The sequence below is a fragment of the Paramormyrops kingsleyae genome, chromosome 21, assembly GCF_048594095.1.
Source record: "Paramormyrops kingsleyae isolate MSU_618 chromosome 21, PKINGS_0.4, whole genome shotgun sequence".
In the NCBI taxonomy this organism is placed as follows: domain Eukaryota; kingdom Metazoa; phylum Chordata; class Actinopteri; order Osteoglossiformes; family Mormyridae; genus Paramormyrops; species Paramormyrops kingsleyae.
The window spans coordinates 17,115,242-17,257,886 of NC_132817.1; the positions used below are offsets into that span (position 1 = coordinate 17,115,242).

The following is a 142,645-nucleotide window of genomic DNA, read 5'->3' on the forward strand; positions in this document are numbered from 1 at the left end:
AGACAAATACTGAGCTTGCAGGTGAATAAACCAGTGCGATCGTGTAAGGAGTGACACCGTCTTTACTAACTGCAATCTCCCTTGCCATACCCATGCCCTCTCGGACGCACATGAAAAGGAGAGAACAGCCGACCAATCAGCTTAGCGGCAGTTTTAACGCGAGGCGTGTTCGCCGAGCCTGGAAGAGTGTGCTGCGCGGGGCCAGGCTGTAAATCCCATTTCAGCGGTGCTTCAGCTACTCAAAAGGCCAATAATGCAGAAGAGATGCAGGATCGCACAGGGTAGATGACGCGATACTGTCATTTCGGTCAGAGTCGACGCCGTCAAAGGAACATTAGGCTGACAAGACATGAGGAGCCTTTGCAGGGTGTGCAAGCAGCGGGACAGGCGAGCGAAATAGCGGCTGCCCGTGGGGACGCTGAGGCACGCGAGTGCAACAAGCAGAGCAGTGGGGCTGTTACACTAAGCGTGAGAGTTTAGTCAACACTGCAAAATATGAGCCGTTAATTCTAAATTCCGTGCAATGCTTTCCCCTATGGTCCGCTACTGTTTATTGTTGTCATTTATTGTTACTGTCTATTAAATGTCTAAATGCCTGTTCACTATCTAAAAATGTGTATTATGCAGTTTCCCTCGGGATTATTATAATGTCTCTGTCATTTTGCAAGTGCAATATCGTGTGCTGTGTGGATTCAACATGGCCACAACAGTCCAAAGTCTATAGGCAGTTCTGGTAGACTGACATGATGAACCACATTTCCCCCCATTTGGTAATGTACTACTGGGTGTCGCAGAAGTATTACAGGCAGGCGCACACACCCCCAGCAGAGCAACACATGTCCTCCCTAGGGCTTCACCGCCCCCCCATGTGTGAAGGGCATGCACGAAAGGGGGGGTGATGGGTCATCGTTGCATGGAAAGGAATAAGGTACGAGACCAGAGCCAAGGCAGGGCGATGTCATGTCATAATGGCATGGCTTTCCAGGTTTCCATGACAACAAGACCGAATGCAACAAATAACAGCATCACCTTAAGACATCTGTGACACTTACAAGCTAGCAAAACACCCACATCTTTATGGACCTTGCTCTGTGCACTGGGACAATCAAGATGGAACAGAGAAGGGCCTTCCCCAAACTGTTCCCACAAAGTTGGAAGCATAGAATTGTCCAAAATGTCTTGGTATGCTGAAGCATTAAGAGATTCCCTTCACTGGAACTAAGGGGCCCAGCCTCTGAAAAACAACCCCACACCATTATCCCTCTGCCACCGAATTTTACAGTTGGCACAGTGCAGTCAGGCAGGTAACGTTCTCCTGCCATCTGCCAAACCCAGACTCATCCATCAGACTGCCAGACAGAGAAGCGTGATTCCTCACTCCACAGAACACGTTTCCACTGCTCCAGAGCCCAGTGGCAGTGTGCATTACACCACTCCATTCGACACTTGGCACTGCACTGGGTGATGTGAGGCTTGTATGCAGCTGCTCGGGCATGGAAGCTCATACCTCGAAGCTCCCGGCACAGTTTTTTGGAACTCTGCAGTTATTGAGTCAAAAGAGCTATGGCGACTTTTATGCAGTATGTGTCTCAGCACTCGGTGACCCTGCTCTGTTATGTTACATGGTCTGTCACTTCGTGGCTGAGTTTCTGTCGTTGCTGAATGCTTCCAATTTCCGATAATACCGCTTACAATTCACTGTGGAATATCTAGTAAGGAAGAAATTTAATGAACTGACTTACTGCAAAGAGAGTCTGGACTCCCTGAAAAGTAAATCATGCAAGTACTCCAACAATTCACCCGAAATCCCCTGCCCAGACCTGCGGGGCGGCATCACCCCACCTGTGAGTGTAAATTGGCAGGACCTGAAAGTCACCGGGAAAATGAATCTTCTAAGATGCTAAATGTAAGTGTCACAAAGGAGCTACCCTGAGGACTTAAGGGTCAAATAGTGATGGAAGATCCCAATGTCAAACAATGAAGTGGCCAGTAGGAAGGAACTTAAAACCAGGCAATGACTGACAGCAGTCAGTAATGCCGCCCACTTTCAATTTAATTCATTTTTATATACATGGTGCTTTATATGGGTGTGTCGTGATACATTCCTGCATCATTGACTTCTGCATCAATAATTCAAATTTTAAACAAGGAAAGACAAAGAAATGAATGAAGGAAAGGAAGCCAGATGACAATTGAGGAGCGCAACCAAAATCTACCAAGTGGAGGGGGGGGGGAATCTCTGGGGGTCCAAGGGCAGCTGGTGGCCAGACCCCCCAGGCATGCTAACATTACAGACTCTCTTCCATGACCACACGTGATGGTTCATCACATAACAAGTTACTGCAAACCTCACATGTTTCAGAATCAAACTAACTCCATGTGATTTGATCACTGAAATCCGCCACGTGGAATGAAATGACTTGGACACGGCAATGGGGAAGTTGATATCCACCCAGCAGATACGGGATGCTACAACCAATCATAAGACCCACAGGACTGGCCATCTGGTAGCAGAATGACTCAGAGCATAACGTCCGTACCGTGGCTCTGCCCTGCCTAGAGGAAGGTGAGGGAGAGAGGAAGATCAAAGTCCACAAATGATGTACGGCGGCAGATAAAAGCAACCCTGTAACTGTGTAAACATGGGGAGGCTCTGAGATATAGTCAGACAGCTTTAAAATATAGTATAAGGGCATGACTTCCATGCTGTGTTTCATTGGTGAACAGACACTTCATCTTCATAAGCTATAATGTAATTCATGTAATTCATGTGACCTGACTGGGCTTTGCCTAGTAGCTACACTTAATGGGTGGGATTATCATGTCGTCAATCACAGAGTAGCACAACTTCTCATTGGTCACCGGTGGGTTAAACAAGGCAGCAACCAAAAGTCTATTCAGTGCGCATGTGTGGCAACTGCGTTTCTCCCATCACGACTTAATAGTGCTTTTATACTGTGAGGAGCTGCAAGGTTGGACTCGGAGGCTTGTTCAGGCCGGGAATCCTGACTCTAACCAAGGCCACCATAGACATTGTGGCAGGGTGGCTATGGAGCACTGCTGGTAAAAAATGCGACAGACCTTTTTATTTTTCAATACACAATATGCTGCACCAGAAAAGAGCCAAGCATTAGCTTATATCCACATAACATGCAGAAGGCATGAAATTTGTCTTTCCTACTCTGAAATGATTGATTTCATTTCAGTCTTTGATTTCATTTCACAAATGCAGTCCAAATGAATTATTCAGCTAAATTGTATATAGTGTTCTTTGATCTATACAGTATATGAATATGATCGATATGTGGGTCTCGTAGCACTGAGGGACCATAACAGGCACTGAAAGGGGTTTGGTGGGACAATACCTCATGCGCATTTTGCAGTAAAACATTGAGTTTATTTCACCATCTGATTATTGAAATTTCTGTTCTGAGTGGCAGGTCAGGACACCAGGAATCCTCCCAATATTCCCAATGCCCAGACCAGGCTTGAGGAACTGACTGGGTGAAGCTACTGTCCTCACAGTACTGCGATGCCCCCTGTAGGACAGAAAGAGAAGGACAGGGCCTGAGCAGTATTTGTAGGTAGGGACACTGAAATTTAAATCAGAGGGGGGTGGCCTGGGTGGGGACCATGTAAACAGTGTATAATGATTCAACAGCTTGAAAACATAACCTGTGATACATGACCTTTGCATTTATTCAAAGACAAGTAACACTGTGGTGACTTCCTGTATATTCCAGTCAAAACATCACACGGTGATTATCAATTATGATAAATGTAAAAACAAGTGGTGCATTAACGAAGCGTTTACATTGTGTCACCCAGAGCTTCTACTCAAAGCAGACTACATTTTACAGAATTAGTTCAGATCAACTGGCTTTGCAGGCATACATCAGCAAGCAAGTTCCAGCCACACACATGCTATAGCGAATGTTACCACTTTAAATGCTTAACACTGCATAATGATTCATGGTTGACAGCACAGTCTTATCACCCAAGTATCTGAAAAGATGTATAAGAAAAGCAATTAGTACGTTCTTGCAGATGCTCCCTGAATCAGGAATGATTGAGCTGTGTCTAAGAAACCCTCCCACTCCGAAAAGACAACATTCATTTTGATTCTTAAAACCCATTCATCATTCCTTAATTCACATAGTGACAGGCCATTTGTTCCTCTCCTGTATCTTCTGCATTTTCAAGTTCTGAGGATTATAGAATGTATGGTTTACTCTTCGCCCGGCAATGGGAGGAAATCCATCATTGTGCTGCTTCATCCACGCACCGGCTGATCTGCTCAAATAATGTCGATCAAGTAGTTCATTTTGAAGAGTGAAAGTATGGTTCAATTTACAGCTAAGACAAATGCAAGGGTGCGAGTCTGACCATTTTTATGTACTTCTCAAGAGAAGAGCATGAGCAACGTGTTAAAGCAGAGCTGTAAGGAGAAACGGTACTGAAAGGTACAGGACCACCTTTTCTTTTTAGTTTTCATTTCCAGACTACTTCTGTCTCTTTGATGTGGAGAATGTAAACTGAAGACACCAGTTGTCCTGAGGATATGAAGGCCTTTCTCCACGGCAACTACAGGTCTAATTATAGCGGGGAATTTGGCAGGTGTTCAGGTGCTGTTATTTGTACTCACTGAGAGCAAAAAAACTAAGAAATCCGAACTAGAATTACTTGCGATGTTGTGCAAACCATTTTAGTGAACATTTAAAGAGAATGGGACAAAATGGAGCTGGTTTAATATAATGTTAATGTTCCTCTTACTACATGCAGGTTTGATTTCTTTTAGGGTAACAGAGGTAGGATGTAACTATAATTTACCCTTTATGCAGTCAAAATGCAAATGTAATTAATTGTATACCTCCTTCCCCATTTCCTTTGTTACCGTGTGCAAGCTTTTTGGTTATTTTAGTAAAATGCATCGCAATGTGGATCCAGGATACTGGCTGAATTGCTATCAATATTTCCCATATGCATAGCACCGAGAAGACTGTTAATTAATAGTGTAATGGCTTTGGAACGGAGACAGAAACTGCGATACAAACGTTTGTCAATATTTCACATTATAGCTATTCCATTGTCTTCTAGCTGCGTGAGTCACATGACTATTTTGGTCCAATCAGTGAGTGATCACTCCTGCAGTAAAAGCTAGGCTAGTTTCATTTGCTGAAGATGGATACTAGCTCTCTTTAGCGTTCCAGATTGCTGGTGATTAATACAATCCAGAAGTTTTACAGTTTTTTTCTTATTTGATCCAAACCATGGATTTGGAGAATCGTTATGCCTCTTCTGTAAATCCATCCCACACACAACCAATCATTGTGAGATTTTTCTAGTGTTTTCTACAGTTCAGCATCCTCCAGCTTGTGTGTCTCTCTTCTCCAGACCCAGGCCTAGACAGGTGTCATCTCTCTCTCTCTCTCTCTCTCTCTCCAGGGTCAAAGTGAGCAGGGTGCCTATCCCAGGAAACACCAGAGGTGAAAATTTCAGGTTCAGAAAGTAAAATTCCAGACCAAGATTTTGTTCCATCCAACAACCAACCAGTCGAGTACTTTTGACTGTGACTCTTTATACTCAACTGTGATTGAAACAAAATCTTGGTCTGGATTTTGACATTGGCTCTGGTTTCCTCCCGCAAGTCCAAAGACATGCAGCTGTATCTAAGTATGTATGTTTGTCTGCCCTGTGATGCACTGCCATCACACCTTTGTACCGACTGGGATAGCCCCCCCTTATGTTTAGGGGGGGTGGATCAATGTATATAGTGTGTCTGTAATGACATCTTAATTTGCGGATGACAGACCCCATTAAATTTAAGTTTTTAAATTTAAAATATACTACCATGAGCATTACTGTGATCATTTCCAAAACTGACAATAGTTTTGCATAAAGTGGTGATGATGTTCATCCCTCAGACAACAGCTATATAATTGAAATTTTATTTGCTATGTGTACAAGTTCATTGGATCGTGTATTTTTTTGTTTTGCATATCCAATATTGTTCTCTCTCTCTCTCTTTTTAAGACAACACACATTTAGAGGTGGGGGTGAACAGGGTCCATCCGCAGGCTTGGCTGCCCATTCAGTGTCCCTGGATCAATTTTCAGAGAATTTAACCTTGCTGAAGAGCCCGAAAGAGATGTGGCTACTCTGCCAAGTACAGGTTTGGAACCGGCAACCTTCTGATCACAGGCACCAAGGCCTGACCCACTAAGCCACACACACACACCTCGTGGTGAGGATCTGTGTGCAAACAAACCGACATCATTCTCACTAGGCAGCAGGGATATACTTCGTACTCTCGGTACTGAATCACTATCCCCTCCTGTTTTTTTATAAACCTCGATGCTGACTTTAATTACCTACAAGATACACCTGTTGTTCATCATTAGAAACAGGATCCAAATGGATTCCCATTGTAATAATGTTAATGCTGCACTGAAACCAATAATGCAAAGTATAATTTCTCGGTTCTGCCCACTCGACAAGTAACGCCTATTCTCCAGTAGGGGGAGACAAAGCACGGAGTGACAAACGTATTGTCCATCCAACCATTTATCTTCAAACTGTTTCTTCAATATAGGGCAGGGCGATTCAAATCACGGTCTTCAATGTCTGAGCACTTTAATTGTGAGCGGGGTATGAAGCCTCTGGCCAATCAGAATCAGTAATTATTAAACCAACTACCTGGGAGAACTGGCCTGGACTTGGAATCGAGGGCCAGGTTTGAAGAGCCCTGGTACAGGGAGACACCTTGATTCTAATGTCAGAGGCACACATACATATTATCAGCGAATCAGAGAAAACACACACTCACACAATAACATGCAAACCCCACAAAAAGAGAGTGGGAGACGAAGCCTACTGTTAGGCAGCAGAGCCACCATACCACCCAAAGTTAAAGCCATTTTCTCTAACCATTTAAACGATGCGGTCACAGCACGGCCGGGGAGTGTTCCAGGAAGCAAAGAACTCAAGGACGACAGATTTGATGACAGTTTCTCGTTGGGGACACGTTCAGACTACGGGCAAATTGGAGATAATGCTTCATCGAACACCATATTTTGGAAACTGGAAAACGGGAACAAATGTTTGTAAACAGGGAAGAAAGTGTGATTGCTACAGGTGGAACTCAAACTCACAACTCTTAACTACGACTACCCCCTAATGACCAATGAACAATTAAAAGTACTCCGCATAATATCTGCTCGATCTAATTACAATATAAACAAGAAACTAGTTTAAAATACAAATATTCTGGATAAATGACTGATGTTTCCATTTTTTCCTCGTTAAGCAAGTGGTAAACCTACCAAATTCAAAGAATTCGTATGTTAACCTAAGGAAAAATGTGTGCCTGACCGCTTAGCAAACCATGTGGTTTATCTTTAGTCGTACGGTCCTGCACCGCCGTCCATGCTGCTTCCGGTGTCGAATCGCGCTGGGATTTTTACGGAGACCCCGTAGGAGCCGAAGCACGTCTTTTTTACTGCAATATTACTCCACACGGACATATAGTTCTTAATATTTTGTTTCGTAATTTTAAAGATCAAGCCCCCATTAACACTGGCTGACATAAAAATTAAAACATTTAAAACGTCATCAATGTAAAATTATTGTAGTGATGTAGAAAAATGTGTTCGTTTATTGGCCGCCTTTTTCCACATACCGGAAGTTTGGGTCCCGGCTGGATAAAACGATGTGCGCCCTTAACACGCATCCTTTTCAGTTGAACACTGAAGCTTCGTCCGGATCATGTCAAGCGATTCTGCGGATTATAACAGGTACGCGTTAAAAAGTGTTCCGCTTTTCAAAAATAATCATAATAATAATATATTGTATTTTCGATGATGGAGTTATTATGGTTGAACAAGTTGCGTATGTTATGGGTTTTTCATTCGCTTTAAAAAAAAATTAAACTAGACAGGCAACTAGTTCTTCGTGATGGTGGATAGTCTTTTCGTTAATAATTGTATTAGTTCTTAGCTGTTTTACATTTTAAGTTCATATTTGAGGTGTATGAAGTGTTTTCCCATGAATATGTGAGGAACTAATTTGCTTTTCGGCCGGTGTGAGGCCGCGCCGGATGTTTGCTTGTCAGGCCTGTTGTTCGATTTGTCCCATATGCTGTGGCCAAAGGCCGCACTGTGACCCCAAGTCGGTCCACTGGGGGATCAGAAAATAATATATATGTTTTATCTGTTTATATAATTATTTTGTCGTTATGTCACTAAAAATACAATATTTAATTCCACAGCATGCGCATGTGAATAGTTCTAATTAGCGAAAACTATGAATTTTAATTTGTGTCCACCTCTAATTTTTTACCGGGGCGTCGGCTTGTATTCGGCGAGGTGGAGATCAGACGCATTAACCTGTAATGGCTGAGTAACTCTTTCTCGGAGGGTGTTGTCCTGTAGTAGACTGTATCTTATTTGTGGTCCCGAAAACATGCAGTATCGCCGCGGCCTCCATAGGCTGCCGTTCGCCGCGCGCCGGTCCACGTGGCATACAGTGCGGCGCCACGAACCTTGCTGGCTGCTCGTACCGAGCTTTAATAAGGATCATCTTTTACTAGCTCAAGAGATCGAGACCATGGGGGCCCTGAAGGAATGGAGCCTGATGGTGTCATCGAGGTGAGTTATGTGATATCTGTGTTCCAGGACCGTCTGTTTAGTACTAAGGGCATCAACATGGTTTTTCTTAATGTCCCCACTCGCAGAGCAATTGGACTGAGAATGTCGATAATTTCGATGACATGAACCTGAAGGAGCAACTCCTGAGGGGTATATATGCGTATGGTTTTGAGAAGCCGTCAGCGATTCAGCAGAGAGCAATCATTCCGTGCATTAAAGGTATGGTCTTCTTGTTTGGGTCTTTAATCTGTTCGAGAGCTGTCAACAGTTGAGTGAGATGATGCTTTCATCTTTCGGGACTGACCTGGAATGGAGACATCTTTCACACTGATCACTCAGATTTTAGAGCTGAAATTTTCTGTGTAAATTGTTTAAATCAACAATGCACTTTGTTCCAGAACAAACCAGTTTCATATGTCGGATTGTGGATACCGTCTGCTTACTTCTTACTTTCGTGACCCATTTCTTTGTCTCTGCATCGCAGGCTATGATGTCATTGCTCAGGCTCAGTCAGGAACTGGCAAGACGGCCACGTTTGCCATTTCAATCCTGCAGCAGCTGGAGATAGACCAGCGAGAGACGCAGGCTCTGGTTTTGGCCCCCACCAGGGAGCTGGCCCAACAGGTATGCTGCACCTGAGGTCATGACACAAACTCTGACATGTTTCAGACCAAGGCGGCATATTTGGATGGGGTTCCACAAAGGTACTGTTATCTTGCCTTCAACTGTACTGTGTGTCGCGAATGAACTAACATTAAGTATGGAGCCCTCTTTCTTCCTCTTCCCCCTGTGCTCTGTATGTTTTTTCAGTTCGGATATGAAATGCTGTGTTCCAAAAAGAGAAGGTTTTTGCAAACCTTGATTGCCTTGGTCTGAAAGTTGACGTGGATGCTTCTTTGTTACTGCCGTTTTATCATCTTACCCCCCCCCCCCCCCCCCAGGACTTATTTTGTAGTTAAACACTATCCAACGGTTTGTCGTCCTCCAGATTCAAAAGGTAATCCTGGCTCTCGGAGACTATATGGGTGCCGCCTGTCATGCTTGCATCGGAGGTACAAATGTCCGAAATGAGATGCAGAAACTCCAGGCGGAGGCGCCGCATATAGTCGTCGGCACTCCAGGGCGGGTGTTCGACATGCTGAACAGGCGATATCTATGTAAGTGTCCATAAAATCGCTCTAGTGTGAGTTGTGGCAGTGAAATGATGCCTTATCATCTTTCGGGACTGACCAGTAATGGAGAAGACTATTGTATCGACCTGATCACGTGTGTGAGAACCACACTTGTTTGTCAGGCCTTGGGGACCTTTTGCAGAAATGTCATCTCATTTCACGCAGCCCCTAAGTGGATCAAGATGTTTGTCCTGGATGAGGCCGATGAAATGCTGAGCCGAGGTTTCAAGGATCAAATATATGAAATTTTCCAGAAATTGAGCACAAACATTCAGGTCAGTTGCATGATTCTTCACACCTGCAAGCATATAGGACCTGTGTGGTGGCTTTTATTCTTTAAAACTAGTACTTGATGCCCGACAGAGGTAATAGACGGGCTGTTACAATAGTATCTTCCATATTAAAGAACTCTGCTAAAATTGGCAGAGTCAGGTCATCTTGGCTTTGGCAATAGTGCTAGCAGGGTATGACATGGAAGTAGAATATTCACACTGTGCTGCACATGAGATGGTGTTGGGCCTCTTTCTTAATGTCCGGTTGCTTCTGTCTCAAGGCCCAGTGTCACATGTCACTGCAATCTGGGTGATGTGTTCTACCATGGCAATTTTTGCAATCATAACTTTTTCTTCTCTGTCAGGTTGTGCTTCTCTCGGCCACAATGCCAGCTGACGTGTTGGAGGTGACCAAGAAGTTCATGCGTGAGCCAATTCGTATCCTTGTGAAGAAGGAAGAACTGACTTTGGAGGGTATCAAGCAGTTCTACATCAATGTAGAACGGGAGGTGAGTTTCTCTCAAGACTGGCAGGTCAAAACCCAAGAAGCAGTGCTGTACATCTGGATCTTTTTCCTTCTTGTTAAAAGCACCCTGCTTAAATTGTGAGATCGAAGTCATGACTTGGTTCTCACAATAATGAAAGTAAGAGTATACTCCAAGAAGGAGAGTGACTGCACAATATCGGAAATGAGACAAGGACGGACCTCTTTCTTAATGTCCAGTGCCCTTTGTCTCAAGATCTTGTGCAACACTTGCTAAATGAAGGTAACCCTTTTTACCGACCCTCGTTTTTCCATTCAGACTGCTCTTTATTTTCCAGGAATGGAAATTGGACACACTTTGTGACTTGTATGAGACACTGACAATAACCCAAGCTGTCATTTTCTTGAACACCAGAAGAAAAGTCGACTGGCTGACTGAGAAGATGCATGCTCGGGATTTTACGGTCTCTGCCCTGGTAAGATGGGCCGAGTTCTTTCATTTCCTAAATTTTAGTCACCTGCTCTTTGGAATTTTGATTTATGCAAGATTCTCATGCCGTTTTCTTGCCTTGCAGCATGGAGACATGGACCAGAAAGAGCGGGATGTGATCATGAGAGAGTTTAGATCAGGATCTAGCAGAGTACTGATCACTACAGATTTGTTGGTGAGTGAATAGATCACTAAGACTGATCGTTAATGGATTTGATGGCATCACACTCATTTAGTCTTAACGCCCCCCCTCCCCCCCAGGCTCGTGGCATTGATGTGCAGCAGGTGTCTTTGGTCATAAACTATGATCTTCCCACAAATAGGGAAAACTATATCCACAGGTAAGTTCTTCCCCTTAACAGTTTTAACAGCTCTTATCTACGTTGGTAATCTCTCTTGTTCTTAATCTCTCTTTTGCCCTCTCTAAACAGGATTGGTCGAGGCGGTCGTTTTGGCAGGAAAGGAGTTGCTATAAACTTCGTCACAGAGGAGGACAAGAGGATTCTTCGAGATATCGAGACCTTTTACAATACGACTGTTGAGGAAATGCCCATGAATGTAGCTGATCTGATTTGAATCCTGGGATGAGAGAGATTTTGTGCAGTGCTCGCTGTTGCTGAATAGACGCGTGCATTTTGCTTTTATTGGGAAAATACTGAATCTTGTCTTGATGCTAAAAGCAGATCAGGTTACAAGTACTAGTGGGGAGATTTGTGTGTGAGGACAGTTGCAGATTCATGTCAGTTTTGACTTGGGATACAAAGACATGAATTCCTTACAGTTTATCAGACATTTTCTTCCTAGTTCAATGAAAATGAGTGTATTAGATATTCTCTACCATTTAATAATTTACTTATGGACTAAAAGGTATAAGTGCTGTATTAAGTCTGCCAATTATGTTAAACTAACATACTTGCAGTTATTCTTGGGTTAGATGCAATTGCCTTCCAAATTAAAGCACTTTCTAGTTAATTTTGTGGAATGTATTATTTATTTAATTGTGTTTTTATAAATGACTTGTTTAGTGTGGGCCATGAAAAAAGCCTTTAGCACACAAATTGATTTAATTGTATTTGACTCGCTTCAAAATAAAGATTATATGGTACTCTGTGTTTTTTCCTGACTCTAAATTAAACGTGCTTTTGTCCCATAAAACAATTGGCTTGTAGATAAGCCAAAGTTACAGTACTTGTATCTTGCGGTGTGTTGTTCACTAATAGATATTTATGTAAACACTGCTTTGCTTTAATGTTCTTGTGGTCTGTGAACCTTTCCCCCCCCCCCCCCCTGATTTCATAACATCTTGATGTGTCAATATTCTGCTGTGGAAATCTAGTGTCAGTTGAGTTAACCTTAATTCCTATTTTCTTAGCTTCAGCCTATACGCAATGCCAAACAGCATGTTGGTTTGAGCTATTCTTGTTAGCCGAAATGCAGGATTAAAGCATATGCATGACTGGCTGTGTGGAATTTAAACGGAGAGATGCTTCTGTGTAGTTGAGTGATATAGCTTAAACTTTTGCTAGCGTACGCCTCACCTCCGCAAAGTACTTTTGCACAGACTTCAGTCACTGTACAATACTCCTGTATTGTCCAATATTCATTCCACTGTTCTAGCAGCATACCCATGTAGTCACTGAGCTGGGAAGAATCTAATTGTGAATATTTGTAGAAAACATTGTTCCAATTCTGGGAGGCCTAAGCCATATAGTTACTGTAAACAATTCAGTTAAAATGCTATTTTCCATGCCCTTTATGTCTCTCCATGAGTCCTCTGTGCCAAATGTGATTCATAACAAGATGGCCTAAAAATGCTCATCTATTTTTGAACTTCATGGGCAGTGACATCAAAGCTACAATGTACAGAGCATATTCTACAGCAGCTATTATGTTCTGATATGCTTTGCTCTGTCAGCATAAAGATATGGATGGGATGCAGATGGTATGATGTTCTATTGAAGAGAATATATTTCTGGAGAGTTCTCATAACTGACTTCATAGTTACAAAGACATACACCAGACTTGGAAGGTAGAATGACCTCAACATTTTGAATCTGACTCCTTGTTTGGTGAATTAATCTCAAAATAAGAAATCTGTGCTAATTGACTTAGTCCTGTTAACCATAAAAGACAGCCAATGCGTTTGCCTGCTGAGTTGCAGTCATGTGCGGAGTTCTGTAGTCTTTCATAAGCCAAATAATGTGTCCTTTATTTCAACAGATGGTGTGTGAGGTATATACTACATGGAACTATTCCAGTCTTGAGAAACAACCCGAATATTGATGGTCTTACCCTCTGACGATTATCTTAGGAAACATGGCATCATGATTACATGCATCGTAATGGGCATTGTCCCTAATGTTGCAGACCAGGTAAAAGTTTATACCTTTGCTTGTCACTGGGGCTGTACCCTCAATGGTCTGCCTGTACCCTTAGCTGTAGCTAATTGTACCTTATAAGGTAAAGAAATTGACTCTGAGGAACATTTCTGTACCATTGGTGGTACATTAATGCTGTTTGTGCCATTGGGATGTTTCTCAGAGTCCATTTCTGTACCTTAAAAAGGTATGAATGCAAGGGTACAATTTTTAACCCTTTTTCTGAGAGTGTACAGGGGTGATCATTCTATGATTATAGAGATAATTGCTCTCATAGTCTCAGAGACTCAGAGTTTTAAATGCACTGCTGTACCGCGGTAAGGAGATAACAGGAGCATAATGAAACACTTTATAATCCATCCTGATGCAACATGTAACTGCTAGAACTTGTCCTATTTACGAAGCCTTAAGTAGGAGCTGGTGCTGCAGCCATTCATCACGATGAGCTAAAGCAGCGAAGCGATTTGTCAAATGTGAGCACTGATACTCGGGGCTCGGGCTCCGTGCCAGACACTGACACTGCAGAATTTCATCAGGAGATAGAGAGACACTGCGAGTCGCCAGACGTTACCTAGAAACAGATGCTTCTTGCTATGGTCTGGACACTATCTGGCTCTAATATTTTGCCTGTGGCACAATAATTGTCCATTGTGACCAATCAGGAATCCCCAGTGCATGAACTGAAAAGGTTTTTAAATAATTGAATGATTACCCTCACAAAAGCAGTTCAAATTCACAGAGTACTTACATCCCCTGTCAACATGAATCTAGCATTTTGAAATTGCAAAAGTAAATTTATAGATATGAATGATATTAACATGATGTAGAGTTCTGTATAATGCATTAGGAGTGGGAGAGGTGAAACATTTCATTATATAATGTAGAACATACCTAATGGAAAACTTCTACTGGCATTGAGGCAAGACGAATTGCTGTCATAGTCCTTTGGATTTTTTGAAAACGGTCCTTGTATCTTTGTCTAAGTGCTGATGAAGGTAGAGAGAAAACAAATAGTATTAAACAAATCTTAACTTCTCAGCATGGACAACATCTCTATATGTATTACCTATTTATTGTAATATTTATTAAGTTAAAAACATATTTGAGAAAACAAGTAAGATACTTTTTAGCTAAAAAAAACAATCTGGTTCCAAGTCTGATTACACCTTACTGTAACCTCCAAGTGAATTAATGTATGATATGAACGTAAAATGAAATAAGCTTTTATAGAATGAGTAATGGAACATAAATCCATAAAAAACCTCTGAGCTTATCCAGAAAAAAACTGCCCTTTATGAAAATACCAAGACCTCTAAGCAATTAAATTGAAAACTCTTTCCAGAGATATTTATAAACATGACTGCACACTTACCACGATGACACGTCTTGGGCTATTCTGCAGACGCCACGCCCAAGTCAATACACTTCGCTAAAGTCATCACTACAGGGACAAGAAGCAGCGAGTTGCCTCTGTGTGCATTTTTTTTGGGGGGGGGTGCAGTGAAAGAACACTTGCTGGGGGCAGCCAGTTGGGCCAGCACCAGGAATGCGGTGGTGTCAGCAGAACTGCGGAGCTGTGGAGAACACTGCAGACGCACCCATATTTACAATTACAATACCCCGCTGCTGCTCATCAGAATTATTATTCACATAATTGACTCCTCACACCCCTGCCCATGTATTTTATGCAGACATTTAAAAGTTGACTCCTTGCATCCCTGCATATTTTCAAGCAAGGTATTTTAATTTAGGAACCATATCTCTCTCAACAATACAGTTTCAGTGCCGCCAGGCGGTATCAGCATCTTTCTGGCCGCACTAACATGAAGTCAGCCTGAAATGTAATACGACGCTCCGCCCACGGTGTGTCACACGTGAGCCATTTTCGAAAAACGAAACGCTACGACGTTTCTCCTGTTAGTGGAAATGAATTAAACGTGTTATTGTCCAGTGGAAAAGAACGTTAACTCTCGTTTTCTTCTCGTTTGAGCACGAAAGAGCAAAACAGCCGCCTGCTTCATCATGCGTCAAATTTACTATTGATTTTCTCAGTATAAATGTTTACAAAGTAGGAGAGCAAAAACTGGCAGCGTCTTACAGTGATCTCAGGTCGGCCGTCTAGACTAGCTTACAAACATGAAAGGCAGCAAATGTGTGGGGATAAGCGCATAGTGGGTATGCGCTTTGCAGGGAGATTCGAGTTACAAACCGCCCTTATTTCCACAAAGCAGAGTTCAGATTCATCAGCAGCAATAGGTCGGTGCTTATAAATACTAAATAGTGCAACAGAAACTCAATAAGGATAGTGGGCCTTATATTATAGCAGCAATGATTTCCGCGCAAGGACACAGCAGAATTTTACAAACAGGTGCATATTTACCTAACACAAAGGTTACTTGCTTTGCCAAGTTATAAAGTTGATAAGGGCAATTTCCACTGCATATAAAATTTACGCTTGTGGATGAGCGAGAGGGATAGTGCACGCACTGTGACGTACTGGCCGACGTCCCTGCTTCCGTGTCCACTGTCATCGTGGGAAAACGATATGGATCATATGTAAGCTACAACCGAAACGCCGCCAAACATTTACCTCCCAAAGGCCTATTTGTCAGTGATGTGTCGAGGATAGTAGGCCATTGGCGTAGGACAAAGCGGTCCAAACATTACTATAAGGTTGCACTTGCTCATATAGAGGTCAGTATTCTGTAACCAGGGATTTTACTGCAATACTGTATTGATTAAATTAAATCTAATTGTGCAGTTCGTTTCTCTCTAAATCTATTTCTATTATTCTTGTTGTAAGCATATAAAAAAACCAAGTCAAAGCGTCATAGCATCTCTAAAGGCTCCAAAAATGAGAACAACACGACACTTTACGAGATAATAATCTGATAGCAGCCTTTCCTTGTATACAGATGACTTTAAATGGGACATAATTGCCCTCTACCGATTTGTTTTATTACTGCTTGTACAGCACCTTGATATTCAGAAAAACGTGATAATTCCTAGCTTTTACTAGGGAAATCCAGGAAGCAGTTACAAGAGAAGATGTAAGCTTTTTAAACAAAATAATTATAATAATTGTCAAAAATCGGAAACCTCACGGTAAATCTGTAACACGTACCGACCTGTGTTACGTAAATCTATGAGTTCGTCGTAGTAAAAGCTACGTTTTTATCAATGTGGGTATTTGTCAACCTACATCCATCCATTTTCTATACCCGCTTGTCCTATGCAGGACGCCAACCCAGTGTCAAATATACATTTATCCTTACATCGAGCGGTTAAGCTATACATTATATTGGTCTCGATATAATGCTCCAAAGCTCCATGTTTTTAATACAAACACTCCATAAGGTTTAAACCTGTCGTGTCGATTCCAGTAAGCATTTGTCTACCTGACTCAACCTTAATGGTGAGCAAACACTAGTAAACTGAAACCTTATTTTGATTATTATTTTGCTACGTGTGTTACATGGGAAGCGGCGATAGAGTTAAGCAGAACGTCTCCCAGAGGCGTCCGTGGACCCCCTTTGCTTATGACACTCGCGTAGCAGCTGAGTGGGAGTTTAATCTGGTACGCGCACGCAGAGAGTGTCCGCAGTCGGAGCAGGCTGCGCAGGGGACCGGGCACGGCGGATGCAGGTGGATGCTGGCCCATCGCGGGACACTCTCCTCTCCCAGACGGAGAGCAAGATGCCCCCGACCGAGCTGCAGCAATGCTTGGACCGCGTCATCAGCCGAGTCGGTCAGTGTCTCCCGTCGGAGCCGCCGCCGCGTGGGGAACTCGCGTGTCCGCGTGGGTGTGTGTGTGTGCGCGCGCCATTGGGGCGGAGCTTAAACTCAACTCCCTGCATTACCTTTAAAACTGTATGTTTAAGGTTATTGAGAAATACAAAAGCATATATTCCAATATTGCCTTAACTCCGAATATAGCACAAAGTCAGGTTTATTATTGATGTATGTAGTAGCATTAAAATTATGTTAGTGCAGAATGTGATTTTGAAGGTGAAACATGTACTTAGGAAATATAACAAATGCAGGTATGTACTTATTGCCTATTCGCAAATAGAAATAGAAAACAGAATGAAGAAAGGCTCATGTCATTTTAGCGAAGGAAAGCTGTAGTTTATTCTAACTGTAAAAAAACATTATTGATAATAAGGTGCGCGCTGTGTCACAGGGTTGTATTTATGGGACGGTATTTAATATATACAACAAAAAGCTGTTTTACACATTATTCGGATATTTTTCCTTCTCGTTAGTCAAGATTTATGGCTGCGCTATGCGACGGTAGCGCAGAGCCACACGGAACACGGGTTGCGGTTCGTGATCATTGACTGGACCAGTACTGCGGCTGCCCTGTGATGACAAGCGAGCCGTTACCAAGGCAACGGATCACCCGTGCGCGCGCCTCGGGTGCTGCTGCCGGCTCTTGGCTGCAGCCCACACCGGCTTTCTGGAATGCTGGTCAGGCTTCCACGCCTCCCGAGTTAGAGGTCGAGCAGGTTACTTTATGGTGATTAAACCGGGTGGTTGTATTGTATCCCCTCTACTTTTTTGTCCCGAAGAGCTTCTTATATATATATATATATATATATATATATATATATATATGTGTGTGTGTGTGTGTGTGTGTGTTTGTGTATCTATGTGTGTGTGTGTGTGTGTGGTTGTGTGTGTGTGTGTAATAGAATGCTTTTGATACTTTTGTACAGACAAATCATTTGTACTGACCATTCACATTAAGGTGCATTGCAGTAATTGTTATGCTCCCAATAAGTTGCTTAGTTGATGCTTTTTCCAAATATATTTTCAACCCACAGCAGGATCTACAGTGGAATTTCAGCGCCAGTGTTCAGGGTGCAAGGCCATGTCCTTAATCACTACGCCACCTGCTGCCCTTACCCAAATCTAAGCCCATATGGGAAGTGCTCATTTAGAAATTGCAAACTTGGTTTCTGGTTTCTGCCTTAAAGAGAGCTGCAAAGCCACATTTTGAGTGGTTCACCAGGTTTTGCAAGCATGACGGCGAATCTGATTTGAGGTTGTCACTGTCATACTTCTGGGAAGCTGATGTAAGTCTAATGAGTCATCATCACACTCAGTGATTCACTTACGTACAGGATTACGAGGTCATTTCGTTTAGCATATGTCCTACCCATGAAAAGCGTGGGTGACTCTCCAAATGCTACTGCTAACTGTGCTTTGGTACAGCTATAACACTCGGGCAAAAGAAATCACAGCTCAGACATCCCTAAAAAGGGCTGTACTGATGTCTCATAAAAGCCACTTTAGAAAAACCGCCTAGATTCTTTATAATGCCTCTACAGACTGTTTATTACGGAGTCTCCAGACTGCCTCATTCCAGCTCCTGTCTGGTTCTAGGTTTTCCTCATTGCAATATGTTAAATAAAGTGTTTGACCTTTAAAAACAATATCCCTCTATTGCTGCATTTGTGGTAAATAACCTATCAACACCTTTAACGTTTTAAAAGTACTATTTACAATAAATCCTTGATGCTATGAAAATGCAAAATTCTAGAGCAATGATTAATCCTTCATGGACCTCTACTCATTTCACCAATTAAATTAACTCAGTAATCAGTTAAACTACCCATCGATATTTTAAATAGTTTAAAGAATGAATGGTTGCCTTGACTGGTATGCTGTAACGGATGTGCCGATTGTTCTGTGTTCCAAGAAAGAGAACATGGAAGATTATCTTTTATGACTTGGTGGGAGGGATGATGGGGAGACCGTTAAATGCTTTGGTGCAGCTGTCTGTGGGTGAAATGGGTTTTAGTCGCAGTGGCACGGAATGTAATCAGGGAACGGAGAATCTTAGACAAACGTGTATTAAGTTACGTGGAAAACAATGGCTTCTTTTAATATCACATTAGTGCCAAATACCCTGCTAACGGTGATACAAGACTTTCCATTTGTACAAATCAGTTTGGAGCGTCTCTTTTCTGATATTACAGAACATTTTTGTCAGGGAGTCCATCTTACGCTTAGCTCAGCGTTATTCACAAACTAGCCCGGTATTTTCTGCATGTGAATTGTGTAAAGACTGTCAGATGTTAGCGTAGTTGGTTCACATACACTTCCATCGCCAGAAGGCTGATCGATACGGGCTTTGGCAGCAGTCCCACAGAATTAAGGAGAGGAAATTCGCTGTTTTTGATCCTAATAGTGTTAAGAAGATTAGCGCAGCCAGACCACCAGGGCCTGCTTGCAGTTACGTAAAATACATGGGAAAATGGCTTTTTCTGAGGCACAGATGGTTCACAGACAAGCGGGATTACACACACTCAACCAATAAGGTGGCCAAGTGACTGGAAATAGTTACAGTGGTTAATGTTTGCAGTGGTTAATGTTTACCATACTATCTCACACAAAACAGATACTCAGCATGGACTGACCAATTCCTCAAGAAAACCTTTTGCAGTTCATTTTAGTAGTTACAGCTCGGAAGTGCAAATGTTACTAGTACAATAGTGTTTCTAAATAACTATGACCAAAGACAGTTGAAAATTAAATCTCTTTACATTTTAATGTGTTTGCTTATTTGCTCAGTAGGTGGCAATGCAGTGTCACAGTGAGGAACATGAGCTCCTACTCCTACTCACTGCTGCACCTTCTGGTGGAGATTCACTGTATGCAAACATATATTTTTCTTAATATAAAACACATTTCCCATAAATGTTCTTTAAAATATGCCAATGGAGTGACAGAATATATATTCAGCAGACAGCAGGTATAAAATATTTTTGCACAGTAAAGACCTGATACACACACATTCAGAATTAATCATTGTTTGGGGTGCAGTATCTTTCATAATTTTGTGATTGATTTTCCCCTGTTCTTAGGTATTTAGGTTATGGTGCAGCGCATGATATTAAGCGATTAAACACAGAGGCTGTTTCTGGACTTTAGGTTGACAGCAGGAAAGTCAGTGAACCTTCCCTCTTCCTCACTTCCTGGTTAAAACGTGCTTGCTCCCTTGTGGATCTGTTTTGTACTTTGCTCACGCTTGTCTCCCCATGTACACGTGCGCTGTGTCGTTGACCAGCTGAGATCTCTTTTTTGGCATCTTCTGCAGCAACGTGACCGGGACGATCTGTACGGTAGCCTGTTTTTTTTTTTTCTTTCGATGTATGGGGCACATCGCCTCTCCTTCTGGTAAGGAGACCTCTTTCTCTCTGAGGTCCTTTGGCTAAAGGCCGGTGTTTTTAAGACGGGAAACAACAGAACAATGGCTCTGTCATTGTCTGCGGATGACGACTTGCGCAGCCGGTGACCTGAATGCAGTGGCGGACAGGTCCACTGCGTGACGTTCGTGTGTCCAGCAGACGCAAAGCCAGATGACAGAGGGCGGCTAGGCATGTGTGTGCTGGTCTTGTTTTATGAACAAATTTTGAGAAAGGGCTCGACTCGTTGCCCTCTTTGCATTTTCCCCACAGTTGGTAAAATTTAATTCACACCTAACCACGTTGGAACAACCCCTCCGACTGACAAAATATCTCTACTTTCCCTACAAATTAACCCTGTTCTAACCCTCTCACATGCTCCCTAGTGCGACAATCATGACCTTGGCCCTCAAGGCCTTCAACTACGTATCCCAGAAGCCCCGCAGGCTAAAGGCTAAGGAAGAACCTGGCTGGCAGCCAGAGGAAGCATGTTGCTTTGAGTGGATTGAAGGTGTGTTTAAGGTCAAAGGTCAACAGAAGCTTGACATCCTGTAGCAAGCGAGCCGCCCCTTTCCTGTGGTAACGTAGCACATGCAGTACTGTAATATTCCAGACAGCGCTTGGATTTTTTTAAATAGAACATTTGCATCCAAAATATCACCATACCACACATCTATCAGTTCACATGCTCCCTAGTGCGACAATCATGACCTTGGCCCTCAAGGCCTTCAACTACGTATCCCAGAAGCCCCGCAGGCTAAAGGCTAAGGAAGAACCTGGCTGGCAGCCAGAGGAAGCATGTTGCTTTGAGTGGATTGAAGGTGTGTTTAAGGTCAAAGGTCAACAGAAGCTTGACATCCTGTAGCAAGCGAGCCGCCCCTTTCCTGTGGTAACGTAGCACATGCAGTACTGTAATATTCCAGACAGCGCTTGGATTTTTTTAAATAGAACATTTGCATCCAAAATATCACCATACCACACATCTATCAGTTCACATGCTCCCTAGTGCGACAATCATGACCTTGGCCCTCAAGGCCTTCAACTACGTATCCCAGAAGCCCCGCAGGCTAAAGGCTAAGGAAGAACCTGGCTGGCAGCCAGAGGAAGCATGTTGCTTTGAGTGGATTGAAGGTGTGTTTAAGGTCAAAGGTCAACAGAAGCTTGACATCCTGTAGCAAGCGAGCCGCCCCTTTCCTGTGGTAACGTAGCACATGCAGTACTGTAATATTCCAGACAGCGCTTGGATTTTTTTAAATAGAACATTTGCATCCAAAATATCACCATACCACACATCTATCAGTTCATTAGCTGCTTATTCAGTCCAAGTTGTTACTGAGTTACTAACCTGTGTGTAGCAGCGTGTCCTGAAGACAGCAGCATAACATAATCTAGTGTTGTCTTCAAAGGACTTTTGACATGATGTTTTGCCAAGATGAATGGCTATCAAGAAGAAAGCAAAACTTGTTTGCGTAAAGCTGGTGTTTTATCATCCATGACCAAGCAATTCTTATGCATTAGTTAAAGTTTTATTTGTCATTTTCTGTTTTTCTTTTTCTTTTTTCAATGTATTTCACAAGAAACACTCAATCGCATACTTGAATCACATTCAGATTTTAGCATTTTGGGTTTTCATTGTTTTTTTTTTTTTTTTTATAATTCCCCACAGAAATGTTTCTGTAAGGCGCTTTGGGGCAATGTGGCTCAGAAAATCAGCTAAACACACAAACATTTTGGGGATTCGGTAGCAGGCTGGTTGAAACCAAAATGCTAACAGATGCTAAAATATGCTCAAAAAAAGTAAAAAAAAAAAAAACCTTATCAGATCCTGCTCAGCTGTTTTGTTGTACACAAAAACAAACTTTGGGTAAATGTGAGTGAGGGATCAAACACTGTGGAGCAGTGTTTCCCAATCCGGTCCTTGGGGACCCAATGACAGTCCAGGTTTTTGCTCCTTCCCAGCTCTAAGTAAGTGTGCACTGTCTGGCAGGGAACTCGATGGGGGCAAAAACATGGACATTATTGAACGAAAGGAGCTTTGCTCAGATCCCTATTTAGTAAAAGGGCCAGGAGAAGCCCACTTTCCCAAATGTTATGAAAAAAGAACTGTCTGAGGTAATGTTGCAGCTTTACTGGAAATACTGGTTTTCTATTCCTTCTGTTTAACAAAAAAATGTAGCTGGACAAGACATTTATGTAATCAGTCACTTTCAAATGCATGAATTGGGTTTCACAGAAGCAGAAAGCTAGCGGTTTAACTGGTTAATTGGTATCTGTGACACAGCAGGTCCATAGATTTGGTGCAACCCCCTTCATGTATTGCTAGTGGACTTTGTGTTGACCGTGTGGTGTTCTAGCGCTGCTCTTGACCTTTCTGCCCGGTACAAAGTTCTCTTTTGCAACAGGTGCAGTTCTTCCCAACCCCAGCCCACTGTTGCATCCTCACGCTGTTAATGGGAACCACCTGAATGGCCGGTCCTTCAGCTATATCCAGAGAAGAAGAACCAGAAATCTCAAAGCACAAAATGGATCCTTTTTGGGGCTTATATGGATCAATCAATCTTCTAATAGTTTATCCAGTACATGGGCATGAAGTAAGAGACCCTATTCCAAGCAGCACGGGACATGAGGCAGGGGAAGCCAATGACAGGATGCCAGTCTGGTCTGCGTTTCCCTCATCCAGTCCTAAAGGAAGGCTTTGCTGGAACGCAAGGGATTCATCACAGCTCTGTGACTGTATCAAAAAAGCATGTTTGAGACGTACAGATCATAAGCCGGGCTCCAATTCTTCCTGTTCTTCTTATTTATTTAACGACTGTCCTTTTCTTATGTTCCTTCGGGAAGCATGAAATCAGCTCCGCTGGAAGCAAAGGCAGCATTTTCCACAGTAAAGCCCCATAAAATAGATTTTGATCATGATAATTCCCCAGCGTCCATTTCCTTATTTTAAGAATTGCATGTCTTTCTGGCAATTGATGGAATCCGCCCCCCATCTCGGACGTGTGAGGAGCATGACAGCCATTCACAGGTTCCTGTTTTGGGCATTGCGCTGAGGTGGGGGCAGCTGTGCCCCCCCACCCCCCCCATACTGTTTTTTTCCTGGAAAAGCCAGAGTGGTTATGGAACTGCGATGATGATGATGCCTTTGGGCAATCCCTCCCTCCGCATTCGCTGGTGTTTGTGTCACGCGGGGAGTGATGTGACTGTGCGAGATGGTTGGCCTACTTTTGTCAGGGTGTATTATACTTATCTCATAGCATTTCAATGTGGAATATTAACATGTTAAATGCCACTTAATCGCTAGTAGTGGGTAGCAGCAGCTAGTGATTTGGGCCCCATGAAGACAAATAAGAAATTCTTGCTTATGAACCAGTGTTGTGTCACACTCTCTGAGAAAATGAATTACTTATATTTCACAAGTTTATCCTTGCTAAGTAATCAAACACAGTACAAGGGCTATGCATCTATTGCATAACATGAGGGACAATGCCTCACAGTGGCGTTATATGCGCGTCAATTTCCTGTTTACTATGTTTAGCTAGTGTTTGGGTGGGGAGGACAGAAACTAATTAAATTCGGAACTGAGATGAGAAAGAAGATATCATTTTAATGTTTAAATATGACCATTCGACATTTCAGCTCACATTTTCAAGTTAAAAACTAATGTCAGCCCTTATGTTGCGCATGCCCTGCAGTAATTTTAATTAAATATAATCCACAATTAGATAACTCGCTGCTTTTTAATACTTGATCGCTCCCCATTTATTACAGGCGGGTTCTGTAAAAGAGACGAGGGCCGACAGAAGTCTGAAGCGCTTTATTTTTAGATTTCACATGGACCTGAACTCCTTTTCATGCCATTGTTTTTGCTAAGCACTGTACAGCGGGAAGGAAAAGGGCTTGAAAAGGAGACGCGCAGTTCCTCCGTCTCTTTACCGCTCACATCCTCAAGGATCATAAACACCCACGTTTTCCCGTGCTGCTGTGCTCCGGGTAAACTTGGCGGGGGGGTGGGGGTGGAAAGAAAAAAAATGCAACTCCATTCATGCAAGAGCAGGCAGTCGGTGGGTGTTACTGTTACTGTGCATGATGTTAATTTGCGGGAGCGGCGGGGGAGAGAAGAAACACAGATGGTCAGCTTGCACGATACGGATCTACTTGTTGTCTCAGACGTGAAGCCGGGATATACTAAGGAGGGGGAGAAAAACCCACTGAGCGTGGATTTTCCCTTCTAATACCCTCTCAGGCGTTCAATTGGTCGGCATCGCCTAATGAGCCTTGAGCAGGCTGTGTGAGGGGGAGAAAAAAAACGATCGCACGGATGGAGGAGCCGAGGCTGGAAAAAGTGAGCGCAGTGTAGGCATGCAGCTAAACGCAAAAATGCGGCTCCGGCGCAGCTGGTGCGGCGGGAGGGCAGAGTGATCAGGGCGGCGGGAGGATGGTCAACGGGTCCTGCGCTGGGGCGTCATCCCGTGGATCAGAGTGACACCGTGGCCGCTATGATGAAGAGGGTCAGGCCGGTGGTAGGTGAGAGATTTTGGGCTTCCCCCCTCATGTCCGTCCTTGGGGTGCATTATTATGGCGTTTGTGTTTTGTCTGGTCTGCGGGCGCCGCTGGCTCGCACGCGCACCGCTGATGAAAGAAAACAAAAAAAAGTATGCAGTGCATCCTCTATCATAAACTTACTAATTACTTTGTTAATCATTTTTCGTAAAGTTAAAAGTTTTTTTTTTCCCGTGAGGTAAACATACAACTTTTTTTTTATTTTTTTTTTATCCTGGCGTTGGGGGTATTGAAGCGATTCAACGGACACAGGAAATCAACCGTAAGTCTGAGAACGAAGTCAAACTTCAGGCATGGATGTGTTATCCTTCATGTAATCCCTAAATCTAAGGTGGTGAGCCAGATAACGGCATACGCGTTTATTCATATATATAATACGAGCAATTTAGTTTTATCGAGTTTCTGTCTGGTTTGTTCATAGTGGTTATGGTCCTGGCCTTCGGACAGGAATGTTTTTAAGAGTCACATGACACACTATATGGGATTTAAATATGAGACAGCAGAATTCTTGTCCAAAGTGCCCCCAAATTCTCCTAATCTCTCTGAGAAAGGGCACAGTTTCATAATGCTGCATTTGCAGACGCGAGCGCTATAGAAACAGCAGGAGATGAACTATATACGGTCATTTCCTTTGATCCTCATCAGACCATTACGGTGCGCTTTGACAGACGGGAGGGCGAAGGTAGTCATGGCTGCATGTGGAAGGCTAACCTTGTGACGTTTTACATATATCTGGAAGAGCTTAAATCCTGTTTGATCTCCAGATGTTGTCAGAATCTTGATGTGGCTGTCATGGAAGCATGTTAGTTATGGTATACAGGCCGAGTTGGAGCATCTGCCTGCTCATAAGAGTCCCTTCTGGAGGCTATGGTGGATATGGAAAATATGATGGCTGTATTACCATGTTTACTGCTTGGCTGTCCCTTAAGCATTATTCTATCTGGGTGGGTGTGTCTTAGGGACCTTCTTCCACAAAGATTTTCTTGTGCGACCCATGTTGCCACACTTATGTCGTCGCCCTGAGAGACCAGTAAGCCTTACACTGCTTATGGTATCTACACTAGTGGCCAAAATTTCTGAAACGCTTCCAACTTTTTAGAGACTGCAGCACTTTATTTCAGTTACTCCAGTTACGTATTTAATGGCCCAATGTATGATTTTATAAATATCACACATTGGGCCATTAAATAAGTAACTGGAGCAACAATTGAATAAATCTCTAAAAAAAAAAAAATGGAAATGTTTCCACAATTTTTGGCCACGAGTGTATCTTGAGAAGAACACCTTCCTTTAATATTGTCGTTTGTAAGGTTAAAATAGTGGCTGCCTTAGGTAAAAATGTGAACTAACCAGTGGAGTGGCTGTTACACATCTGGGCCGGATTCAGCCACTGCATCTGAGTAACAAGGAGAGATTAAAGTCGTAACTATAACAGACTTGTACTGTTGGAGTTTCAAAGCTGGATACAAAGTTGCTTCATTGAGGTAAATGGCCCCTTTTGTCAAACCGACAGGAAATCACAGGCAAAGTGAGCACGGGTATAACTAAGTAACGAAGTTGTATCTTCCAGTTTGAGGACTACAAAGGTGCCCCTGTTTGTTACCATGGCGTTAACCCCTGTTTCCATGGGTTGCCATCTGCAGCTATGCAGCAGGACTTCTCATGCTGAAGCATGACTTCATAGCAGGGCAGCTTTAGCGTCAGATTTCACAGTGTACTATTCAGTAGTTATAACCCGGGAAATTCTTTGAAAAAATTAAATGTCATACATATTCAGATTTCACATCTGGATTCATCAGATTTGTATTATGCACTGTTAGATGTATTGGGGAAATTTAGCATGTTTTGTGATTATTACTGTGTATTTTATTTAGGTGATAAATGTCATTTTTATATATTCCCTCAAGCGTAATTATATAAATGTCAGGCACCCAGCAACAACATTTTTGTAAAAAAAAAAATACATTTTTCCAGGAAAAAAATTTCGCAATTCAAATCAAAGTTTACTTAAAGTACAGCCAGCAGTGGTAGATGCAGGCAATAAAATGCATTTCCCAGATTGCTCCTGTAGTAAGCATTATATAAACAAAATAAGTAAAATAGGAAATGGAAATACTAAAATGGTAAAATATTAAAGAAAAAAATAAAATAAAATGTAAAAGTGCAAATATGCAAATTGTCCTTGCTAATGACCTAATCAGCTATTGAGCAGCCTCTCATGAGCAGCCTCTCATGAGCAGCCTCTCAGCCTGCGGGTGGGGCCTCTTGCAGACCCTGTTTCTCCATGCTCTTGATGGCATGGGGCCCTAGAGGACGGACCTGGCCGCCTTGAACCATCGGCTTGTGTAGATATCCTGTGTGTTTGCAGCTTGCAGCTCCTTATATTCTGTGCTGACTTTCCACTCTCTCCGTTTTATCACATTCATCTTGACCATTTGCTGCTATTAGAATTCAGCCGTAAGACAAAGTTGTCAGTTTTTTTTTTTAAGCTGTTGTTGGGTTGTTTTGCCCAGTTTCAGTATGGTTCAGATCATTTTCTGTGCCTGAATGGAGTTGTATGATGTATTTGTTGTTCTGTGAGAAGCAATGAATGATGATTGTTTGCTTTCGCATGTCTTCCGGTGTAATTATAGCAGTAATTGTGCATCAGGCTCAGACAATCCATAACAATCCAAACGTATCTTACACAGGCATATTCCAGATGGGCTTCTAATTCTCACACTCCTGACCATCTTCTAGTTTGTGTGTAACAATGCATTATGTGATAAATGCCTCACTAAGTAATAACTAGACAAAATGTAACAAATTTTCATCACATAAGGCAATATTATTACACATTATGTAATAACTTGACAAAATGTTACAAATTTATAGACTACATTATAATTTTGCATTGCAACATTGCCCTATAATTATTATTATTATTGTCATTGTTATCATCATTCAATTTGTTACATTCGGTCCATTTATTATGTAATGCGGCATTTATTATTAAATGCGTTGTTTCATGGTTGGTAACTAGGCAGAAGGTGTCGGGGCAAACCAGTGTATTCACTGCACAGTTTTGCTGTATTCAAATCCATTGTTTTAAAAAAATGGAATTCTTCAAAGCTCTGTTAAGGATATTTTAAAGCACTATGCTGTAACGCTCGTGGTTTGACTAAAGGTCTGTTCTTGAGCTTAAGTCTTCAGTGTTAGCCGGCCTTTTAAGAGCTGTAAAACTTTGCTGGTTGCTTTTGGTTGTGAGTTTGCTCCAGTTGATGCTATGCAGTGGGAGTAGACTTGACTTTCCTCTGAGACTCATGCCCTCTACACCCCTTTTGTTACTACAGATCAATTTTGCCATCATGATTGACTTTTTCTATGCATAGTCTAGGGAATCCTCGCTCAAGTGTGCAACCTTTTAATGAAGCGAAGGCAGGGCTAAGTGTTAATGCAGGCTGTGGCACAGAACAGAGGCAGCTGTGTCTGCTTGGTGCTTTGGGGCATGGATACAGTGAGACTTTGGGCGATTCTATCCTTCACAGTGTTGAATAATGAGACTCAACTAGCCTGGGGGCTTAATGGTCATACGATGTAAAGGGGAAAAAATGAGTGAGTCAAAAGATGTTCTGTCTGGCCGTCATTTCCTACAGTTAAGTCTCTCCAAAAAGGCAGTGAAGGCTTATTGACCCTAACCTGTCTTTGGATGATAGTCATCAGGCGGTTGCATAATGGTTGCATGGAGAAAGCTCACAGTTCATACAGGGCCATGTTCATGGGTGCAATAAGCCGGTCTGTTGCTGAAGTTGCCGCATGATGGGGCACTGATGAATTCCTAAGGAGCCCCTTTGTCCTGGGGTGCATGGGGCTGAAGCTGTTCCCCTCACTGTCACCCCTCAGATGAAATCATGCAGCAGGAGGTGCGCCCCCTTCTGGCAGTGGACATCATCGAGCAGCTACACCGCAGGTTTGCCGTCCTGTCAGGTAAGATTTAGTTCCTCTTATTTCAGCATTCGGAGTTATTGGTAGACTGCAGTTAATACTCAGTTTCATTTTGATCTGAAAGCTGGCCATTAAAAACATCTTCCGCCCTGATTAGTTTATTTTGAATTTTGGTATCTGTGTAATCCACATTCCACAATGTACCTAGTATACCTAATTAAAATACCTAATTACAGGTTGAAACTGTGATTCATTAAAGGATTAGTTTTGGGGACAAAATCAAGGCCGGAATTTTACTTATCTGGATTGAAAACATGGAACAGTGGTAGTCAGTGTTAGAAATACTTTGATTTCACTGTATTACAAGTGCTTTGGATATATAATTAGTCCTTAGCTGTTTCTGTTCCAGTTAGCATTGCAAGTCTACAGAGTGTAAAATGTCTGCTGTCTCTATCTCTTTCTCTCTTTTTTTGTAATGTAAACAGTCACTGTAAGCCTGACTTTCCCTGAATCAGCTTTTGAAAGAACAGCTCAGTCATGAAAATTTGTATTAAGCAGTTTAGAGCCCCCAATTAAGTAGTTCTTTGGTTAAATTGTAAGTTTCTTTTTAAGACAGTCGTTTTGTTTGATTCACCCTGGCCAGGCAGCATAGATTTAGCTTATGGGAGTTTTACTTACAGAACAAAAAATGGTTCAGAGAGATAACCAATCAGATCTTGGTCAGATGTCAGAACAATCAACCAGATGTCCTATAGTTGCTTGCACCTGCCTCATCTACAATCTGATTGGTTATCTCTCTGAACCAATCACTTTTCATTATGCTCTTAGAACATTTTTGTCTAAATAAATCTCCCATGAGCATAGATTTACATGGGTGGATCTGGTCCCCCACACATTGTTAAGCATACAAGATTATGTTTTACTCAAGGGGATTATGACGTATTTTCATGTGAAATTATAACACTTTGCACTTTCTCACTGGAACACACCAATTAAGCTTTTCCGCAAATCCTATTAAATGAAAAATGTATAAATATCTTCATTTATTAATTTAAGAAAAAAAAATGACACGTACATAGCTTGGGAACTGGCCTTCACAATTGTCACCTTTGAGCCAAAAGTTTCGATCGGCCTGATGTATTCCTTGTATTTCCTGTAAAAGGCTGGTGGTGATTCTGGACAGACGGTAGAAGATAAGTAATCGGGCTGGCAGGCCGTTAACATTCCACTGTGATTCCTGAAGCTGGAAGGTGATACCAGGGCAGATGTTTAACCTCAGCCCTTTTCCCCAGACAGTCTTTGCATTTTCATTTAAGTCTAACGCGTCACGCAGAGGAAACGTGCCCAATCATTCATGTTACAATTTTCTGTCGATCAATGTGTTTGACAGCTTTAGGGAAATGTCTGCATTGTGATATTTACAGCAATAAAGCATTTTTAATTATGACCCAGTGTTTTGGGTCTGTAAGTCCCACTTGTGACTGGTAAAGAGACTGATGTACTTCACACCTCCTCCTAGTGGTGGGGTTATTTTGATCTCAAACCCCATGATTCTCTTGGTTGTGGAGGCTGTTGCCAAAGCTGATGAAGATCCTGCTTTTTTTTTTTTTTTTGGTTTCTCGTAGCAGTGGGTGGTGGCCGATAAAGGGGACAGGTAATCGAATCATGCCGTCTGCAATAATAAAGGATGTCTGCACTAAAATATGGCAGCCCATTCCACTAGGGGCTACAGGCCTGTCAGGCGGGATGTGGGCAGGGGCGTTTGCTGAAAGATGTGCTGATACCCTGGAATTCAAAGTCATAGCCAAAAAATAAGATCTTTCCAATAGTCGACATATGGATGCTTAGGATTGGTCAGAAAAAAAATGCACCGAAGAGCCGAAAACAGCCAGTTTCACGCTTGTGTCCCTGAGAATGTAAGGAATGCTGGGAAATAAGAAAAGCCAGATGGCTGAGGTGCAGTGAGCAGAAACGCAACCTGGTGCTGCACTGCAAACCGCAGCCACTGACCCCTTTGGAATTCCTGGTCCAGCTTCACCTTTGGGCGAGGTGTCCTCGTTTCCAAACGTGGCCAGTAGGGGGCCTGGTTGACTAGTTGCTGGGGGCGGGCTATTTTCTTGGGTTTGAGGGGCACAGATATTACCAGGTGACTCGCTGAAGATGAGCATTCGTAGAGTGATGCTCTTCCAAATGACTGCAAGGCAAACATTTGTAAATGTAACAAGAAAAACATGCTGTTGTGGCTTTTAAATATAAATCCTAGATAAACTATTACAAGTGATAAGTACAAGTCTTATACTTTAGCCATATATGTTCAGAATCATGTTCTATTATATTTGTTTAACTATGTACTTGAGTTTGAACTTGGTGGGTCTTCTGAAAATGTTTGTGATATTTGCAGTTGGAGTTTTTTACTTTTCCGGGGATTTTGCTATTTAAACCCCTTAAACATTCAGTGCAGCTTTGTCCTTAATTATTTCCTAGATTTCAAATGGATTAATTTATTTAGCAGTGACCGCAGTAACAAATGTGGTTTGACTGAGATTTTTGGCTCAACATCACCATCTAGTGGTTTTATTGAAGCATGCACCTGTGGTGAGTCACCATAAAGGCACATGGACTAGGCTTTGCTTACGACGTAATTTCAATTTTATAGTTGTGATGTATGGAAGCCAGCATTACTTGCCACATATGCTGTTGGTGATAAGCTGAATTATTGTGGGGAAAACCGTGCAGTTCCTGTACTGATTTACCACAGTGCATGTTCCTTCCTGTCCATCTGTCAGGGTACCGTTATAGTACGACTACTGTATGTTGCACAAGTTTGAATGACTTTAGTGTGCCTTTGGACTATTACTCAAGACAGAGAAATTCATTATTTTATTAAACAAATTAAGCTATATAAGCTATAGCTTAATATCAGCCTCATTGTTTACTGTTGACGTTTAGGTGTTTGTTTCATGTGGTATAGGAAGCTCTGCGTTAGGACTCTGCGTTTTTCTCATGTTTGTCGTCCTTTACAGACCACTTCTCCTGTCCGATTCATTGTGACCTTTAGAGTCCCGGTCGGCCTCCTGTCTGTCTTGGGGCTCTGGCTGTGTCACTGTGGTGCGATCACTCACAGATGTTTTTTATAGACAAGTGACTGCGGACTGACTGCCGGAGTCTTCGGTTCTGCAGGAGGAAGAGGGAGAGATGGTGCCCCCATCATCACCTTGCCTGAGTGCTCGGGGTTTAGCGAACTGCCGGATCAAGACTTCCTGAGCGTCATCACCTACCTGACCAGTATTCCAAGGTGCCGAAAAAGGCTCATTTCCTATTCATTTTATCTCGGTGGTTTCAAATCCTGTCACTGAGTGTGTGTTGGATGTGATAAAACACCTCTGTAGTTTCAAGGTTACCCAGAGTGTTTCCCTAAGGAATTTCCCGTGGCTGTTTTCTGCTGGTGCATGCATGTTTTGGTTTCAGATTGGGCATAACCATCCCCTGGCATGGGATTGAGTAATTGATGCTATTCTAGGAACCATGGCGTGGTTTGTGGAATTTTATTATAATAACATTGGTTTTAGTTGTAGGTTTCACATGGTGCATAATGGCTTGAATGGGTAGGTGTCTACCCACAGCAGCAGGGTCCCTTTTACCTCACTTCCTGTTTAATCAGACTTGCCACAGCAAGGGGAGACAGGTCGTCCAAATCACATTTTAACAGAAGCATAATTTAATAATAAAGCAGTGCTTGCCTTCTGTGTTTCTTTAAATAGCTTGGCGGCTCCTATATCCACCCTGTTGTATGTCAGCGTGGGGGTTCCCTTCTGTGCAGTTTTCCAAACTCGAGGGTGAGGCCGTGAAGTCACAGTTGGCCAAGATTCCCGTGGCGTATGCTAATCGTGGACATTTCCGGAGATGAACATTTCTCGGCACTGCAAAAAACAAAAAAAAATAAAACAAAAAGAAAAAGAGAGTGCATTTTTCCCATGCGAAGTGGACAATGCACAGGCACTAACAAATGGCTAAATCCTCCCCGCCGTAAATCTGCACGTCACCTTTCTCTTCTCTTCTCCCCCGTCCAGTCAGGAGGCAGCCAGCATCGGCTTCATCATAGTCATAGATCGCCGGCGGGACAAATGGACGTCGGTGAAAGCGTCCCTGGCGAGAATAGCGGTACGTGAAGGGTGTGGCGCCATGCCCCCTCTGTGCTCGCGGTTGTGTGATTAGCAGCATAGGTGCTCAGGGGTGAGGAATGTTATTAAAGTCCTATTTAAAAGTTGTAGCGCCTTTGTGAGGCTGTCTCTCTGGGGCAGGTAGGAGGGTAGTGTGAAATACCTGCAGAGAGGCTCGATAGAGTGAATCAGCATGTCAGTCCTCTGACCTCCTGGGTGAATCTTTTAAAGAGGAAAACAGTGTTTAGATTCTGTCCTTGAAAGAAATTGTTTTAGAAGGTAATTTGGAAGAAAAATCGGCATATAATTTTATGTTAAATATATTTATGTGGTTTCATTCAAATACATCATGAATTTCTGTAGACGTAGTTGGTTTCATGTACTGTAAATGTCACCGGAAAATACCATTTAATTTTCTTCATGTGACTCTTGCGCATTGGTGCTGTTCATACTGTCCACCCGCAGGGGGCGTTTCCGGGAAACCTGCAGCTGGTCCTGGTTCTCCGACCGTCGCGCTTTTTCCAGAGGGCCATGGCCGATATTGGAATCCGGTTGCACCGCGATGACTTCAAAATGAAGGTGGGGGCCTTCCTGGATTATTTAGGTGCATGATAAAGTTTCACTGAGTTTCAGTGCATGGGGTGGCGCTGAAGGTCTGCAGGCAGAACCGGGTTCATAAGTAAATAAAAGAAAACTGGAAGCTTCTGTGTCAAATACCATGTTCCCTTTTACTTGGGTAGGTAAAGTCTGTGGGTAATCGGGCTCAGCTGGGTTTAACTACCCGAGGTATCGGTACACATGGGGCAGCAAATCGGTTGACTTGCTCCATTCCAAGGCTGGCTGAATGCCAACCAATTACAGAATTCTTTTTTTTATTATTACTACTGAAGAGAAATCAAATAATTTTAACACTTAAACAGCCACCCAGCCCCTCCATAGAATGTAGATTCTGTAGCCAGGCCTCTCGCCACAAAGTTCACCCAGTTTTCTTCGGTCTTCAGTCCTGACCAAAACGGAGGTGGGGGTTCGGTGTCCAGCCGGCTCTCACCGAGGCTCCTCCGGTATCTGTGGTCTAGCGCAGCAGCAGCACCTGGCCTGGACCACAGCCTCCGCTGACAACTTGTCCTGTGGGCTGGTGCCAAGGCCAGAGTCGAAGCATCAGCCAATGTGTCTGGCAGTGCAGGGGTCGGTATCCAGCTAACTGCTGACTCACCACTGCTGTGGAGCAAGCTGCAGGCAGCACACGGAGCAGCCTTATCTGGAAAGCATTGGCTGTTGGCTGGTGGTGATACTGGGATGGCCAGTAACTGCCAACAGAATCCTCAGCTGTGTCTTAACGGTTCTTTCTCTGGGTCCTTTACCAGCCGGATTCTCAGCTAAGCAAATCCCTCACCGGTGTGGAGTTTTGCTGAAGATGAGGGCAGTGTGTGGCTCAGCAGGTCAGGATACTGTGCCTATGACCGTAAGGTTGTTGGGTCGAATCCCATGCCCGGCAGAGAGATTTCACCACTGGTCCTCTGAGTAAGGCTACAATTACTAAAGGGACTCTGAGCTTGCTTTCAGTTGTACTGCATTTTGGGTAAAAGGGTTGGGCTAAATACATAAAATGTAATGTAAGAGGCGGCACCCGGAAGAGGAAGAGAGCCCCTGCCGTTTTGCATCATCGTCTAGCTGCCATTTTTGGTGGTTCCTGGTTCTGCCATGGACTCATCTCACTCATGCTGGATCTCGGGACACGGAGAACCTGCGGAGGAAAGGATCCGACCCATTCTGGGCAGAAGACAGCCTCTCCCTGCTCGGCTTTATGGTGTTAATGTGGAAGGGGTTTGGGGGCCTCACAGTGGCTGAGATGGTTCCTCTTACAGTTCCCAGCCTCCCCAAAGCGCTTCTCGTTTCGGCACCCGTGCATCACACTTAATCAGAAGTCAGCTTCTCAACAACTCTGAGTCTGTCTGCGTGACTCATCTCTTACCTCAGTTCCTCCAGCCCACAAGTGAGACGTTCCCTCCGTGACTTCCTCTGAAGCTGGGCCCCTTCAGAGCCTTGGGACTCCCACAGCAATCTCTGCTGCCCTTTCCTCTTGCTAATCTAAACAGATTGGATCTTTTTTTTTTTTTTCCCTTTCCTATAATGAGCGAGAAATGGGAAAGTTCCTGTGCCGCACCGTATGAGAGACGGAAATACCCAGCTGTCCTCTAGGTGGCATCGTGTGCGCACGGCGCCTGCCACGTGTGGCCTGGTTGGGTCACAGGGGTGAGGAAAGGCCACACGGCAGCTGAATTCATTTAAGCCAGAGAATCTAAAAGATGCTAAAAACGGAGCTCACAATAAATCCAATACCCTTTAAATAAAGGTAATTTGACAAACTAGCAATAAAAAATAATGGAAAAAGCAGAAAACTATGTAATACACATTCTTTTACATTTTTTAAATTTGCTGCTTGTGTTCATATATTGGCATCATTTGAAACAAGCGCTCAAAAATGGACCATCAATTTAGAAAGTTCTTTGTCCTTAGTTATTTCTCCAGAATGCGTAGTTGCATCAAATTCCATTGATGTAATTACCTCAGTAGCACGTGGACATGGTTCATTATGTTTGAACAAATTATATACGGCATCTGCAGTTGAATGCGCTCAGTGTTGTCAGTTTTAGTTATATATATCCCCCCCAACACCCCCACCCCCATGCTTCTGTTTGTAGGTCGTCATGCTGAGCTCACTGTCCGACTTGCACATCTACGTGGACAAAGGGCAGCTGACCAGTGAACTCGGAGGGAACCTGGATTACTGTCACAGTCAGTGGATACACCATCGGACAGTCAGTAGCTTTGGCTCTTTCTTTGTGTGACGTCTCCTGCACCTGCAGACCATTCTCAGCTAGCAGCCTCTGTTTGCCCCATGCCTCTGAAAGGAGGAAACAAAAAATAAATGCAAATTAAGGAAATTACTTAAAATGGCTGTGGTTTATTAAGGAAATGGGTGCATTGAAGGTATCGGGAATGTGACTGAAGTTTCCGTCTTGCTTCGGTGTGCTTCTTGCAGGCCATCGAAAGCTTTGCAGTTGCCGTTAAGGGCGCGACCCAGAAGTTGCAGAAATTCAGTGCCGAGCTCAGTGGCGTGGAGCTGCCCGTGGATGTGCATGGTGCTCAAGAGCTGTTGTGCGCTCACACAGCGAGACACGACGGGCTGCAGGTGGTTCCTGTGGTTTGGTTTACCTGCTACTTGAAATAACCCACTGTTTATATTCATCCAAAATGACCGCATTAGTCACCAACAGAGGTTGAGCTTTGTGGAATGAATGTGTCATTGAGCTGCTCTGAAAAAAAATCTAATTTGTACCATTTTTCCGTTGCGAAACTGGCAATAATTTTTCTAGAGTTTATGTAGGAACAGAGTATTCGGGCTCCCCTGGGAGACGTTGAGTTCTTCATAGATGTTGTGTGCTTTTCACAAGCACCTCAAGAGTTGTCTAGTTTACGAAGAGCACTTCATATACATTGGATTACTTGTTTGTAAATTAGCTATTAAATTATGAGTTTTACTTCAGAACACCATGTAGAACGATGTAATAATTTTTCTGCTTTACTTGGGTATTTAATACGACTATATTCCCTGGATATGTTATATGCATCCATATAACCCTAATAATATGCTGGATTATAAAGTTGCATGTGACTTATGACTGTCAAAAGCTTTTTGTATAAGGTTTCCTGGTTCATATTTCTATCTGCCTTTCGTGCCTTTGCTTATCATATAGGATGATCTCCATCTGGCAGTAAGACAGGGAGCTACTCTGCTGTGCTGTATCAAAGAAGCTGCAAACAGAACAGCTAGTGGCCGTCTCAACCCTGATGAAAGAGAGAACTTGGACACCGTGGAAAGGTTGGTTTGTCTGTTTTTAATATGAAGGTTCTATCTTGATGTCCCTCATATGGTTGCACTGTTTCTGTGGCCAACCTGTATTAGTGAGCGACTTTTGTGTTTCAGGCTGGTTTCTCAGCTGGATGAGACAAAAGCTTCTCTTGAACAGTGTTGGTCCAAACACCACCGGAAATTGGAGCAGTGTTTGCAGTTCAGGCAGTTTGAGCAGGATTGTCTGGAGGTGAGTTTAAAGGAGAGGGGACTTCTAGACTAGGCCCATGCTGGATTCTCTGACAGCGTTGCCACTCTCCCTCCCAATCGCACAGGTGAAAAAGTCTCTGGACGCTTGGACGGAAGAGCTGGATTCCATCTCGGACGTCGGGAGCTGCATGACCGCAGTGGAGGAGCAGCTTAGTGGAGTGAAAGCTGTGAAAGAGAGAGCTCAGGTCAAGCCTAGGTGTTTTGGAGCAGTGAAACTCCAGAGGAGTCTCTTCGCGGTTTGATGCAACTATGCATTCTGGTTTCACTTTTGCTAAGAATGAATTTGCTTGTTACTTTTTTTTGGATCCCTGGAGGAAAATTAGGTTTAGTGTGTCATAGTGCCGTTTTTTTCCCCCTCTGTTTACTGGAATAGTTCTAAATTGCTCTGAGGGTGGAGGTGGGAACGTCTAAACATCAGACAGGTCAAAGCTACACTTGTATTCTAGTGCCCTCACTGAACCTCAGCTGTTTGGCTGGTAATCTCACCACATGTGGCTTTGGTTTCTCAGGAGTCCTTGGCAAGGGCCCAGAGGCACGTCGTACACGGTGACCAGCTTATTGAAGATGGTCACTATGCCGTCCACTCCATCGAGTCCAAGTGCTCCGAGCTGAGGCGCGTTTGCGGTTACTTCTCTGATGAGGTTAAACGGAAGTGTGCCGTGCTGGAGAAGTTCCTTCGAATCCACCAGCAAGTGGACAAGGTATGGAGAAAGATCAAGCCATCTTGGGGTGTCAGGCCTGGTCTGCAGATATACTCGTTCGAAAGATATACTCAGCAGTGCACCTATTTAAAGACTGCTACCAAGATGCAAAGTGAATTCAGCAAATAACTTGCTCAACAGTAGCTCTACCCTGCTCTTATATATTCTGTATACTTCTTTTAAAGCATAATTAGGCTCCTCCTGAAAACGTAACGGTAGACTGCACTCGACTCAGCCTACGTGTTGTCATTTTGTTGGTTTATTTATTTCTGTCATCTAGCAAGCAAAACAGCAGTAATGTAAGCTGGAGCCATGCTGTGCAACTCAAGGGGCGAGATGTTGTCACAGGTGAACAAGTGGTGCGAGTCTGGCATGTACCTGCTGGCCAGCCAAGCTGTGGATAGGTGCCAATCTCAGGAGGGCGCCGAAGCTGCCCTGAGAGACGTCGAGTCCTTCATCGAGACTGTGAGGAAGGAGGAGCTGACCAGTTTGCGGGACCTGCATGCCCAGTGTGATATCTGCCTTCCCGTGGATCTTGAGGTAGGTAGGACTGGGTAGAGTTGGGGGTAGGTGCTATGCTCCATGACAAGGATGGGGTGGCACAAACTATGACAGTGTCACTCAATGAAAACAAAGCAGTTTTTCAGGTAATCAGCCTGTGGCTCTTCTCTCTGGCTGCCCCCCCCCCCCTTCTTGGCAGGAAAAGTTGCAGAAGGCTTTGGAAAGGTTGGATGAAGTCCAGGAGATGTTTGAAAAGAGGCAGGCCAGCCTGAAGAAGTTGTCAGCCAAGCAAGCTAGGCCAGTTCAGCCAGTGGCCCCCCACCCGGAATCCTCCCCAAAGCACCCCCCAGGCACTTCTAAAGTTCCCTCCAAATCTAACACCTGACTTAGTCTGTCCCTCTTACACTGGGGATCAAAGATGTTACTAGTTAGACCTTCTTGTGCATATGTCTTTCTGGCTGTTCTTAATAAGCGTTTATTCACTCACAATTAATGCGACCAAGACCCTTTTGCAGGGTGTGTAGGAGGTGGGCGCATTTTGTGGGGGATGCCAGTCTGTAATCGCACATGACAAATTTATCATCATTTACTTATCTGGACTGCACATCTTTGAATTACGAGAATAAATAACCACAATTATAAGAGAATCACATAGTGAGCTGGGGTTAGATTAGCTTTTCATTTTAAATTTTACTTTTACAAAGAAATAAAATTCTGGTGAGCTACTGAGTAACAGCAGTATATTTTGACTCCGGGAGTGGGTGGAGGGGGGCCTCCCTTGATGATAAATATTCATACTTTGTTGCAATTGACTGGGAATGCCTTAAAGATAGACGACATGCCGGTCGCGATGAGCCGCCTGCCGACCGCTGCTCTAACCCTTTCTGTTCTACTTCAGCCTCAAGCCACAGGACGTCAGAGATCCCGGGGTTTTCAAAATTACCTGCTGATGCCGACGCCTCAAAAAGAAGAAACCTCCGCAAGACAAAAGGGGGCATCAAGGTGAGGCAAGATGTTGCCTTGGTGTTCATAATAAAGTTTGGATTCACTGTGCAGTCCCCAGTTGGGTTCACTGTGCAGTCCCCAGTTGGGTTCACTGTGCAGTCCCCAGTTGGGTTCACTGTGCAGTCCCCAGTTGGGTTCACTCTAAAATATGTGCACCAGACCCGGACTTAACCAACAATACAGGCCTCTATTGCCCTACTAGTTTAAGATGTGGTGTTTGTCAAGCACCCATTGCTAAGCACTAGTTTGAGTGAGTTTATATCATGGTATATTTCCTTATTTTACTGAGCAACACTGATCAGAGTTTATCCTTTCTAAATTGGCTACGCGTAGTCACTGTAGTCTTAGTCCTCCAAGGCTGTGGGTTTGTTTTCTGACCCTGGATCTTCGGTTGTTCCGTTTGCATGTTTCCCTGGTCCTGGCTCTGTGCTGCTGTCCTCTTACATATGTGTGGTTTTGCTAAATTGCCATTAGTTACTTATCTTGAATTTAACCGTCTGCCCTATGATGGGCTGGCATCATTTGTCAATGCTTTGAATTTATCTTCATCTTGACATCACTTTTCTTGGTGAGGGTTGCAGCAGTAGTATGTTGAGTAGCTCAGACTCTAGGTCAGGGGTCTCCAACCTTATTTACAGTGAGAGCTACTTCTACAAAGAAAATAATCTAAGGAGCAGTGACAATGATAAAAATTTTCCATTGTAAATTATATGAGCCGTACCCAACCCATACCCGCATTGTCATGGCTCTGCTTAATAGCAGTAGTACCCATATACCGCAATGTGTACTGGGGCATATGGTCATACGCCTTCTCTAAATACGCACAGTACACATGGAATATGCTGCCATCTTCCCATGTACCCTTATATAGCTGCATGAGGGAGAAGAGATGGATCACTTCCACGGCCAGACCTGGATTCCTCAAAGTATTCCTCCTACCAGCCTGAAGCGTTGGTTGGTTTGCCAAAACATTTATGGGGCCACCCAGTTTCCTACCACGGGCTTTAGAAACTCCTCCTATGCACAAGCTTTCACCTCTGTGATGGCCATTGCTGTAGCCCTGACCTTTCAGCTAAGTAGCAAGCATTCATCTGAATACCCTCTTCATCAGCTCGATAACTTCCCTCACTAGATCCAGAATAAGGACGTGCTGGGATTAGTTTCCACTGTTCATTCAGGATTCATTCAAGATTCTTTTTTTGTCACATGCAGGTACTACATACAAAGTGCAGTGTGCAGTGTCAGCACAGCAGTGTAAGGTTGAACTGATAACCATAACTCTATGACCGGGAGAGTGGCATGTCTTGGTTGAGGAGTCGAATCGCCTGGGGATAGAAACTCCTCCTGAGTCTTTCCGTCTTGGCCAAAATGACACGGAACCTTCATCCAGTTATTCATCATCGAGTTATTTTTCCTTATTGGACTATGTGAATCAAACGAAACCAGCAGACTGTTTGAGTTATTGCATCTCCATGTTCAATTTTTTAACTTTTATTTTTTAATTTGACTCTGAGTGGCTCAGCATAATGCCCCACCTCTCAGAAGCCTTCTTGGGATCCAGTGAACTGGCCACTATGCAGTGACTATATAGTGGGTGTCCAGTCTAATGTGTCTCTACAGACGAGAGAGCACCTTTTTTTAACTGATTTTTTAAGCAATGACTCTGCCATCTGCCTGTGTTATACGGGCCTCTTTTAAAATGAAAGGGTTACGTATGTATGTAAACAAGCAACTGACAGACGGTTTGGTGCTTCCCCTTAGGGACAGGGGCCTGCAGAATTTGATTCATCCCAGACATCGAGTCAGTCTTTGAGATTATGGCTACTATTAGGATTAGGGATAAACATAGCTCAGTTGCACCAAAGAGTTCTTGTAGCCATTTCTGCATAGGGTGCTCTGATTCTACTTGCTACCTTTCATGGTAGATGTTTGTTTGGATTGTAGTTTGCCTGGCCTCACTGCAGACTTGTTTGCCAAGTAGCTGATAGTCTGTTTGACATGGCTCTGTCGATCGTTGAAGTATGTAAACTCCTCAACCACACTGTCAGAATCCTTGGAGGGGACTTGTGTGTTATTTCAATTAAGCTGAATTATTATACCTTCGCGGAAACACGGCTCAACCGAATTTTTACAGCTTTTGTAGAATGGTGCGTGATTCCATTGTGATGGGATAGTAATCCATGCTGCAGCACTGTGGCTGAGTAGGTGTAACAGTTAGACAGAACATCTCTCTAGCCCTGTTTACACTTGGCTTTAAAATGCATGTTGGGAGATCAGATCTTAAGTAGACAGCTGTGGCATATCACCAGTATCTATCATTGATCTCCAAGGTGTCCAGCTGACTGCTTGGTTGTCAGTCATTGTGATGGTAAAAATAAAATGGTAAATGGACTGCATTTATATAGCGCTTTTCTACTCCTACGAGTACTCAAAGCGCTTTACAATACATGCCTCACATTCACCCATCCACACTGACATTCACACACCAGTGGCGATGTCATTGTCATGGACTCATCAGGATGGATTAGCAGTTACACTGTAAGACATACATGGTCACATGCGGCCCAGAGTGGTTGGATCACAATGCATCTTGGAACCTGTTTGCCCAGGTCTGAGATGCACTTTAAAACAAAGTGTAAACAGGGCCTCTGTTTTGCCTATATTTGTTTTTCCCTCTTCAGATTGAAGTTATGCACGAAGCCAGCCAGGGGGGTTTAAGTCATATTTTGGTGGCCAACGATACAGAGGAGAGTTTATTCGACAGACGAAGGTAGGAGATTTCTCCATGTATATCTTACAGTGACTTTTCCTGTCCATTACTGTATTTTAATTCAAAGACAAGTACAATTTACTCAATTGCAAAGCTGTATATTTTAATCTGGCTATTCCAAATTTAAAAAATTATAGCAGTAGGATCCTCCTTGGGTATTGAATAGGCAGCCTTAGTTCATGTCCTAAATCTTGACGCTCCTTTCTGACATCTTTTTGCTTGGTAAAATTTGTGTAATGTTATTCTGTTGGCTATGATGTTTTGTTTACACTAACACTTTTTAAAACAAAACAAAGTTTTCCAGCATTCTCTGTGTCAAATGTTCCAGCTTAGGCAATCATTAGCAATAAAGAATGAGTGTTTCACAGCATTTCCCCCATATTTCAGTTTGTTGTAATATTATGTAGTAATTATGTGCCTACACACTTTTTGAGAATAGAAGAAAAGTCTTTTTTTTTCTAAAAAAGTTTTCAAGTGAGTTTTCGTTCCTGCATGTCTGAATCTAAGAAATCTGTGTTTTTGTGTCAAAAATGGTTGTGTGTGTGTGTGTGTGTGTGTGTGTACATGTACAAAAATATACTACAGTGACCCACAAAAACAATTGTGCAGAAATTGTGACCTGCTTTCCAAAAACAGGGGAGATTCCGTAGGTGCGGGGTACACACTATTACCTGTGTGCAGTGATTAGATCATTGTACTTGCGGGCTGTTGTTTTGGCAAACAAATTCATCTTTATTACAGTAGATTTAATAGCAATAGCTTTAATATACAGTTTTTTTCAGGCTTGTTTAGATAGAAACATTTTGCAAACAGTAAAACAGTATGTGGCTTTGAAGCTTTCTGGCACCAGGAGATAGGAACAAATCAAGAAGAAGCAAGGAACCTTTTAAATCAGTTTAATTTAATGACATCGAAAGATAAATAAAATTATGATCATCCGACGACTGGCAGTATGTCTAGATTGTGTTCTATTCTCCTTAGACTCTTCTTTTGCATGACCCACTAGGACTTATTCTTACTTTTTTTGACTGAAGATGCTCCAAACCTGAACCATGGCTAATGGAGGGGCAGATTAGGTTCCTAGAAACACTTTATTTAACTATATGTCCATATAAATGCGAAGTGAAAATACAGAAGCCCCCCCCCCCCTTCTTCTTTGATATTATGATATTTGAAAAAAGCATGCGACTAACCAATACTCTTCACACATTACAAGAAGGCTGCTTTGCAAGGGTAGGTGTTAAAATAGTATGGTTTACAGAACAGTGTTATTTTTACTACCTGGCAATATAGGTCGTCTAAGAGTCCATAGTTAGCTTTTTGGAGCTGAGGATCTGTGGAGATCTTCCAGAGGTAATGGATATCTTTCACATGTCCATGTGAGGTCATCATCTTGTGGTATACACAAGGGTGGTATGGGGCTTTTCCCTCCCCTGAGAAGTATGCGTGTTCCTGTGGGGAGACACCCATCACATTTGCGAGGATCCCCATAAATACATCGTCGATGTGGAGCGTGGCGTTGAGGGTTAACGAGGCCTGGTATATTTTGGCAGCCACGTCCCCTGACACCACATATCCAGCACCTGCCGTGTAGTCTGGATAAGTGGACCAGGGGTACATCTCATAGGGAACATAGTACTTGCTATCCTTGCGGCGGATGGGTGGGGCTCCGCGGTGCACACGGCCAATCCAGAAGTTCCGGACGTCTCTCCGGCCCATTTCTTGCAGATAGTGGACCAGGTTGGGCATGTGCACGAAGACATCGTCATCGGCGGACATAAGGAACTGAGCATGGCTACAATATGAGTGTGCCCATTGAAACTGCAGGAGTAGCTTGATGGTGAGGTTGTGGAATGTGTCTACAAAGTCTTGCTGGATTAAGTCCCCGTACTCTCTGTCCTCCTGGTCCAGCTGTTTTTGTTGTTGGGCCCGATCAGATTCCTTGGGGTGGACACCCAGGACAAACACTACCCTCACATTCACGCCGAGTTCTGAGCGTGCATACGTCTCATTTCCCCAAGTACAGCGGATGGCTGCCCTTCTCTCCGTGTTCTTTGGGGAAGTCTTAACCATGAGCAGCAGCAGCAAGTCCTTAACCCTGCACTTATGTCTGCGATTGATTAAGTAACGGTGGTTAGCGAAGCTCTCTGCCACTTCCCGGCTCACAGAGAAGCTCTTGTTGAGAAAGTTGTAGCTGTTGACTAAGTAGCGATATGAGTAGGACCTCATGTGGCTCACAACGTTGTTGTCCAGCTGATCCCAATAGAGCATTACAACGGAGAAGACGAAGCACGTCGCTGTCAGCTGCACACATTTAAGTTTTCTGATCCTTCTGAAATAGATGAACATTCTGCAGTCCAGCTGACCTCCAGATCCTCCTCCTCTGTCAAGGCAGATATTGTGTATTCTGTTGAATGTTCTTGCAGTAATTCAGATGTTTTTGTTTTTCGAGTTTCACTCTATTATTGCCACACTAATGCAGAGTCAGGGGAGCCTGAATGAAAATAGGTCTACTGACTAAGTAAGCCGCCATTAGATCCCAGAAATGAGTCAAGCCTTGCTGTCCTCATGTTTACCAGTTTCTTATTTTGTTATAGAAACCTTGAATTATTTCTTCATCTGAAAGAAAAAGTGATTTAACAACATAAGATTGCATGATCAAAATAGGCTATTCAAAGCATTATCTGTTTTTTATTAAAAAACTGAGGTAAAAAAAGGGGAATCAATTGAGAACCAATGAAGTGTAGTTGCAGAAAACTACATGTAGAATCAGAGATGGTACGGAGATCATCTCAAACATGGGCCTAGGGGTCCTTGCCGCAGTCGTTATTGTGGTCAGGAAGTCACATGTTTCCCTTATAATGGTAGTTCTCTGAATGTCCTTTGTGGTGTTTGTGCAATGAGAATGAGATCAGTTATAACTGAACCTCTGGATCCTGTCTGCATGTATGAATTCTATTGCAGCCATATGATTTGCTGTATAGAGGCAGGTTGTTTGAATTAATGAGCCCAAGAAAGTGGCCATCAAGTGTGTATTGGCAATAAGGTCACCACAGTGACTAGCTTTTCAAAATTAAATCATCTTAAACTGCGCCTTAAAATATACAGATGTAAAAAATCATCAGATCAATTTGATTATAGGCACAAATACATTTCACATAAAATGAGTTTCTGAAGGCAGTTAAATGTTTGTTAAAGTGGGACTTTTTGTCAAATTCTGCCTATTTCAGAAGTCAAATCCAGAATACTCTGACCAAGCTGAAACAACAGACTCATTGGAATATATTTCAAGTAACTGAACAAAAAGTGCACACACACACACGACACTTTTCTAAAGCAGCCCATGTTAGGGGTCGAGGGTGGTCTCCTGAACAAGTTAAAATGCTAAACTAGTGGGGCGGGGGGGACTAATTAGTGGGTTTTCCAATTAATTTTTAGTCTCTCTTCCAGGGCCACATTAGAATTAATAGATAATTATAGCTGGAGGAATATGGTACACCCCCCACGGCCTGTGTCCACTTCATTAACTATAAGGAGCTAGAAAAGACATCTGAGTCCAGTATAGACCAGTATTAGTTGAGCAGCACATTTTAGTAAGCTTTCTCCTTTCTTTCTAGTAGCAAGTCTTATTACTGTTGTAATGTATATTTTTTGTTTACTTTTTACACTCCTGCCCTACTACAGTTAATCTCCTTGGTCACACGTCAGCTCAGCTTTAATATAAAAGTCAGCGCCAGCTCTTTGTAAGCAAGATGTGATAATGGAGGGTTTAGGTCGCGGATCATATCACAGCTGAGCGAGGTGCAAATCTTTCACAAACTGACAATGGCATTCACTAGCAAAGTTAGCACGACAATGTAGCTCTGTGAAGTGGATGAAAGCGCGGCCAGCTGATTCTGCGGACCGTCTGCTTGGAGTCCGCGTTGGTCTCGGATACTAACGTCACGGTTGATTTGCACTGGATGGTGTGAAGTCGTTATTTTCTTTATTCCAGGATTATCCATGTATCTAACAGATCCAGGTGCCCTCTCCTTTGTTTACGTTACACGTGCGGTTTTGCATGATCATCTCTAGCTACAGTACTCTGATATTTCACTTTCGCTAATTAAAATACGTGCACTTTAAACACATGGTTGTGCGTTAGATTAATCAACAGTCAAGCGTTTATAAAAAAACTTTTACTAATCAAAGAAAAAAATTATTCAAAATATATACTTCGCCACTTCTATGATTATTTAAAAAAATTTGGACGGACAAAAACTCGTGCACGTTGTGCTCGAGTTACAACAAACAAATGAAATATAAAGTGCGCCATTCTAAAAATATATTATAAAAAGCTTTGGTCAAATGTGCAAATGAAAAATTTCAGAAATATATACATTAACATCCAGTCTTATAGCTACGTCATTTGCCTTTTACACTGAGCAGTGTGAACGCAGAAGTTATTTTATTTTTATTTTTTTACAACGTCGGAGATAACTGTAGCACGGACTCCCGTAAAAACGTGGACGTAGTGCGAACGTAACCAAAGCATAGCTATGTGTGCTGAAGGTAATATATAATTTTACTTTGACGTAACTTTCCCAATTCCGTCACACTCCAAATGGAGAAGCGTATATTTTTATACGTATTGTTTTTCCTTTTAAGGACAGTCCTCAATTGCATAAAATGACATTCTACGCATATTATTTTTAATTTTATGCATAATTGTTTTTACCATCATGACCTCTACTGGACAAGGGTTTGTGGAAGATGGGTGATTTTTATTTATTTATTTATTTTTAAATACATCAGCAATAATTTGTCTATATCTTTGAGCAGATATACGTTAAACAGGAAATGCTTTGAAACGCGGCACAAGTTAAAAAAAAAAAAAGGTTCCTTGCTGATATTTTAATATGTTTGAGTTTTATATGGCACAATACACTGTTCTTGAGTGGATAAGTATAAATATTAATCACGCCAATCACCCCATTAATATATGGTTTTAATTTACACAGTAATAGCAGTTCGGTAAGACTTTTTTCCACCAGTTGTAAAACAGTCATGGCATAAAGTCTTCATTTCAAAACCAAATAAGGGTTTTAACCTGAAAAGGCCTTTGTTAATTTAAGCAGAAGTTGAACTGACACTTTTACACAAAACATAAGGCCTGTGAAAGACTAGTTTTACTTACGCCGAAAGACAACAGTCATGGAATGTGCATTCCTCTTTTAACACTGGCAATGCAGAACTGGTTTCAGAAAGGGTATTGCCTCTGACATATCTATTTAATTTTTACTGTTTTCATAAGCCATACAGAAATTGTGAAGCTAACACACCAATGTTAGTGCTGTAAATCATTTTCAAAAAGCAGTTTCTTGCGCCTTTGGAAGCATAAAGTTCTTACTGCATTTCCCTGAACTCTGCTTTGATACGGAGTTAATTTCAAACAAGGTTAGAAAGGAGAGGAGATGGATGGAAATTTTCTCCCGGACGAACGATGGTACTTACCAGCACAGGGAAGGCCGTCGTAAATCCATGTGTTTAGAGAAACGCAGCGCGACTGGAGCAGAGTATGGCCGATGGACAGTTTAGGATTTCTCTCTGACAAAGTGAAATCACCGTTGTGAGTAGCAGCCAGTCGCTGCCGTGCAACTCTGAAAGTGAGACAGCGCTGTCCTTATGTGGGTGTGAAGGAGCCACCTACAGTAAGAGCTGAGTGAGAGCTGCTGTTACGTTTCCAGGCTGAGTCACACCAGCCACGGTCTGACTGGCGGATCCTCTATATCTGCCCATTAGTGATTTTAAAATCTGTAGTGGGGGGGGGGCATATTGTGCACTAAATTTTGATGTCTGTTGCATCACTGGGACCCCACAGCTGCCAGGTTTTTGTTCCAAAGGTTTTTTTTTGTTTGTTTTTATTCTTACAGGTTGCAGGTTTTTTTTTTTTTTTTTGCAAAGTTTCTTAATTGCACAGATAAAATATGCAGTAGCAGGTATTTTACAGTGGCTGTCATTTTTATCAGCTGAGAAATCCTACGTTATGTGTTAACCTGAGTAAGGATTGGATAATATCCTGGAAACCGTCAAACTGCATATTCCTCCATCTTAAATGATTCTCGCTAACAACCAAACCTGTTTTAAAAGTAATATTTCACAACCTGAATGCACTGCTTAGCTCATAAAAGCAACATTTCATTCAGACTTTTTTTGAGCAACAGCCTATATAGATGTAGACATCAGTGTTTGCACATTAGCATATATAACAGCTCCTACTTAATCCATCCTTTCTTCTGTTGGAGGTTTTTTCCTCGATCATCAATGCCAATTTTTATTTTTATTTTTTAAATATGATTTTGTATTTTGAACAAATGGTGCCAAGTTCCCTTTGCTCTGCTGATGAGTTGTGTGTCCACCCCTAACCCTCCACAGACACATCATGAATGAACTGATTGAAACGGAACGGCTGTATGTTGAGGAGTTGCAAAGTATCATGGAGGTATGTTTGTAGTATAAACCAGGTCTCCTACAAGTAAGGGCTGAAGATAGTCATTACCCAGGATGTTGGTCATTAATACGGAAACGGGTAGTTACACGGACGGTTATCTACACTGTGAAATCTTAGGCCATTGTTTATGACCCAACAGTGGGTGGCATTTATGCATGAGTGCAAGTAGTAGGTATCAAGATAGCTGCAGTCAGTAAATTTGTATTTCTTTTTCCATGCGGTGCTTGGGGGGGGGGGGGGGGGTGCAGGTTGAGCAGATCAAATTATGCACACCTGTCTGGCAGATTGAATGTGTTGGCAACTCAGGCTATTAGGCAAGGTTACCTGAGGTGTTCCTGATGCATGTCCAGAGAATATATAAATATTAATCTCGGTGCGTTTTATAAATATGTAAACTGATATTCTGTACAACAGTAAGCATTTGAGTAGCAATCCATTTCCAGTTTCATATATTTAGTGTGGTATATGATGCCTTGTTCTAGGGTTATGTTGCCAAACTTGGAAAAGCTGACTTATCTCATCCGATACCACCAGTGTTGGAAAACAACCAGGATGTGCTTTTTGGCAATCTCTCTGAAATCTATGACTTCCACAACAGGTAAGAAAGGTAATTATTTTTTCACAACATCTCACGATATGGTGAAAGCAACCCATTTTATCCCATTTAATTTTGTACAGCATCTCGTTGTTTTGGAGTGAGACATCACACCCAGATCATTCTTAGGAAAATGTACGCAAGATGGTTCACGTGCAACATGGAGGCTAAGAAAAATCTTCACAACGATCAGTCGATGCTACCGAAATTCATCTTTATACCGTTTATCCTTACGACTGGCTGTAGCATACTTGAGGCACCTATTGCAAAACATTAAATCATAACTTTGGCCAGTTTTCTACATTTACGTGAACATTTGGCCGCTCATTTCGCTTTATGCTCTTAAGACTGTTAATAAAAAAGTACTCTGGAATCCATATTTAAATGTACTGGGAAGACAGCACGCACACAAAAGAGAGATTAAAATTACTGACCTATATGAAGATCGTGCTGAAGAGAGCCTCTTCTTTTTACTCTCAGTGGCACTTAACTGGCTGTATATCGAAATTTCCCATTTGTCCGCTGTCGCCGAGTGGAGACTCGGAACTGGTATCCGCCGTTTTCGTGGGAAATAATAGTAATACAGAATTCAGGCAGTCGGTAAGGTGCTTTCTTTTCCGTCCCTCTACACTTATGGGGTTAAAACGACACCATAATTGGCTCTCAGAAACCAATACAAACACATAAAAGCCTTCTTTTTTAGTTGTACCCGAGACTAGGAGTAACACGAAGTGAAAACGGTGGGGATCTCCAAGGCAACCGGCCGCGTATCGCGCGCAGCATCCCTCGTGTTTTTCCGACTTTCCCGGTGGAGGAAGCGCTTTCAATTTCGTCGCGCGACGGAGCACGGAATTAATAACGATGAAGCGACTGGCGTCGTGCATTTTCAGTCATGTTTCACCGACAAGTGTCATACTATCCGTATTATAGTCTGTAGCGATCGCTGTCACTTCTCTTTTATGAGAATTATAAATTGAGCAATATCCAGAGTGATGGATGCACAGACATTGAATAATATTTTGAAACAACTTGCATTTTTTATGATCGTGCAAGTGCAACAATGAAGGTTAACAAAAGGAGGACACTTTTGGGAAAAGAGCAAGTACAGTGAATACAAATAGGACACTTATGGGAAAGTGCAGAACATTCTGCTGCTTAAGTAGGTTAATTTCCTCTCGGTTTTGATGCTCTCTAAGAATGGTAAAACTCCTTGGCGATCATTCAGAAGTCCTGGCATACATACATGGCCCACAAACCCAGGTTTATATTACAGTTGGGGGGGGGGGATTCTCACTGCCTGACATAATGCTATGATTGCACTAATGCACTGTTTTGCTTTTATGTAATATACAACCTTTTTCAAGAGGGTATAAAATGGTGATTTTTCAACCTATGGGTTGTGACCCAAATTTGTGTCATGTTAAGTTCTGAAAGGGCTGTGAGGCACAGTTGGAAATGTAAACATTTTACCAGCAAACTCCTATGCTGATCCACGATCAGATTTCCCAGCCCCAGTCCTCGAATTAACCTATATAAACTGGTCTTGGGTCTGCAAATGCTTAACGCAAAACTATTGAACACTCAACAAATCCAACAAGTCAAACCACTGATTCACTGGCCCATCCAGTCAAATTTGCGTGATAGGCATCGATTGGCGCAGATTACGGAGTGCACACTGTGCTAGATCATAGCCTTAATTTAAATAGGGTCACGAGTGAGCTGGCATGGAAAAAATTGGGTCACAGTGCAAAAAAGGTAGAGAAGCACTGGTATAAAACATACCGTTGTGAACATCCAGAATATTTCTTCATTTTGTTGATTTGGTCTTCTTGGTTGTTGTTTTTCATTTTAATGCTACCTATTCAGTATGGTTCTTCCTGTTTATAAAGACATGATTTGATCCTTTTCACTTCTAGAACATTTCGGAAAGAGTTGGAAAATTGCATTGAGAATCCAGAGTTAGTTGGGGCATGCTTTTTGAAAAGGGTATGTAAATATCAAGTATTATTAAGTTCCACTGACTCTTACCTGAACCGGTGGGGACAGAATGTAAAAACTCTGTTGTGATTTTTTTATGATTTAGAAAGAAGACCTGCAGATGTATGAGAAGTATTGTCAGAACAAGCCACGATCTGAAGCTCTTTGGCGACAGTGTGTGGAATCTTCTTTCTTCCAGGTGGCTTATCTAGGGTACTAATGATGTTACAAGCGACACTTCTACTAAGAGTTGCAAAAATGATAGCACTACTGGTTGTTGACAGTGCTCATTAGTTTAGTCTGAGGCCTTTTCTCTTATAGGCTGAGCAAATCTGATGTTTTCGAATCAGATTTGAGTTAATTTCATATGTGGCACTGGATTGGATATGTACCCGACTCCTGGCCATGCAGCACAAATGTAAATGGTCAGATAGGGATTTACATATTTTTTGCCTATATCCATGCACCGAGTGTTTTTTTTTTTTTTTTTTTTTTGGTGTCGCAAATGATTCATGCAGAAACATATCAATTTGTACATGCAAACCGTTTCAGAGGACAGATGCGTTCACCTTACACTTAGTTACAGGTAACTGGTCATTTTGAATGTGAACCACCAAGATAGGAAAATCTGGTTGTAGATATGTTCTGGTCCTTTGCACAGACTTCATATTCTATTGTTAAAGGAATGCCAGAAAAAGCTGGATCACAAACTTTCGCTGGACGCATACTTGCTGAAGCCAGTGCAGAGGATCACCAAGTATCAGCTGATGCTGAAGGCAAGTTGACAAACGCAGAGAGCTTTGTTTACTCTGATTTAACTGGCTGTTTACTGTCGATTCGTCTTATTCCCATCTTAATAAAATAACAATTCTGTAATTAAGAATGTTCTTTTGCCACCCTTAGTTTTTGTTTTAAATTGTACATATTCAACTAATTAGAATTTTTGTACTTTTGTGTGTTTATTATGGCCTGTTATATACATGACACCATTGCCCACAGCATTAGTAAATTTCCCCCACTTTGGATTCCATTTAATAAATTCACTGTCGAGTTTTGAGTCGTTTACGCAGTGCCCTATAAGGTAGTCGGGGGGAGGGCGTCTGGCATGAGCATTATTCAATGGTTTAAGGTTTGTTACACTAATCATGAGGTGGCGTGGTGGTTTACGGGGCAGTATGTGACCCACAGTATGTGAGCGTATGCGCACCCTGTGACGGACTGCCAGCTCATCAGGCTCCTCCTCCAGCCTCCTGGGATAGACCGCAGAAACTCTACAATTTTAGGGTTATTACACACATTTTACTGGATAAGTAACTGGAAATCGGGCGGATGACCATCCTGAGTTTCCTGTGATCTTTGTGGACCGCTGTGTTGTTGCAAAAATTGGTGGTGGAGTGGGAGTTAGACCAAGGGTGGCTAACCTGATCCTTGGAGGGCCGGTGTGGGGGCAGGTTTTTGGGATGAGGATTGGAGTTCAGAACCAGTTAAGTCTGTTTCCTATATTCTCAAGCAGTTTCTGATTTCTGTAAGCCCCAGGAGGTCAAGCTGTAAATGTAGAAGGAAAAGGAGACTTGAGGCCTAACCCTGGTCGCATCATCGCATTCTCAGGAGATGCTCAAATGCAGCACAAACTCTGAAGACACTGCCCAGCTACAGGAAGCTCTAGCAACCATGCTAGATATCATCAAGTCTGTCAACGACTCCATGCACCAGATAGCCATCACAGGCTTTTCGGTGAGTGAACGAGCATTTGTTTGAGGAAGTGTGTCTAGTTGTGAATGAGTGGTATTTGTGTGAATTATTGGTGTTGAGTATTTCTCAAGAGTGTATGAAGTATTGTATGTGCTACTCTAGGGGAACCTAAACAACCTGGGCAAGCTGCTGATGCAGGGCTCGTTCAGCGTGTGGACGGAGCACAAGAAGGGACACAGCAAGGTGAAGGACCTGGCACGCTTCAAGCCCAGGCAGAGACACCTCTTCCTTTACAGCTCCATGCTGCTCTTCTGCAAGCGGCGTGAGGACTCCACGGACAACCACGAGCGCACTCCGTCCTACAGCTTCAAGCACTCCCTAAAGGTGCTGTGAGCCCCCCCTGCTGGCCACTGTCATTATTATTTATTATTGTTATTGTTATTGTTATTTTATATAGCACCTTTTATGCATGAAATGCAGCTCCAGGTGCTTTCAATGTACGATAAAAGTCAAGAAGGAAAATGGAACAGACATTCAAAATAAACAGGGCTGTGGGTAACATTGCGAAAAGGTCATGTAAACTGATAAAGGACAAAACAGTTATCAGAGTAAAAGGTGAAATAAGCTAAAAGGGAGAAACCGATTAGAGTACAATAAAAGAAATAAAGGTGTAACGGAACAAAAGGGATGCGAATACATTTCAATGCAGTAAGAACATTAAAACAAACAGGACGACTAAAAGAAATTAATAAAGTATTTATTATAATAATATTTATTATAAAGTAATTATTGTCAATGAACTGGAGCCACATATTATGGCACAGTAATGTAGAGAACCAGACTCCACTTGTGCATCGCTCAGTGGTTTGCCTCAACTGTGCAAGATGAAAATCGTAGTTATTTTTTTTCTCTCAAATACAAGCTTAATTGGAAGCAAGACTACGGAAATATTTGTACCGTGGCTACTGCTACAGGTTTACCCGCTGTGTTTTCAGATGAGTGAGGTTGGAATAACAGAAAACGTGAAGGGTGACAGCAGAAAGTTCGAGGTCTGGTGCAATGGAAGAGAGGAAGTGTACATCATCCAGGTAAGGTTAGTCAGAGTGTCTCAGCAGCAGTCACACACTCACAAACTTGTGCCTAAAATAATCGTGCTGTTGTGCCTAAAATAAGCATGCATTATGAGAGCCAACTTCATTTAAAATGTGTTCATATTTCTGTGTTTGAATGTCAGATATATATATATATATATATATATATATATATATATATATATATATATATATGTTTTTTATTGATTTAGTGCAGGGGTGCCCAACTCCAGTCCTGGGGGGCCAGAGCCCTGTGTAGCTTAGTTCTTTCCCTGTTCCACCATAAATGATTCACCACTTCTGTCAGCTTCTGCAAAAGAAGCCGTATGCCCACTGGTATGGTCACTGGCACTGGTTTCTTGGCACTACGTGAGGTTAATTTCACTGTACGGCCCTAATGTGGTCTCCTTAGGTGGTTACACTTCAGGTGTTAAATATTCAGAGTGAATTATTGGAGTCGCGTTTGTGAAGATGAAAATATTTTTTTCTCATGGTTTGAATACCTTCATTATCCTTTTTTTCTGTAACTGGTAACTGTTTAGTTAATAATAATCTGGCTTTGAAGGACAGAATATTATAGGTAATAGGAAACTTAGGAGTTTGGGGATAGCTCTGTTTGTATGCAGTTCCTATATTTGACCACCGTGTGGCATAGTTTGCCTTGAGAAAGTGGGCGTCAGGGTGGCAGCAGCCTGTCGCCTTGGGCAGTGGCAAAATGGTAAATGAGTCTCCTGCTCTGCTTTTAGGCCCCTTCCACAGACATGAAGAACATGTGGGTGTCGGAGATGAGGAAGGTATTGACAGAACAACTGGAGGCCTGTAGAGGTGGGTCTCGTCTTCATCCTGCCAGACGTACTCTCCCCTAAAAGAGGGTCTTCCCCAGGAGCCTTTTACCGATAAAGGGCTTCTCTTTGCACTTTGAAAATCTGCGTCTTGACACGTTAGTCAGCATCACTGCACGCTCTACATTCCGTTCATCTGAAGTCACTTTCCTGTGATTCCCCCATGGATTATCTTACTGCTGCACTGCAATATTACCTGTGCTGCTGTCAGGTCCGCTGGTGCAAATCAGCCGCCGTTTACCAATTACTCCTCTTTCTAGATCACATGTTGAGCTTTCCTCAGAATCGTTAAGGAAGCGCGTCACAGATTACACTTCTTGTTGTCCCTTTAGTAGAAGCAGCAGAAACATTCGTGCACTGTGACTAATTCCTGGTTGACGGATTTAAAAGATGGCTTTCATTTTGTGGGACCTGTCCCGAGTCGCAGATGAATAATTCAGATAGCTGCTCTGCGTCTATCAGGCCAATTTACTCCGTCAGTGTCGCTCTCTTAAGAACGGTTCATTTTTTTGTAATTTAATATTCTTTGATAAGGCCTCCCACTTTTCACGGTTCCCCCTCAGCTCCTGAGAAGAAGCTCACTTTGTGTTATTGATCAAGACTCTGTGTTTGCTTATTTTTTCCCTTTTGTTGGGTTTGTACATCTGCAAAGTGCATTATTACTTTCCAACTTTCTATCTCTAATTAGTAGGCTTGTTTTGTTCCATTCTGTGTATGTGTATGTATGTGTGTGTGTGTGTGTGTGTGTGTGTGTGTGTGGATTAGGTTTATGTTACATTGTGGGGACCAAATGTCCCCCACATGTCATGTTGGGATTAGAGTTTTCCCCATATAAATGAATGGAGAGTCCCCACAAAGATATAATTACAAACCTGTGTGTGTTCTTTCTTTACTACTTTATCCATCTTGATATTTAAACTGTACTGGCAAGAGAAGTCAGGGGTACAATATGCTAGCCTCTGTTTTTCTCGCTGTGTATGTGGAGCTTACATGTTCTCCTTATGTCATGCAGGCCAATTGATGTCTTTGAGTTACCCATAAAGTATGTTTGTCTGTGTCTGCACTTCAGTGGGCTAGTATCCCGTCTATGGTCCACTCCTGCTGCACTGCAGTGGGCTAACATCCCGTCTAAGGTCTACTCCTGCTGCACTGCAGTGGGCTAGCATCCCATCTATGGTCCACTCCTGCTGCACTGCAGTGGGCTAGCATCCCGCCTATGATCCACTCCTGCTGCACTGCAGTGGGCTAACATCCTGTCTATGGTCCACTCCTGCTGCACTGCAGTGGGCTAGCATCCCGTCTAAGGTCTACTCCTGCTGCACTGCAGTGGGCTAGTATCCCGTCTATGGTCCACTCCTGCTGCACTGCAGTGGACTAACATCCCGTCTAAGGTCTACTCCTGCTGCACTGCAGTGGGCTAGCATCCCATCTATGGTCCACTCCTGCTGCACTGCAGTGGGCTAGCATCCTGCCTATGATCCACTCTTGCTGCACTGCAGTGGGCTAACATCCCGTCTATGGTCCACTCCTGCTGCACTGCAGTGGGCTAGCATCCCATCTAAGGTCTACTCCTGCTGCACTGCAGTGGACTAACATCCCGTCTATGGTCCACTCCTGCTGCATTGCAGTGGGCTAGCATCCCGTCTATGGTCCACTCCTGCTGCACTGCAGTGGGCTAGCATCCCGTCTAAGGTCTACTCCTGCTGCACTGCAGTGGGCTAACATCCCGTCTATGGTCCACTCCTGCTGCACTGCAGTGGGCTAGCATCCCGTCTAAGGTCTACTCCTGCTGCACTGCAGTGGGCTAACATCCCGTCTATGGTCTACTCCTGCTGCACTGCAGTGGGCTAACATCCCGTCTATGGTCTACTCCTACCTTGTGCCTTGTACTTCCTAGCCTGGGCTCCAGGCACCTACTTTCCAGTAATAGTTGGTATATGGATGGATCTATATAACAGGGTTTAAAGGTAGTGTTGAAATAGTTATTCAAAGGTATATGGGTACCACGTTACAATTAGAATACCCTCACAAAAGGTTTTGAATGGTTTATAATCAGGTTATTAATTAGTTTCTAACACTTTCTAAATCTTTAATAGACAATTGTGAACAAGTTATTGCACAGTTTTCTTTTTATTAATAAGTTAGAACCATCCATCCGTATCAAAAGGGAACTTTATTGTAAAATGGTACATGTTCTGAAAGATTGATTGTTTAGGCCGTCTTGTTTAAGGGAGTGTTTGTGTTATTTATTAAAATTTAATATTAATTCTCAGCACACACCGACATACAGGATAATGTCAGGGTTAGTCCAGGTGAACATGTATTTAAAACAGATATCTTTTACTCTTTGTTTTTCTTAATTTTGAGTTACTGGTTCAAGTCAGGTTCACTGACATGAGGCATATCAGTGTCATAGCCAGTGTGCGGATTCCCAGACGCAAAAGGCGTTCCTACGATCTGTCGGGTATTCGCATGCTAGATGTGTCCTCAGACACAAAGGCGTTCCAGTGGTCTGTCGGGTATTCGCATGCTAGATGTGTCCTCAGACACAAAGGCGTTCCAGTGGTCTGTCGGGTATTCGCATGCTAGATGTGTCCTCAGACACAAAGGCGTTCCAGTGGTCTGTCGGGTATTCGCATGCTAGATGTGTCCTCAGACACAAAGGCGTTCCAGTGGTCTGTCGGGTATTCGCATGCTAGATGTGTCCTCAGACACAAAGGCGTTCCAGTGGTCTGTCGGGTATTCGCATGCTAGATGTGTCCTCAGACACAAAGGCGTTCCAGTGGTCTGTCGGGTATTCGCATGCTAGATGTGTCCTCAGACACAAAGGCGTTCCAGTGGTCTGTCGGGTATTCACACTCTAGGTGAGTCCTCTCCCCATCAGCCTGTTATCTCATAGTAACGGGATCTTTTGTTCAATCTGCAGAGGCCAGACAGCTGCACCAAAGAGTGACCGACCACATATACCCCCCACTGCTGAATGTGTCCATTGTGAGGTACAGTGTCCCCCTCCTGCCAAAAGGGGGTGTTGGGTCCTTTTTAAGTGACAGGTCACCCGTTCTTCCTGTCAGTGGAGGGTGGGATACTGATACAGCGAGGTGTGCTGGCTGAACCCATCCTCATCCTCTTTTTCCTGACCCCTTAGCAGAGCCACGAGGAAGGTGGCCCCGCGGAAGCTGGTGCCCTCTAGGTCCGAACCCGGAGGCTGTGGGAGGGGCTGCGGTCCAGGGGGCGAATGGCAGCTCGGCGAGCCACCACGCCGGCGACACACGCACACAGGTGGGCAGAGCCACCGATGGCCCATCGGCACCTTTACCATCCAGTCTGCCTTGGTTTGTTGTCACTGCTCATTCGCAGTGTGGTTCGTTGGTCTGGCACAGTGGTTCGGTGGGTAGGACTCTGTGCGTGAGAATTTTCCTGCTTTATCTGCATGTGCTTCGCCTTCCTGTGAGTTCTGCCACCCAAGAAAACCATGATTTTAGCTGAACTGATCTCTCTGTACTTCCCATAATGTGCGATCCTGTCCCCAGCTTGTCACCTGTGTGTTCTTTGATAAGCTCAGGCAGACCGCTGGATGGATGGATGGATGGATGGATGGATGGTTTTTGGTGAAATCAGGGTCAAACACCATCTACACTTGTGTCAAGTCACCTTTATTAAGTATGATTCTAGCACATTACCTGTGTTCCTTCTCTCATGGTAAACTGCTAAAATAAAATTTCCACTATGCCATACCTTTACTTTGAACTTTAGAATTATGAGCAGCTTCAAACAAATCTTTCTCATCATGCAGTGTGAAACCGCTCTGTCTGCAAGTTAAAAGTTCACTCACCTCGCTGCTTTAGCAGGAACGAGAGGAGTTCTGTGTTTCGGTTTTCGTTTTCTGGCAGCACCGCGAGGTTAGTCGTGGGCCAGCAGACTAACCCAACCTCTGTTCTCCGTTTACAGTTCGTTGTTTATTGTGATAATTGGAATTTTATATATGATGTTACTGTACTTGCACCTTAATCTGTACTTCTTACCTATGTTTTGTGTTAACTTGTGTTTCACAGAAGGACGTGCAGAGTAAGACTTTCCATTGTATAGTGGAACTGACAGTTTACTTTGCACATGACAAATAAACCCTTCAATCGTGAAGCTAACTGCCATACATTTACAGGACAGAATTCTAGTTATCTTTGATCTTCTCCAGGGGTGTCGTGAGAACCAAATTTGTAGGACAAAAAATACACATATGCACTGTCCTGTCTTAATGCAAGACTGCAAGTTTAGTAACATGTTATTCACAGTCAATGTACTGGTTGTGTGAAAAAATAATTTATAAGTTTACATTTTTACAAAATATTGGGTAGGCACGTGCCTTCCTAAATTGATTGGCACAATCAATGTTTTAGAAGTTACCCATTCGAAGTTTAATACAGACATCTCGCCTCCCCCGGACGTCCTGGCAGTTTCCCGCGAATTGACAGCAGTGAATGATGGACAATGTCCTGGAAATCTGTCCACAGAAAATTAAAAATGATCTACTGCAGGAATGTTACTTAGACAACTTTGATTGGCTGACACTTTTAATAGCCAGCATCACCACCCCCCATTTCTCCCTCATCCACCTCCCTTAAATCAGTATGCCTAAGGTGGGATGTCTGTTAATGGTACACTATATGCTTAATACTCTCTCTCTTGCTCTCGCTCTCCCCCTGTTGGTAGTGTTTGGAACAGCAGTGTGAGGTGTCCCAAACCGGTGCTAAAATGAAACCCATCCTCTCTCTGTTCCTGTGTCACTTTTTGCATGCTATATCTTCCCTGGTCATTTCCAAAATAAAATAAAATAAAAAACAACAGACTGGAAATGGCATGGGGTAATTCCTAAATTATCTTTTGTTTGCTGCTAACGAAAAATTGATTTTATGGCTCTGAAGTGGTTTCGCTTTATTACTTTGATTCATGGGCACCTCTTACTGTCTGATAGCGCGGTGTTAATAGGAATATCGGCCTGTTTAGCTTCGTGTTTATTGAATATTCTGTACATCTCTATTACTGACATGCGAGTGTGTTTGCGAGACTCCTGGCAAATGATCGCACTGGGATGTGTTTGCAATTACTGGTCTGCGGAGGTGACTTCGGACGTGATCTTCAGCTGTCGAAGCTCTTGATCTTGTTAGCGAATGTCCCATCGATCTTTCCGCTGCGCCCACGACCTCCTGTCAGGATCCGCTGGTCCACTCCCCCCACCTTGCTCCAATCCACCTGACGCGCTGTTCAGACAGTCCAGCTGGAACGATGGCATAGACACACACAGCCCCCCTAGCCTGCTGGGGCCAATGGGCCGCCAACGAATTTGTTAAAAAGTAAATAATGAAAGCATAGGTTTGGGCGGTGTCTAATTTTCATGCCATCATACCTTTCAGACATTACACTACCATATACGGTATTTTCAAAAGAAACACTATTCTGGTATTTTGAAATGTTGGCGATAAAATTGGCGAAACTGGGGGGGGGGAGGGTGCCTCAAAACTTATCGTGCTTTTCTTTCACTGGTACAGAGGTCTGAAATGATCTCTCTGAGCCTTGTGCCCTTTTTGATCAAAACGTTGGTCTTAGTGTGACGTACGATGACCAAGCACTGACACGGATCCGGACGGCCTGTTGCTTGGCACCCACGCCCTCTGTGGGTGACACGGATCCGGAAGGCCTGTCGTGTGGCACCCACGCCCTCTCTGTGGGTGACACGGATCCGGACGGCCTGTCGCGTGGCACCCACGCCCTCTCTGTGGGTGACACGGATCCGGACGGCCTGTCGCGTGGCACCCACGCCCTCTCTGTGGGTGACACGGATCCGGACGGCCTGTCGCGTGGCACCCACGCCCTCTCTGTGGGTGACACGGATCCGGACGGCCTGTCGCTTGGCACCCACGCCCTCTCTGTGGGTGACACGGATCCGGAAGGCCTGTCGCGTGGCACCCACGCCCTCTCTGTGGGTGACACGGATCCGGACGGCCTGTCGCTTGGCACCTACGCCCTCTCTGTGGGTGACACGGATCCGGACGGCCTGTCGCTTGGCACCCACGCCCTCTGTGGGTGACACGGATCCGGACGGCCTGTCGCTTGGCACCCACGCCCTCTGTGGGTGACACGGATACACCTTATCTCATGTCTTCAGTGTTTTCTGTAGTCCACACACACAAAATAGGAGCAAGATTCAAGCCCTAATGCTGGAGGTATGATGGAACAGCGTCACTCACGGAGCTGCCATGCCGCCCTGGGTATGGTGACTGTCCCAGCCTTTTTTACTTCACAGATCCTGTCTAAGGAGGACAATAGCACACGGCTCCTTTAAGATCTCCTTCCAGCAATTTCCTTGGGTTCCCAAAAGAATGTTTAATCCAAAGTTTTTAAAATTTTGTTAATCACTTCATTTTCATTGAGATGTTTATCCATCACTGTAATGGGATAATTTTATTTAAGCAGTTTGGTTTAAACTTCATGCTTGAGGGTTGACAGTATTGGCTTTCCTGGGACTCAAGGAAATTTTGGTTATGAGTGCAGGACTTTAATCACTATGCCACCTGCTGGTCCACTGCAAGCACTCAAAGTAGATATTATCATTATTACCCCCAAAGTGCACAAAAGCGGTTTGAACTGGTTGTCAGAGCCAACTGGGGGGTGTATTCCGGGCTTTTCTACATTCACAGAATTAATGAAGCACATAAAATATTCCAAAAAAAAAATATCAAAATTAAAAAAACGAAAAGTGGTGACAGCACGTGAAACGTGAAAGAATGTCATCGGTAATGATGAATTGTAAATTCCGATAAGTTGACATTTGGAATGTGGGTGACATTTACGTGGGGCTTGCAAAAGGACGTTGTTTTTGGAATGCTGATGATGATTTAAATTGAGAGAAAATAATTCTTTGTCTTCCCTCACAAACCGTTACCGAAGGGTGTTTTTAGTTAGATTTGTAATTGCATTGTAGGTAATAAAGCAAACTTGTCTTTCTGATAACCGCATGGATTTAATAGATTTTTTGCACTCAATTCTTTGCAGAGTCTGCTATGTGTGTTGCTTCCTCATCCGTTTAAGATTTAAAGGTACAACATGATAGCCCACATGACTAAGTGGTGTCCAGGGTGTACGTTATCTCTGCTCTCTGGTGATATTTCATACTCTGCATTGATGCTACGTATCGAACGTATCTATAGCGATAGTCTTTCTCTAAAGAAGAAGATTTACTGGATGCGTAATGCATAGCAATTGAAATAGAAAAAAGCCATGAATGATATTACGAATTATAATATACAACAGGTATAATTTGTTATGCATAGTTCGTTGGTGGGTGGGATTATCTTGCTTTGTCAGTCACTGGCAGGTTAAACGCAGTGACATCTAATAAACTGACCACTGGAAAGCAGATTAGTCTAGTTTTTTCTTTACATTAGTCATTTTCCTGGCAGTTACTCTATATTCTGCTTGAAATCAAACGTGGCGACGGTGCCTCCTTACGTGTAATCGCTTTGTTCCGTCGAAGGCACACTCTCGGACCTCCTAAACTCTGACAGAGTACCGTGGGCCTGTCTCTTTCCAGAACAGGACCACAAGAACCTGCGTTCGTTGGATATGGAGGACTTGGAGATCATCCGATCGAGCACTGAGGAGCTCTCGAACACCTCTGAGGAGGAGACTGTTAGCAAATACGTAAGTAAGGGGGACCATTCCCCAGGCAGAGCCTCCATGACCTGGAAACAGGCTGCTGCCTTAAGGATCACACTCCATAGGCGATCTGTGTTTACACATTGCATATATCAAGTGAATTGTATGTCACCATTAACTTGTCTCGTCTCTTGTATATACAGCTTGGGAAAAAATTCGTATGACCACAGTATGATTTTTGTTTCACTCATTTCTCAGTTTCTAAGTGTGCGTCTGTGAATATTAAATTTTTTTGAGAACTGCATCCTTTTTCTTCCCCGTTTCTCGTTAATGAAGGGCTTCTTCCTTGCTTTGTGGGACTTCAGTCCTGCTTCTGGCAGCCTGATATGAACTGTCCTAGCAGTGCACTTCATACTACTTAATGTTTCCCGTTCCTTTTGGTGTCATCATCCGATTCATGAGAAACTGTCAGATAGGTTAACAGTCATCTCTGCCATTAGAAAGTTGCTTCTGCCCTCTACCTGGCTGGTTTCTGGTCGTTCCCAGTGTCTCCTGCTTCACCTTATTGTTGTGCTGCTGTCTTAGAAATTTTGAACCTGGAAGCAACCTGCTGCTCAGTGTAGCCTCTGCCAGCAGAACCAGGATTAAACCAGGATTTAAAGATTTTTTTATATAGGGTGGTCTCGTAATTTTTTTTCAGAGCTACATGTGAGCCAGAGACAAATTCCCTGTGTGTGTGTGTGTGTGTGTGTGTGAGTGTGAACATCCTTGGCCAATAAACATGATTCTGATTAAAGGACAGAAAGAGGAGTAAAAGACAGGTGTCTGCTCTTCCTCTGGTGTTTCAGCTCACGCTCAGTTATGATCTGTGCCGATCACAAACCAGTTGCACTGATTTCATTTTATCGATGGAGCCTGGAGAATCAAATGGGGTTGTTTACCGTGAAATATGATTCGACGCTGCTCTCTCTCTCTCTCTCTCTCTCTCTCTCTCTCTCCAATCAGGAGGATTGTTTTCGGGTCCAGATGATGTACGAGAACGCGGTGGCAGCCCAGTACCTGACTGTCGGGCCGGGGGATGTGGTGCAGTTCCTGGAGGAGGCAGCCAGTGGGCAGTGGTGAGTCTCAGACACTAAGTGCCCATCAGGTGTAGGAGAGAAGACGACAGGCCCAGTTTTAAGCTCAGCATTTGGACTGTATGTACTAAACTCTCTGTGCATGACTGATCTCTTATTTGTCTATATTTCCCAATCCGGTCTTCGGGGACCCACAGTCAGTCCATGTTTTTGCTCCCTCCCTGGTCCCGGTAAAAACGTGGACCAAACGTGGATCAGATGAATTGGTGCCACTGAATTACCCATATTGTATGACAGTGTGTGTGTCGTATGACGGACCAGCGCTCCATCCTGGGTGTCCCTGCCTTGTGATTTAGGCTGCCTGGGTAGGCTGCTGGTTCTCCTTCAGCCTGTACTGGATAATATGTAATAAGATACACATATAGGGCCGGTTTCCCGAACAAGGATTAAGACTAGTCTTGGACTAAATTGCCATTTCAATGGAGATTCACCATCGTAACTCAAAGCTAGTCTAGGCTTAGGCTTAATCCTTGACTGGGAAACTGGCCAATAAAGTTAAAAAAAAGAGTGCTCTCATAAGAGTTAATACTTACTGGGTAATTGGCTTATTTGTACATCCAAATACTGTAATTTTGCAGTGTCCATGTTATTAATAGCAATACTGAAACACCATCCTACTAAACCACATCCTATTTTGTGATTTGTGTCAGAACTGATCTTTCTTCCTAGTGCGCACATCTAACAAGAACGAAAACACTCCACTCCATGTAATATGTCTGTGAAGCAGTCTGCCTCAGCTGTCACATGACATTGATTGCGAAGCTAATACTCAATTACATTAATGCATCCGATACGGCTGAGTTTCATTATCTCATGCGTATTTGGACTGTATAACCGTTTTAGAATGGCTTTCATCTTCGGGGTGCGTTCTCAGATGAAGCCGTAGTAAAACCAGCCAGAAAGTAATCAGGAGCAGGGAGGGCAATGAAATGCATGCTGAAGGAGTGAGTCTCTTGTTACCCATAATTCCATTTTCAGGAAGCGAGTGAGTCTGTAGCGTTACCTAACCGCGATCCGTTGTTGATTCATCTTTACATTCCAGCTGCATCCTAAACTTATATATGTGTTATTACCTCACTGATAAGGTGCAGTGTGCAGTGTGCAGTGTGCAGTACACCAAAACTTTTATATTGCTTTTATTCTGCAGGGCTCCAAGTAGTCCTACAAACGCATGTAAGATTTACACTCAGTGGCCACTTTATTAGGCACACCCATGAATTAACTCACCTACTTGTTAAAGTGCTTCTGAAGACAAAAGAGGGTGCTTTCCTATCTGATGTACTCCACTGCGTGTTAGTTGTATGCAGCTGACTTTAGGACCGACGAGGATGATTCCCTGTCACAAGAAGACTGGATGCTATCATTGATACTTGGAAAATGTACAAGCCTTTCCACTCAGTCCTATAAAGGAAAGCAAGGTCAAATATTATGTCAATGCCTGAAAATATGCACATTGCAGCTGAAGTGAATATTTTTCTCATGTTTTAGGCTAGTCAAGAACCTTGTTACTCAGAAGACGGGTCTGGTTCCGCCCAGAATCCTGGGAGGCTTTCACGAATACAGTGACATTGGTATTTTCTCACTAATACTCTGTAACTGTTCGGCAGACTCAAGATAATGTATCCATAGCAGGGAAGAGGCTACAAACGCTGTTATTTCCCCCCCAAAGCATGTATTTTCTGCTATTTAGCATGCCTTAGGACTGTTCGCTATCTGCTGTTTTTGTTTTGTTTTTTTTTGTTTTGTTTTGTTTTGTTTTGCTTATATTGGTGGCTGCACTCCAGGAAGTTTTGTGACAGCAGAATGAAAATCTCCACAGTCACTACTCTCGGGGGGCTTGTGTTATCATGTAGGCTGGGGGGGGGGGCTAGCAAAGCCTCAGACAGGGATATATTAAATGCAAAGCTGAAGTGCTTTGGTGCTCTCTGACGTCTGCTTGTGCATGCGGCGTCTCTGTAGCGTTCCGCTGGCCTCCAGTTTGTTCAGTATGCGTTTGTTCTACCTCTGCGCAAATGCTGTGCTTGTCAGTTACAAATGGGCCTTTTGTCGCGTTCGCCCGCAGCTTGGTCTTTGTTTGGGTCCTTTGGCAGTGCCAGTCTGACTGTCCTTCTGCTGATCTGGCTCTGGCTCGCACAGCACCCGCCGCTGCCCCCCCTGCCCCCCACCATCACCACCAGCACTTCCCGCAGCAGCTTTAATGCTCCACAGAGACTACAAAGCTAACAGCCCCAGTATACATCTTACCTGCCCTTCCCATGTGTTTCCCTCCCCAGATGTTTTCAGTGACATGTGCAGCGCTGCCTTGACAGACACCGAGGAAGCTGATGAGAAATAAGCAGCAGGACCCTGGCTGGCCTATCAAACTTGAGGTCCTGTTTTGCCTTCTGCATAGTCCCCCTGCTGGACAAAGTGGAACTTGCAAGCACTAGGCTTTTCTGTAGCTGCTATACTCCTTTAAAAATCTTAAAGGACTACAAAACCCAGTGACCTATTAATGGCTCACTGATGCCTACAGATTGACTACAAGTCCCAGCTGTGCCTGCATTGCCATGTTCTCCAGCTCTGTAAAACATGGACATGCAACAGTGTCAACTGGCAGAATTCTGAAAGTAGATCTGACCTGCACTTTTCTTTTTTTACTCAGTAGCAATAGGAAATCTTTGCCATATATTATTAATCAAATTTTAGAATGGTAGTGGGCTGTTGGTGGATTTTAAACTTGGTAAAGCTGACTGGATTTTATATACAAAGATACTGTTCTCGTAACAACAATAACAGAAAAGCTGGACTAATTCTCAGTGCCAGTAATATGGTCCAAGTTGGGCCGGAATGTAATTCAGCTGTCAGCTTTAAAGCAAAAGAATGACTTTAAAATTACTGTCCTGCTGAACACTTTAAACGGAACGTTTAATACAATAGCTGCTTAATGGCATCCTTTCTCGAACACAAAGCTTTATAAATGCAGTATTAAATTAAAATTGTAATGTTTTAAATTCCATATTTTAAATTATACAGGAGCAGTTTTTCATCGTTGTGTAAGAAGTCACCATTGCTTGTAATAAACGTATCTATACTCAAATTGTGTTTCTTTTCTATGTATGATTAATCTCAGCCAGGTTGTTCTCCGTTTGACTATATCAGTGGTTACACATAAACAGCTCTATTACTGTCCTGCATTTTTAACAGTAAAGGATGTTTTTCTTTTTATTCTCTGCAGTATTTAAGATCATGACAATGACACTTTTTAGACATTTACTTTACGTAGAAAAAGGGTGAAATTGCATAAACCTGAACCACTCGAGAACAAACGGTTTTCTCTTTCCAGTTTGAATAAAACATTACAACAGTAAAACAAACACTGTTTCACATTGTAAAAATATTTAGTTCTGGAATTCTTCCTCTAAGTGAATCGGTGCACTGTTTCCCAATAGGGCAGTGAAAATGAATGGTAGTAATTATGTTTTAAACCTGTCTCCACTGTAGTTTATAGCAGTTGTTTTGTGCAAAACTACTGATTGCAGTGTGGGTATCAGCTGCATTTACTGAAGCATATTGAAAGGAATCCCATCTTTTTCAAGCACCCTGAATATAAAACTGATCACTTTCATGCTGTAATTTATAATTTCCCTTAACAAGGCCACTTTTCCCATCGATCCTCATTTTGGGGTAACTGGTAGCACTGGGGCAAAGAGTGTGGACTTTCATTCTTAAGGCTGGTAGTTGAAATCCCAGAATGGGTCTTGCCTTGTACCCTTTATTCCAATCAATATAACATCCCACTGTGTAAATGAGTTTTAAAAAGTGGCGTGCCTTGGATGCAGGAGGGGTCAAGTAATTTGTTCTGAGGACCACACAATCCTTTTGATGTGTGTATAGATTTTACAGTAACAGTTTTTAGAATTGCAATTGCAATTTAATGTATATAAAGATTTAATTTAAAACAATTTAAAAAGACGTTTCAGCCTTGGCCAAGTGTAAGAGTGCTTCTGGGGATCCACGTGCATCACACAGGCCTATGTATCCTAATTAAATTTTAATTCTATTATCTACTAATTTTAAACCACCTACTTTCCATCTATCGGCAACAGAATTTTGCTATGCCGACACATTTATCTAGACTGACAAGCAATTTTGCCCACCGATACTACTGGATAATCTCCTGGAATAATTATAGACTTGTGGACACACTCAAAGGTTCAACAGAAAAGCCCTTTTACGGCGCTCGCACCGTCGCGTTATGTTTACAACCATCCCCACGTGTGACTGCTTTAACTTAAGCCACTAATAGTGCAAACAAGTGGTTGAAAGAGTGATCAAATATAATTCAGGGTGACAACTTTGGTCAGCTGGTCGGCGTGAGATTTTCAATTCGAGACAAATCTGCACACACCATGTAACAGTTTTATTACTTTGTAAATAGTCTGGAGGGTTTGCAAACTACCCCAACGCTTTTGATGCAGCTAATTTTAGGTCTATGATGGAATAATATCGATTTGCCGTAAGGTTTCTTACGTGAGCGTGAAAGTCCGAAAGCGTGAGAGTCACGCCAGATGCGTGGGAGTTGGCAGCCCCGATGATAACATTACGTAAGTCACAGCTCTTAATATCACACATGGGTTAAAGTGGGGCGGACATTCAATCCCATGAAGAGTCGGAGCAGACAAAAACAGCGCACTTTACAAAACTAAAGCTTTTTTCGAATGAGTAAGCTTTATAATGCATTCAGGTAAATATGACGACTGCGCAAAGAGCGTCGCTATCACTACGAAGGATGCGTAGCGCTGCGCGAGGCATCAGTCGCATGACCATAAAAGCCGCGCTACTTGCGTAGAGCGCGCCGCCGCTTCTCCAATCGCGCCGCGAGCCCGATGGCTGCGCTGCTTTTGAATGTAGGTGCAGAGCAGCCGAAAATGACGGGCGACTGAGCGTCTGATTACACACCCTGCGACTTAACCGGGTACCGTCGGCCGCTCGGGGTCCTCGGCGTGGATTTAAAAAAGCTGCCAGGTTGTACGAAACGCCTTTTTATTCAGAATTAGTAACTTTGTATAACAGAGTGGTTGCTTTTTTTTTGGATGGAACATGACCGCTTTTGTCGGTCCAGTGTTTTGGTTAGTTATTTGGTCGGATACGTTCAAAACATTTAAAACAATTTAAGTGAGAACTTTTTAAAAGCAAATAATAGCGCAGAGAAAGACTGTTCTCGCACCCAGGTGTCTGCAGCTCTGCTTGTGTAGCTCCTTTAGGTGCACATGTTTCATATCCTTTACTACTGTAGTACCAAAACCTTCTCCTCTTTATTGACCCGCCTATGTTGGCTTTTTAATTAAAAAAAAAGCATAAATGAGTGCTACAAACTCACATTTTTACTGCTGACTCAGGTGTGCAGCCTGTGTTAGGAAGAGGGCACTTAGTTTAAGTTAAAACACACGCAGCTGATAATTTGGGATACAGTTTTCTAAACTTTTTATGTAGTAAATGCGGTTTTCCTCGTCAATCTAGTAATATTTTTTTCTATACCTAAATATTTATTCATACGTACGTAAATATTTATGCGTGTCAAGTCCAGCAATAAAACATAATACTGCGTAATGTTTGTTTTATGACTCTTTCAGTTTCGCTGATTTAGATCTGATCGTCGTCTTGCTGCAGTTTGCTGGTAGGTGTGTGTGTCTTAAAATTTGTTTAAATAATCAGCAATGTAAAATCAAAACGCATTTGTGCAAGCATTTGTTTTCGTTTATTTGAAACGAATTGCTCAGAAATGCAGGGCAGCGCGTGTCTGAACAAAAGTGTTTATTTGGTACCACGTAGTAGCGCGATAATTCAGTCACATAGATTTCTTTTTCTTCCCAAAAAAAAGAGGGGCTCTTTGAAATGGTTGATTGATCTTTGATGACCGAGGCTGTTTTGTGTTACTGAAGAAGGTTGACACCCCAGTGCCGGGACTCCGCTATGGCTGCTGTTGGTCCTGCGACTCTGGGCATTCCCCAGCATCTGCTGGCCGATTCCTCGGTTTATGACTCAAGGATGGCGGAAACGTCCAGAGAGAATTTGTTTCTGGTCTTGTCACCGGAAGATGCTGAATGTAAGTGAAATATTTACTGGGAAGAACCCAGGCCTTCTTAAGCTGGATCTTAAAGAAGAAACCAGTGGTGTTTTTACCCAAGCATCTAGATATTTGTAACCAGGGTTGCCTACTTTGGTGAGCTGGCTTGCGTGAGATTTTCAATTCGAGACAAGTCTGCGCACACATGCATATGAATTTACATGTATGTACGAGTTTTATTACCTTGTACTTTACCTAATATAGATTTGCCGTAAGATTTCTTGCATGAGCGTGAGAGCCTGAGAGTGTGTGTCAGGCCAGATGCGTGAGAGTTGGCAGCCCTTTTGTGACATTCACTCTATTTATCCAGTCTTCAGTGTTCTAATCTCTGTTTTGTAGATGTTCTGCCACAAGTTGCCAGAATTGTCCTCGTTGGAGAAGCAGGAGGTGATGAGAAACTGCTGAGAGCAGTGAAGGTACGAACCAGGCGAATCGCTGATTGTGCGCACTGTTTGTTTGCGTTATCGTAGCATGCATTGTCTGCCCCTTGACTGTATGCATTTATATAAGAGGGCAGAGGCCTCTCTTCCTGGTACACTGTCAACACACCCTTAATTCAGATGTTTGTAAATGAGCACATAGCATCGAGCACTGCCATCAAGCAGTACGTAATCACTTCAAGAGGTCCTTAGTAAAGCTATTTGAGAAATTGCAATGTGTGTACCTTTTGAGCATTTCATTCGGGGGGGGGGGGGGCAGTGAAGAGTGCAAACAAGTGTGTGGTATTTATAATGCGTTTATGGGCAGTTTTCTGTAGGTGAAGCATAGGGATGCATTGCTTCCTATTCTTTAAAAAATCTGTTTGCTTTTCACATTTACCTCTTGAAATTTAATTTTATTAATCCTTCTTATTTTTTTTTTGCTGATGTGATTCTTTAGAGCAGGGTTCCTCGGTGCCGGTCCTGGAGGACCAAAGTCCAGCACAGTTTGCTGATTTCCCTGCTGAGACGCCTTAAATCGGCCAATTACCAGGTTTGGCGGCTGTGTTTCAGCTGGGAAATCTGCACAGTGCGTTGGATTTCGGTCCTGCAGGACTGGAGCTGCAGAAGCCTGGTTTAGAGGCAAACGAGAGCGATTAGGGGCCGGCATTTTGGAAAGGGCACCATTTTATAATAAGTGGAATTGAGCTGACTGTGCCAGGGAGAGTGGAGTTTGACTGTAGGGTGGATGTTTCCCGCTGTTTGACTGCAGTGCTGAGGGCCAAACACTCTGCGCTCTGATAGGTTTAAGCAGAGCTGCCCGGCCCTGATATTTGACCAATCAAATATGTCCATTATGACAGCATATTAAAGCAGGGGTTGCCTTATTACCCTGAGGGCAGTACTCGTGATTACACACGTAATGAGGGCACCGGCACTAATTACACACCTTCTGCTCTGCCTCCATTGTACAACTCGTGCTGTTGCGACACTCCTCTTTTATTTACTTATGCTTTTATTTTTGTAGGGGGTTATTATGTGGGGAAGTATTTTTGATTGTATCTGTGCAGTTTTGCTGGCGGATGCCCCCCCCCCCCCTTTATTGAACTTTGTTGATCCTTTATATTATATTGCATCCTTTTGATTAGATTTAATACATCCCCCTCATTCCTTACATGTGGTACATAAACTACAGATTTCTGTCTGTAATACGCTGGGACACATCTAACTTGTGTATAACAAAAGCAAAATAGGCATGGATGTGATTCAAATGGTGAGCATGAAGACTTTCTGGAAAATATTTTGCAGTTCGGCCACCAATGGTGTTGAACTTCATGTTTTTATAAAAAAAAAAATATATATTCTCTTCACTTTGCATATTTGACTTTTTTTTTTTTTTTTTTTATTTAATTAGATGGGGGCTGTTTGTGAATTGAAGCAGTGTTGTTAATCCTTGGTTTCTGCAGGACATCCAGATAATGGAGGTCCCCGCGGTGAAGATTAATAGCCACGGACCGGGGGGTGGATCCGGCGAGAAGCTGATCAAATCCGTCGTTAATATGGTAGGCCGCTCCCTAATCCCCAGCCTCCCCTAACGCCGGAGCCCCTGCTCGGTAAGACGCCTTAATCGGGGCCGGTTTTCACGCGGCACGATGCCGTTTGAGACTCTGATCTCCCGTGACGGCACTATAATGCCCGACCTCTGTTTTGAGACGCTGCCGCTCAGAAGGAGCCGCTCAGGAGATGTGAGCCTGGGTGGGAAGCCGCTTGTCTACATTCATGAGATGCCTGGTGTGAGTTGTAGCCTCCCTGCTACTCAGCAACCTTGGGAAGTGGCTGCACTCCACTGGAATGCTTGGGCCCACGGGGCAAGGCTGGTGCTGCATTTTCCAGTGCAGAGCAGTGCACAGTCAGCTTCCTGCCCCGCCTCCGTCCCCCACCCCCACCTTACTTTAATGTTAATGTCTGCACAGGCCATTAATGGGCCCTATCTCAAGACGGACAATGCCAAGGAGTTTGGCGACGGCGAGAGTGCGGAGTTTGAGACCGTGTTCGTGCTGCGTGACTTCAAGTGCCTCGACTTTGACTATCTGTACAAGAACGACCACCGGATAGTGGGGCCCCCTGTCCTCCTCCACTGTGCAGCTAGAGAGGAGGTAAGAATCCTACGTCTTGTACTCGGGGATTGATGGGGCTAGTCATAGCAGTTATGAGGGGCGGCGTGGCGATCGCTACCTGCTTCTTGCCTTTTGCTCATCTGGAGACTGAACAAATTTCACTGCAGCGTTAATTGATTCCAAAGTTTCTTCAAATTGTTCCAGTGGAGCATATCAGTTACATCAGGGGTCTCTCTTTAAAATGGTGCACCTGTTCAGCTTGGCTAAAAAAAAGATGTCCATTTGGATCAGAACATTATGATGGGGCAGGAATGCTGGTGTTGAGCTGCCTGCTTTCATTGTGCTGGAAAGGTTTAGCTGTGACTCGATTGACCAGTCACCCAGCTATGTTGTGGGAGTTATACTTACAAAAAAATGTTGAGGGCAGAAGGAACAATGATTTGTTCTTAGAGATAACCAATCAGATTGTAGAGGAGGCGGGTCCAAACAACTAGAGGAGGCCAGACCAAGACATCTGATTGGTTGGTTTCACCTATAGTTGCTTGGACCCACCGCTATAATCTGATTAGTTATCTCCTGGAACCAATCATTTTTTCCTTCTGCTCTCAGAATATTTTTGCGTAAGTAAAAGTAAATAGGATAGTTAGCATGGCAGGCAAGTCTTTAAGGTGGCTGATGGATGAATAGGGGGTTAGGGTCAGTTGGTCTCAGCGCTGAAGGTGGGGGCCACGTTGTCACGGCCTCCCCTCTGTTGCAGCCCCTGCCCTTCAGCTCACGGCCGCTCTATTCGCCCACCATGCTGAACCTCTCGCTCTGTTTCACCGGCTTCCGCAAGAAGGACGAAGTCGTGAGTACGGTCCGGGTGGCACGATCGCACCAGTCCGACGTTTCAGACCCTCCACGGTGGCCCCCAGTCCCCAGGAGTGCATGTAAAGTGCTTCAAGGGAACCTTTAAGAGTAGACAAGTTCATATTTTTTTTCTTTTTTTAAATAAAGATGCACGGCTTAGGATTATTATGGTACACCAATTGAAGGATTAAGATGATGAACTTGGTTAAATTGTACATTTCCTCTTTACTGATTTTGTTTTTAGTTCTCTGCAAATTAGACTCTTTAAACTGCAATGAAATTGTGCAGACAATTTTTATTGAAGTCCCGACAAGCACAATAAAGCTTAATTTTGTAATCAGTCTCTGGGGGGGCGATTGTGCATGAAAGCAGCCTTATTGGACATCCTCTCTGCCCAGGTGGATCTGGTGAGCTTAGTCCATCACATGGGAGGAACCATTCGGAAGGATTTCAGTTCCAAAGTGACCCACCTGATCGCTCACTCCACCCACGGGGAGAAGTACAGGGTGAGCGGGTGTCGTGGTCGTCGTGACGATGCCGGTGTGCAGCAGGATTTCTGTCTCTTGCCGATTTCTCTCATCCTGATAGGTCATAGCCCTGCTTCCTCTCTGAGGTGTCTTTGGTTTCGGAAAAGGTGTTACGGGGCCGTTCTGGACTCGCTGTCTAATTCTCGATTTTCTGCCGTGGAAGTTCCTTCATTATCTTTCTGTGGTTTTTTAAACAAGACTTGGCTTGTCTGCGTTTTTTTTTTCTGGCAGCTGGCCGTGTGCATGGGCACCCCGATTCTCACCCCGGCCTGGATCCGTGCAGCCTGGGCACAGCGAAACGACGTGTAAGTACCAGGTCCCACCACCAGGGTACCGATAGCCCTACCTCAGTGCTTCTTGAATTTTCCAATTTTTTAGAAGCTAAACTTTTAGGTTTCTCATTTACCTTCTTCCCCAAACCTGCACTCCCGGTCTCCCGAAAGTGAATTCAACGCCGACGACGACGACTTTCGTTCCGAGTTCAAAGTCCCCCCTTTTCAAGACTGTGTGCTCAGTTTCCTGGGCTTCTCTGAGGAGGAGAAGACCAACATGGAGGAGAGGACTCTAAAGCATGGTAGGCCTTCGTGATGTCCTCCAGAAAACATCAGAGCCATGGGAGAATCTAAACCTTCAGCCTTTTCAGTCCTGAGTAACCTTTCAATTAAAGACTGATTTTTCACCTGAGTCTCCAGGTGTGGTAACTTATGCTCCCAGTAACGATCTGAGTGCTGCAATGCAAACTAAAACCTTTTGAGCCTTTGAGTACTAGCATTGCTCAAGTCAACATTTCACTCCATTTTGATTCTGCAGGCCTCGCTGCCATTTTTTTGCCCAATTTTGATACATCTGATGGACCTCTCGCTATGCTTTTCTTGCAAAGGTGGTGGTCACCTGGAGGTAGGTGACGAGCGCTGCACCCACGTGGTTGTGGAGGAGAACACCGTTAAGGAGCTCCCGTTCGAGCCGTCGAAGAAGCTGTACGTCGTGAAGCAGGAGGTAAAGTCCTTCACCCAACTTCCCTGCGATATCGTCACTGTCATTCCCGGAGACTCGCCTTGAGATGCTAACATGCTAACTTTTTTCCCCCACCCCCCACCCCCCACCCCCCACCTCGGCCCAGTGGTTCTGGGGAAGCATCCAGATGGATGCCAGAGCTGGCGAGTCCATGTACTTCTACGAGAAGGTGTGACTTCTGGCTGCAGACGCCGTGCATTTTTAAGGTCTTTCTGCTTGAAACCCTTGCAGGTGCAAACCCTTGAGATAATGCCGTTAGCTGCATAATTAGCATCAGGGGCGGTGAGGCAATTTTGAAAGGTGGGGAGCAGGTGGCATGCTGGGATTGATGCCAACCAGGTCAGGGGGGCGTGGTGCATGTGCCTCAGGTGTTTTCCGGAATTACACAAACGGTCTCCAGGTTCATCTCGGACTGATGTCAGCCAGACAGACTGGCCAGTTTAGCCGGACGGGTCTATTCCTCGCAGCCTGATGGTCCCGCCATGAAGAAGGCGGTGTCCCTGCTCTCGCTTTCCGCGCCTGCCTGCCCCCGCAAGAAACGGCGGCTCAAGGACACCCTGGCCCAGCTGACCAAGGAGACGGCGATGCCGTCCTTCCCACCGTGCAAGCGGCCATCCGCCGACCACTCGGGACCCGAAGGCCTGCTGCAGGACGTGTCCGACACCCCCGAGTCGGCTAGATCTCCTGGGGGTAGGTGCTGCCCTCTCAACTGTCTCATCTCCAGCCTCTCCAGAGTCTTGCCACTTCAGACCACCTCTCGCCGTTCTTGCACGACGAACGTGACGGAAAGGCGATCCCAGGGCTCATGCATTTCAGCTCGCTCCAGAGGAGTGGCTGCGCTGAGCAGGCCTTCAGTGAGAGGCACAGCTTGCTGTTCCCTGCTGATCTCAGAGTGTGTAGACGCAGTGGGCCGGCTTGCTCCCGCCACTTGATGGAAGTGCCTTAAAATCCCAGCAGGCAGAGGGGTGGATGAGATCATGCTTCTGGTCCATGATACCCGCCAAAAGTCGGCTGGTAGGAGCGGCTCAGTCGACCCCCCCCCCCCCCCCGCCACAGGCTGTTTAGCCCGGAGGCATCTCAGGAGGCTGTGATCGAGGGCTTTTGCTAACAGAGCCTCCCGCAGAGCGGGTTACGGAAGGGTTAGCCTTGATGGCCGAAAGAGACAACGTGTTAATCAGCAGCTTTTATGATACCGTGCTGTAATAGCGAGGCCTTCTGGAGGTCAGTTAAGACTGAGGATGCATCCTAACTCTCTAAGCCCAGTTCTGTGGTTCTGATGGTTCCTCCCTTGTTGCTGTGTTTACGTGAGGTCACTCAGTCGAGCTGTGCAGTCATTTATAGCCCCCCCCCCCATGGGCTGTGTGCTCAGGTTGGCTTTTGAGATCCTTTTAATTAGCAACTCATTTACACCTGGAAGAGCAGATGCAGGACTTTTCCTGCTTTGGTAATGACTTGCAAATAACAGCAGGAGCGACGTCCTGCCAGCGTCATGAGACCCGCAGCGTGTTGCTTCGTGTCCCGCGGTTTATGTAACGTAAAGTGTTAGAGCTGTCAGATTAAGTTCTGTGTGAATGAGTGAATGGCTGGTATTTGCTTATTGTGTGTGTGTGTGTGTGTGTGTGTGTGTGTGTGTGTGTGGTCTTTTCTTGTCTATATTGCATTGTATCGACCAAATACTTTGACATCATGATGGGGATCATTTTTCCTGTCCCCACAAGGAGAAGCTCAATTTTATGAAAATCTGTCCCTGCAATCAATTAAATTATAAATGCCAAAAGTCTTGTATTTTGTTTGTTTACTTATGGTTTAGGTTAGGGCTGGGTTGGGGTTAAGGTTGTCATTGTTGGGATTAGGGTTATGCCCAAAGAAATGATTGGACAGTCCCCACAAAGACATGAATACAAATGTTTTGTTTTTCCCCCCCCCCTCTCCCTCCACTTGGTGCTTGGGGTGGGGCCCTCACAGAGACCCAGAAGCCATCAAAGTGCATTGTGCCCCCCCCAAAGTTGTCTGCCCGGTGGCAGGTCTCAAGGGAGCTGTACCAGACCGAGAGCAACTACGTGGACATCCTGACGACCGTCCTACAGGTCTGTCCTAGACTGCCTTCCCTTCTGTTGTACCCGCACGTGATTGGGTTGGATGTCACATGACTCTTCTGCTATCAAAGCTCCTCCCCTCACCCCTTTGCTCCTATTTCCCCTCCACTAATTTAGATTCTAGTAGTTTCCTAGATGTTTGTGTTTATAAATTAACAACCATCAGCCAAAGTTGTAGGGCCACCACTTGTTTGAAATTTGTGGGGTTTTTTTTAAGCTGTTCAAACATCCTCTCGAGAAAGGAGGACTCGTCGGTGGTCCAATTCTCGCCCAGGGGGAGATAAAGACTATTTTTGGCAGCATTCCTGACATATATGAAGTTCACACAAGAATAAAAGTAAAAATCTAATTTAATTTTTACTTACATTTTTCAGTGCAGTGTGTGTGTGTGTGTGTGTGTGTGTGTATTTTTTTTATGATAAATTGCCCTAATTTAACTTGTAGGCTGATTTGGAGGATCTTGTGATGAACTGGTCAGAAGACAGAAGCGTCGGGAATGTGATTCTGAAATATGTAAGTATGCTCGTTATCCATTTCTCCGTAACTTTATTTTTTTCTTTTCTTTCACACAGATTCTAAAGTGTGTGTGTTTGTGTCTTAGTCCAGAGACCTGATAAGAGCCTACCCCCAGTTTATAAACTTCTTGGAAATGAGCAAGGACACTATAGTGAGATGCGAGAAGACGAAACCGAGGTTCCACGCATTCCTGAAGGTAGGGCCACTCCCTTGGTGGGGTCCTACGAGTGTTCAGCCCTTTGACCAAAAGAATGCCTGTTCAGAAAGGGATAGCAGTTAGTCTCACTGCCTGCGAAACTTTGCCGTCAATGGGGTCCAAATCCAACGCCAGAATTTTTACTGGCAAAGAGTGCTGCCCAATTCTCAATATGCTCGCTCACATGCTACAACTCGCACTTTTGTTCGCTTGCAGATAATCAGCTTTCGGGTTGTTTCCAGCTCCACGCGGGTCAGTTCCTGCCAGTTACATTCAAATTAGAAGTTGCTGAGTTTTGTCGCATAATGTGAAAGTAACATTATTTTTGTAATGGATATGTGTAGATTGGCTGCGTTATAAGTATTTAGTTCAAAAACTTGTTCAAGTCTTTCAAAGATACAGAATTTTTTATTTTTATTTTTTTTACAAGATAGGATGCCCCCCCACAGATTTGGTACATGGTGTAGGGAAGGGGGGGGGGGGAAAGTCCCCAAAGAAATGGGAAACCATGACAGATAATGAACCATTAAAAATCTGGCTTATTAAATGTAGTAGGAAGCATTGGTGGCTGGCGGTAATGTGCAGTAATGGGTGAGTTTTTTTTTTTTTGTTTTTTTTTAAGCTAGCATTTCGCCCCCGTGGTTCTCAGCCAGTGAGGAACCGGCCCTAAGGGAGTCGTGCTCTTGGGGACAGCAGCCCCCTCTTGTATGGGGAAATTGCTTGAGGTTTTGCAGCTTCGCTGGCCTGTGCGCCGTTTAAACGTCTAGAACGTACTGATTTCCGGCCACCTGCTTGTGTGGGAAACTCCTGCTGCTGCTTTGCGTGTCACAGATCAACCAGGCGAAAGCGGAATGCGGGCGGCAGACGCTGGTGGAGCTGCTGATCCGGCCCGTGCAGCGGCTGCCGAGCATGGCGCTGCTGCTCAACGGTAAGGCGCCGCGCCGCGGGTTGCAGGGACGCTGGGATACCAATGTAGCGATAAACAGTGAAAAGACCCCCCCCCCCCCCCCCAGATATAAGGAAGCACACCTCAGAGAGTAACCCTGATAAAGTCACTCTGGGAAAAGCTATCGAATCGCTCAAGGAAGTATTGGCGTAAGTAGTGGTTACTTTTTATCTGTATTAAGCTATTCAGTTAACCAACGTGTGCGTCTGATAATGTGTGTGATTATTTTTTTTAAGGCACATTAACGAGGACAAGAGGAAAACGGAAGGACAGAAACAGATCTTCGACGTAGTTTACGAAGTTGATGGCTGTCCGGTAAGGCTCTTACTACCCTGCTGAATTGCTGTGTGTTTTATTATTATTTTTTTTTCTTCCTTCCATTTTTCCGTACATTTCTGAGCCAAAACGCAAACGTGCTGAAATACTGCTTCACTCGCTGCGGCGAAGTACTTAAATCTCCCTTTCGGGAGGGTCCCGCGGCGGACCCCACGTACACAGCCCTGCGCGTCCTGCATTTGAGCGACACTCTGGCTTATCTGCTCTGAGATTTATGGCGCTCTCGCGCCGCTCACCGCCATGGCACGAGTGACTGAATGTGGGCATGTCCGCGGTGATTCGGCGGGAGCGTCTTGTTGCGGCGTGCCAGTCGGGAGGATGGGTGGCCCCCAATGGTGACGGTGCAGCCCTGAACGCTGCCACCTGCGCATTATAGCCCTGCAGTAATTAAGGACTCCTTGTGCATTTCTGTTCGTTGTCACTAATGGTGACTTTCTAAATCCTCTGTTAATCTGTCTCTCCCTGCCCAGGCCAACCTCCTGTCTTCTCATCGAACTCTGGTCCACAGGATGGAGACCATCGCACTGGGTGAACACCCCTGCGATCGCGGGGATCACGTCACGCTCTTCCTCTTCAACGACTGTCTCGAGGTGACGTGGGGGCGGCAGCACCTGCGACCTGTGGATTCAATTAAGCTTTTTTTGGGATTATGGGGGGTTTCTTATAATCGATACTTTGCAGGATGCTTTTACTAAATCGGAGGCAGTTCTACGTTTTGTACTCTAGGTGTTCTGTTTATAATTTTCATATAATCATTTTTAATAATTATAAACTTAGCTCATGGGTTCCCAAAGTTTCCAGCCCTCGACTTCCAAAATTAGAGTACTAGAGACTCGTGACCCAACTGGGGGGGGGGGGAACCCTTGGTAGATTACATCAGCTGAGTGTTGTTACAGTAGAAATGGAATACATTTTTTTTTTCCAAGTTTTCAAATTTCTTAAACATATTCTATTTATTGTCTTACGGCCGACACTTTGGGAACCCCCCTATCCTGAATATAGCCCTGGCTGCTGACCATGGTGCGAGAATTCAATTAAATTAACTTGGGGGGTGGTCGGGGGTGACTGCTTAAGGTTTGGTCACGTTATTCACCAGCTAGCTTTGATACTGTGTGGCGCAAAGGCTTGTTTTTCCAGGTGATTCCTGTGTTTCCCATGGTGAAGGGAAGATGCTCGCATTTTAACCGTCGCATTTTAAATCTATCCCAGCTCGCTCTTCTGAAGCGGAAGCTGCAGTCTCGTTTTTAGCGTCCGCACACTTGTTCCGGTACCAGCTCACCCTTGCCTGCTTTTAGATTTGGGTGCCTTTCTGCCTAAGATGCTTAAAGTGCACTTTTTATTTGTGGCAAGCAAGCGCAGCAGTGTTTATGAAAATGAATTATTTATGCGAAGCGCATTAAAGCTGCTGACGGCACTTATTACTGGTTCGCTCATTAGCGGTGGGTCGCATTAGCCGGGATTTGGCAATCAAACCCCGAATCTTAAGCCTACTGATTCAAGGATGCCGGACCAGCTTGATAATGAGGGGGGGAGGGGGATAGAAACCAGCGGGTTTTCTCAATTATTTATCGATCTTTTTTTTTTAAAATATTTTTATCTGCACCTCCTTTTTTATAATATCCCTCCTATTTTAAAACTTTCATTCTGGACTAGGGGCCTGCAGTTAGCGGCCTGCAGTTAGCGGCCTGCTAATGGACCGGAGCGTTTACCGTCAGTTCTGTCGTACTTTTAATGTCTTCGCTCTTGGCCAGCCTCCCTACCGGCCCCTGGTTGACGTTCTGCGGGAGCTGAAAGTTAACATCAACTCCAATATCGTTTCCAGATCGCGAGGAAGCGCAACAAGGCGATGGCGACGTTTAAGGGTCCGCTGGGTCCCATGCGGCCCCCAGCCACGCTGAAGCATGTCGCCCTCATGCCTCTCTCCCAAATCCGGAGGGTTCTGGACCTGCAGGAGACTGAGGGTGAGCACCCTTTCAGCGTGAATTAGTGATGATCGCTGAGAGGGGGGGTGGGCTGGGCTGGGGTGGGGTGGTCCAAGGCTGGGTCCCGGCTTGCCGTGAAACCCACTCCTCTAGAGCTTAGCAAATGGAGCTGAGCTGATTCAATCAGGACGCTGATGTAGTGGAGTCAGGTGGAGACCCCAGCTGGAACAAAAGGCTGAAATTACCGAACCCCCCCCCCCCCAGGACCTGGGCTGAAGAGCCTCACTCCAGATTGTCGCTCTTGTTTTCCATCCCGCCGAGGTCTCAAGGTATCAGATCTCGGGCAGAAAGGCCGTGAGCGTTTTATTCCCTGACGCGGGCGTGGCTTTTAAGTTTGATTACCATAACGATGAATAGCAACTTGATGAAGCGACGCCTTTTAAAACGCGTTAAATCGTTTTCTTTTCCCCTGATGTCATTTGAGAAACGGTAACCAGCCTGTCTGTGAAAGCTGGGTAGATGGTAGCCACGCTCAGATGAGAGAAGTGTCAACAGTCTGCACAGAAAAAAAAATAAAAAATCCGTAGTTCATGTTGTAGGAGAATCGAAATGACCACATATCTGGGAAAATCTCTCTGCCTTAGTTCTTTCTGCTTTGTATTCCAGTATAAATGAGGGCCTTCTGTGAAAAGCTTCCATTTTTATGAATGCAATGAGAATGAAACCCCCCCCCCCAGCACCACCCTTGTATGTGATTGGCTGAATGTCGGTCTGTCTTGGGAGCAGACTGCCTGCATGCTTTTGCCCTGGTGGTGCACCAGCCCACGGAGCAGGACTACCAATTGTTCAGCTTCCAGATCGCGGCTGAGGACATGGACAAGACGGCCTGGCTGAGAACGCTCTGCCGACATGTGGCCGACACCATCTGTAAGGCTGATGCGGTAAGTGCGCCTCCTACTGGATTTAAGTTTAATTATTTGTTTAACAGATGCTCAGATCCGGGGTAGCCAACAGTGATTACAGACTGAACACCAACTGCTGTAGCAGTGCAAGGGTTGTCTGGTAGTCATGACTATGACACGGTGGAATTCATTTGGTTATGATATAAACGACAAAGGGTTTAAACTCGAATTGGCGTTTTTTTTTCGCTATGGGACTATGGAGTATGACTAATTTGGCTGGAAGTCCCCCCTCCCACTTTTGTTTAATTTAAATGAAACTTTCCCAACTAAATGACCTCAGCTTGCCAGTCCGCAAAGGATATTACAGAACATGGAGTGTATCCATAATGTCCACAGGGAATATTCTCAATGTATCGTTATATGCTACTATTGATTTTATTATATAAAAAAAAAAAATTGTCACACTTTTCAGATGCGGGTCAGAGCTGCAGCCACTTTGTAATCAACGCCTAAAATGTTTCACAGTAGGTCTGATTTAAGAAAAGGAAAGTTGCTCCTAATGGCAAAATGTTTTGCAATACAAAATTTAGTGATTTATCATCACGGAGATTTATCACCATCCTGCAGGTGTGCTGCCGGCATGGATTCGTCCACTGGGTGGCGACGTGGCCATTGAATCTAATTTTTACTGTCCTTTCAATAGCAACTCTTTATATACTGTATAAATACTTACATGGGTTTTACATTCTAATGTTCTGTAGGAAGATCTAATTCACTACACCGATCCTGAATCGATCCAAGTGAACACAAAGGACATGGACAGCACCTTGAGTCGGGCATCCAGAGCCATCAAGAAGAAGGTGACGAGTCCTAGATGAAGATGAGCGTTTCATAATGACATAACTAACGATGAATCTGTGTAGAGCTAATAGGAAATCCGGAGAGTAGCCGTGATTGGCTGTTACCGTATCACTCTGCTGCTGTGGTAATGGTGTGCTCTCTTAACCCGGAGCTGACTGTGTGGACTGGGGTGCTTTCAGGTGACCCGGGCCTTCTCCTTCACCAAGACGCCCAAGCGTGTGATCCAGAGGGCCGTGATGTGCTCCAGCGTCCTGCATGACCCGGAGCACGGCGCCCACTTGGACGGCCACGCCACGCTTACTGTGGGTTGATGTGTCTGCATCCGACTAGCGCTTCATTTATTTCTCGAGGGAAAAGTTCCCGTAGATTTTTAAGAACAGAATCTGCTGCCTTCCCAGTGTTTGGGTCTGTGGATAGAAATGTATTCATTGTGGTGTTGGAGTCAATAAGAAAAGCCTGGGGACAGAAGTTCAAACATGCGTCTGCATGGTTTAATGCACGAGTGCATTTTATGTGACCCTGTCTTTCCTGTGCCGACTTATTTGTAATTGTGCTTGAGCAGAATACAATCAAATTTGAGTATTATTTTCCTTTTAACACGAACGTAGACTGACGGCATTTTTTGCCAGCGCACCTCTTCCGGCGCTGGCTCTTACTCTCGCCTGGATCTTAGCGGCTTTGTGCCGCTATTTCACTTTTATTTATTTGGCTTGTGAAGTTGCAAAGGTGGTGGGGAGGTTAAGTGGCTTTTTAAAAATTTTCTTTACATGAAGTATCTCTGTTAATCTCCACACTGCACCTCAGCGGCAGTCCTGTTCTATGCTGCCCTGATCCTTAACGCTGACATTGAGCAGTCTTGGTGCTTAGGTCCTAGTCCCGAAGTGCTTACACCTCTGGAGCACACGGTAGACCCAAGGCACAGTGATTAGTCACCTTTTTTTCTTTTCCTTCCTGTTCTCTTGAGCACCCCCTAATGGAGCTTCCTGGAATTACTTAAGCAGCTTTGCATTGAATGCCCCTTCCTACACCCAGTGCTGCATCCTTATTGCTGGCTGTTGTCACTGATGCTTGCTAAATGAGGGGGGGGGGGGGGGGGTCATGTATGCTGGGCTTTGTACTGCAATACGCCATAGCCAACGCGCACATGCTGCATTGAATTAATATAAAATGAATAACAATACAGCAGATATTGGTCTACAGAAGTGCAAAGGTTGAAATGCTGCCTTTCGGGGGGGCACGCTCACACCAAGCTCCTTATGATTTTACTTTGGGGAATAGTTTTTATAAGTGGTGCAAATCCGCTGTCAACGGTAACCTCAGCTTTGAATGTTTGTCTGTCACCATTCTATGATTGGAGCACATGCAGGGGTGGGACCACTGGTCGCAGCTGAAAGCTGATTGGCCCTTGGAGAGCCCTGCCCCCTATCACTCACCAATCCTAAACATATTTCCTAATAAGGTCGGCCCCTTTGTATGAATGATGACTCCTCCCCCTAAAAAAAAAATCCTACATTCGCCCTTGCCTATGATGCCCATGATTTTGCCAACCTAATATCTAGCTATTAACAATTGCCAAGCAGGATGTTGTTGTGTTGGCCACATGTATATTTCACACGTCAACCACAAAGAATCATAACCTGCTACAGATCAGCACCATCCTGTTCTTTTAAGCATTTTTTTTTTTTCCTGCCAGATTAATTTTGTAGGCAGTCAAGCTTAGAGTAATGACTATACAGTACTATACAACGTGTAGCATACATATCAAATTGACTTTCTGAAAGTCCCCAGACAAAGGGATTCCGCAGGTAATGCTGGATTTGTTGACTGCCGTGTGTTGCTGTTTACACGAGATTGTGTGTGAATATCTTTTATAAGCTGCTGTCCCCTCTCCGCAGGGCCTCCATTCCCCTTCTCTGGGTGACCTGCCGTCCTCCTTTGAAAGGAAGTGCATGGCGTTCAGCAGATCCACCAGCCACCTGCTGTGACGGCCGTGAAATTCAGCTGCTAAAAAACCTCCTCGCAGAACATGAGACGCTTCTCCGAAACTGCATCTTCATGCAGGTGTTTAATTCACCTCAAGGGTGTGTGTGTGTGTGTGTGTGTGTGTGTGTGTGTGTCTCTCTTTGTCCAAGACCCGTAATGTCTTTTTTTTTTTTTCCTTTTTATGTATATAATCTTCGTATTGGTTGGTTGTTGGAACGGTGCTGCTGTTTTGTATTAACGTAATTTGTGTCCTGTTGCTGTTTTTAAAACACTCAGACTTCTGTTAATCTCAGTGGCGTCTTTGTGTAATGGTGACTGTCAGCCAGGGACTTCTATGTGTACTATGTACTTTATTCCTTTTATCATGGTCTAATAACGGACTAATTTTAGCAGTTGCATGCTTTCAAGCAAATAAAGAGCTTTATGGCATGTTGTTGATGCTTATTCTGGCCAGACAGGTTCATTAAACACCCCCCCCCCCCCCCCCCCACGCTTCTCCACATACACACATTTGATCAGAATAATTACCATGTGTCCAGGCTGCAGTCCATGCTTCCTTTGGTCTGTCTGGGGCCTCCACTCTATCTGGGAAAAGCGGTGTTATCGAGCATCGATGCATCAGCATGAATTTCACTACCATGAATCTACAGCTATTGGTGCATCCTGGAAGAAGGTGGGATAGTGTCATTTTCAAGATGGAGAAAGGTCAGTAGAAGGTAGGCTTGACCTTTTCCACAGAAATAAGAATTGGGCTGCTGATGTATAAATCCCTATCAGGTTATGCTGGTGGAGATACTTCTATGAAGTTCCTTTTATTTTTCCCTTCAGATTCTCTCTGCACTGCTTAATATTGCTGACGTTGTGAATATTGGGGATTACGTTCTTCTACCATAGGCGATAAACTTGTTGGGATGCAACACTTGCATGAATCTGTATCTCGCGCTTGGTTGAATGTTGCCAGATGGTCAGTCGAGTGCCCTGGTTTTCACCTTCAGATCTTTTGAGTTATTTGACGTGATGCACTGTTATTGCCTTGCTATTGAATGACTTGTAACACAGTAAATGCTACCACACAAATCTGAGTATGTGATTAGCTTTTGTATTAGAATCCTTTTTTGTATTACTCTATGGTTTCCAAAGGATTTTCCCTACTGCTTATAATTTTATCTAAAACATGACAAGAATGTAATTTTTTTTATGAGGCGGCAGGATGAAGGCCTCTACTGTAAGATGCTATTTCAGAGATGCTAGTTCCTCCTTGTGATACGTCCAGTTGCATTCTAGATTAATTAGAATGAGGAGGAATTAAGTTTCTGTATTTTTTTTTTACTTCCATTTTGATAGCTAAATACAAAAATTAAGTAAAAATGCAAGGGTACGTTGTTGAGCAGAGAATGTTCTACGAGATGTCAGTACAACAATTATAGAAACATTATTAAAAATTCTGCAATGATCAGTGGAAGTGAAGTGCTGACTGTATATGCACTTGTTTCTCCTTTGGACCTTAAAATTCAGTGCTGCTTCTCTCCTAATGGTCTACATCTGTCTTAGGTTGTTGGGTGGTTTTTTTTTTTTTTTGCAAATGGATGGAAAGATAACTATGGCTGTCATTTTTACGGAGAGCACTGTGGTGCTTTCCGGACCCCCTCATTGTTGCTGTTGTTGTGACTGCGTGGTGAAAGTGCTGCTGCGTTTGCAGCCACATCAGGCTGAAAGAACGTGATCGTTTGGAAAAAGGTCTATATCAGGGCTGTTCAAATCGGTCCTCAAGGCCTGGGCCCTGCTGATCTTCCAGCCTTCCTTTATCTGTGAAGCCTCTGACCAATCAGAATCAGTAATTATTAAACTGCCGGGGTGAACTGAAAACCAGGCCTGGATTTGGAATCGAGGGCCAGATTTGAATAGGGGCTCTATATGACGCTCCGTTTTTGAAAACTTCATGTGATGTTTGTCATTCTGCATGTGTTCCTGCTTGCTGTAACAGAAATGATCGTAAAGGTCTGTATGTTACTCCAGCCCAGTGCTTGTTCTCAAGAGAAAGATATCGAGAACATCGTGTTTTTAAGTGCAGAGCATAGTTCAGTATTACAATATGAAATATACACAATACAATATAGATATCCAATGGTGTATAACATGTGTGTATATAGTGTGGTAGTGCATGCTTGGAAATGACAGAATTGGTAAATGTTGTATGAAGAAATAAATTTAGAATAGGTAGAGACTAGGACAGGGGTCTCCAACTCCGGTCCTGCAGAGCTACTATCCAGTAGGTTTTCTATCCTACCCGGCTTCTGATGAGCCACACCTGTTCTCGGGTAAATACCAGGGTCAGGTGTGGCTCATCAGAGTAGAATAGAAAACCTACTGGATAGTAGCTCTCCAGGACCGGAGTTGGAGGCCCCTGGACTAGGACAACATAGTGGTAAGTGGACGGAACTTTTGTCTCACACCTCCAGGGTTGTGGGTCGGAATCCTCCTCCTGCTGTGAGTTTGCATGTTCTCCCTATGTCACACGGGTTTCTGGGTATTCCAATTTTCTCCCATAACCCTAATACATGTAGTTTAGGCTAAATGGTGTCTCTAAACCAGCGTTACCCAACCCGGTCCGGGGGAACGCCCAGACAGTCCACATCTTTGCTCCCTCCCAGCTCCTAGTAGGGAGCAAAAACATGGACCGTCTGCGGGATCCCAGAGGACTGGGTTGATAATACTGTTCTAAATGGTCCATGCAGTAGACTTGTATGTTGGTGCCCTGTGATGGACTGACATTACATTCAGGGTGGTACCCCATGCTGCCTCCCTGGCCTGCATTCTCTGCCAGCGTTCAGATTATACTTCTCCACCTTGGCCTTGACTGGAGTCGGGGGAGAGCAGGTGGAGGGGGAGACACGAACAGGCCACACAGCTCTGCCCCCCCCCCTCCCCCTTTCTACCTGGCTAAAAATATCTCCTAAAAGCTCCCCACCGTTTCAAATAGGCACCCTTCCCAGAAGCAGCACAAGGTTGCTCCCCTGCTGGAATTCCCCAAATTTTTGCCCCCCTCCCCCCCCCCTTTGTTCATGGATTATTTAAGAGACTTCCTACAGCAGAGGAAGCTCCCACTGTCCCGACACACAAGGGAGCCAGCGACCCTATAAGCTGCCACAATAGATACCTGCAAGATGGTTGCCTAGAAAAGCGATGTGGTCGTAGGCAGATAAGCAGGGACCGTGACACTGCGGTAGACAGGCGTCACCGTCTCACACCCCTCCCATCCAGAACATCACCTGATCCAAAGACTCATTTCTGGAAAACAAACACAGCCATTGTTTGAACACCGGCGCCCAGTTGGTGGCCTTCCTGTAGAATGCATAACCCCAAATCATGTACTCCTCTCAGTACTGATCTAATCCCCAAAATGGTCGTTAGGGATTTCTACTTAAAGAACATGTTACTCCTGTACTGGAAGTGTCTATTCCCCACCAAGCCACTATTGCATCGTTGACTTCATTGCACTCATCTACTTATTTGTTAGATCAGTGTTTGCCAATCCAGTCCTCGGGGACTCATAGACAGTCTATGTTTTAGCTGCTCCCCGATAGGGAGCTGGGAGGGAGCGAAAATGTGGACTGTCTGGCAGGGAGCGGGGAGGGAGCAAAAATGTGGACTGTCTGGCAGAGAGCTGGGAGGGAGCAAAAATGTGGACTGTCTGACAGGGAGCTGGGAGGGAGCAAAAATGTGGACTGTCTGACAGGGATCTGGGAGGGAGCAAAAATGTGGACTGTCTGGCAGAGAGCTGGGAGGGAGCAAAAATGTGGACTGTCTGACAGGGAGCTGGGAGGGAGCAAAAATGTGGACTGTCTGACAGGGATCTGGGAGGGAGCAAAAATGTGGGCTGTCTGACAGGGAGCTGGGAGGGAGCAAAAATGTGGGCTGTCTGGCAGGGAGCTGGGAGGGAGCAAAAATGTGGACTGTCGGTGGGTCCCAGAGGACTGGGTTGGGAAACACTGGTTTGGGAAACACTGGTTTAGAGACACCATTTAGCCTAACTACAAATCTTGGGGTTAAGGGAGAGAAACCCGTGAGACATAGGGAGAACATGCAAACTCATAGCAGAAGAAGGATTCCGACGTACTACCCTGGAGGTGTAAGGCAAAAGTTCTCTCCACTGAATCACCATGTTGTCCTAGTCTCTACCTATTCTAAATTGATTTCTTCATATAGCATTTGCCAATTCTGTCATTTCCAAGTATGCACTGCCACACTATATATACTGTACACACTATTGTATGTGTATATTATTTCATACTGTAAATCTGTACAATGCGCTGTCCCTGTTCAGTTTTGTACAGTAACAGAATGTATAGCATAGTCATGTTTGTTAAAAGCCGCACCATGACTCATATAAAAAGCCTTTGCATCCCACTGTACACTAGTGCAAGTTGGTAATAAAACTGAATTAAAATTTTTTTGTTCCGCTATAATCATCTGAAAGAAAAAATCCAAGACATGAACTGTTTCCAAAGGTACTGCAGATCTCCCAAAGAATTTGCAGGTAAGTAAGAAGATTTCCGTCTCTTTGAAGGAGGCAGCTGGTCTAAAGTTCGTTTTGAGACGCGGTGCTGAGTATCATGCATGTACATCTGCAATTGACTTGCTTTAAGCATAAATTAACTACTGGTGACTTATCTTGCATATTTGGAGCTTCAAACATTCCCTGTGTCACTGATGGCGAACTGGTGGAGATTCTTCCTTACACTACAGAGTCTCCGGTCACTTAAAAACACGTTTAATGTTCTCGACATCTTTCTCTTGAGAATAAATGATTAAAGTGGAACACTGCAATATAAAAATCCATCTCTCCTTGAACTGCGCCTCTTTGCATTTTTGGTTTTGGCAGCATGTTTTTTTTTCCCCCTGCAGCTCGGAGTATAAAGCCCTGTAATCAGTCCTCATCATACCTTTGGGGCATTGCTGTATTTCTCAGAAAATCTGGAGTTGAGCTGGTTATCTCCTCCCCGCGTACTGAGAGAGTGCTAAACAAACCAGCCGAAAGCCAGGGTGATTGCCTCCTTCATCCCCTGTAATTGATACGCTTATGAAAATGCAGAAAAGCAATAAAGGTCCAAGATTCACTCACTTCGGTCTTGTGCTATTGTTTTTTTTTTTTTTGCCCCCAAAATCGGCATTGTCAGTGTGAGAGTCACCATGGTCATGCGGTAAGTCGCCTGACGGCCTATAAAAGAATCACTCAGAGATGCTAAAAAAAGATTAGTCTGTTTGCCAGGGGCATGGCTATGAGTGGGAACAGATCATCTACCTCAGTGTTTCCCAACCCAGTCCTCGGGGAACCCCGGACACTCCACATTTTTGCTTACCCTCAGCTCCCAGCGCACCTGTACAAGGTATTCGGTGTTCCTGATTGGCTGGGAGCTGGGAGGGAGCAAAAACGTGGACTGTCCGGGGTTCCCTGAGGGTTGGGAGACACTGATGTACCTCCCCAACAGATTTCACCCCTGTCCCAATAAAAATCTTAGGCCCAGCCATCGCCAATGCAGCTTAGTACCCTGAGTGTGCCTGTTGTTCATTTGTGCTTCCTTTACAGATGTATGTACACTTTGTCTGAGGTGCGAATATGCAATGCAGATTTGCATTATATTGTTTGTTTGAGATTTCATGCACATTTCAAGTGCGTAACAGGGCCCTGACGCGTGCCTGTGATTTCTGTGTGAGACGGAAGGTAGGAGGTGTGGTTTGGTGGGTGTGGGGAACACACTATAGTTCCAAGCAAATTATACAAGCCTCCCAGAACTTGTGTTGATGTCAAGGGCTGTGTCAGTCAGGCCTTTGCCTGGCGATGCCAGATTTAAACCCGTTCTCCAGCTCTTTCTCGCCATCCCTTGTCAGGCTACAGTAGCTTTCATCTGATGCCTTTTGAGAGTTGGGTGTGAAAAATACGGGATACAAAAAAAAATACATATCACCACAACCAACCGTCCGCTGACAAAAAGCAACAAGTGATCATACAAGTAAATAAATGTTTTTTTTTTCCTTTCCTGCAAGAGACTTATCTCTAGATAACAGTCAAGCACCACTTCTGTACAAACGAGGCTAACTCTGTCAAGCCTCTTGACCTACAGGCAAGAATATTTCTACTATATATTTTTCTTCTCATCTATCTGCATTTTTCCTATTGTTAGCTAAATAAAAAGATAAAACTGCCCAATCAGGGCTGAGCCTGTTCAATGACATCTGGGAACCTTTCCTTCCCAGATAACTGGTGGCATGTGACTTGAATGATGGTCACTCAATGAAGATAAAAATGAATGGTTTTAGATTGACTCACACTTCTGCACGGAATGAAATTATCTTCCTTCTCCTCCCCTCTCCCCTGCTATATATTTGACCGCTAAGTTTCCTCATTGGCCTTTGTCCAAGTCTTTATTTCAGTAATTGCGACTTCTAAAAGTTTCTTAATTAATTGTAAGCACTCTGTGCGTTCAAAGGACATCGAGAAAGCACAGATGAACTTTTAGCGTATTTGCCTTCTGGAAGTGACACTAATGTCCTTGGTTCAAATTATGAGTGTGGGTAGTTTGGAGAGGATGCAGAAGAACATTATTATACTTTAACAAACTGGAATGAGCATCATCATCATCTCCGACCCACTGAATCAATGTGACCATTCATTGATGAAGGTGCTCTGTGTTTTTTCTGTAGCAATATTAAACAAGCACTACAGTTACTATATAAGCAAATAACCAATGAGTAATAATTAGAGTTACAATTAACTTTATTGATCTCAGGGGGAAACTCTTGATTAAAGATTACAGTAATTATGAGAACTTGGCCTGTTTAAAACCAGGCCTGGCCAAATCATAACTGAGAATGACCTGAGATTCAGGACAGGATTCATCTTTTAATTAGTCATTATTAAGTTATTGATTCTGTTGAGGGGCTTTGAGGGGCATGTGTACCAGAGCAGTTTAAGATGGCCCATCATCTTATAAGGGCCTCAAAATATGAAATATTATCCATCCATCCATCTTCTGAGACCGCTTGTGATATTCAGGGCCACAGGCCTACGTGTGCAAGGCAGGGAACAATCCAGGATGGGGCGCTAACCCGTCACATGGCACACACACCCACACACACACACACCTACGGGCAATTTGGTAACTCCGATTAACCTCAGCATGTTTTTGGACTGTGGGGGCGGGGAACCGAAGTACCCAGAGGAAACCCCACGATGACACGGGGAGGACATGTGAACTCCACACACGGAGCCATGGTGGAGACTCGAACCCTGGTCCCAGAGGTGTGAGGTAACGGTGTTAACCACTGCACCATGAAAAACAATTTTTCTAGCTACTTGTTTTGTAATTACCTAGCTGTGTATCGAGGTCTCGTTTTTATAGTTCTTTTCTTAACTGATACGGTCAAACTCAGCCTGCATGCTTAACTGCGCAGGTCCGAGTTAAGACGCATTCCTGCTTTCCGCACGTGCGGCTCACGTGGTCGTAAAATGTGTTCCATCATAACCTTACCCAAAAAAGAATTTTATTTTAAATAGGGGAAGAAAAAATACTTGACGTTTTCAAGGTCTACAAAAGACACCATGTGCTGTGAGCGGGTTGGTGTTTGATCTTCGGTGAGATGCGATCGCCTGCAGTTTAGCTATTTAAAGACGTTTTTTGTTCCCGTTATTGCCCAGCATAGCCTGAGATCGTTTAAACAACCATCAAACTTTTATTTTTCTTCTTAGTGCTCCTGTCCGCCTTGCTCTTCAAAGGGTTTTTGGTCCGATGTTTTGAAACCTATAAATAATTAGAAAGCGGCGTCTCTTGAACCTGAATAACACCGCTTTTGTTAAAAACAAATTTTTCCGTCGCCGTGGCGCAAAAACGGTAACTCTTTATTTGACGGGGCACAAATAATATTAGTTCCTAATACTTATGTATTAAATGACCACAAACTAAGTCTTAGTTAAATACTGATTTAATGTAAATTCATCATTAATTAATTGTGATACATGATGCATCTGAAGAAGTTACTATATTTGTTACTATATCTGTTAATTCTGCAAACCGTAATCAACTACTGAAGAAACTTCTGAAGGAACAATTAATGACGTGAAATATTGATCTCATGTTTGTTCATCATTAATCAACGCATCTATCTGAAGTAATAACTATATTTGTTCATGGTTTATTCATGATTTGTCCTTCAGTAGTAACTGAGTTATAACTAAGTATTTGTGCTCCCCCCTCAAGTAAAGGTGTTACAAAAAAAAAAACAGACGGAATCCTGGAAAATTTACAGAGCGTGACAGACAAATTGCATAAAATGCTCGCGCCGTCTACATAATTAAATGTCGGTAGCGGCATAATGAAATTAAATATTTAATTATTAAGATAATGTAGGCGGGTCTTCCTAGTGTTTGTTAAATACTCCCTTTTATGTTATTGTTAACAGCATCCAACTGGCCGAATTCAATGCAAGGAAGTTAGGAAAAGCTTTCTAAGGCGTTATCATAAACACCCTGTGCTGTTTATCCAAACAGAGCAAATACAGCCATATACTGTCTGTGTGTCTAACATAATAAATGTAAATAAAAAGAACCATATTCATTAACTATTAAAAAGGAAACTCTCAATGAGATGCTAGACTATTGCAGCAAACGTATGATTTATACAAACCACTTAAAGGAACCTGTTTTTGATTTTCAGAATAATAGATGTCTTTAAGTGATAAATAAATCATGATTAATAAAGCTTATCCATCCACCTTGCATGCTGCATATCCAGCACATGATCTCCAGGAGCTGAGAGCCTGGGAGGCGCAGGAGACCCTGGACGGGATGCTAGTCTGTCGCCAATAGAGGTAATTTTCACTCTATGTCTCTGCAATGACTCTTGAATGCATCTTAGAATGGGCGTCTGGTCCTTCTGTCGAATGGATCCGTGGCAAACCTTACTCAACATCCTGACTGTGACTCGCTCCCTCATTCTGAAAAATAAAGATTTTCACCATCAGTTTCATTTAAAATTTTACTGCTGGGTGTAATTGCCAGATGTACGATTCCCTTCTGCGTATCTGGCCTCCTTTCAACTCACCTCTATCCCAATATTTTAAAATGAAAATATCACACATTATTTTTTTGGATTTCGCCCCGCTCTACATTGAATGTACGAGTTCTCACCATGACCCAATGGATTCTGCCACTTGGGCCAGGAGAAGCCTGGTGTAAGCCCTGTGCTGGCTAAGATCAGCTGGTATCTCACTCAGAGTGTATGTATTCACTGTGAAGGCCTGGCGTGCCGTCCGTGTATGCACTGTGAAGGCCTGGCGTGCCGTCCGTGTATGCACTGTGAAGGCCTGGCGTGCCATCCGTGTATGCACTGTGAAGGCCTGGCGTGCCGTCCGTGTATGCACTGTGAAGGCCTGGCGTGCCGTCCGTGTATGCACTGTGAAGGCCTGGCGTGCCGTCCGTGTATGCACTGTGAAGGCCTGGCGTGCCGTCCGTGTATGCACTGTGAAGGCCTGGCGTGCCGTCCGTGTATGCACTGTGAAGGCCTGGCGTGCCGTCCGCATAGGCAATGTGGATTCCTGTGGCCCTGCATAAGGCACATGGGTTTAGAATATCTATGGATGAGTGGCAAACTTAAAATAACTATCAGTAGTTTTTACAGTGGTGGTTGTAAGTTAGCTGTGGGTCATCGGCTGGCACATATTTTTCGCAGATATGTTTCCAGTCGTTCTTCGTGATCTCGGCAACCTTCCATCACAGTTAGGAAACCGCTTAGCATAAGAAGACGGGAACAGAATCGACATGTCCTCGGTGAGAGCTATCCTGAAGCACAGGCTGCTTGAGGCATTGCACATCATACCCCCCCACCCCCTCCCCACACACACACACACACATACACCCCTGCTCCTGAGGTCTGACAAGTTGGTTCCCTCCATCCCTCCGTCTCCCTGACAACTGCGTATTTGTTAGTCAAATAGACTGAACGCTAGGATCTTAAATGCTGTTTCCAGTTTTTACAACAATTCATTATTGCCACTGTGACTCCCCGTTCCCCACACTGTTTGCGAAGCCTCAATGGTGACAGTGTGGAATTTCCACTGGGGGCGGGGGTGTGGGTGTGGGGGTGGAGACGACGACAGCTTAAGCACAAGCTCATTGCCGCTTTGACGGCTGACAAACTATCCTTCGTTGCTGGCATTTTTCCTGGGTCCTTCTACATAACGCTCCATTATAGCATTTAATCAGCTTCCCCCACTACAGAAACGAGACAGATCATGATCTGGAGTGCTGTTTTCATCTTCCTCTTCATATTGTGCTTGAGTGAATCATACCGTAACCTCGATCTTCCCGGCCTTCTCTGTGTCCACCTGTCTGTCCCGTGAGTAGTCTGGCTTTATCGCTGTTAATGTGGCCCCCGGTTTCCTGAGTCACGCGCCGTGAGCAGGTGTCTCACCCGGAGAGCTGGGGGCCCTTGATTTCTGCCTGGAGATCGAGGCTCTCAGGCGAGGGCTAGGGTTACTGGCTGTAGGTCTACCTCACGCTCGTCTACGTCGGGCTCCCTTTCAGCTCCTGCCGACCACGGAAACTTTCTGCCGTCAGCGTGTGTGGCACCAGCCTACACCCCCCCCCCCCCCCCCCCCCCAAGTCACAGGATTGGCTCGTGAGCTCGGGCGAGCTGTGAAGTCAATTAGGCATTCTGTGTGCACATGGTTATGAAAAGGGGAAAGGAGAAAATTATTGAGGAAACAGCGCTTAATCAACCCAGCTACTTAGCATAAATTCAGAAACTTTATCATTTATTTTATTCTTGAAGGCTTTCGTCACTCTGACTTTCTAATATGAAAAACGTTTATGACAGGACCATTCGATAAATTAATAATTATAATACGAAGCTAATATATCTGCTAATTGCACCTCAAAATTAGGTCAGTTATCGTTGTATACATTATGCATATTGTAATTAAGAATTTTGATTGTTAACCAATTAGCGAATGCCACCAACGTAATTAGACAGTGATAATATCACACAATGCCAACGGCTTGTGACCCCCTCTGAAATAATGTTAATTTATTCCTTAGTGAACTGAACCTTTACTTACAATTGAGTTTTACATCATTGTCAGGATATTTTAATTCAGCTATTCCTACATTTTTGTAACGTTCTCACCCAAATCTCACTGCAAACACTCATCAAGGGGACTCCCAGAGGGACTCCATGTGAATAAAAGTCAGCGCTGTTGGACTCGATTCGTCGCCCACGTGTGACTGAGCATTGCAATTCATTAAAAACGCACCCCCCCCCCCACTCTTACACACCGCGGAAATGCAAATCGTCATTTACAGATAATATGCAATGTATTTCTCCATTTTTAAAAAAAAAAAAAAGTCACTCAGATATCTAAATTATATCAGTATTTTGAAATGAGGCATTTAACAATATTTAGCTTTTAAATTACTAATATGTAGAAATAAATTTAGGATGTCTTTATACTGGCTCAGGGAGTAGCACATTTTCAGGGCTGGAGATTGAAATCGCACATCCACTCCATGAGTGTGTCTGTTTCTGCATGTAGTTTGCAGGTTTTTTGTTTCCTATATTGTGCAGATCTCTTCTCAAAGTCCAGTTGGGTTAGTGTCCCTAAATTGCTCCTGTCCAGGCTGTACCCAGCCTTGTACTCTGTGCTGCCTGGGATAGGCTTCAGACCCCTCTAGGAGACTGACCAGGAGACGTCGGGTGAATATTTGTAAGTGAATAATAATGGAAAACACTTTTTGTTTGTTTTTGGGTTGTTCTAAAATTTCCTGTTGGACAGCGCATGGTGTAAAACAAGCATTGAAAATTAAGATATGGGTGAGAAATTGAGATTTTAGCTGTGAAAAAATATTTCAGAGTATGATTAGTGGGCGGCGTGGCTGCTCAGTCGGCATCATACACGCTCAGGCTTGTGGATTTGATCTTTGTCCTGCCTTTGTATTTGGGGAATTTTCATTTTCTACCTCTTCCAGATGCTTCCGAAAATGTAGATTAGGTGAATTTCCATCCCTAAATAGCTGAAGATGTGTTCGTGTGTGTGAGTGTACATTGTCGGCGGTTCTGGACCCAATGTAGGCGGGCTTCAGAGTAAATTTACTCATGGGGGGTGACGGCCAATATTTCTTTTAGGAAGGGTTGAATCTTCCCCGCCCCCCCCCCCCAAGGGTCATATCCTAGAATTGCCCATGGTGTCTCCTGTGATGGCTGGCTTCCAAATCAGGATATCACGTGCCCTGTGCTTTAGAGGATGAAATATTATTGAGCTGAAAGATGATCAGTGACATTTTGCCACTGTGGGATTTGTCAAACACCCTACAGGGATCTATTTTTTAGATCCATCTGCAGTTATGAAAAAAGGCTGATGAATCCAAGATAAAAGTTGATGTGCTTTTAAGTAAAAGAGATTTCAGAAAAGAGGACCATGCCACGCGTGATTAATAGTCCGCACGTCTTTCAACATACCAATTCTTAATGTCCTTAGTTCTCTAAAAGTACATCATATCTCCTTTTTTCCGAAATTTAAGTCTGTAATTAGCTCTCTCCAGCTCCAGTGTTTCCGTGCTGTAAGTGCTTGAGCACCTTGAAGGATCTATTGACTAAGGCATCTGCCCACAAGAAGTGCCACCTGAATATTTTATGACTTTTGAGCCTTGTGCTTCTGTAATAGTCAGTACAAAGTGTGAATGAAGCAAGATCCTCTGAGAAGATGGTCTTTCAGAGATGTGTACGTTCCTTTCAAAGGAACCTGGTGATACTAGCTAATCATAACCGGCAAATTATCTTTTTTCAGGAATTCCTTTTCGGTTTTTGAATAAAGCTTAGAGTGTTAAAAAAAAACCTTGAGCCATCCATTCACAATGCAGAAAAGGAGCAGAAAAGGTATAAGATATTGCACTTATTTATAATATCCATACCAGTATGCAGACAAATACAAGTAAATGGATATTGTTGTAACCAACTGTGCAATTTTTTGGCTATAGGAAAATAATATTCTTCAAAATTCCTCAGGCAATCTGAATGAATCAATGAGGATGGATTCTTCAGTTACTGTGCAAATCAAATTTTCATGGTCACCTGCTTTAGTGATGATGCAAAGGGGAACTTAAAAACCAGAAAGAAATCTTCTTGCTAAAATATTTTTTTTTAAAAATAACATAAAACCTTCATAGTTGATAAGTTTTGGATCTCCGTTTGAAAGTCCATAGCAGGGGTGACCGGTCTTATCCACAAAGGGCAGGTGTGTGTGCAGGTTTTTGGGATAACCTGTAGGTCAGCTGTTCAAAGCAGGTGTGAGGACTCTTCAGCCAATCAGTCCTCTAATTAGCAATCTAATTAATAATTTTATTGATGCCCATGGGGAAATTCTCCTTTCATTTCCCCCATCTTACTGTCCATGAGAGCAAACATGGCAGTAAAGGGCCGCTGGCTACCGTCGATCTCAGGGTGTGGGAGGTGGAGGGACTGAAGGCCTCGCTCAAGCGCCTGCTGAAGTCCCAAGGCCAGGCTTGAACTGGCAACCTTCTGCTCACAAGCACGTGGCACGTTTCACAAGACTTGGCCCACTGAGCCACATGCCCCAGCTCACACTCCATAACTAGGGAGCAACAGCAAAATCTTCTTATCTAATGGCCCTTCTTAGATAGGATTGCCCTCCCCTGGTCCATAGTTTGGAGATTTAAACACAAAAATAATCATAATGAAATATTTAAGGTGAAACAATGCTGTGGCAATAATCAGGACTGACTCCAGAGTCAAATTCCCAATGCAAGTTGACACTGCAGCCATCTTATGGCTTCTGTTGTATCCTGGGGTCAAACTGCAGCAAATGGTGGTTGATCATCAAGGTCTAGTGTGAATAGAATTACCTGCAACCAGCTATAGGAACAGGAAAGTGAGAGAGAGGCTGACACAAGGCCCAACTGAAACCCTCTCAACATTTTGAAAAGCAGCTTTTCCTCTTTGAAATCTTGAGAGAACTTGGGTGTTCAAGGGTTGTTAAAGCCCAAGGGAGACTTCTGATTCATCTGGAACACCTTTAAATTTGGCGTAACTATGTTCTACCTTTAATTTCGTAAAGCTCACAGATGTGGTATTCTAATTTTGAGAACATTTCCATCTGGTGTTAAGGCTGTACTTTCCAGTCAAAATTACATGTAAAATTAGCACTGAGAGAGCTCAACGTAAATGAACTGCAGCATTACTATAAAAAAGTTCCATCAAAAATTGTTACAGATATCTTAAGTGTAACCCTAAGAAGTTTCTTTGTAGTGTTACTGAACACCAGTGGCTGGAAGATGAATGGATGGATATATATTGGTAACATAGATAACCGGTAATGTAACCTTAACTAAAAAATATAACGGGGATTCACACTCCCTTCTCCAATTGCTCAAAATAATGATATCGTTTTAACACTCAGCCTATCATTCTTTTGACAGAGAAGTTTCTGAGAAATACTATGTATTTCAGTCTGATTACTGCACCAAGGTCACGTTGTATCCTCACGGTTGGTGGATCACAGTATTTTTGGTGTATTATATATCATGGAGTTGAATTTGCTGATTGATTTTGGTCAAAGAAGCCTAAATATCTCAGTTCTATCTCATGTTTCTGTGAATTTGATTCTTAAATGAGAGCGACAGAACAAAATTTAGAAATGCAAAGCATAACAGAGTGGGAGATGCCTCCTGAGGTCTTGTCAGTGCTTGACCAGATACACGTTTGTGGAATCTTGGCTGGAACCAAGCAGATCTTTAATGTGGTCAAAGAGGTGAAACATGTGGTTCCACACTCCCTCCATTTGTCTTCTGATGGCACAAGAGCACTTTTCAGAAAGCTGGAGATCGTTCGCTGAGCTAAAAGCCAGCCTCTAGTGGCTGTAACGTTCTGTACCCAGTACCCATCACTGGGCCTCATTCCACCAACGCATCTTCGTTTTGCTCTGACATTTACGAGGGACGTAATAATGCCCCCTTACTTGTTGTTTCTCGTTCCTCTGGTTTTGATGAGGCGGACGGATCGTCACTTGGCTGTGGACTAGAACTGGAGAGTGAGTCCACAGCTAGCATGCAGGCACGGGGGGAAAAACACGACAACAAATGAATCTGGGATGGAAAAAGCACATGGTGAGTTTAAGGAGGGGGGGCGGAGCAGAGCCGGCCGCGAAAACCAGCCTTCGACGGCCTCCTGCGCTGATGAGGACTGCAGCGGCTGCCAAGTGCTGCAATCTGTCTATTTTTGGAGAATGATGGCACCAAACGAGCATTTTTGTTGTTGTTTGTAAAGCTCCAGCCTCTCAGGGTTCAGTCACGTGGTGCGTGTGTGTAACGCACAGCCTCCCAGCCAGGCGGGCGCAGCCCCGATTACACTACGGCGGTGGAACCGTTGGCGCAAGTGGCCTAAGCCTGCGGCAATTTGGAATTCAGAGAGAGGTGTTAGCATGCGGCTTCCTTCCACGTGTGAACCCCACACACGCAGGGCGGGCAGTCGAGAACCAACCCACTGCTACCCCATATTTAACAAATGCAGTGGTACCTTGGAACACAAACCTAATTGGTTCCAGAAGGCTGGTCGACTTGCAATTTGGTCGAGGTCCAAGTCGCATTTCCCCATAAGAAATAATGTAAATGAATTTAATCCGTTCCAGACCCCCAAATGATTGCCTATTAAACTCATCTACCTACCTGACTAATGATAAAAAGCACTGACAATTAATATAAAACTACTACACACATGGAAAATCACACGTACAAAAGCAATAAACATGAAATAAATGACAATCCCAGAGTCCGAAGCGAGAGCAGAGACACATGCACCACCGTCAAGTAAAGTTCTGCAGTTACTCTCACCAATTTCCTCTTTGATTTGCCGCTATCACTGCTCACTTTCTTGGGGGCCATGATTACTAAATGTACTGTAGGTAAAGCACAGGAATATTCACACCGAACACAGCTTTTGCATGTCGAACTAGGTGGAGAGGTACCGCGACACAGAGCGTCTCATAAGCATCAGCATCCCAGTTGGTGCCCCTGCCTTTGCGTAAAGCCCATCTGAGACGCGTCTCCATCTCATCAGTTTAGCAGGTCTGTTTTGTTGTGTCGTTCCGAGTTTTTGGTCGAGTTGCGGTTAGATTTTTCTCTACCAAACTGTTCGAGGTCTGAATTGGTAGAGTTGAACGTAATATATAGTATTTGGAACATTCACTGTTTTTATAGAGAAGTTGCAGTCTTTGCAGTGAAGATGTGACATTTACGCTTATTTTATTATGTATTATAAGTTTTTTGCCGTATGATTCTAAATTACTTGTTTTGTAATTATTTTTTTGTGCTAAAAAGGTTGGCGAAATAAGCATATGCTTCAGCCAATACCTTTTGATTAGCTTTGTCCTGTGTTTTTGCTTTGTGGTAATTTTTATTTTTGTATTCATTCATATATTTGAATGTGAATGCTAATCAATAAATCAATAATCAATCAATCAATAAATAGGGTGGCATGATGATACAGTGACCATTGGAGTCCCATTATGGGAGGGGTTCGAATCCCTCCCCTACTGAGTGTGTGTTATGGTCACATGGTCTCCCCTGGTGCCTGGGTGTCCTTTTGCAGTTCAGTGAGACACAGCCTGGCAAATTGGCATCTCCAAATTCTCCATAGTGTGTGTGTGTGTGTGTGTGTGTGTGTGTGTGTGTGTGCCCTGTGATAGGCTGGTATCCCCTCAGGTTTAACCCCCGGTGCCCCTTTATGGGATAAGTGATAGAAAGATGGATTGATGGATGGATATTTATAAATACAGTCCATAGTAAAAAAAAAATGAACAAGTCTTATTAACCAACTAATAATTAACACTAAACTGAAATTGGGGTATTTTCCTTCAGTATATAACCCATCCACTAAAATTTGTCTTATATTTTCTGCAATGGATTCATCATTATTTATTTATTTGCATCTTTCCAGTATAGGGTTGCAGAATGAATCAAAGCAGTGGGTCCAAACTGGGGAAAACCTTTGGATGGGATTTCAGTCCAGCACGGGGCATGTACAGTGAAACACAGAGTCACGCACTGTGGACAGTTTTAAAGACATTGGCTCACTAGCTACATGCCTTTGGAAAGTGGGAAGAAATCAGAGTAACTGAGAGAAACCTGCATGTCACCAGGGAATTAATTCGTTTTGGGGAATGTGAAGATAATAATTATATTTGCAAGTGCACAACATTCAAAAATCCTGAGTACGTGGACTAAACTTGCTGTCTGAATAATATGTTTGCAAGCATGAAAATGTAATATTCTGTTGTAATTACTGTTTACAAACATTCGCTTAGTAAATGTCAGGATGTCAGTAACGGTGACGTTTGTAAACGCGGATGGCCTCTTATCCAGGGTGACACTGGTTCACGCTGCATTCTGGCTGTACAAGAAAATAGGTCCCTGTTTTCCTGCCTTCATTAGCTGGACAATGTGTTTGTTAGGCAGCCGCTCTGATATGAATCAGCCATTTGCGAAATACATTACTGTCTCCCCAGCCAGAAACAGAAAAGCGAGATATAACTTGCCCGTCTCAAATGCAGCTCTGCTACTTGCCTCATAAAACATGCATACCCACAGTCTGGCCATTTTACTAAGCCTTCCAACTTATTTTACAGCAAATTGCTTGTATAGATATACAATATATAAGTGAATTTCACGTAAAGCCATAGATTTGTACACAATTACTGTGCCCTTTCCCGTATTGATTTCATTATGCATGATGTTGCTTAAAATACATCAACGATCCTTCCATCTTCCGACTGCTTATTTTGGTCACGGTTGCCTGGAGCTGATCCCAGGCGATACTGAGCTCTGGGCTGGGTTACACCCTGGATGGGCTTCCGGTTCATCACAGGGCACACGCTCATACACCATGGACAATTTACAGTCACCAATTATCTTAACCACGTGTCTTTGGACTTTGGGAGCAAACCAGAGTTCCCAGAGGCAACTTAGTGAAATTTAAACCCCCGAGCTGGGAGTTATGAGTCACCATGTCACGTTAAAAGACATAATGTTCTACCTTACATATATTATTCACTCCAACTTATACAGTGACCTATTTGTTGAAGGCTTCTGTGGTTGTTTAAGCAAGATTCCTTTTATTCAGTGGCTAAGTGAAATTGGCGAATTCATTATCCACCACTGAAAAGCACTACCTACCAAACAGCTGTGCGATGTGAGATGTGCACGCTTTGGAGAAATCCATACGCATACAGGGATTCTGAGGAGAACGGCCCTGTTCAGAACATCATTAGCTCATATACACAAGGCTCCTCCATATAATTATCCATGTGAAATATGCGATTCTTTTGTTGAGTGCACAAAATCAAAATGAATGCTCTGGCTAATGCTCGCAGCCTACTGCTCAAGGCAGCTGTCATTCCGCTAAGTTTCCCAAACAGTGGCGTCGCTAACAATGTTAGCAAGATGGCCACGGACGGAACTTTTTGTCGTCATGTGACCCAAGCGTGTGGAACGAGTGGGAGCAGGAAGGCAAGCGTGGTTTTGCTTGCATGTGGGAAAACCGTCACTGGTCATGGAGACGTGAATTCCGCAGGCCACGTTTCAATGTGGAGCCATGTGTTGGTGAACACTTTAAAAAATACAGTTACTGGGCAAAAGTCTTAGCCAAAGAAAATGTTTAAAGCCATTTATCTTTGCAGTAAAAGTATATTTGCTCAGAAAACAACACAATTTAACATTAGGACATATGTACATCGACAGTACCGGTGACTTTAGGAGAGGTTTTGAAATGAATAAGCTGACATACTTTGGCACACATTAAATCATTTTTGTTTTACTCGAACATGAAGGTCATTTAAGCATAATTTTCTTTGACTGCCTCAGACTTTTGAAAAGTACTTCATATAGGGTTGGTATTCGTAAATGGACGGTAATGTCTCCACAGTGTCTTCGGGTACATTTTAAATTTATTTATATTTATTTAGCAAAAGTCTTTTGTCCAGTGACGTACAAGTGAGACAAAGCGTAGAGAGGTGGACTCTGGGTCTGTGACCCAGTACCAACACCTCCAGTAAGCAGTGGTGGAAGATGGATGGACGATGACAGTACAGTTACTGACCGTCCCATATATTATGGGATGATCATGCGATTTGTCCTGTACTTTCAATAGAGGGGGGAGATGGCGGTGTCCCTTATTTTGTCAGATTGAAAGTGACACGTCAAGGTAGAAGACGGGTGATTAAAAACACCTATCAGGAAACGTATGTGAAATCATAGAAATGTAGCCTTCACCGACCTCAGTCCGTGCCCCGCAGGTCCTATGACTGTGATATTATTTCAGTGTTTAGATTAGGCCTCGGGTCTGTTCTGGGACTGTGGTCTGATGACTCAGTGTTCATCGACGTTCAGACTGGTACAAGGTTACATCGCCCCCCCCTACATCGTTTTTGTCAAACACACTGTTGACAAAATACACCTTAGGTGTATATAATACATCCCGTTTGAGGTAACCGGCCGTGAAATGTTGCCTGGGGTCTGCGGAGGCGGAACGACTTCGGTCCGTATTGACCGTCGCTAACGACAAGGCCTGACCGCTCCTGTGGTCACGCTTGGCTGCGCTGAGGCCAGAGGTACAGAAAACAGTCTCCCGCTGGCCGCTGTCACATCGCCTGCCTCTTTCCCATCCATCATTACCTCGCCAGTGACACAGGGGGGTGGCAATGGGGGGGAACCCGGATGCTTCTATCGCTTTCATGAAAAAGGGTCGGTCACACAAATCTGCACCGTTCTATATCAGTAGACAGTAGGCAACTGTTGTTAGGCATATTCCGAAAATAAGTTCTGGACGGTGGGTAGGAAATCGATGGAAATCCAACTAGAGGAGATTTAATGGGGAATGAAAAAAGTGATTGAATCTTGCATATGATTTTTTCCCTGATGTAATTAGGGTTTAGCCTGCCCTCAGTCTTCTTTTCAGTCAGCTGTGAAATGGATACCTGTGTCTCTCCAGACACATTTTCTTTGGCTACTTGCTCTCCGTATAACTAAAAAAAAATGGCTAACGCTCAAATTAAGCTAATTAATGGAAGAAGATGCGGTGTTATTCCACTGCCACCGAGAACCGAGCCGCACACGAGCTGCACCACAAAGAGGAGGTTTTCCGTTGTGAGTTATGCCAGTCGTACCCGTGCTGACATGGTCCTGCTTACTAGGAGGTCCGAAAGTGTGACCAAACCCAGCTGATTGGTCGAAATGCATAGACGTACCAGTGATCTGTGTCGATATGCATGGATTAAAAAAAGCATATTTCCTCATTGTTCTATGCGAGTGTGGGGGGGCATTTAAGGACATTTAAAAAGTAATAACGTTTTACTCTGGTCATCGTCCATATATTCCTTATCAGATATGTGCAATAAGAAAATGTATCTGTATAGCAATATTCTCCCTCTCTATCTTATTACCTCATCTGCTGCTAGCATCATTATTATTATTATTATTATTATTATTATTATTATTATTAATATTACCATCATCACTTGTGTCACTTTCTAATGCCTATTTGCACTTACATTCCTACATGTAAGTTACTTTGTACATATTTGTTTGTAATTTGAATCTTGTGCACGCAGGTTTTTGAGGATTGTCCCTTAATATTTGCACTATATCCTATAGTTTTAATTAAGTTTAGCTGCTTTAATACTTTCCACACTGGGGTTGAAGTGACTGACAATCCTGTCTGTGGTTTTATACCCAGTGTTTCTGTTTCTGTTGCACTCAGCATGTTACTGGCACAAGAATTTCCTTCGGGATTAATAAAGTTCTTTCTTATCTTAAGTCTTCTCGCACATTGTGACGTATCGATGCATTCCCGACAACTAGGAACTTGAACCTAGTTCCAACCTTTTACTGGAAAAAATATTTATATAATGGCTGAAAGGAATGGATTTATAATCCGAATTTACGAAAGCTAATGCTAATTCCACTAGCATTTCATGCTAACATAACTCGCCGATTGTCAGATGTTATAGCGGGAATTAGCACATAGTGAGTCATGACGTACACTGTGTGAATGGTAAATAACTTAAATAAGCATCTTTTCGGTCTTTTTGTTCTACAAACTCGGCAACACCTTCACTGAGCCGACCCTTCTGCAGTGGAAAACCAAAGCTAGCTGGATCAGTACTGTAACTAATATCTTTTTGCGGTACGATTTGGTTATGGCCTGGTTCCTGTCCACAAAAAAGTCCTTTTCTTTTTTCTTTAAGCTTAAATTTGCTTTGTGATATTAGTGGTAATCCTTATTTCACTCCTTTCATTATCAGTCATTATCTCTGTACCTTTTGCTCTCTTTGTATGTGGTATATCTTTCTAGAAGGTTCCTGTTATTACCGATTCTCCTTCCAATGGTGTCTGTCGTCTTTGCCTTTACCACCCGCAACTGCTGCTCCAAGATAAACATTATACGGGTATTATTTACACTTGGCTGTAATGTCTCTAAACACACAGTTTTAAAAGCTAATTAAAAAGTCATTTGTTTGGGCGATGGCTTTATGACTAAGTCCTAGCGAGTGTGGACGGCCATCTTGTCTTCGTTTATTTACGGTGGGTGGGGGGGGGGCTAAGTGAGGGGCTCCACTGGACAGACTGTAAACCAAAGCTTGGGAACAATGGCCTAGCTAATACCGACGTTCATCACGGCAGAGTGATGAATGTGCCGCCGTAGTCCCACCTCCCTTCAGATGGTCACCGTGGAGAGCTGTAAAAGGCGCTCGAATTGGCTTTCACCGTAAACAGCAAGCAGCGAAGTGATTTTCACTGCCGTCTTTTCCAAGTGGCGCTTTACACCCTCTCTGTTGCCGTTAAACTGACAACAGCCTCACCATAATCTGTATTTACTGTTTTTTTCTTTTTTTTTTTTTGTATTTTGTATTTGCGGTTGGTAGAGCATTATTTGGGAATTGCATATGAAAATGTACCATTATAAGTAGAGTTTATCGTGTTCGATTTCTCTTCTATGTGCCAGCCAGATTCGCATTTACAAACCTTTAAAATGGCCTTTATTACTGGTGATAAACTCCAAGCAAATGACAGTGTGGCACAAACTGGAAATCACATTTTTATACACAGCATTCAAAAAACAACATAAAAATCTTCATGTGCTCAGATGGTATTATTCACCAACGGCTGGCAAAAAAAAGATGACAATAAAAAACACGAATAAAAGTAAAATATAATTTCCCTCTTTATTCATGTGTTTTTCACCTGTGTCATTCCCCGAAATCTTCCCCCCCCCCATTGAAGTTTTCCTCAAATGCCGGCCCTGTTAATCTCAGCACAGACAGTGTTGTCGCTCTGCAAGTCTTCGTCATGCAGGCGTTTGCCATCTGTCAGACTCTCATCTTATGTTCCTCTGGAGATGCCATTTCCGGGGCCTTTCCGGGTCTCCTCGGGGCCACGCTGTTCTCTGTCCGCCAGGCCGACGCACATTAAAGCAGGGACAGTAACTACGGACCGCTCACCCGTTTCCACATCCCGCTAGCCGATGTCCTATGTACCCGGCCCGGCTGCCAGCCCAACCTCGGCCTGATTGATGATCTGGCACTGCCCTGTCGCCCTCTTCCGCTGGCTCCGGTAGTTTCCACATTAAAGCCCCCCCCCCCCCCCTTCAGGTTGACTTCATGGCCTGCCTTTGCGACTCCATTAAAAATCTGGTTCTCGCTAGGATAGCAGGGATCCTTGTTCCTCCTGGGCCACTTCTCAGCGTTCCGCAGGTATCTCCTAAGTACCACTCCTGATGCCCTGCATTATCACTGCCTCGGAACTCGTTTGTTTAGGTCTACGTGTGTGGAGTGTGCATGTTCTCCCTGTGCTGTCGTGGGGTTTCCTCCCGGTTCTCCAGTCCAAACGCATGCTAAGGTGACTCGGACTTGCTATAATTGTCCATAGGTGTGAATGTGGCTGTGAATGGTGCATCTTCCCTACGATGGGTTGGCACCCCCATCCAAGGTTATTCCTTGCCTTGCGCCGATAGCTTCTGGGATATATTTCCGGCCCCCGTGGCCCTGTACAGGACAAAGGGTACAGAAAATAAATGAACGATTGAAAATTCGAAAGCATCCGTTTAATGATTTTAATAATCCGAGTAGCTTCGTGATCAGCTTTAAGACGAAGAAGCTGGGAGCTAGATGCCTCCTGCACATGGGTGGATCATACTTACCAAGCTGCTTCTCTTGCCCCCAAACCCTTTTTCTGATGCCGCCGCCCTACAGCCTCCACACCAGCTGCTGTTAAAAGTTCTCCCACTTATTTACTCTGACAAAATGTCGGCCATCTTTTTTTCTTGCCCAGCAGGTGGCGTGCTTTGGGAGTCGAACCCCTTCCTCCACGAAGGTTTCCCAGAATGCTCCTCTCCCCAGTCTGAGGTAAGGCTTCAACCTGCCATACCATTGACTCCCCTTCACTCCTTTTTATTACAGATACATATCACCGGGAACACATAATTTTTTCATTATCCTTGTCTCTCTTGTTTTGGAGGGAACATTGCCCCACCCCCACGTCTATACCACCATATTGTTTGCCTTCAATATCCTCAAAAAAAAAAAAAATCTGCTCCCCTACTTTACGATTGATGTTGTTTTCTCCCTGGTGAATATTTCATAGGCTCTCTGCCTGTTTTAAAGATTGATTCCATTTTCTTTCCCATCCATATTCAATATTCTGCTTCTTTCATCGTTGTACAGCACGCTTCCCTGCAGCTTGCGTTTAAATACCATTCTATTGGTTTATTGCTATGACTCTGCACCACATTGTTTGGAGCGAAAAAGAATCGTCTCCTCTGATTCTCACAGAAAATCACATCTTGCAGTCGTGGTGGCGCTGGAACGAAAATTAAAATAATCCCGGCTCCTGTAGCAGGTACTGTATAATGTAATCAAAATCGGTCAAATCAAAGGCAGGAGAGCTGGGGGTGTCTATATTTACACACTCCTTCTCCTGCAAAATTCACTGTAATTGTTCAATCTGGAATACTTATGGTAAATTCTCTACAGTCCCTGAATAACCTTGATCTCAGTCTAAAACACATGCTTGGACAATCACGCTTTGCCGGCTACAGAAAACATTATAACTCAAGATGTAATCGGAATTAAATCCGTATAATCACTCGTAATGCCCTGTTGAAGAGTTTGTCCTTCTCAGGCTCTAAGACTAGTGCAAAGTCCTGCAACGTATCATTAAAAAAATAACAGCTAAACAGTTTTTCAATAGCAATTAGTCAAGTGACAATTATAATATACGTATGGTGAAGGGTAACTTTGAGTAGCGTGATAATATTTTGTTGATGGCAGGTGCATTAATATCTCTCCGGGGTAAACGTGTAACATTAGTGATGATTTTATAAATGCCAGAAAGCAAAAGGAGTTACAGCGTGATTGTGCTTTCCACCTTTCTGCCTTTTGCACGTCTGTCTTTGGTAGTCTATGCAAAACCAGGGTGATTATCTTACATATACTGCTTACAGTATTGATCCTGTACTTATTTATTTTTGTAAACTCCCAACTCATTGTGAGTTCTGCTTCTTAAACGTACTTAAATACAGGAACATAATGCATTTTAACATTCTGGAAAAGGGAAAGAACTATCCATTTTCCTCCCAGGAAGCAGCACGAGTTCAGGGCTGTCACAGAGACACTAGTTCACCCAAAGCAGACCACCCACAGCAATCCCACATTAGCACAGTGCTAACTCCATACACGTACATCCAGGCCTGTGGAGGTGTGCAGTCACAATGCTACCCACGGAGCCTCCATGACACCCAGGTAAATAATTAACTCCTTAAATAGCGCCGCCTTGTGCCTGTGGCTATCGCCCATGCATACTTGCACATTTCGGAAACCTGGATGATTAAGCTGATTTGTTGTAATATCCAAAGGCCAGTATTTCATCTTGAGATTGGTTACATTTTGTTACATCATTCGTTTGCTTACTAGACACAATAACCCAAGGTAACTTGACTGGTTTATGGTGCTACTTTTTTGTATGGCAGGATGATTTAGTAAAAGCAGTTCAGATCAGGGACACACTGAGTCTAACTGGCGCTTGTGAAAAGGCAGTTTAGGTTTGTGCTGTTACTTTTTTATTGAGTGTGTGTTTAGCTAATTGTGATTGAAGAATGTCAGCATTCAGGGAAGATGGTCATCTTGCTGAACATCCACGCTGGTTGATTCCCATGTTTCGTCATTACTGCGCTGGACATAGTTTATTTCGGTGAACGTGCAAATGTCTTATTTTTCCAAGTTCTTACAGCAGCCTGGAGAATAGGCATCGGAGTGTTACCTGTAAACCAAATGTAGTTCATTGTCTGGGCACCAGAAAGACATGATGAACGTGATGAGTCACTCCTGTAACCCAGGTGATGACAACTGAAGCTGTGACGAGAGCCGTTACTCCAGAGAGAAGATCGACGCCTTTAAAAGAATTGTTACGGGCAAGCACACGGATGCCTGTTCTTCCCCCTGTGCCAAACAAATAAATAAATGTATAAACAAATAAATAAATGAGATACTCCAAGTCTGAGCACCTACAGAAACTCTTCACCTTGCTGCCATTTGCTATTAGCTGCCAATTTGCTAAATTATGGCTTGAGTGCTTAATTTGGACTCTGTTCAACTCTCTGATGCAGCACACAACATGTGCAGTAATTATTCACAAAGTGGTAATTCCTTTTAAGTCACAGGGCTGCTGTATGAAAACTGGTCACGTACATGATGATCCCTACTGGGGAGGAAAAATGGGACCAGAAGTATTACAGGTAAGATTTATGAGCTGCTTATGCAGGCTGTACATATGGAATTCTGTTTACGTGAGACGTGAAACAGGGAGCTGGGTGTGTTTGCCTGGAATTTGAGAAAAGCGCGCTAGATGAAAAGCCAGCGCAGGCGGTTCCCCTTGCTTTGGCAAACACGGTGATGTATGCGCCATCCTGCACTTTGATTAAGCGACGGGGGCCCGGGGTCTTAATGAGCTGCCGAATGTGCTGAGCACTGGAAGAGCGCGGCTGCGATGCACTGGAGAAGGGGGGGGGGGGGAATGTAGGGAAGACTCGTGGCATCGAGGTGGCTAATTTGTTTTAAAGGTCTCCTTCAACGTTGATCTATTGCGCCTGTGCCCGTCCATCCATTTAGCTGCCGTCCACGCGAACGGTGATAGAAGCCCCCCCCCCCGCTGCCTTGGGTTCCTTCCGGTTAAACCACTGCCGGACACGCGTTAGTTCCTTACCCTCGCCGATGATTTCTGCCCATAAGCATTACCCTGACTGGGGGGGGGGGGCTGATGTCTAAGATTACAGTAGATTACAGTAGATCTTTGGTACCCCAGTAGACTGAGCTGCTCCTACAGCCGCCTCTGGCATCTACTGTATATGTAGAGTGCGAGATCTCAAGTAGGATGCCTGCTTTCCCTGCATCTCCGTTTTCAAAGATGTCCCCTGTGCCGTTTCCAGTGGCCTGTTTGTGTCATTTACGCGACGCGCGCGACTTGACATGACAACCAGAACGGAGACGTGGAAGTGGAGGCTTGTTTGCTTGTTCCCTCCGTAACTGATGTGATCTTCTACTTGCACGCTAAAGATCTGGCTGCCGCCATGGGGGCGTTTTTGCTCTCTATGCCGCTCCGGGCTTCGTAATACTGCTGCCCAAAAACATTTCAACCTGTCATATTTTATATGAAAGGAACAGGAACAAGTGACCACTGTGTGAGACCCAACAGGTACTCAGTCAATCGGTCTCTACATTAATCAGCCAATCACAATGTAGAAAGAGCGATATATACTTTCTTTATATATAGTTATCTGTCTGTGTCTGTCTGTATGTCTATAGGCACTTTCACAGTGCTGGAACTTTTTTTTTCTAGAACTAGGGGCTTCTGTTGTGTTCTCACCGCAGGAACTTGGCCCGATTGTAGTCCCACAGAGGGAGTTCCAGAACCCTTTTTTAGTCCCTACTCCAGACGCACCATTCATTCGAACACAAACTACAGGGGAGATACTTGCATCAATAGCTTGCTTACTGGTTGACCACAAGCACCAGTGCTGACTTAGAAGTTACAAAGAGAGGTAGTGGAGCAAACATTGAGCAAATTGAATTATTTTTGTAGCACAATTACATTTAAGGTATCAATTAATACATTTTTTCCATATTTCTGTATCGGAAAATCCCATCACTAATCAATATACTTTTTATTGCCGTTGGTGAGACTTGCCAGAGCTTATTAGCATAATAACATTACTTTGTTTTTTTTTCTTGTGGAAAACAAAAGATCCATCTTCTGGCGAGATTTATGAATATGTTGTGGGTCATATTAGTAAAATATAAATAAAAAGCTGTGTCCCGTTTTGATTGTGAGCGACCCCTCCGCAATAACTAACAGAAGGACTTATTGATCTTTCATGGGGCAGCATGTGACTCAGTGGGCTTAACCCTCTGTACCTATGATCAGAAAAACCCCCCCAGCTCCCTGGGTGCCGCTATGGGTGGTTCCCTTCTTCGCCAGCTTACTCTCACCTACAGAGACAAAGTTAGGGGAGGCATAAAGAGAATTTCCCCACAGGGATCAATGAAAAGTATCTATTATTGTTTTGGCGTGTTGGTGTAGTTTCGTACGAAATGATGTGTTTTCACCTATGAACTTGTCTTGTCTCGTCTGCTTATTTAGCATAAAGGTCCCGTTTCCTGTTGTGTGGTGTGAAAGTGACACACAAACGTGGCCAGGAGATACAGAAGTACCGGGTCGGCAGCCCAGGGACTTGGACCAGGTTCCAGAACTTCGACGTGAAAGCACCTTATCTATCTAAATTTTCATTGGCTGATTGATTAGGGAACATTGCATTATTTTTCCTGAATTCTGTTCCCGGATCTCTTGAAGTTTGAGAATACATTAATCATAGAAGACGGTGCAAATCGACAGACGTTGAAGGTGATTCTAAAATACATGATCACGGCTGATTTCATCTCAAGGTTAGCAGGCCAGATGATGCCCGGACGTCCTTAACAATTTTCCAGGAATCGCAGTGAGGGTAGCGGGGAGTTTTGTGGCTAAAGGGCTACAGCTACAGATTGGAGCTAAGTAGCTGTGTGAAGTATAAAAACTTCACAAGTGGCTTTAGATTAAAAAAAAAACCATCCACTAAAGGCACAGAAATAGCCTCACCTTGGATGACTAGAAGCTGTAATTGTATATATACACATTTGTCTATTCATCTTTCATAGTGTTTATCCAGTACAGGGTCACCGTGAGCTTGGAGTCTATCCCAGCATGCATAGGGAACAAAGCAGGGGACACGGTGGATGGAATGGCAGTTCATCACAAGGAAACACACATACAGTCACACACTCTAAGGGCGATTCTTAGAGTCACTGATGTAGCTGCAGGTTTTGTGGACTGTGGGAGCCTGTTGCATCCTGAATAAGCCCACGTCAACACGATGACACAGACAAACACACATGCACATGCTTACACGAACACACGCGGGGATATTATGTATACGACAGGTAGCATAGCAGGAAAGGACGTGGCCTCTTGACCTGCCCAAGGCCAAGGGGGATTCCTGCTGCCTCGGCCTTCAGAAAGGTACATGGTTCACGCACACTGAGGGCAGAACGAAAAATGTATGTTTCAGAGAGAGAACCAATCAGATTGAAGAGGTGGGGCATAAGGTCATAAGGGAGCAACTGGGATCACCCAATCAGATGTCTTGCTCCCGCCTCCTCCAGTTGCTTGGCGTCACCTCCTCTGAATGCCCCCGGTAGAATAACTTAGTAATTGCGAGTGCGGAGTGGCACTGAGGAAATGGTTGCCAAATGCACTGTTTGCTTAGCACCGCACAGCTCGGAGGTTCGTAAAATCCTCGACTTCGTGCTCCTCCAATGCCCTGCCCAAGTCTAAAAGGGGAACGATGTCCCAGGATGGCTTTGCCAGAGTGCAGGGAGCTGGTAAAATATTATGGTCCACATTAACACGCACCTGAACCACCACCCCCCCCCCCCCAAAAAAAACAGAAAAAAAGGCTCAAGGCAAAGGCTGTAAGACTGAATTTGCTGACAGGTACCCAAGCCTGAATATGAACAATGAGGATGGAAATGAAAACTTCTTCCTCAATTCTAATGCAGTTTAGCATTCCTTAAATTTTAATGGGTGCATTCAATCATTGTTATTCCGTAAGATGGAATAGTTATTGTTCTGGTCATTCCACGTAATGTTACCACGTCATATGACAGGCTATACATCAAAATTGTCTCTCCGTCGATTTCATATTTGAATGTAGCATCCGGCAGAAGGTAGCAAATTTACCTGAGCGACCAAAGGCTGCTTGGAAATGAATAGATATAAAAATCTATTATATAATCTATATATAAAATGCATGTGGACTGGGAGCGTGAAGAGAGAAATACCCATACAGTATGTGAATATGACTATACTCCTAGCGCTTTGGCTTTTGGGTTTAAAATGCTTCTCTGCTGGGAATAGTCGTTGGTGGAGTGACCCAGGAGGAGACCAGCTGAAGCTCTGGGCTGCCTGTAGTGAGAGGTGGAAACAGGGCAGACGGTGACTCACTCCTGGAAGGCGTGTGGCCTGTCGCCGGGGTTACATCTTCACAGCCTTCACCTGGGACAGGACGGGCCCCCCGTGGTGAATCCACAACGGGGAGCGGGCAGCTGGCAGCAGGCCGGGATGGGGGGGCGGGGGGAGGGGGGTTGACATCTCCTCTTTTCAAGATGAGAATCCGTGCCTGGTAGCAGATGCGTGGACGTACTCGGAGCAGCAGTGGAATTCACAAGGAGATGGAAATCGCCGGAAAGCAGGGCTCCGGCTGGCCTTGCTGCTGGCCGCCCCACACCCAGGTCCGTGGGATGAGCTTTGATGTGATATGATGATTTTGCAGATTCAGGGCTTTGGGCGTGGAGGGTGTATTCGTAATCCATGCAGCAGTTTTGTTCTCTGAATTTTAAGCTAAGGTATCTATCCTCCTGAGATCTGGGGGGAAAACAGTTTTTTAATATTGATGATAATTTTGATTTGACAGGAAGAGGAAGTTGGCAAGGTCACCCCCCCCCCATGCATATGATGTCATCTTAAAGCCCTAACTGAATAGCAGGACTTAATATTTTGGCTTATGCAGTAGAAGAGACACAGATACAGAAGATAACAATGAATTGCTGGATCGTAGGATATGGGGAGCATCCATGCCTAGATGGTGACCCATGAAATGACATCATCATTGCCTCTTGGCTCAGTGCCTTATACCCTTATGATCATCCACTGAGGGTCAGATCTGAGAGGCCAGTCTTCCCAGTCATGCCCCTCAGGAATCCCCGTCAATCTCCACGTGAGCACTGGTGTCCCAGGAGTCCGTAGGCGGTACCCTTTCAAGCGTTTCGCCCACATTCTCGGCAAATTGTGTCTATCCGGCACTGCTGTTTGGTCCATGCAGACAAACAAGAGTTCCCCTCTGCGGACCATGCAGTCACATAGAAACAAGCCTCTTGCTCTGTAAGAAACTCCAGCTGCACAGCTCAGCGCCTGAGACTTATAAGCATCCTCATAACTTCAAGTAGCCGACACTTCACCCCTGATCAAGAGGCTTGGTTCTGGTGCCTACACTATGCGTGGAGATAAGCTTGACTCTATCTAGCCGGTACTTTTCTATCTCCTGCACTAGTTTAAGCTTCTTCCCTGTCAGATTCCCTAAGCCTGGGTCCATTGCCATAGCCTGATCTGTCTGGGTCCCTTCCACTCATGGGAATATTGCTTGTACAAAAACTGTTCCGAGGGCAGAACGAAAAATGATTGTTTCAGAGAGATAACCAATCAGATTGAAGAGGTGGGTCATAAGGGAGCGACTACAGGAGACGGGACCACCCAATCAGATGTCTTGCTCCTGCCTCCTCCAGTTGCTTGGCGACACCTCCTCTGCAATCTGATTGGTTATCTCTCTGAACCGATCATTTTTTGCTCTGCCCTCAGAACATTTTTGTGTCAGTAAAACTCCCACGAGTGCCCCTCCCACTGCTGCTTGTACCTGACCCCCACCTTTTGCCTGCTGCTTGGTTCCATATAACCGTTTTGTGCTGAGCACAGCTGAGTTACATGGGGACACAGCTACCAAAAGCTTACTGGTGGGCACCACCCGAACAAGCAGCTCTGTAGATTAGCAAAACACGCAATCCCCTCCACCACTCTGTCATACAGTCCTCATAGGGTAGACATTTTGGCGATCCATAATAGCATTGCATATTTGCCCTTAGTGTATGATTCTATGAACATGCATGTAAGTGTCCTGTGATGGACTGGCACCCTGTTGAGGGTTTGTCCTTGCCTGGTACCTTGTTGCCTGGGATAGGCTCCAGGTCCCTCTATGATCCTGCTCAGAACTACCAGTTGTTCCCATTGTGACATGGGATCCCCCCCCCAGCACAATACAACTGCAGCGCAAACTTTTGCCTCTGCATAATTTATATTGCAAGATCAAGCACAAAGAAACGCGCAGAAAATAAACCACTATCTCCCAAAAATTTTTCAATGCAAGTTTACTCTTCGTGGTAGACTTACCAAGTAATTCAATAGTTACTAAATATTTTTTTTATTAACTCTGAAAGGTTTGCACTTGTTGAGGTTAGTGTTAAGAAACAATAATTGCATTGTTGTAAATTTTAATTACAATTTTGTCTTTATAGCTGCGTTGTGACCACGTGATTGACTGATTTTATTGGTCGGGGGTCCCTGGAACACAGACCGCACCCCCCTTTTGAGACTGTCTTCTTAGCCAAGGCTCCCATCTTGAGAAGTGCCACCCCTGTTCCCATGGCGATGGCAAAGCGTCTTCGGCGACAGGTTAAATAAAACCAGATTCTTCTGTTTGATGTGATTGGCTCCCAGTATCAAAGTAGTTCACGGCCTCTCCGTTTCCCAGGCCACACCAGTAATCTGCAGAAGGTAATAAAGGTTTAAGTGCTCAGGTTCAAATCCGACCTCATTGTAATCACAGTTTATTGAAACCCAATTTCAAAGCCTGTAACAGCCGTGGGGAAGCAGCAGTATATTTAATAGAATTAAAATCTCAGACACTCGCTTATTAGCATGACTGCAAAAGGAGAATGGGCTGCCCTTAAATGTACAGAGCCGTGCTTCAGTTATGAGGACGCTCTCGAAAATTACATCTCCCCATCATTAAGGCAGTTGTAGTCACGCGGTTCCCCTCAGGAGAAATATCCAGCGTTGGTTAAAAGCCTCCGTGACAAAATCAGCATGAAGGGGAATAAGCGTGTTTGCTCGCTGGACCCCTGTGCTGACGAGCCGCGGTTTCCTGGTGCGAAGGAGCCGTCGCCTCTTTGGTATCCCGGGAGGTCCTCCGGGGTGGCGTATCATGAGCGGCCATCTTTAATCTCCCGCGCTGACTAGGCTGACGTGGCGCGATGAACTGGCCTCTATCTGCCCCTTATCCTCCTCAACGCCTCCCCCCCCCCCACCCCCGGTGGCTGATCCCTGCAGTCAGCAGTCACGGCATTCCTAATGATGTGGGCAGACACGCAGACAGTTTCGGATAAGGTGCGTGGCAAGAAGCGGAGCCCCCCACACATCTGTTAGCCTGGGGGCGGGGGCGCGGGCGGGGGAGTTGGTGTACGCACAAAAAAAAAACTGAAACGTTAGCGGGAGCTGCCAAAAGGTATAAGACAGATTGAAACGGCACCCAAGAATGACCTGTGTAGCCGCCCCCCCGCCCCCCCCGCCACACCAAGCCCCCGCATCCAAATGCAGTAGTGAACGGCTTGCACAAATAAGGACCTGGAGCGGCTCTGCATTACCAGCACAACCTGAAATGCTGCGTCGCAAGAAAAAAAGAAGAAAAATGGAAAATAAAATGTTCCAATGTCAGGTCGCATTACTGTTGCTGGCGAGTATGAGTCCTGGCATCTTGCAGCCGGGGAGCTTTTTAACATATTTGTTTTTATTTTTTTTACCCCACATATTTTGGAGATTTTTTTTTTCTTAATGAGAATCTGAAAGACCAGGCAGAATCCACAACCCCTCCGAATGGTACGGCATTCCGCTGTTTTAGCTAAGCGCTCCTGCCGGGTGAAATGGATCGTTCCCGAGTTCTGCTAGCCAATGCAGTGTCAAGGCAGCGGATCTTGGTCCGGTTTGCGCGACGTGATGTGAGGCAATAGCTAGCTGCTGACGACGACTTGGTGAACTAGCACTACCTGCCTGCAATTATTTGAGCCGGAGCCAGCCTCGAAGATCTCCCCTCTCATGCCGATCTTCCTAGAGCGCCCAGAGCATGATTTCATCTACTACCGACAAACACGCATTGTGTTGAGACAGCTTGAGGATAATCCCCGTCGATAGTCAATATTTAGTCAGTAATTAGTGAATACTCAAACCAAACGCAGAGTAATGGTCCCACAGGGAATCCGTCAGTACTGCCTCGATTGTTTGAGAAGGATGGGGCATTTGTGGATACGCTCAGTTAAACCGTGGCCATCGGCTGATCGATACGTCCCTTGGGTGCAGAGGTACATCCACGCTTGATAAATGAGACTGAAAAATAATGTTTCTACCAGCAATAGTGTCTTCCTCCTTTCTAAACGACGACGCTCTCTGTGAATCGGTAGGGAGCAGAGAAGTGAGGTCATGGTAAGAGGTGCACATGTGCTTCCTGGGTCGGTCCTCTGAGGCTGGTTTGGGTATCGCTTTGTTAGGCCCAGAATCACAGGTGCCGTGGTCCCCGATTCTGCTTTGATCCATCCACACTTCCTTTATGACGCCACAGGGGATACCAGAATGAAACTGGATCTTAAGGAGGCAGGAGCGTTGGAGCTTTTTACCCAGACACCCCAATCCAGAGATCCAGACCCTCTGCTAACATTGTATGACAACATTTATTAATAGTAATAATACGACTCCTCGGGAAATCGGCAGAGGAAAAAGTGGACCTTCCCGTCTGCCTTTCTGGTCTCATATCAGCGTTTTTACTTCACTTTTTTCATCTCTGCAAGGGTACCTCGGAAAAAAAAATCACCTTTGCAGCGCACAGTGGGGGAGTCAAGTTAATTTTTACTTCTTGTTATGTCTTTTCCACGGACCCCATGGGGGCAGCGGGACAATGAGATGTGTATCAAAGGGATAGCAGGGAGATGGCTGGTATGGAGAGTTCTGAGCTACGGGCTTCGTATGAGGATAATAACGTATCTGACAGCACGACTCCTTCTGTGAACGGCAAATGAAAAGTCTCATTATGGCCCTCGCTGTGTCAGACGAGTTCGGTCCTCAGATGGAGGGCGTGGGATGAAAAAGGACTCCTCAGAGTCTGCGCCGGCCATGTTGCCCGCCCCTCCCCCATTCCCATCCCCATTAGCTGTGCACAAAATGGAGGAACTTGGGGGGCAGATAGTGCAACGTCACACCTGTATTATTAATACTCTGAGAGAAACCTGATCACGATTCGCATGCGGCGTCAGTGCTGTGGAGCTGCTCCGACAAGTCAGTGAAAATAAAAGCCACGTCGTCATCACATGACACCCAAGAGTTGCTGTGAGCATCATGGGTAATATTCTCTACAGATGTGGCTAATATCCTACTGTAAGGCTGGCTCTTTTGCTCACTGTATCACCAACTAGGTTGATTATGACACTTAGAAACAGAACAGAAGCTCTTACCGATTCTTTATGAAGCATGGCCACGCCCACTTTCTTTGTGCTAAGCTAATTGGACAAAGGTGCTAATTCCTTGCCCTTTGTTTCCTGCTAAATGTCTGCAGACCCTGTCCCAGATAACAGGTGATGGAAAGATGGATGGATGGTTAATAGGTATTATAAATGGATAACGTCGATCGATCCTAAATACCAGTTTTAAATGCAACTTGAGTAGAACCACAAGAACAAATACAGGCCGTTTTAGCGATTTAATCATGAGGTGCGCCAACGTGTGCCGTGAAGTGTACCAGAAAAAAACGTGACTTCCCAAGTGCTTAATCTTTCTTTCTTTTATTTAAAAACCTTCCCCATGTTACCCGTTGAAAATCCGGCATTCTGGTCAAACTGAAGGCTGCTTGTCCTCACCTGTCAGTTCAGTTCAGGTTCTTAACACCTCGGACACGTGCGTGCGCGCGCGCGTGTGTGTATATACAGGCCTGCATGTTAGCTGAGATAAAGTTATTAGTTGTTAGTGTGCGGAATCAAAGCCGGAGTGCTCTCTCGCGGACAGTCGCGCTATTTCGCCATATTGAAAACGACGCGTTTTCAAGCTCTCCGACAACATGAAGCCCTATATTTATGAATTATCCCATCAGAGGGCCATTGTTGTGAGTGTCGCCTTAATTGCATAAATGGACACAACGGGTCTGTCTAATATCTCATCTGGAACCTGGAGGAAAATGAGTACTGGGGGCCATTTGGTAATAAATGGGCTGTCATTACTGTACAATGTCGCTCTCTATCGACTTGTTCCGCCCGGCCGATGTGCAGTGAGACCCTTCTGCTGAGAGGATCTATTGATGATGCTCGATGTGTCCCTGCAGAGAGCCGGTCAATGCGTGTCCCTCCTGAAAGCGGTGTGAAGCTCTTGTGCTGTGTCTGGGGGAGAGGCGGTGGACTTGCGCGTGAGGCAGAATCGCTCGATGGTGTGGTGTAGATGGCGACCGTTTAGTGTGCTAAGCAAACATGGTACACAATGACGCACACTGTGCTGTGGAATCATGCCATTTTGAGGGGATGGTAAATAAAATGTTGACTGATATTATTCAGGCAATGGTTCTATACCCCATCCCAATGTGTTTATTATTTACTTCTGTGTTTACTTCAGATTTAAATTAATTTAGATGAATTTTCAGGATAATAAAAATACACGCACGTCATCTCTACCATCTTTGGAAAGTTCCACGGGGCGATAATTGTCTAAAATCACTGAAGATCCGTTTTTGCACGCGCATATATTTAGAAAGTTCTCAAAAGTTCTTGCAAGTAGAGTTTGATCAGGAATCTCCTGCAATAACTGCATTCCATTTCTAATTTTAATATATGCCTTTTATGGAAATGAATTTGCCTTAAGGTACAGCTGGGCCACGGCGGCAGGCAGCCTCAGTTAAATTTTCTGCTTAATAATAAATAAGCATCATCATATTTAATGCCGTCCCGAGCGTGGCGTATCCTGGTCCTGTGCCCTATGCTGCTCATCTCCAGGCCTCTGCACAACCCAGACCAGGATAAGACATTTGATGGATATTTAATGTACTGCTGGTACTGTGTGTGTGTGTGTGCCCTGTGATGGGTCGTTGTTCCCTACCTTTTGCCTTTGGCATCTAGGATAGGCTGCAGACCACCCTGCATGGGATCAGTGGTTACAGAAGATGGGTGAATATCTGAACCTTGGCTCCGCCCCCTGCCACTGCCCCACCTCCGACTCCTTTGCCCCATGTGTTCTCAGCCCCCCCCCCCCCCGCCAGCCCACGTCTGAGGGTACAGTGAGTAAGGTTCTCCAGTGATGTATGCTCTTTGCAGAGCTCCACATCCTGCACGCTTACATAACGACTCTCGGAAGTTCCCAGCCACACACTAACTTCCAGGTAACTTGCGCTCCACTGATTGCCTGGGATAGTTATGGAAATGGGTAGGTTAGTGCCGGGCATAATCACTTCCCTGCTCTTTTAGCGATGCCGTCCACTCGGCTACTAACCCCGACTTGCTAGCATATGCTTTCAGAACTGTGGTCATGACCAGAGTTGGGTAATTCAGGTCCAGAGAGTAAAAGTCCAGACCGGGATTTTGTTTCAACCAACCACTTGAGTACTCTGAGACTGTGACTCTTTATACTCGACTGGTTGGTTGAAACAAAATCTTGGTCTGGATTTTGACTCTCTGGACCTGAATTACCCAACTCTGGTCATGACACAGATGGGGCCCTAAAGGTGGAACGCCTGACCAGGCTCTACAGCCAAACCTGAACCATTTGGCTGTCATGTGATCCCAGCTGCGAGGAAAAACATACACATTTGATAAATATAAATGTTTAAAGAGTGAATATCTGAAATAATGTTCAAGTGCATTGGCAAATGTCATTCTCTGTTGACAGAAATTACTTTTATCGAACCTCAATTCCTGCACCTCAAACACATCCAAGTGTTCTTAGATAAAGTTTAACATATTGGACAAGTAGAGAAAGAAAAAAGTTTAAATACACAGGCCAGTGTCCATGATTGCATGATGAAACAGGAAAACAACTGACCACACTTGTGTCACCACATATATTCCAGACCTGACATGTGTGATAACCTTGGCCTTCTGGCCTGTGAGCAGATCACGGCGACACGGGGACTGGAGGATGGAACCAGGATTTTTATTGGCACCCTGGGGACATGGACACGTAGGCAAGCTGGACAAACATACAAAAATAACCATTTTGCTCTCAAGCCAAAAATTGAACAGAACAGAAACCCTTGAATGCTGGACATTTGCTCACACACATCCTGAACAATCAGTAACTGCAAGGGTTTCTTTTTTTTAATTATTTAATCCACTTTTGGAGGTAATGCAGCCAACACACCATGAACCAAGTGACTCATACCTTGACTGTTATAGCAGAGCCACTGGGCAGTGTTAACACCTGGGAGTGTTATTTTGGGTGATGGTGAGTTTCAGAGCCTTAAGTGGTTTTATTTGCATGGGAATAATACCTGACCAGCTGAGAGCAGCAAGTCAATCCCACAGCACCATGCACACTGGGATCCATGAGATCTTGGAATGGGAACGAATCGGCCAGACCGGTCATACCCGTCTGTGGACGTCAGCTCAGCCTTGGCAGCTCAAAGTAGGAGTTAACAAAAAATAAACCTGGTGGGTTGGATGGTGAATCTGATGCAACGGCGTGTGAAGCACAAGCCTCTGAAAGATTCCCCCACGTAATCAAGGTGGCTTCATCATCAAAGGGCCGGGGAGACCTGCAGACAGAGTGCCGGAGTGACAGCGAGCGGCAGTAACGGGCGGCGGGTCCTGACAGGGCCCCGTAAAGGCTGCTGGCTCTGAGCGCGTGGCGGCTCGCGTCTGAAACGTCAGCCGGCCGTGGGTACGGCGGCCCGGTCCGCCCACACCTCTGCGTAACATGAAATGCGGCACCCCCGCTTGCCTCGGCCTCGCCTACGAGCGCTGGAGTCACCGGCTAACGTAGAGGCTAATTAGCAGGTCCCACCCGAGGAACATCTGACGCATTTTCCCTGAATAAGATGCTGCCGCAGGCTCCCATGTGTGAGCGTAACCATTAGAAACCGCGTCCCCTTTGGTCGCCCCTATGTTTTCCTTCTGGCTGAATTCATTAATCCGTCCAGCCTTTGTTCGGTAAATAATTAGCGGGTCAGGAGCATCGCACTAATCATTCCCGGGCCTCGTTAATCTGTAAGATTGCTGGGTACCGCCTTCCTGCGGAGTCCGTGCCGGTCCCCTCGAGTCATGCCGCTCCGTCTGCTCCTTCTCCGGGTCCCCAAATACCCTACATTTGTGTCACCTTCTCTTCGGGATGTCGGTCGTTAATGTGCTTAGGGAGACGCTGACTTAAACTCCAGCATGGAGGTGGAAGAGCTGCTCCTACGTCTGGAGGGGGGCGGGGGGAGAGTGAAGCAGGGACATGCTGGTGACTCAGCTCAGATGCTTTTACTGGTATGTATACGATTTAAAATGCATGAAAGGGAGGTGTGACCATGCCCAGGATTCCTGTACGTGATCTGCAAAGTTTCGTAAACTTACGTATCAGACTCGTGTGTCAAAAGTGAACAAGTGTGGAGAGCCAGCAAGCCAAGGGATGACTTCATATCCGCTAACAAGGATCTTCTCCACGAAGTGGAGCCAAACAGGCTGTCCCAGGGACAGGAAAGAGTTCTTAAATGTAGGACCATCAGTCTAAGAAGTCCCCACGATGCAGCAAATAGAGACACACGCAAGCAGAGAAATCCCACACAAATGGATCACTATTATGGTGACCACTCACCCGGTTTTCCAGCCCCCTATCCGGACTCCTGTTGGATATCCTCCTTATGGCCCCCTTTTTCCCTCCCCAGTACCCACCTCCCTGTCAACAACAAACGCTACTTTCTCCCGCCCCTAATTGCGTAAAAAATGTGAAACACCCACACTCACATTCTACAGAAGCCAAGGACGGCCCTGCTTGCAATTATTTTTTTTATGGCATTCTTGGCTTCCATAGTATGTGTATGATATAACTACCCCCCCCCCCCCTTCATGGGTGTCCACCTTTTTGGCCCTTGGTCCTACTCTTTGGACACAGGTGTCCTGCCTTTTAGAGTCATGCTGATAATCACCATACTCACTATGCTATTAAGTACTCTATAGAATAGCTTTGATGGCTGAGTATAGCCTGAGGAAATCAGCCAGCTCTAGTACCTAACAAGCATGTAGTAATCAGTAGGGTGCTGTCTGGAGTCGTAAGTTTCCAGAAGATTACAGATTCTGGGTGCTCACTGGCGCCCCCTGGAGTTACTAGCTGCACCTTGCTGAGGATGTAACATCGTGTTCACCAGTCGTTACTTGCAGGCTTTAATCTCAGCCTTGTGCTTGCTGAACCGAAGTCACATGTGTCCTTCGTTTGGCTTCTCTAAAGCCAAATAAGTAATTTGTAAGTAAGTAAGTAAAACCACCAAGACTGATTCCCACTCTTGCATGAGCGTCACTCAGAACCGCCTCACTGGGGACTCTTTGAGTAGCACTACGTGAAAACTTTCCTTAAACTTCTCAGGTGCAGAGCTGGGGGTGGAAAGTTCCCCTGCTCCTCTTCCTCCTCGCGCCGCCTGACGCAGCCACTGACAGGGCCAAATATTGCTCTCCACGTAAGCGGCTGGGCCTTTAACTTCATGCAAATTAACTCAAACAGACACTGGAGTAGAGAGAAGCGCTTTCAGACAGGACCCCCCCCCCACCCCCCAATCTCCCCCAAGCTGTAAAAACTTTCAGAAAACAGAGTAAAATCTTGCCATCTGGATTTTTCCCTACCACTGACACGCATGACTTATGGCTTGCTCTCCCTCTCCTGAACGTCTCCGCGGTTAACGTCGTCGGGAACACCGCTCCAGCTCGCGGTTCTGGGGGAACAAACATCCTTCCCTTTGTAGTGCCTCTGAATCTCGCTGGAAACTTTGCTAATCCCCGATAATGGATTTGGCAGCCTGTTCTACGCTTTGTACAAATTTCAAGAGATTAAAGAAAGACAGCATTTTTGCCTTTATGATCTCACCTTTCCTGCTTAAGGATGTTGAATACTTAGGGGGAAAAAAACTGCTCTGTGTATTCATATTACCAATTGCCAGATGACTCGGGCTGGTGACAGTTGGTTACATATTTTCTCAGGCACATTCTACCTCTCATCACCAATTAAACGTGATTGATTATGCACTGTACAGCCAATAGTACCTAAGTAGTAGGTGTAATAATAGTGTTGGCATGAATGTTTCCATGTATGTCGCTGTCCGAATAGCCCATCTCAGAGGTGGACAATTCCGGTCCAGAAAGTAAAAATCCAAACCAGGATTTCAACTGGTTCAACCAACCAGTTGAGTACTCTGTGACTGCCACTCTATATACTCAACTGCTCGGTTGAAACAAAATCTTGGTCTGGATTTTTACTTTCTGGACATGGATTGTCCACCTCTGGTTCATCCCATGGCCTATCAATAACCACAATAAGAATGATTAGAACATACGTTTTTATCATCTTGGATGTATGGAGGATTTCCTTAGAGTGAAACAACCTTTGGGTTTGAAGGTAAGAGAGTATGCTTCATAAGGAGGATGGAGCTTGTACGGGAAGGGTATTCATCTGGAGAGTCGACATTTCTGAAGAGAATTGGGACACTCGCAAGCAACATGCACAAAAGCAATATGCAAACACTGTCATCCTGCACAGCTTAAAGATGTCATTTTACAAAGTTCAAATGCAGATGTGTTTTTTTTCCCCTCCTCAGTTTCCCAGTATGGCTGTATCACATACAGAAATTAGCATAATTTTTCCTTCCAGGGGGATCTAAACTCCCTGACCGATTCCCAGTTGTTCAGCAGTGACAGTCAGAGCAGGCTCGTCGAGGAATATCTGAGTATGCGCTCGGTGACGCACGGCTCCGATGTCCACTGGCCGTTAGCCTATAGCCTGCTGCGCTGGGCCCTCTTGCGAAATGCCATGACCTTTCATGTAGCTGCCCGTCCATCGTTCTGAATGCTGCATCGCTGTCATCCTGCCGCCCTGCGGCACATTCCGGAAAGCAGTGGCATACCTTGGACAGCGTGACCAGTTGTCACTGGGTCCTTGCAGGTTCTCGTACTTAAGAGATGCCAGTTGTCCCTGGTCGCACCTTCATATGGAATACTGCTTTATTTGCCAGTTGCACAAGTACATTGGAATGCTTCTCTTTGCATAACCCTTCATGCTCCTCTTTGAGATATACCCACATATATACAGCTAAAAGTGAAGCTTTGGGTTGCCCGCAGGGTCAGCTATTTATTTGGCACATTCTGCCTAGGCTGGGACTGAAACTGATGACCTTGTGATCACAGGCACAACCAGCTGAGTATAAAGTGTCACAATCACACAGTACTCAACTGGTTGGTTGAAATAAAATCCTGGTCTGGATTTTTACTTTCTGGACCTGAACTTTCCACCTCTGCCAGGCAGTCGGTAGACGAATCCTGAGATGTCACACAGACTCTGGGCTGGCAGAACGTCCCCAACTGCAGAGCACCCCAACCATGTGCCCGCGAGGCAGCCGTGCCAGGCCGGGAGCCCGGGCGCTGTTTGGCGTCTCTGACCTGAGGGGCAGGACATTGGGAGAGTGGGCGGCGGATGCTAACTGCGGCTAATCTCACGCTCACGCTAATGAGAACGTTCTGGGAGCTCCATAACGTACATAAACAGTCAAAGCTGCTCACGATGTTTGCATATCTCTTTTATTCTCTTCTATTTTCTTGCCTCATCCCTCACTGGGAACTGGGTACAGATCCAGTAGAGCTTCGGCATAATTAAAGAGTAGCGGGAGAGGGGAGACGCGTATACGGAGCGGGCCAATCACAGCAGAGCCGGCAGCGGCTTTCAGCGACCAGCGAATCGGAAGGGTAGAAGTGCCAGGGTGATGACAGGATGTGAAGGCCGATTGGCCAGGCGGACAGAGCCCAGGTTTCCCCATTGGGGGTGGCCGGGCGGTCGCTCACGGTTACGGTAAGCTAGGCTGACGTGAGGTGCGGGAGCTGCCCGCCTCTAGCTCCAGGTGCATCCGTGTATTACACACGCATGATAACATTTCCCAGTCGTTTCCGTGGGAAATGACGAATGCGCTTTCCGCACCTAAGTGGCTGCGTCGGACGTAGCGATTCCAAAGCCGTGCCGTTGGTGTGTGACTTGTAGGGTGCCGGATACTTTCTCATGGTGTCTTCTAGGAGTCTTTGGCCGTAGCCTATTAAGGTCAACCCAGTGGGAAATGGGCTACTGGGTGGGGGGGGGGGGGGTGGGGGGAGTGAGGAGCATGGGAACTATTAACGATGGTAGAACTGCTCTCTTCGCAGACCAGATGCAGGGAATACCAAGCGATTATCTGGCATACTGGAAAAACACGTTTGGCTAATATGATCTAAAATACCAGATGTTCAGAATAGCGCAACTAAAAGCAAAATGAACGCTGTTTACCTTGATCACAGTTGTGAAGGCTGCAGTCTGAGTCTGTGCCAGTTTTTTTCTGCAGGTGGAGGAGGAGAATAGCGTCCCTGCCTGGCAGTTAATTTAACAGCATTGTCTTCCATGTTTTTAAGTTTTGAGGCTTCATTGCGACATGTTCGGAGGAACACAGTGAAATTCTTATGCCACAATTGCAGGGGAAGGGACAGGTGCATGGGGGGGTGGGGGACAATAGGACAGAATCAGTGCAATAAGAGACAAGACAGTGCAATAAAAGACAAGAAATGCAAGACACAAGACAGTGGAAAATAGGAGGTGAAGCAATACATATGCAATATATATGTAGTAAATTTGGAGGAATGGTGGATTACCAGTCTGGGCTGTTAGGATTTTAAGGTCTTGCTTTGTAAAGTATCATTGGCAGAAGGGCTGTCCGTGTTCCAAAAGAAAGTTTTTGCTTCCTGCTTTTTTCATATGCTTGCAGCTGATAAAGGCAGGCCATCCTTTGGGCTGATTAAGGCAGGCCATCCTTTGGGCTGATTAAGGCAGGCCATCCTTTGGGCTGATTAGGGCAGGCTGTACTTAACTGGGCTGACTTGGCAAAATCTCCAAAGTGAGTATGAAAGATTCCACCCTGCTAGGTGCTACGGGTCAGTTTGGGGGGGGCGGCACAGCAGAATTTTTAACACCATACCACCTTGCATAATTTCTCTGTGGAGCTCTCAGTTTTGTAATTTAGATGTCTGTTTTCATATGCAGTCATGCGTCGCTTCACGACAGGCCTACCTTCTGAGAAATGCGATTTTTGTCTCATTTTGTTGTTGTGCAGATGTCGTACAGCATAGCCAACAACACACCTAGGCTGCAGTACACTGGGTACACTTTTAATAAGTAGAAGTATGCTAGAAACTAACGATTAAAAAGTACGATATAGGAAATACAGAAAGCAGTAACATAGCAGTTTATTATCAAGTATTATGTGCCGTACATTATTCTGAGTGCTTTACTTATATATAACTGGCGGCACAGTAGGTTTGATTACACCAGAATCACCACAAACACGTGACGCGTTTCGCTATGATGTTACGGCGGCTACGATATCGCTAGGCGATTGGAATTTTTCAGCTCCGTTATAGTCTTAAGGCAGCACCGTCGTATACACTCTCCGTCGCCGAAATGTCATTACGCGCCGTTTGACTGTATATATTTCAGCAGTAAACGGTGTAAGTCCACACTGTATAGTTTTGGGTTCGGGAGGAGGGATCTTATCAGATTATGGGGAGACATTACAGTTCATCTTGTTGATTTTTGTCATTCCAAGCGGCTTTTCCTTCCATTCAGTCTTTTATGCCTTCTCTTGTCTTTACATCATCTTTGTATTTATAGATCAGTACGGTGCTATGACAGATTGGCATCCCATCCAAGCCCCCCTCCCCCCCCCAAGTGGGTGTGGGTGGACGGATGTTCTTATGCTGGTCAGCATCATGGAGGTGGGAGGGGCATTCACCATCACTCAAAACAAGCATCGTGGCCCCCTGTTGGCCACAAGCCATTGTAACACTAAACGGCATTTGAATCAATTCTTACTTAGGACTAAGGACCGTCGACCTGTCTGTGGCAACAAACTGTGTAGGCTACGTTTCTAAATATCAAGTCTGTGGAAAAATTGCATTTTGACCAAAATGTCCGTCAGAATTCGGCAAGGCGTTGACCCTTGTTTATGAGATGCTGAAGCAGCGTGTTCTGCTAACCAGCTAGCTAGACACTATCTTTGGACTCGCTCTCTCTGCTAGAAAATTTGCCTAAGCTGACCAATTTCTTTGGGGGGGGGGGGGCAAATTGTCTTTTTTTTTTTTTTTTTTAGTGAAGCCTCGCAAACAACAAACCCACCCCTGAGTGGGAGGACCTGCTGCCTTTCATCTTTCTATCAAACATGGGGCATAAGGTAAAGGCTCCATCACAGGGCATAAGCACACATGCACACAATAGACATTTTGGAGACACCGATTGCATGCGTTTGGGCTGCGGCAGGAAACTAGCCTTCCCAGTGCGGACCCAAGTCAGGCAAAGAGAACGTGCAAAAGCTCCACACACTCACGGGGGGGGGGGATTCCACCTCCCAGCCCTGGAGGTATGATGCAACGCCGCTAGCTCCTTAGCCACCATTCTGTAAGAGGTGACCGTCCCTAATTCGCGCACAACTTATGCTTCGACGTAGCAATTTTTTTAAAAATGGTAATTCATCTGAAATGCAGAGGAAACAATGGACTCATTATACAGCAGGTAAAATGTAATGAATTACGGGAGATGATGAAATGTACCCGTATAGCCTTTGCGACCTACAGAAATAAATATTTTTTTTGCCCCAGACCTGCACACTGGGCATAGACTTTAGTTTTAAATTACAGCTCATTTTATTTGTTTAGTTTTTTTCCCCATAGCTCTCAGTGTTACACGATTAGTCACCTTTTTTGTACAGTTAAGTCTATGTATATTGTCCTCAGGGGTGTTCCTGCTTTCATGTGCTTGGTTTCGTAGAATTAATGCCCATTAATTACTCCACTAAAGTGCCCTGAGTTGCGGCTTGAGATTATGCATGATTACAGTGCACAGCCTGAGCCATCAAACTACTTCCACAGCTTCCCACCTTTTTTTTTTATAGCCATAATGTAATTTTTGACCTCCTGCATTCAGAATTTCCGATATGTGACCGCTGGGCTGTGAATTCACCGTCGGCGTAGTATCTCGTTCATATGCTAATGCGCTGACATTATGGCTTATGTCCTGTTCTCCTCTCCTGCCATTATGTCCACAGACTGATTTGCTGGGCTGCGGCGAGCCACGGTCACGCCATGTATTACTACTGGGGGTTATTGGAAATGTAGTCCAGTGTGTTACACGATGGGTTCCAAGCCTTCACTTCCCATCAACACCTCTGCTAAGTATGACAGAAAAACTCTAGCATGCTGCTGTTCTAAAGATACACCTGTACTGTTCTCACATCCATGCTAATTATAAAAGTATAAAGCCTGTAAGTGAACCAATTCCCTCACTGGGTTCAAATCCAAACAAGGGGGAATGGGCCCTGCTTGGTTTGTCACACTTCTTGAAATTTGAAAACGAGAAATTACAGAAAAAAATGAAAAAAGGGATTAAAATAATTAAGTAAAACAAACTATGGGTGGCTGGCTTGGGGGGGGGGGGTCGGTCTGTGGCTTCTGCTGCTGCTGGGAGTTTGAATCCCAACTCTGCATGCATATTCTGCAGACAAAAGCACATGGTTTGGTGTATAGGTGCCTGTACTGTGTGTCTCCCGAAATGGGGGGGGGGGGGCTTCGTGTGCCCCACACTTCCTGGGATAGGCTGAAGACTCCCCGTGAACCTACCCCAGATAATACGCTATGAAAGATGGATGCTGCAATTTTTCAGCAAAACAAGGATTATCGGGGGTCAGACCGTTAAAGCGGCTCTTGGAAAATCCAGTAACTTAAAAGGTGACATAAGGCCTTAAAAGTTTATAGGGAGTATATAACGTGTAAGGGATGCAGGGATTATGCGCATGCAGCTGCAGTCACAAGGCCCCGGATGTGCATACGAAAGGACGACTTCAGGAAACTAATGATGAAATTAACAAAGGCAGATGAATAAAGTATGTATATAAAAAACACATTTTATTTAGATATTAAGGGTTCTAAGAAGTATGTTAAAGTGTGTCTGTCATATATACATAATATATATTATATAGTGTAGACGCGCATATATACTTGTAGGTGATGCATGGCTCCTGTCCGGCTGATGCGTGTGAGTTCTCTCTGAGTTCCCTGCTCGTGGCAGGAAAGGCTCGATGCGGTGCCCCCCGCTCTGCCCTCCATTTCTCAGCGCGCCGCTCTGATTGCGAGCCGCCCGTCTGTGAGCGTGCCGTCCGCTCACGTCCGCACCGCCTCCTCTCTGATAGCACACACCAGCGCCAGAGTCCTCTCCATTATCCGACCCAGGGCCCGGCTCTGCTCTCCACGCGTCTTATCTCTCCCTCTCTCCCCCTCCCTCTTGCTCTCCGCCATGCTTGTTGCATCGCTCTTCTTCAGTCCTGCAGCGTCTCCTCCTCCTCCTCCTCCTGTTTCTCGCAGCTCCTCTCTGCAGGTCATGGGGAGACAATCCCTTTATGCCTGATTTTCATGATTTCCGTTCGTTTTTTTTTCTTTTCTTTTTTCTCCCTTGCTCAGATTTACTGTGAATTTGTCTACTGAGAAATTCAGGGAGAATTGCATTCCCCCCCCCCCCCCACGCAACCACCACAGACAAAAATAACAACCAAAGGACTGTCTGCGAATCCTGCTAATGAATGCTCAAATAAAACGGTGGTCTATGGAGATTCAGAGACACAAGAGGGCAGCTTACATGTAAAACGCTCTACTGGCGTAATATAAATGTGAATGTAAATGTTTTTTTCTCATTGATTGATGAATCCCATTACGCTGTGAAAGATTACCAGCATGACACATGACTAAGTAATATCACTGATGTGTTTTTACAGGACTGAAATAAAAAAAATAATGATTACAAAAAAAAATTCTAAATCACACTCCAAAAATTTGGATGAGACGCAATGAAGGATGTCGAATCATCCCAGCCAAGTTTAATCCGGCAGGAAGGTGTTACCGCTGTAATGACAACGGTAGCGTGTTGTCAGGGCACCGGGAAAGCAGTGAGCAATAGTTACATTTTAACTATCCATATTTATCTTTATTAACTGCTGATGATTGACACTGATGATTGGTGGCATGGATTGACTAGGCACTTCAGAAATCCTCCTAATATGCTTAATTTTTATTTTTAAATGGGATTTTTCATTTTCATTCCATCTATTCTACTTTGGAATGATGCCTTGATTTAAAGTGTTTCCTTATTTTGGAAATAACTTTCCCGTAAAATGTCCTGCATGTTTAATATAAAAAATAGTACAATTCCGGGACGTCCCCCCATCCTCTAGGTGTCCTGACATGCCACCCTGCTTTCAGCACTGTCATTTTATCTGACAATCACGAGACACGCATCCTTCAGCTCTGATTTATATCAGCACGGTGATTAAGTTGCACCAACTGAGCTAATTTAGCGAGCCCAGCGCCTGTCAATATAAAACGCGGCTAATGGTGGAGTTTAGCAATAAATCTTTGCATCTTGTCATTTAATTCGAAGACTTATGTCAGCGGCTGCACTTTCCCTTCCCGTATCGCAGAGGGGCAGCCCCTCCCCTCGGTTCCCCGCAGCCCGAGGCCACAAAGCTTGGCCCGCCTGCTCTAGAGGGGGCCTGGTCCTACATCATAAGCTGCCTACCCCTCCTCAGTCGCCCACGGCAGATGCAGCACCAAGCAGCCTGACTCCAGTCATTTGCGAACGGCTTTCACTTTTTTTCGTAGCCACTCGAAGGGGAAAAAATAAATATATATATACATATACACTTCTATTTATAGGTTTGATTTGGCATAATGTAGCATAAAGTGCATGTATGTATTTAGCTTGTCCTGCATACTAGTACACATGTTAGTATAGTGATGAGTATATCTGCCGGTTACGCTGAAGTCTGGGGTTCGACTCCCCGATGAGGAGCGTGCTGTTGCTTTTGGGAAGGTGTGTAGCTCATCAGGCTACAATGCTGCGATCGGTAGGTTGCTAGTTCAAATCCCATGACCCTACCCTTTATTCTTCATATCTTTACTGTACTTTTTACATATATATCTATTTTTGGGTTTTCCTTCTCAGTTTAGCTGCACAGTTAGTGCTGTACATTTTGCAGTGACCCATGGGATGGACCAACCTGGCCCCGTCTGCACAGGCTGCTAGACTCATGGTCACAAGTAGCTTTTTTCCCTTCCATTCTGTAGCCGGAGAATGATAAATCGTTGTGCTGGTCACAGGCAACGTGGCCGCGGTCAAGCAAGGATTCTCACACAGTCCCTCGCCGTCTATAGATTAAAAAAAGATGAAAAGGCTTTTTTTCAAAGCCAACAGTTCAAAAACCCAAAGCTTTCGTCTCGTCATGTGACCTGTGACGGTCAGACCGTGTTGGTTCAGTTATCTTCGCTGGCTCAGTTGAGCGGAGCGAGTTTTTACGATTCCTCCTAATTCTGGGCACAAAATTCCTGCTCACTGCTTTCCTCCAAACCCACGGTCATGTCCTTCGTTAAGCAATTAAGCAATTTTATTAAATGGGTCTGGCTGGTTTATACTGCGGCGCTGTTGTAAAACGGGCGGGAAAAGGCCTGAAAGACATGTAATCATCCCTCGCAATTAGAGCCAGCCTTTATTTCTGTGCCATTTTAAATGTCGAGGGTAAATGCTGACGGTTAGATCGAGTCACTCCCCGGCTTCTACAGATATTTGTGACGCAGGTTTGTGCTTTCAAGATACTTATCAGAGGCACTCCTACTCTGTCCTGCAACTTGGGCCGACATTTTCACTCTGACCGCGGACGATACATTAATTTGCAGTTAATATTTGATACCACGTGCCTTGCGGTGGAGTACCATGGGTCCTGGGGACCCAGCCACTTTCCTGGGCCGGCCCTGCCCTAAATCGATAGCATGCTCGTGTCCCGCTCGGAATGGCGTTAATTGCCATCGCTGGGCTTTGTTGATCGGCACTTCCTGCGAGGCGGGGACACCGGCTGCTGAGTGAAGGTGTTGCCACTGCTGATGTGTGGAAACAGATCAGATGGAATGGGAGCTAATTGGCCCAGCTGCGGACCTGTCTCCGGCGCTGCAGTAATTACGCCGTTGCCGGTCCTCCGTGTCGATATAACCCATCAGCCTGACAGATCCGATAAAAATAAAAGTGTCGATGTCATTCATTCCTTTCCTTCAAGCGGCACGTCTGATGCGGGGGCACAGCTAGCCTGCAGCCTTTCTCAGCACATAGTTCTTTCTGGATGGATGCCAGTTTGTCCCAGGGAACACAAACTAAGGGCTCTTTAGAGAGGCCAGTTTAACTAAATTGTACGTCTCAACACTGTGGGAGGAACTGGGAGAACACCTACGAGAACAAAAGGGGTAACATGGGAATCGAACCCGCAGCCTTAGGAACCAAAACCACAATGCTGCCCCTTTATTCAAGTAAGGTACTTCCTTAGACCAGTGTTTCCAAACCCGGTGTTTCGGGACCCACAGTCAGTCCATGTTTTTGCTCCCTCCGAGCTCCTGGCCAGGCCGTCCACATTTTTGCTCCCATGCAACAGTTTTGCTCCCTGGGTGGGACCATATATATCCACATTTATGGTTAACTGGATTCCACAACTCGTCGCAATTTAACAATTTGACCCATGGTTCAAAGTGCCCCGCAGGGACCAAAAATGCATCTTTTATGTTAATTGCGTGAACATTAGTAACGACGAGGAAACACACGGCGCTGGCCCCCGAACAGTAACAAACAGCAGCGTGTGGCAGCTTCCTACCGGCCCTCTCTATCATCTTTATTGGGTAATTTACGGACTGCACCTCATATCGACCAGCCATATACACGCCGCTGATTGACTAAACCTGCCCTTTACACTTCATTTGCTGACATTTTATGTTTGACCAGTGTTTTTTTTTTTCCTCATCTTTTATTAGGTCCACCGTTCAATTTATGTCTGGACCGTGTGTCGGCGTTAGCCGTCGTACTTACGGTCGAACGTAAAGTGAGTAAAACGAGGGCATGTCTCATGGAAGCAAATGACTGGGCTCACCGTCATTTGAGTGAGGAAGGGCCAAAAGTTAGACCCTCTGCTGAATGTGAAGGAAGAATGGATTACGGAAGACAATTACTACTGAGATTGCCCTGTTTCACTCTTATTGCTATATGGACCTTTGCTTTCCAATTGGTTCCTGGTGGCTATGATGTCTTTGCATAGTATCACATGTGCCATAATACATCTGCGAAGCATTTCATACAATAGAGTTTTTGGCTCCTTCAGTATCTTGCTTCATCACTAACTTCATCCTTAACTTCTTACCCAGTACTGGGACTTGGTAACCATGGAGCGTATCCAGGGTTACCGACAGGGCAGGGGGCCCGCTGGTTGGGGGGAGCCAACAGTAGTGGCGATTTCAGTGGCCAGTTTAGCTTACGGCACATTTTCTGAACCACAAGGAGGAAACATCCACATATTATTAGCAGGGGTTTTTTATCCAAAGTAATGTACTTTATTTTTTGGGAACTCAGGGTCAGCCCGCTCCTAGGGCAGCAAGGGGTTAACAGCCTTGCTCAGGGGCCCGGGAGTAAAATTGTTCTGCTGACCCTGGGATTTGAACCGGCAACCTTCCTCTTAAAGGCACAGTGTCATGACCTGCTGAGTCTCATACCATCCCCAAACCGTGCAAACTTTACACACACAGAGCTGGGGGAGGGATCGGAACCCAGTAGATGGGAGAGTACAGGTGAATGATTTCTTCAGTGAAAGCTCATGTTCTTTTAGTTGAATGATGAGGCAGGTTCCTTAAGCTTAAGCAGTTTATTAAGACAGAATGAAGATGTTACAGAAAGATGTTTCACACGGCCGGTTCAGTGTCTGTCTGTGTCTGTCTCTGCCCCCCCCGAGGGACGCAGGCCCTTTATCTATGGTCTTCATACAGACTCCTGGAGCTGGGGGGTCAGACGGCCTTGATGAGAGTAAGTTGTATGAGAAAGACAAAGAACATGATGAGCGAGTAGCAAGGAGAGAAAGAAACGTAAAAATAAGAAACATGAAAACTGTAAATGAGTGAACTAAATGAACATAATTAAATAGCGACAAATTAACTAGGGAAATCCCTCACAGGGTTACCAACTGCTCTTGCTGTTTGTCAGGTGGAGAATACAGTAGTGAAGCAACAGCGCACAGGAAGGATATGGTAATATTGCTCTTATATAATAGACTTCAGTAATGTTCAGTTTTTTCTTATTCACACAGGAAATTCTATCTGTTTGTATCTAAGTAGCAAGATCAAGCCAGAGACCAATCAAGCCGCCTTCACAATGAAATCAGATAAGCAATAAGAGCTACTAAGTTTGTTTACCTCCCCGCAGGACGTTTACTTGCCTGCTTGATCGGCTGATGTCAAGAGATGACTATTCATTTGAAACACGAATAATGATTTATGACCGCAGTCTCAAGGCCAACATTTCTTTTATAGTAATGTTACACCATACAGTAGAACCTTTCGTGTTTTTCGTGGAACCTTAAGGGGGCTGACGGGAACCAGCCAGCTACAGCGATACGCATGATGCATACCACAGTTTATTGATTTGGTCCTGGAGCATTTTTAAGTCACTCTATTAGAGTTTGATAAACTGTCCCCTTTCTCCTTTGCCATTCATGTCATGTGTAGGAGAACCACCCCCCCCCCCCAAAGCCATTGCAGCTGAGGTTGTGTATTTTGGAGAAACATCCCAATAAATTGGCCTGGAGTCCCTGGAAAAGCCTGCTAAAGGACAGCTGCAAGGTGCATGCAAAGCAAAACGCAAGTAGCGGAAGCTGTCAGTCAGCCAAGTGTGCATCGATTATAGGAAGGGGACCCTGCTTTAGGCTGTTTCAGCAGGAAGGGGACCCTGCTTTAGGCTGTTCCAGCAGGAAGGGGACCCTGCTTTTGGCTGTTTTAGCTGGAAGGGGACCCTGCTTTAGGCTGTTTTAGCTGGAAGGGGACCCTGCTTTAGGCTGTTCCAGCAGGAAGGGGACCCTGCTTTAGGCTGTTCCAGCAGGAAAGGGACCCTGCTTTAGGCTGTTCCAGCAGGAAGGGGACCCTGCTTTAGGCTGTTCCAGCAGGAAGGGGACCCTGCTTTTGGCTGTTTTAGCTGGAAGGGGACCCTGCTTTAGGCTGTTTTAGCTGGAAGGGGACCCTGCTTTAGGCTGTTCCAGCAGGAAAGGGACCCTGCTTTAGGCTGTTCCAGCAGGAAGGGGACCCTGCTTTAGGCTGTTTTAGCTGGAAGGGGACCCTGCTTTAGGCTGTTCCAGCAGGAAGGGGACCCTGCTTTTTGGGACATTCGCTTTTGTTGTCAAGTGAACTTTCACATCAATTATGCAACAGTGTTATTTTAATAACCCTAACTAGCAAACAAGTTGATGTATTTCTAGGTTACTTAGATTTTTTTTTTAATCGCTTGCATAAAGCCCCTCACAAAAACCGAAATCGCTATCAGTACATTCTATTAATATGTATTAATACTGAACAATACGGGGGTACTTGTTATGGATGTGCTTATGAAACTCAAATTAATTAGCAGCTCCAGGTAACTGTAAACGCCTTTGCTGCGTTGTGACAGAGCATTAATGGGGCAAAACAGCGGATGCAGCTATTCTTGCATTATGATGCAAATAAACTACTGCTCCTTTCCCCCCGATCCCTCAATCATCAGCCAATGAAGGAGAATCCACAAGGATAAGGTCATAAGCCATTAATGGTAAAGAGAGCTCTTTCTGTGTGGTGTATAAGGTCCCTAAGGAGGTACATCGGTGTGTAAGGTCACGTCGAAGCGATGCCCTCGTCTAAGTGACATGCAGAGAGGACACCGCACACTTCAGAGCCGCGTACTTTAGAGCCGCACCGGCAGGCCGCTATCGCCGCGTGTTGCAGTCTCGCCATTTCCCTCCTCGTCTTGTTTTGAAGATTACTCATCCATATTCATCCCGGTGACTAAGAGGCCTGAGAAACGATGGGGAGAAAACAGGAAAGGGAAATGAATAATATATAAAAATCTCATGTTGTTTTTAATCGTCCACCGGTGATTGTTGTTGTCGTCGTTTATTTATTTTTTTGTGTTTTTTTTTGCCGTTCAGTCAGTCGTGTTGGCCTTCCTTTCGGCTATTTCGGATTTGACATTTTTATACTTTTCCGCCCACATATTATATCAGCACGCCTGTCAAAATACAGAAAAATAACTTGCGTCGCACAAAGGCCACTTAATTAAATGGGGAGAGCGGTACGTTTTCAGAGCTGTTCGGAATACTGTACACAAGCGAAAGCCATCCTGTTGCTGAGAAACAGTAGCTACCCCCCCCCCCCCAAAAAAAGCTGAATTACATGAAAGAATTATATTTCTGCCACTGGAGTGTGTCTGAGGCGTGGAGTCTATTGTTTAAAGGTTGTTTCAAATTCCGAGTGCCAATTATTTCACTGACTTTCTGAGTCGCAGAAGAGGGTATGCATTTGCAGAAAGTCTAATGGAATGTTAACCTTCGTGTGTTTGGGGCTGATTCCACGATTTTTGAGGGCGAGGGGCGTAATTCATAAACAGGGCGCCAACCTTATTATTAGCCAATTATATGATTTGAGTGGGTGAGTGACAGGGGAGGGGTCACACCAGGAGCCAATCAACTTTCAGCTGGGGCCAGTATCTCTGCGGCCCTTCCCCTGTATATGCTGCTGCTGGCGTTGAAACCAATTCATTTAATCCAGTGATGTACAACGTTAAAGGTCCTCCGCCTACATTGACGCAAAGCTCAGTACATCCTGTTCAGTGGAGAAAAGGCGTCCCAAACCGCCCCATGCCCGTCCAGACACACAGCCCTTTGCATTCTGGGTAATTTCTGGGTAGCTTCCTGCTGCATTTCGGTCATGGCTGGTGGGGTACAAGTCTCTGGCAGTCTTTGCAGAGGACACCACGTCCTGTGGTCCCCCGTGTCGGTCATGTTTCTCTATTGCTCTCTATAGCTTTTTTCTCTTCACGCCTGGCTATAGATGCTAGGAAGCCCTCTGGGGAACCTGCTCTGCTTTGTGGCTGATAGAGGCTCTGGCAGTTTCAGTCTGACACAGCTCTGGTAACGGCTGAACGGGACATCGATCTCCGTTCAGGACCTACAGGTACTTTATCCATGGCTTTCCTTGCCCAGCTGACTCTGCTGATCTTGCCCAGTGGAGGTTATATGTTGATGTTGGAGTCGAAACGTGGTGATAATTACAAAACCTGGCCATAATAAAAACTCAGCCTCTGAAAAGGAGTGATTCTGAGACAATCTTGCAGAGTAACCAAAAGCAACACTTGGATAACGTGAACTTTGCGCAAGACAAAAGCTACAGCTTCTGTTTGTTTATAAGTAGTTTGATATATATAGAGCAGATATAAAGCAGATTTTTATTGAAATAGGCATTTTCTGAGCAGCAATGGAATTTCACAGGATTTTGCATGGTTACAAAATGAACCCAACAACCTTTCGCAAACCAAGTTTTCAGCTGGGGTTTGATTTTTTTTTCTCTTTTGATTCTTTTCGTCTCTATGTATCCATTTTGATTAATGCACTTACAACTGCAGATCGATTTCGCTGCCATTGGTCTGCGGAGCAGGGGAGGCCTCTGATGAGCTACACCCATCGCATTTAGCACGCCGCTTTGAAATTGTAACACGCTTCGAAATCAACACAATGAATTGTGATGTGATTTCAGCCTGGAAAACGCGCAATGCCCCAGGAACAAAGAATGTGCTACGTCGTTAGACTCGTTACTAGAGACCAAAAACGAAGCAGCCAGACAGGAGTGTTCACCCGCAACAAAATGAAGCACAATTCATCCGAGGATAATACAAGCGCAACACATTTCCTGAACCTAATTATCATTCTTTCGGTCTTAACAATTATTTTTATTTTGAGATCTTAGTGCCCTAGGTGTCCTTAACGACGCTGGGTCTTTGATTATCATATTCTCAAAAACTACAAAGGAAGCATGCAAAAGTTAAAAAAAAACAAAGGAGTGAAAATGGTGCTTACGTTGAAAAGCAAGTGAGGTTTTTTCATGGACAAAAACTTAACGAAGGCCAGGAAAACACTTTGTCTGCCTTTTTAAATCTTAGTCACCTCCATGAGGAAAACAGTCATTCTCATGGACACACACAAACACACACACACACACACACACACACACACGAACACTTATATCCATACACACACATACTTTTTCTTTTGGGATAGTTTTGGAAGGGACAATCTGTTCCAGAACATTAGGTTTTTTTAATGAAGACTGTGAGGAATGTGACAAACTCAAATGGTATATTAAACCATGCAGTTCGCTCAAGTACAACTATTCACTTCTAAACACGTCTCACAGATTTCTTCCCTAAATACCATAACCTTTTTAGGTATGTTGGATACTTAAGAGCTAATTAACTTACTTTGTTGATGGATGGGCCCCCTATCTTAGGTCTTACCCAGCCACTTGCACTTTGCTTATTGGGGTAAGTTCCATCTCAGCCCAATCCTGTGCTGGATAAGTGATTATGGAAATGGATGGATGGATGGATGATGCAAAAGAAGTAGAAAGCACCAGCATATGAGTTGGCTGAGTAGGAGGCCATGTGCTTAACATTAAGAAGGATATACTCATCATAAGGAAGACAGAGAGGGAGGGAGACCGGGCGCCCCCTAGAGGCAGGAAGCAAGATGGTCCAACAGCAGCTGTGTTAAAACTACTTCATCCATATCCCCCAGCTCAGGCGCCGATGAGTATTCTGGCCATACAGGGGTGATCTATAAGAGCTAATGGCATGTTGGGGCATCACAGCTTCAGGATGCAATCGCCGTCAATGTACTCCGCAGTACACGCTGCCTTGGTCATTCCTGAGGCGCTACGGTGAGCCAGCCGCATGCGTTCATATGATAAAGGAGGTCATGGGTTTTGAGGGCGACCACGCTTTCGCTCTTCAGGTACTATGTGAAAGAGTGGTCACCAGCCAGTTGATCCTCATCGACAGGTCGACGTTACAGGCATTTGTAGTCTTTTGCCACAATCGGACACCGTTCCCCCCCCCCACCCCCCGGGCAGCAAAATACTCAACTTTACTCAACGGTACTCAGCTTATACTGTTGGTACCAAATCGGCGGCCAAGAATATTTTAATTGTAAGAGTGGCTCTCACGGTAAATAAGGTTGGAGACTGCAAATGATAAAACAATTCGCTGTACCTCTCAAAGGGAATAGTGTACGCTGTGGTTATACACTAGCCATTCTGCAGGAACGACGCTGTACCAAACGATGCTGCATGGGGCATTTGAAGCAGTGCTCATCTTTCGCAATATAAGGGGGCATTCATTCTGCTCCGCTGCAGCCCGACGACATACTTGTCATATTGGCGTGAAACCAGTGAGGATTAAATTCTCTTATTTAATGCGGTGATCTGCTCTGACGGAAAGTGAGGTGAAAACAGAAAGTGACACCATGGTTTCTCTGTATCACTGACCTCCACAACCATGGTGACTGGATTTGAATCTGAGAGGAAATATCTTGGTTGTGCTGACCTCCAAAAGTCTGGTGACTGAATCGGAACAGAAATGTGTATTTGCGTTAGTTTTGTCAACTTGGAGCCGTTAATATATCTGGCTATCTGTGGAGACGATTCAAAGCAAGGCTCATTCCACCGGGTTTGTCTACTCAGGGAAAGTCACCAGTGAAGTCATTTTCATAACGTATTCTCTGTAAAGTTACTTCTCACAAAGCAGGATACTGACTAAACTGTAATTATTACCATATGATGGTGTGTATCTGACAGTACTTACAGCTAGAAGTACATTAAAACCAATATCTCTATACTCCTATACTGTACTTAAGATATAGTAATGTTTTCATAGTGCTTCTGCCAATAAGATAATGTCTGTTTGGATTAATGTGTCACTAAAACAGAGGAGAATAACCCTTCAAGGCACCTATCCAGCCTTGTTGTATAATGGAAGCTCAAGAATGCAGTTACCAGGTGTCAAAAGTGAATTTAGGGTAATGCCAGTAAGGTGCTTTACACGAGTCATCAAATAATAATAAAATCACATCTGACAAATTGGTCTGTGTTTCAGAGCGACTGCGTTTGTACTTCATCTGAACTTCATCTCTTGATGAGTGTTCGTTATTATTATCATTATTATTATTATTACAGAATGAGATCAGCAAAATGAAAAAAAATCCATATATTCATATTTTATTTATCGGTACAACGCCAATGCACTGCTGTTGCGTAACACAGTGCGATTCGGAAATGGAAAATTAAGATTTCGCCTCCGTATTTTAATATATATATACACGTATATATATTTATTAGACTAATACATCTTTGTGAATATTTATGCATTCATAACAAATATAGGTCGACCTGTATCTTAATTCTTGCATTATTAATTTTCGTGGGCGCCAGAATGTGCACCCTTTGATTTCCGCGCGAGCCTGCATGCAGAAGGATGGCTCGCGCTCTGCCATACGAGTGAATTACAGCAGTCGCTGTTTTAATAGGTCCTGTCTGGAATAAAAACCATTTGGAGGGCTGCCTTTTTT

The 142,645-nt window shown here is 44.4% G+C and overlaps 4 protein-coding genes and 4 non-coding genes across 28 annotated transcripts; 7 read left to right on the forward strand and 1 right to left on the reverse strand.

Moving 5' to 3' along the window:
• Positions 1-7,666: 7,666 nt before the first annotated feature.
• On the forward strand, positions 7,667-12,168 carry LOC111854676 (eukaryotic initiation factor 4A-II-like). The gene is made up of 11 exons (XM_023832908.2): positions 7,667-7,793; positions 8,588-8,645; positions 8,732-8,864; positions 9,130-9,269; positions 9,634-9,802; positions 9,983-10,092; positions 10,455-10,598; positions 10,912-11,049; positions 11,149-11,238; positions 11,325-11,404; positions 11,495-12,168. Exons 1-11 carry the CDS (start codon positions 7,765-7,767, stop codon positions 11,637-11,639), a joined length of 1,236 nt encoding a protein of 411 aa, XP_023688676.1. The 5' UTR covers positions 7,667-7,764; the 3' UTR covers positions 11,640-12,168.
• LOC111854681 (small nucleolar RNA SNORD2) lies at positions 8,916-8,982 on the forward strand. Its single transcript, XR_002840742.1, has one exon. It is a non-coding gene; the product is annotated as a small nucleolar RNA SNORD2 (small nucleolar RNA).
• LOC111854682 (small nucleolar RNA SNORD2) lies at positions 9,840-9,913 on the forward strand. The gene has a single exon (XR_002840743.1). It is a non-coding gene; the product is annotated as a small nucleolar RNA SNORD2 (small nucleolar RNA).
• On the forward strand, positions 10,209-10,386 carry LOC111854680 (small nucleolar RNA SNORA81). The gene has a single exon (XR_002840741.1). It is a non-coding gene; the product is annotated as a small nucleolar RNA SNORA81 (small nucleolar RNA).
• Positions 10,663-10,845, forward strand: LOC111854678 (small nucleolar RNA SNORA81). Its single transcript, XR_002840740.1, has one exon. It is a non-coding gene; the product is annotated as a small nucleolar RNA SNORA81 (small nucleolar RNA).
• Positions 12,169-17,028: 4,860 nt separating the features above from the next.
• On the forward strand, positions 17,029-66,930 carry LOC111854661 (guanine nucleotide exchange factor DBS). 8 transcript variants are annotated; one of them, XM_023832871.2, is made up of 31 exons: positions 24,662-25,158; positions 25,430-25,456; positions 29,077-29,160; positions 32,299-32,413; positions 33,189-33,279; positions 33,744-33,857; positions 35,981-36,097; positions 36,322-36,471; positions 37,037-37,161; positions 37,267-37,381; positions 37,467-37,586; positions 37,911-38,102; positions 38,451-38,642; positions 38,803-38,953; positions 39,502-39,605; positions 42,290-42,378; positions 48,793-48,859; positions 49,351-49,466; positions 51,380-51,449; positions 51,547-51,639; positions 52,124-52,216; positions 53,049-53,174; positions 53,295-53,516; positions 54,128-54,220; positions 54,970-55,048; positions 57,992-58,061; positions 58,211-58,344; positions 62,651-62,760; positions 63,721-63,833; positions 65,340-65,422; positions 66,125-66,930. In XM_023832871.2, exons 1-31 carry the CDS (start codon positions 25,131-25,133, stop codon positions 66,184-66,186), a joined length of 3,345 nt encoding a protein of 1,114 aa, XP_023688639.2. In that variant the 5' UTR covers positions 24,662-25,130; the 3' UTR covers positions 66,187-66,930. The 8 variants fall into 8 exon arrangements, with proteins under 8 accessions (XP_072560102.1, XP_072560104.1, XP_023688638.2 ...); XM_023832876.2 differs by having other exon boundaries at positions 24,662-25,154; XM_072704001.1 differs by lacking the exons at positions 24,662-25,158; positions 25,430-25,456 and adding an exon at positions 17,029-17,189 and having other exon boundaries at positions 58,214-58,344.
• Positions 43,259-50,375, reverse strand: LOC111854663 (lactosylceramide 1,3-N-acetyl-beta-D-glucosaminyltransferase A). Of its 4 annotated transcripts, XM_023832882.2 has the most exons (4): positions 50,173-50,375; positions 49,898-50,009; positions 47,872-48,017; positions 43,259-44,997 (listed from the first exon to the last, which is right to left on the reverse strand). In XM_023832882.2, the coding sequence occupies exon 4, from the start codon at positions 44,725-44,727 to the stop codon at positions 43,588-43,590; it is 1,140 nt and encodes a 379-aa protein (XP_023688650.1). In that variant the 5' UTR covers positions 44,728-44,997; positions 47,872-48,017; positions 49,898-50,009; positions 50,173-50,375; the 3' UTR covers positions 43,259-43,587. The 4 variants fall into 4 exon arrangements, with proteins under 4 accessions (XP_023688650.1, XP_023688648.1, XP_023688647.1 ...); XM_023832880.2 differs by having other exon boundaries at positions 47,872-47,964; positions 49,898-50,375; XM_023832879.2 differs by having other exon boundaries at positions 49,898-50,375.
• Positions 66,931-68,380: 1,450 nt separating the features above from the next.
• On the forward strand, positions 68,381-85,073 carry LOC111854658 (protein ECT2-like). Of its 11 annotated transcripts, none has more exons than XM_023832865.2 (26): positions 68,417-68,437; positions 69,467-69,510; positions 69,776-69,939; positions 70,300-70,376; positions 71,846-71,941; positions 72,353-72,535; positions 73,254-73,343; positions 73,744-73,851; positions 74,104-74,177; positions 74,316-74,446; positions 74,753-74,868; positions 74,993-75,055; positions 75,354-75,576; positions 76,852-76,973; positions 77,200-77,319; positions 77,427-77,495; positions 77,584-77,694; positions 78,526-78,622; positions 78,708-78,789; positions 78,877-78,955; positions 79,447-79,566; positions 80,799-80,937; positions 81,685-81,839; positions 82,562-82,660; positions 82,841-82,963; positions 84,557-85,073. In XM_023832865.2, exons 3-26 carry the CDS (start codon positions 69,807-69,809, stop codon positions 84,644-84,646), a joined length of 2,700 nt encoding a protein of 899 aa, XP_023688633.1. In that variant the 5' UTR covers positions 68,417-68,437; positions 69,467-69,510; positions 69,776-69,806; the 3' UTR covers positions 84,647-85,073. The 11 variants fall into 11 exon arrangements, with proteins under 11 accessions (XP_023688635.1, XP_023688636.1, XP_023688633.1 ...); XM_023832858.2 differs by lacking the exon at positions 68,417-68,437 and adding an exon at positions 68,537-68,577 and having other exon boundaries at positions 69,467-69,514; XM_023832866.2 differs by lacking the exon at positions 68,417-68,437 and adding an exon at positions 68,556-68,577.
• Positions 85,074-142,645: the final 57,572 nt, after the last annotated feature.

What these genes read in the sequence shown, in the direction of transcription:
- LOC111854676 (XM_023832908.2), top strand. Translation starts at nt 7,765, where the DNA reads ATGTCAAGCGATTCTGCGGATTATAACAG. An exon ending in GATTCTGCGGATTATAACAG is followed by an intron (nt 7,794 to 8,587) that starts GTACGCGTTAAA and finishes ATCTTTTACTAG; the next exon opens with CTCAAGAGATCGAGACCATG. An exon ending in AATCATTCCGTGCATTAAAG is followed by an intron (nt 8,865 to 9,129) that starts GTATGGTCTTCT and finishes TCTGCATCGCAG; the next exon opens with GCTATGATGTCATTGCTCAG.
- LOC111854661 (XM_023832870.2), top strand. Translation starts at nt 17,081, where the DNA reads ATGCAGGTGGATGCTGGCCCATCGCGGGACACTCTCCTCTCCCAGACG. An exon ending in AGTTGCAAAGTATCATGGAG is followed by an intron (nt 48,860 to 49,350) that starts GTATGTTTGTAG and finishes GCCTTGTTCTAG; the next exon opens with GGTTATGTTGCCAAACTTGG. An exon ending in GGGCATGCTTTTTGAAAAGG is followed by an intron (nt 51,450 to 51,546) that starts GTATGTAAATAT and finishes TTTATGATTTAG; the next exon opens with AAAGAAGACCTGCAGATGTA.
- LOC111854663 (XM_023832882.2), bottom strand. Translation starts at nt 44,727, where the DNA reads ATGTTCATCTATTTCAGAAGGATCAGAAAACTTAAATGTGTGCAGCTG.
- LOC111854658 (XM_023832857.2), top strand. Translation starts at nt 68,934, where the DNA reads ATGACCGCTTTTGTCGGTCCAGTGTTTTG. An exon ending in TGGGCACAGCGAAACGACGT is followed by an intron (nt 74,178 to 74,315) that starts GTAAGTACCAGG and finishes GTCTCCCGAAAG; the next exon opens with TGAATTCAACGCCGACGACG. An exon ending in GGAATGTGATTCTGAAATAT is followed by an intron (nt 77,496 to 77,583) that starts GTAAGTATGCTC and finishes TTTGTGTCTTAG; the next exon opens with TCCAGAGACCTGATAAGAGC.